Source organism: Denticeps clupeoides, chromosome 13 (assembly GCF_900700375.1).
Source record: "Denticeps clupeoides chromosome 13, fDenClu1.1, whole genome shotgun sequence".
Taxonomy (NCBI): Eukaryota; Metazoa; Chordata; class Actinopteri; order Clupeiformes; family Denticipitidae; genus Denticeps; species Denticeps clupeoides.
The window spans coordinates 20,753,537-20,885,028 of NC_041719.1; the positions used below are offsets into that span (position 1 = coordinate 20,753,537).

Sequence of the window (131,492 nt, forward strand, 5' to 3'; positions counted from 1 at the left end):
ACACACACACACACACACACACACACACACACACACACACACACACACACACATACTTGTGTAGCCGCAATTTGGGGACTACATGCACGATGCCACATCGTGGGGACGTGCATTTCTAAAGGCTTTATGAAAAATCTAAAGATAGATTTATGTTTCATTTGAGGCTTTAAAAATGACTGTCACTTTAAAATATAGAAAATACATTAATAAAGCAATGTGACATTTTCCTACAAACTGGGGACCTTGTCTGGTAGACATCACTTGTGAGGACCAGCAGACACACATAGTGAACTGTCTGGTTAACTGTAAGATGTAGGTACTTGTGAACAACATGGGGACGAAACAGCTGGGATGCAGCTATAATGAATGAAAAGATACAAATTTAATAACATGAATAAAACATTTATTTTTTTTGCTATTTTTATGTAGCATTCTGAACAGTATTCTGTAAATATTTACATTTGATTCAAAGACACTTTACTGAATGCCACCCATTTCCAAAAAAAAAAAAAAGAGAAATTCTAAGCTGCTCTTTCTGAAGAGGGGTGGAGATGATGACACTAGGACACTTTTAATTCCCTTTTAAAACAAATGTAATAATCAGAAATGTAAAATACCAGAAAATAAGATAACAAATAAAATAACTGACTTTACATTCTTCTTTTAAGGGTAGTGATTTTGTTCTTCACAAAGAACTTTACAGACAACCAATCCCTGTCTTTCAAGGCAACAGGTTCAGCTTTTATACAGGCCTCACATTGTTGTTTTCCTGGCACTGTACAAGTTTTGATGAACCTGTTTAGATGCTTTTCAACTGCATTCACTTCATTGCTGTCCCATTTCTTTTTCTTTACCACCTTTCGACCTGAATGAACACAGCACATCAGTAAAAAACAGAGATTTTTAAGTTCAAAAAGGCTTTCTATGAAGTTTAACAAACAGTACCTTTCGTGGTAGTTGTGGTACTTGTTATTTCTGTTGCTTGTTCAATTGAAGATTTCTGGACTTCTTTTGCAGAAGGATCAATGGGTGGTTCTACATCAAGAGCCACTTAAACACAAAACAAATGCATTCAAAATTGTTACATGCTCACAAATAAAGGGAACACAGAAATAAGACATCCTACATCTGAATGAATGAAATATTCTTATTAAATACTTCTTTACATAGTTGAATGTGCTAACTACAAAATCACACAAAAATTATCGATCAAATTTATCAACCCATGAAGCTCTGGATTTGGAGTCACACTCAAAATTAAAGTGGCAAAACAAACTATGGGCTGATATAATGTCCTTAAAATAAGTAAAAATGAGGCCCAGTAATGAGGCCTTCACGTGCCTCTATGACCTCCCTACAATGCCTGGACATGCTCCTGATTAGGTCCTGAACAGTCTGTGATGCAACGTGGTATTGGTAGATGAAGCGAGATATGATGTCCCAGATGTGCACATGGGGTCTGAAGATCTCATCTTGGTATGTAATGGCAGTCAGGCTACCTCTGGCGAGCACATGGAGGGTTGTGCGCCCCCCTAAAGAAATGCCACCCCACACCACTACTGACCCACTGCCACACTGGTCATGCTGGAGGATGTTGTAGGCATCAGAATGTTCTCCATGGCATCTCCAGACTGTCACATGTCACATATGCTCTGTGTGAACCTGGTTTCATCTGTGAAGAGCACAGGGCGCCAGTGGCGAATTTGCCAATCTTGTTGTTCTTTGGCAAATGCCAAACATGCTGCACAGTGTTGGGCTGTAAGCACAACCCCAATCTATGGACATCGGGCCCTCATACAACCCTCGTGTAGTCTGTTTCTGACCATTTGAGCAGAGACATACACATTTGTGGCCTGCTGGAGGTCATTTTGCAGGGCTCTGGCAGTGCTCCTCCTTTTCCTCCTTGCACAAAGGTGGAGGTAGCGGTCCTGCTGCTGGGTTGCCCTTCTACTGCCTCCTCCATGTCTTCTGATGTACTGGCCTGTTTCCTGGTAGTGCCTTCATGTTCTGGACTCTACACAAACCTTCTTGCCATAGCTTGCATTGATATACCTAACACTTGAACACTTCCTAACATATCCTAACACTTAAACACTTTTGTAAAAACTGCATATCATATCATGTATGAGACAAATAAAATTTGAATTTGATCCTAGATGAGCTGCACTACATGAGCCACTTATGTCAGTTGTAGACTCCATTTCATGCTACCACTAGAGCGAAAGCACCACCAACATTCTAAAGTTCCGAAAACATCAGCCAGAAAGCATAGGAACTGAGAAGTAGTCTGTGGTCACCATCTGCAGAACCACGCCTTTATTGGGGATGTCTTGCTAATTGCCTATAATTTTCACCTGTTGTTTATTCCATTTGCACAACAGTATATGAAATTGATTGTCAATGTTGCTTCTTAAGTGGACAGTTTGATTTCACAGAAGTTTAACTGACTTGGAGTTACATTGTGTTGTGTTGTGTGATCCCTTTATTTTTATATATAAGCAACTCACCATCTGATTCATCTTCTGTTTCTGACTGATCCTTTGAAAGATTCACATTTTGAACATGTAGAGCTTCTATAAAGCAACAAAAATACAATGTTAACAATTAGTATTTTCAATTATTATCAATTTGTATTTTAAATTATAAATGAACTCCATTCAACATACCATTTGGATCAATGTCTATTTCATCTAGGTTTTTTCCACTGAACTCTCCAAGTCTTCCTGTCTCCAGTGCCATCAAAATCTTACTTACTTTGGCAAGCTGGAGAGTACCTTCAGGAAGTCTGTAATAGTCTCTGTGAACTCTCACATCATGTCCTAGAAAGTCAGCCAGCTGATCCAATTCTGTATTATTGAGGTTCAGAACATTTGACAGTGTTGCAATGTGTTTACGGAGTTTTGTAGAAGAAAGTGCCCTTGGATTCTTTGCTCCACATTCAGAGGCAAATTCCCGAAGGCAATCAGATCCTCTTAGGTGTGACAGTGCAGCAGGACGAGCAAACATATAGATGTTTTCAGCTGGAATTGCACACTCCTCTCTCTTTTCATTAAGCAAGACCATGTTCTTCTGCATTGTAGGAGTTAAAAGCACTGGAACCTTCCGTCCTCGCTTACCACGTATTTCGATGCGGGTAAAATGATGGCAGAGTTTTTTTTCAAGCTCTGAAAGTGCAAGAGCAATGTCTTCATGCAAGTCATCTGTGTTTCTGCTGGCAAAAGAAGCTAAAGGCATTTTTGACACCTCACCCTCTCTTCTACGATTGAAGAGAATAGTCTGAGCCAGTGTAACTTTTGCAAGGAGCGTCCAGTTCCTGGAAGAAGCATCTGCTGATAGCTGCTTAAAGTAGTCTGCCTGCTTTTGATCAAGGTACAAGTGGAGCATTTTCACATCCTCAGTGAAAGGAAGAGTAAGTGGAGCATTCCACTTAATTTCTCGTTGTGTCCGAAGTGCATGTGATGATATTAATTCACCCCATCTTGCTGCATACATGCTTGAGAAGTTGCGTGCCTTTTCTGCACATTCACTGTCACCATTAATCATTGCTTGAAATGATACCAAAGAAGCAATCTTTTGCAAGCTGTGACCCAGCTTCAGTGCAAGGGATGGTCGTTGAAATGTGCACTTCTCCTCATCATAACCACTGGATTTTCTGACAGCAGTGATGACATGCATGAAGTTAGCTGGGTTGACAAATTCTTCCATGGTACACAATGGAGTAACTGTCCTTGCTGTAATTAACAATCTTCCAACTTCTCTCATTTTTTGACGAATATATTCATGTTTACCAGTATCTGAGCCTACTCTGTTATAGAAGTATTCTCCCAATCTTCTGATGTACAGGTCACTTTTAATGGCAACTAGCACCTCATCATGAATCATGTTACTGAGGAGTTTCCATAGACCATCACTAGTTCCATGTGGAGCAGGTCCCATATAAGCGCTTTGTGAAACCACCCTGTTTTTTCCTGGTTTGGGTTGGGAATCAACATTTTTCCTCTGCTTACAGTGTTTCATATGACGCCAGAGAAATTTCCTTGCAAAGAGTCCTTGACAGTTGCAACAATGTAAAAAGGTGTGGGAAGAACAATCTTTCCGTGGCTTCTTACAAGGTACAAGAGCCCCCTTTCCATACTGTAAAACATTAGCATTATGTGCAAAATTCCCTCTATTCCTGAGATGATCAAGTATTTTCTTCCTTTCTTTTGACCCTTTTGGGAAACTCAAGGCTTGTGCAACTTCCGATTCTTTGTTATGAACCTGCTCCAAATGTCTTGCCATTTTTGAAAGTGGTTTGCTGCAAAACAAACAGTACTGTTTCTTGTCATATGCTCTGGCTTTAGTAGGTAGGTTTGTAATTCCTTTCACCAAAACAGAGCCTGACTGGTCAGGTAGAACTTGGGATCCACTGGCAATGGCATCTGACAGACCACTAGTAAGTGCAGTATCTTTGGCTTTTCTTTTAGAAACAGCAATTAAACGACTGCAGGATCCTTCATCTGAGTCACTATCTACAGACTCTGGTACATACTGCTCTTCGCTGCTTTCCACACTGCTGATGGAGCATGCATCATCAAGCTGTTAAAAGACAGAATAATGTCAATGTCCAACTTTAATTTTAATAAAATTGGCATGTAACGTGGTAGGGTAGTAGTAGCCTAGTGGGTAACACACTCGCCTATGAACCAGAAGACCCGGGTTCAAATCCCACTTGCTGCCATTGTGTCCCTGAGCAAGACACTTAACCCTAAGTTGCTCCAGGGGGGGACTGTCCCTGTAACTACTGATTGTAAGTCGCTCTGGATAAGGGCGTCTGATAAATGCTGTAAATGTAAATGTAACGTTCTGCAGCTCAAAAGCCTGTATTTCTGATGGTTCCTTATATGTCACATGTTGAGGGAACATCCTTTGTCCTTTGTCAGATCCTGGTCAGAACAATACATACACGCTCTGGGGTCAGCACACATTATGACCCACTCTTTTTTCTTCTTTTGTTTTATGACGGTAAGGAAAACCCCCTTTCCCAAGTCACATGACCCTCACCTTAAATGCACAGATCAGTTTTTCCTCCCTGCTGTTCATATTAATTCTAATATGAATTAAAGTAATTGTAGAGAACTACGACAAACATCAAGACAGTCCCAAGTACATGACCTAATGTCACAATTCTGTTTATTTGTTTCCTATGTTTGAATTAAACATTGGTATTTGAGATTTGAAAATCATTATGCATCTTTTTGGAATTAGGGTTGTGTGATTTTCTCTTATCTATTTCACTAAAGCCTTCATTTTAGAAGACAACATGGGTACCTGCTGAGGCACGTACACAAAACTTGTTGAGTCTTATTAACCTTTCAACAATACTGGTGAAGCACATTGTACTTTGCAGGGATGTCACATATATTTACATTGAAGGGACTTCATGTTTATTAAGTAAAAGAGAAGTGATTGTCATTGTGATACACTGCAACACAGCACATGTGGACACAACGAAATGTGTCCTTTGCTTTTAACCCATCACCCTTGGTGAGCAGTAGGCAGCCATGAAAGGCGCCTGGGGAGCAGTGTGTGGAATGTGGAAGATACTCTCAACCTGTGAACTGGCAGTGCAATTCTGACCGTCTGATTGCAATTTGACCAAATGCAAAAGTAATGTTTGCAATCTGCAAGCACACTACATATTTTCAAAGTTTAAATGTACTAAAAGTTATACATGTCATTAAAAGAATTAATTTTATTACAAAATCCTAATAGATCAAAACAGGTGTAGTGTGTGGAGATTTGTGTGTGGGGACATAGTGGGGGAGGTGCAGCACTTCTCTTCCTGAGTCTTGTGAATCTTTCATAAATATTTGTGATACACAATACGTCATGGGGACTTCACATATATCATGCACATTGCACATTGTGGGGACTTAACGTATATTGTAATTAAAATACATCAAAAAGAGCAGTTTCATACCAGATTGTGGAAGATACTGTCATGCTGTGAACTGTATGTGCAATGCTGATTGTCTTCAGAGGCACCATCTGATTTGGGGCAGTTACTGGCTTGGTTCGTACTACTTATTGTCTCCTATAATGAACAAAACAGTCAGCCATTAGACCAAACATAAAAGATACATTGCATTCTACAATCACACTACATATTTTCAATGATTAAATGTACTAACAGTTGTACATGTGTTACAAAATCCTAATAGATCAAAACAGGTGTAGTGTGTGGACTTAGTGTAGAGTTTTTTTTTTAGAAGACAACGTGGGGACATAGTGGGGGAGGTGCAGCACTTTTCTTCCTGAGACTTTTGAATCTTTCATAAACATTTGTGATACACAATACGTCATGGGGACTTCACATATATCATGCACATTGCACATTGTGGGGACTAAACGTATATTGTAATTAAAATACATCAAAAAGAGCAGTTTCATACCTGAATGTGGAAGATACTGTCATGCTGTGAACTGTCTGTGCAATGCTGATTGTCTTCAGAGGCACCATCTGATTTGGGGCAGTTACTGGCTTGGTTCGTACCACTTAATGTCTCCTATAATGAACAAAACAGTCAGCCATTAGACCAAACATAAAAGATACGTTGCCATTCTACAACCACACTACATATTTTCAAAGTTTAAATGTACTAACAGTTATACATGTCATTCAAATAATTCATTTTGTTACAAAATCCTAATAGATCAAAATAGGTGTAGTGTGTGGACTTAGTGTAGAGATTTTTTTTTTAGAAGACAACGTGGGGACATAGTGGGGGAGGTGCAGCACTTTTCTTCCTGAGACTTTTGAATCTTTCATAAACATTTGTGATACACAATACGTCATGGGGACTTCACATATATCATGCACATTGCACATTGTGGGGACTAAACGTATATTGTAATTAAAATACATCAAAAAGAGCAGTTTCATACCTGAATGTGGAAGATACTGTCATGCTGTGAACTGTCTGTGCAATGCTGATTGTCTTCAGAGGCACCATCTGATTTGGGGCAGTTACTGGCTTGGTTCGTACCACTTAATGTCTCCTATAATGAACAAAACAGTCAGCCATTAGACCAAACATAAAAGATACGTTGCCATTCTACAACCACACTACATATTTTCAATGTACTAAGTTATACATGTCATTAAAATAATAAATTTTGTTACAAAATCCTAATAGATGAAAATAGGTGTAGTGTGTGGACTTAGTGTAGAGTTTTTTTTTAGAAGACAACGTGGGGACATAGTGGGGGAGGTGCAGCACTTTTCTTCCTGAGTCTTGTGAATCTTTCATAAACATTTGGGATACACAATACGTCATGGGGACTTCACATATATCATGCACATTGCACATTGTGGGGACTAAACGTATATTGTAATTAAAATACATCAAAAAGAGCAGTTTCATACCTGAATGTGGAAGATACTGTCATGCTGTGAACTGTCTGTGCAATGCTGATTGTCTTCAGAGGCACCATCTGATTTGGGGCAGCTACTGGCTTGGTTCGTACCACTTAATGTCTCCTATAATGAACAAAACAGTCAGCCATTAGACCAAACATAAAAGATACGTTGCATTCTACAATCACACTACATATTTTCAAAGTTTAAATGTACTAACAGTTATACATGTCATTCAAATAATTCATTTTGTTACAAAATCCTAATAGATCAAAATAGGTGTAGTGTGTGGACTTAGTGTAGAGATTTTTTTTTTAGAAGACAACGTGGGGACATAGTGGGGGAGGTGCAGCACTTTTCTTCCTGAGACTTTTGAATCTTTCATAAACATTTGTGATACACAATAGTTCATGGGGACTTCACATATATTATGCACATTGCACAGTGTGGGGACTAAACATATATTATATTAAAATACCTGAATGTGGAAAGTCTCATCCTGTGAACGGTCTGTGCAATGCTGATTGTCTTCAGAGGTACCATCTGATTTGGGGAAGATATTAGCTCTGTCTACACCACTTATTGTCTCCTGGAATGAACAAAACAGCCAGCAATTAGACCAAATATGAAAGTTATGTTTGCATAACTTTAGAATGCACACTCTCATTCTAAAAGTATGGGTAATATTGGGTAATTAAACAGCAGTTTTATACCTGATTGTTGAGGGTGGAGTAATCCAATGAACTTTGGGTGTAATGTAGATCCTTTTCAGAGGCGTTTTCTGACCTGGGACAGTTACTGGCTCCTTCCATTCCACTTCTTTCTTCCTGAAATTATCAAAGGAATCCCCAATAAGTCCTCAAATACTGGTAAAAGATAAAAAAGCTGAACAGTGTCAGGTTGCAAAAGCATTTTAAGATAAATACAGATGCAGAGAATATGCTTAAGTAGGTATAGTGATGATGCATCTTCAGTGAAATAAACAAAACAACCACAATTCTCTATATTCAATATTTGTTACAGAATTCAAATCCAGGACCAGTGCTGCAAACATATGAAAAGCCCAGTAAACCAATAACAGTAAAATGGATGCGAGCATGTGTGAATTATTCTGATTGTTAAAACTTTATGAACAAACAAAATATTAGAATTAATTAATACTAGAATCTTAATTTATATAAATATCAGATTTCAAAATATCTTTTACAATTCTTACCTGATTCCTCCAAGGACAATCAGCATCGCCATAATTATATCTAATCTCGTCTCCAGGTGTTATGTCTTTTAAGGCAAAAAGGCACAAATGAGGCTTTCCTTCCACCATGATTCTTTTCATTTTGCAGTTGGGGTTAATGTGATCATCATTAACCAGTCTTCCAAGGGTGCCATCATCCCTTGCAGCATCAATACTGAATTTGAATAAAGAGAATAGTTATTAAATGCAAAATTATACTACTGTTAGTTACTGTTAGTGATCTTGTGATGACACAACTGATATATGCAGACATTATAAATCTACTTCAAATAGCTGAACAAATAAACAATTTTTTTGTATTTCTGGAAAATATTCAGACCTGAGCAGGAACCATGCATGAGCTGCTATCTTAACTATTAGAAGCCAACTGTAAATAAGTCAATATAGTATGGCATGTTTACAATAAGTACCTTAAATGCTGACACACAAATGATGAAATCATTCTGTTCCATCAGAAGAAAACAACCATATTACCCACATCTGACTTGAAAAAATTAATAATACACATTTAAAGCTGTTATGGGCGGTTTAGTGATGATAAATTATCTAAATGCTCCCCATGCTGTGCAACTCCACACAAGACACGAGTTCCCACATGTGGCAACAAAACTAGAATACTAATAAAAAAGTAATACTAGTTTTATTTAGTTTTCAAATATATTTTTAAATATTTAATACAGTTATACATCAAAACAAAGGAAAATATATAAATCCATTTGTACTCACGTCCAGAATTTTCCATGCCAGATGAAATCGAACATAAATCCTTTTAGGGAGTTGTGGTAAATTCGCCGTCTTCGTTTACTTTCTTCTGGATCGATAAGGTCTCCTCTGTACTCCAGTATGAAATCTCCTTTGAAGATATCTGACTCGGCAAACACTCCCCTGCCTAATTTGTGAATCACAACCCACATTCATACCTACTTTCCCTCATAGTAATTAGTTTAAGATAATATATCTGCTTTGCTCACCTTTATAGGAATTGATGTATTTAACATCAAGCCCTGCTTTATCACGGCAGGTGGTGATGTGAAAAATGGCATCATTTATTGGGCTTTGTCGCCTCCGAGCCATTTTTTTTAGCACATTATTTCTCTTACTGCTTAGTGAAAACGTCTATGGAAGATGTAGTAATAATTGTAATTTTAAATATCCATAAATAACAGAAACTAGCATGTGCTAACTAAGCTAGCACCGTTTAATTAGCTAGCATTGTCATAGCTTTTCTTACTAAAAACACTTTACTATTGAAAGAAATATTATTTACCCCTAACACAATGTGTATCATAAAAGTATGAATCTTTAAATGATTATTTCTTGCAGTAAAAGTTAGCTTACATAGATCTGGATGGTGCTATAGCTCAGCAAACTCAGTCTTGCTAACTGAGGCACTTATTAACAATTAGCTCTCTCATTGGTTCCTGATGGTCCGTGACGTCATCGAGACGAGCCAATAAGAGTTCAGCATTGCTGTACCACGTGTTAATGTGTGTATCTGCAATTGCAATTACCCTCTTCAACCCTAGTTGGCGTGTACACACTGTGAGCAATTCCAGCCACACACATACACAATGTTTTTCAAGAAAATGTCCATCTTGGGGACTTTGGAGATATTAAAGGGGTAGGCTTATTTTGATGAAATATACATGATAGCGTAGTTAACTTTGTGGGGACTTGGTTTTTGGTCCCCATGATGACACACGTCCCCACCTTATTGGTGTGCAGTCAGGTCAATGTCCACATATTGGTAGGTTTACAAACACACACACACACACACACACACACACACACACACACACACACACACACACACACACACACACACACACACACACACACACATAAAGTGATATGTGCAAGAGTAGTACAGTGCAGTGATTATCAGGAGTGTATGGGGGGGCAGAGGAGTTCAGCAAGGAAACAGCTCTGGGAAAAAAGCTGTTCCTAAGTCTGATGGTTCTTGTCCGTGGTAGCCTGAACCGTCTGCCTGAAGGCAGGAGAGAGAACAGTTCGTGGGCCGGGTGGGAGGAGTTCTTAAGAATACTGTGAGCTCGACGCAGACAGTGCTTCCTCTGGATTTCCTCAATGGATGGAAGTGGATTCCCATGATGCGCTGGGCAGTTTTCACCACCCGCTGCATCGCCTTACGCTCAGCAACAGTGCAGCTTCCATACCACACTGTGAGACAGCTGGTAAGGATGCTCTCTATTGTAGAGCGGTAAAAGTTCAACAGGATGGTAGTGGGTAGCTTGTTCTTTTTTAATGTTCTCAAGAAGAAGAGGCGCTGGTGAGCCTTCTTGACCAGGCTGGAGGTGTTAATGCTCCAGGACAGGTCCTCTGAGATGTGGGTCCCCAGGAACTTGAAGGATGTAACAGGCTCCACAGTCATCCCATTGATGTGGAAGGGATCACGCGAGCCTCTTCTCTCGCTCCTGAAGTCCACAATGAGCTCCTTGGTCTTGGTGGTGTTTAGGAGAAGGTTATTTTCTGTGCACCAAGTGGCCAGATGCTGGACCTCCTCCTTGTAGGCAGTCTCATCGTTGTTGTCGATGAGACCTATCACCGTGGTGTCATCTGCAAACTTAATAACGGGGTTTGATCCATGCATAGGTCGGCAGTCATGGGTGAAGAGGGAGTAGAGGAAGGGGCTCAGCACACAGCCCTGTGGTACACCAGTGTTGAGCGTGACAGTAGTGGAGCGGATGTGGCCTGACCTTACATGCTGTGGTCTGCTGGTCAGAAAGTCCACAATCCAGTTGCAAAGTGAGGTGTTGATGTCCAGGGCTCTAAGTTTAGAGATTAACTTAGAGTGACAGTAGTCACTCACAGGGAACTTTGCGCATGTTTGAGAGAGAGATGTTTTAAACTGACAGTTTTTTACCTAAATGTAAATAGTTATGATTTTAGTTAAACTAAGCTAGGATTTCTGGTTAATTTAACATTGTAGGAAATAAAAATGACACTTTAATGTGTTCATTGGTTTGTGATTGCTTCTCTTTTTGCACGTCCTGTGAGATGGCTGAAGTTCACATGGTCTACAATGGCTGAAAGCATGGGCATCAGATTAATGATTGCAATATTATGTAACACCACACAATGCTGATGTCACATGACAGGCTCTCACTGGCTGTAGTCCTAGGCCTAAGTAAAACATGACTGTAGAATGCAAAAAAGTAAAGTAAAAGTCATTTCTATCCTGCCTAAGAGAATGGTATCGATATTCTTGTTCTTCTATTTCTGTACCACGTTCCAACTGAAAATAAATGTACTGGTAGACATACTGCTCCTCACACATCAACGTGACTCAGTGACGTCACGGGAAAGGGCGGATCCAGCTTGTTTGGTGCCCTGGGCGAGCACCAGCCCCGCCCCCAGCAGCTCAGTACCCAAGAGAAACACGACACACTTTTTTAGTTCGACTTTCCAAACCCATTTGGTTTTTATGTATAAAGTATCAGTATCAGGTTAGTATCGCCACTTTGTATCGGATCGAAAAGGAACTCAGTGGCATCAAATCTTCCTAGCGTCGCGTACACGGTTGCGGCTGCACACGTGATGGTTTGTTTGGTGGCGTCACCACAGCGCCGTTAGAAGCGCAGCTGTCAACAAAGAAAGCATAAAGCAGCCCCACGTCCGCACACGAGTTCTTTACGTTGGATATTAGAGCGGAGAGGCGAACATGGCTGGTTTTGGGAACTTCACGCACGCCGTGGTCCGCGGTATTCCTCAGTCGTTCGCCAAAGAGGCGCAGAGGACCAATGTGACGGACGTGGACCTCCAGAAAGCACGACAGGAGCACGAACAATACGTTAACGTCCTGAAGCACAAACTGGGACTGGAGGTGCTAGACCTGGCCGCCGACGAGAGCCTCCCGGACTGTGTGTTTGTGGAGGATGCTGCCGTTGTGTGCGGAGACGCGGCGCTGATCACGCGTCCGGGGGCTGAGTCCCGGAGGAAAGAGGTAACCGCCGGAACGTTTCATCCTCTCCTCATTCTGCGCTCTTTTCCTACCTTTCTAACAGTCTGTTCCGATCACTTGGGGTGTCTCTCCCTCCATCGAGAAATATTCGGGTACATGTATAAGAAAATCGCTGGAGACGCAAGTGACTCTTTTAGTTTCACAGTGTTACTTTGGAAATTTTACCCCATTTTAAATCTAATAGCAGTGTAGCTATTTCAAGATTAAATGGGAAAAAAAGCGTGGCAGTGGGCGTGCTTAAACAGCGAGGAGTTTCATTGTTACAGATATATGAGCAAAAACTCATATTCTCATATATAAAATTGTGAGAAAAATATGAACATTTTTGAGCAAAATCTCGGATATTATCTGAAAAGTCATAAAATCGAGGACAAAAATAGGAACATTTGTAGAAAAAAACCTTACCAATTTACAAGCAAAAAACTCCAAAATTTAGGAGACAGAAAACTCAGATATTCTCTGACATTGTAAAGTCGTACATTTAGTGAGAAAGGAAACTCACAAAAAAGTGTGCAGGTGAACCATATCATGAGAGTTTATTGGTCTCACAGTGACGTGTGTGAGGAGAGGAGCAACATCAGGGGTACCTGGGCTGAAGTAAATCTAGGCTGTAGGTCACGCGGAATCTACGCTTGCTGGTCCAAAGGACGCACATTGTTGGTGACATTGCTGTCATTGTAGACATAAACACCGCGCTCCATAGAGGCCTCAATCCACTTACATTATTTACCATACATATATACTACTGGGGATGTATTTTTTACTTAAATTGATGTCTTAAATTGAAATCCGCTCTCATTGATATGCATACTCTGTTAATCTAATTATCATGAGATAATTTAGAGAGATGTGGGGGGAAAAAAAACTGAGAACTAGGAATAACCCACAAGATCAGACACAGGCCGGGCCAAGATGTACATGGAGGTTGTCCCATCCTCGTGTACACATTACCACAGCAGTATGATGCTGAGGACCAGCTCATAATAGTGGATCTTGAGGAAGTAGCAGTATGCTGAAAGGAGTGTACTGGACAAGCGGTACACAAAGATCAGGCAAGCCTATAGGGATAAACACCTAGCACACCTTGGTCAGTTTGATCTTATATCCCTGCTTCTGATCCCTACATACACCCCCCTCAGAAAACAAGCTCCCATCACCACCCGGAGTGTCACAATATGGCCCGAGGATTCCTTTCAACAGCTGCAAGACTGCTTCCAGAGAACCAACTGGGATTTTCGTTCACCAGGACCCGGAGCACCACACTACAGCAGTCCTTGATTACCTCAGGTTCTGCTCAGCTACAAATCCAGCAACTCCTCATCCACTGGGGGTAATGCTTCTCTGGCAGAGGAGCTGAAAATCTTCTTTGCCTGCTTTGAGGCAACACCATAAGCAGCTCCACTACAGCTGCCGGTCCACAACAGCCACATTATCATTTATATTTACGCCATTTATCAGAAGACTTACAATCAGTTGTTACAGGGACAGTCCCCCCTGGAGCAACTTCAGGTTAAGTGTCTTGCTCAGGGACACAATGGTAGTAAGCAGGATTTGAACCTGGGTCTTCTGGTTCATAGGCGAGCATGTTACCCACTAGGTAGTAGCCTCCATCATGGTGGAGAAGTGTGAGGTAAGGCGGGAGCTGAGGAAGGTGAACCCGAAGAAGGCTGCAGGACCTGACAGTGTGGCTGGATGAGTTCTGAAAAACTGTGCAGATCAACTGGCTGGAATTTTCACCCAGATTTTCAAACAGTCCTTTCACAAGCCTTTGTCCCATCCTGCCTCAAGTCCTCCACCATTGTTCCACTGCCACCACAAACAGTCTCAATGGCCGCTCCATGGCACTCACAACTGTCACAATTGTACTTTTTCAGCATTTTATATCTGGCATTTCAGCATGTGTTTTAAAATGGATTTTGAAGTGATGTAATGGAGGTGGTGAATGGCGACTGAATTGTAATTGCACTGGCACTGAAAACAAAGTCTGAGTTGTGGAAAAAAACTTGCAAAAAAATTAATAAAAAAAGCATGTTAGTGGCCTGATTCCACTGCCACAATAATGTAATAATGCAATCTAGAGCACTGCACTACACCACTATTATTAAACAAATTGGCAAAGGTTTGTATAAAACATTAAGATGTTAGTCAAATTGTACTCTTTCTTGATTCTGTCGATAGGTAACTGAAATTTATTTACACACTTTTCTCTTATAACTGTATCAGATATTTTTGGGGGGGAATTTGATTATGTAACACTGTTATATGTAATTCATTAGTGTCCTACACTGTTCATAAGGGTAGCACTTGCTTAGTGCTCTGTTTAGAAGTTGTATAAAATAAAAAATACCCTTCCTCTGATTCATTTCAAAACTTTTTTGTGAAGACGCTTTAGGCATTTTAAATCAGGTCAGTTGATAGTGGAAACTGCTCTGCTAATAGTGCTACTCTAACTGGATGCAAATTGATTGATATTGTTTGACTTTGCTGCAGTCCTTCACCCCAGCTGAAATTAAGCTTGTGGTCAGATCGAGCTGGCATGTGGTTGGGTTCAATTAAGCTGCCATCAGGACAGATCAGACTTCTCATACTGAGTTACCAAACACAATTTCATAAACTGAACTCCTTGGCCATGCATGTTTAATTTGATCCATTTTATCTGGTGTGCATGTGTAAAATTAACACACCAACAGTGTTATGCCTTCAGTTGGCACTGCATGTGCCAAATGCAGTGGCCTCATAGGAAATTTCCTATTATTATTATTATTACTACTACTAATTAATAGGCTTTGCTAAGCAAGTAAATTCATGTGGTCTTGTTCTTTTCATATTAAGATTTTTGAATTTTTTTTGCATGCACATTATTCATGTATGCCCTCTCTTTCTCTGTATTTTACTCAATAGACCTGTGCATTCATTGATAAAATAGCACAAGGGATGGAATGGGGGTGGGTGTTCATTTTAGAAGGGGTAGGATTTTGACTTTTTATTTCAGGGGGGATGTACAGCATTGCAGTACTGGTGCAGTTCAGTTCTCAGTAATTATTATAATTGTATTGTTCAGACCAAATGCATTGTGTTCTGTTGCATTCTGACTTTTTGGTTGCAGACTAACTTTTGGTTGTTGCTGTGCATTTCTCCCCTTTTTAAAGTAAATTGGTTACTAGTTCATAGTCGCTTACAAGTTCTAACATTCTGTAAATGAATACCATTTAAAAAATATTTTACTTTGTGTTGCTAATGAATCAGAATCATGTCTGTGTGTGCTTCTCAGGCATCATGTGTTTATAATTAACATGTACAAATGGGGGCTATTTGTTTGTATAATTGTCCTGTTCAATGTTATACTGGATTTGTTAGTTATTTTGAATTCTGTTTATATTTCAACTCAGCTAGACCCACCATCTTCCCTTCATTTTCCTCAACTCTTCATTGAAATGAACATCAGGGGTAACAATAAGATCAGAACAATATGGTCTTTTATTATTTAGTGTTTATACTGTTTGAATGTTTCCTCATTACACACATTTAAATAATATTAACTACTTTTAAATCAGAAATGGTACTTATTAGACCAACGAATATTCTAAGGTAATCTATAAAGTATCATCAAAAGCACTTTGTCCCTTTACCGTTTTTCCTGTGATTGCGCCGAGGGGGATGTGTCGGGCAGTGTTTTGCTCAGTGGCATGTCAATGGCACCTTGGTAGATTGGGATTCGAACCGGCAATCTTCTGATTACAGGTCCACTTCTTTAACCACTAGGCCACTACTACCCAACAAGGTCTGTTTCTGCCCGGTATCGAACCAAGGACCTTTCATGTGTTAGGCAAACACGATAACCAATAAAACTGCAGAAAAACAATAGTGAAAGTGAAGTGATTGTCACATGTGATACACAGCACACGGTGCACACAGTGAAATTTGTCCTCTGCATTTATCCCATCACCCTGAGTGAGCAGTGGGCAGCCATGACAGGCGCTCAGGGAGCAGTGTGTGGGGACGGTGCTTTGCTCAGTGGCACCTCAGTGGTACCTTGGCGGGTCCGGATTCGAACCGGCAGTCTTCTGATTACAGGCCCGCTTCCTTAAACGCTAGGCCACCACTTCCCCAATATTACCCTCTAGTGTATATTGAATTATTTTGTAGCATTAAAATAAACAGTGTAAATATGCATAAATAATTATGATCATGGATAATCTAGTAGGATCAATATTTCTGAGTGAATGTCTACTCTAAAAGTATTTATAAGCATTTATAAAAGCAAAGGTGTCTTTTATGCATGGGTGAACCATCAAACCAGTCATAGCATGTCTAGTGAGAAAATACTGTAGATTACTGTTGATGAGTCTGGTGACTTCTGTGCTCAAGTAATGGATAATAAATAGTAAACAGAGGTAAAATAGCTGTAAATCACATGAATAGATTAGAGAGTTAGAAATACATAGGTACCTGAAGAATGGCTCTCATTTCAACAAGGTGCTTTTCTTAAATTGTAAAGGCATCTGTGGAATCTTTCTAAATTTACTCAAAAGATTGTGTCCTTTGTCATTTCTCTTTGGAGAATGGGTGGTATTTGAACAGGATTTAACAAGCTGGAATCCAATTCATTTATTTCATAAAAATAAATTGATTAGGGCGTCTAATAAATGCTGTAAATGTAAATTATCTTAGATGCCAATTTCCATTGAGGACAAAACTTGAGACCCTTTTATTTAGATTTTGACTTCTTGGTTGATTACATTGTCCTCAAGCACCCTCTGATATGATAAACAATTAGTAGTGAATTCTACGATGGGGAGCTGACCAGTTCCTGCAGCCCCAAACCAAGACATTTTCATCATAATGTAGGGCTGGGTGATATGGAAAAAGGATTCAAATATATTTTTCCACACTGACTCATTTTTATCTGAATTTTGTATTAACAATGTAAATATAAAAAAATATAATAACACATCCTTCATTATGCAGTGAAATCTAAACATCTTCAATATTCATCACAATTTTTCTTTGTGCTGTTAAGAAATAGCCATAACCAGCCATACAGCTGACATTGTGTACATTTTTGTGTTAGAAGGAGAACTCCAGGTCATATAGAACATTGTTCAGAGCCTTTGGCTCTGATTTCTGTAATTCAGCTTTTATCTTACTTAATCATCTCCAGCAACCATTATATCCCTACCCAAACTCATCTGCATCTTCTGTCTGAAGGTCTCAGGGAGCTTTTTATAAATCACAATATTCACACTTACTTCAACAAGTAAAAGCAAAACAAACTAAATGTCTGTGGTTTAAATAACACAGGCTTAACCAAAAAGGTCTGTAGGAATGTTCTAATTATGTTCACCCGATTGAATCTATATGTAATAATTTGAAATGCAAGACTGCATTGCCGAAGAAAAAGCATGTTGAAGCATATTTGTTGAAGCAACATAACATTAAGTGAAATATTGGGAGAATATATTTGGGTCTGAGGAGGTCAAAAGACAATGCAGGTAAAGGTAAAGTTTGATGGTGTGGCTATTTTTCAGCATGCGGTACTGGTGTGGATGAACTGGCTAAAATCACTGCTGTTCAATGCATGTGTCTAGTTTCTCCATACTGGAGGCATCTTGAACCAATAAAGGTATGAAGTTTAAAATAAATTTTCAATAAGTATGTTTAATAGTTTTTCCCTATGTCTTTCCATTTTATTGCACATAACTTAGTTATATGGTTTGGTTTTTATAAATGTGTGGATTAGAGTATGAGACTTTCATGTCAATAGCAAAAAAAGTATTTGTCCCCTTCTTGTTTTCTATATATATATTTTTTCTTCGACATTTGACATTTTGAGGTCCTGCCTCAAGTGGAGGAGTTTAAGCATCTCGGGGTCTTGTTCATGAGTGAGAGAACATTTACAGCATTTATCAGACGCCCTTATCCAGAGCGACTTACAATCAGTAGTTACAGGGACAGTCTCCCTGGAGCAACTTAGGGTTAAGTGTCTTGCTCAGGGACACAATGGTAGTAAGTGGGATTCGAACCCGGGTCTTCTGGTTCATAGGCGAGTGTGTTACCCACTAGGCTACTACCACCCTGTGAGAAGAAGGGAGCAAGAGATCGACAGGCGGATTGGGGCAGCACTGATATGATACGGACGCTGAACCGATCTGTCTTGGTGAAGAGGGAGCTGAGTCAGACAGCAAGCCTCTCGATTTACCACTAGATCTATGTCCCAATCTTCACCTATGGTTATGAGGTTTGGGTAATGACCGAAAGAACGAGATCACAGATACAAGTGGCCAAAAAGAGTTTCCTCAGTATGATGGCCGCAGCCTTAGAGATAAGGTGAGGAGCTTGGACATTCGGGAGGGACTCAGAGTAGAACCGCTGCTCCTCCACATTGTAGATGTAGTTTGGGCATCTGGTCAGGATGCCTCCTGGACGCCTTCCTGGGGAGGTGTTTTGGGGATGTCCTGCTGGCAGGAGGCCAATCTAGTCTGGGAACACCTTGGGGTCCTGCCAGAAGAGCTGGTGGAGGTGGCTGGGGAGAGGGTTGTCTGGGATTCCCTACTTGCGATGCTGCCTCCGCGACCTGGACCCGGATAAGCGGAGGAAGACAACGACAACGATGATCTTTGCCTAATATTTAAATTTGTTTGCTGACAAACTTGCAAACCATGCTCTGCTCTTCAGGAAGGTGGAAGTACTGTGTATATATATATGTGGAAATAAGTATAGTTTAAGGGTGCACATAAATCATGGTTCAGTACAGTTTTTAAATTCATTGGGGGTGAATACTTTTGCAATTGCTGTATTTCTCTTCATTTTAAAAGTGGCTATCGGTCTTTTGCCTTTTGCTAAGGTTGCTAAAGGCAGCAGTTTGGGGTTTCTGAAAACATTTGGTTCACAGTACTGTTTGTTTGGGAATGGATTATTCATAGTCAATGTTTTTCACATAAAAAGATTACTGATTGTGTAAGGGAATTCATATAATTATTTATCTATAAAGTTTATCTGTAAACACTGTGCCGCTCAATTCTATACCAGAATGCACTTTGTTATGACTAGAAGACCGATGCAAATTATTTGTCCTTCAAGGCTTTTGTCCTTGCAGGAATGGAAGCAGTTTCCTCAGGGGTCTTGACATCCATGTGTGAAAGGGGTGAATGTCTCAGTCCTGACTGCTCTGGGGTAATCTCAGTTTTTCCATTGCCTGTGTAACATTCTTGACCTATAACCTTCAACGGCCCTTTGTTTGTCTTTAGGCCAGAGAACACAGGCCCTGTGTGGACATGTGATTGCATTGCACGTGCTGTCTGTGCCTATAAACAGAACAGTGCCTGTCTGTCTCACCTCCAGCATCAACCTTTGACCCTTTGTGCCATCTTCCACAGCTGGTGGAGCAGACTCATTACGGCTAGAGGTGTTTAGGCTGTAACGGTGTCAGGATAGGATCAGTAGGGCTAGATTGAACAGATGAGCATGAGCCCCATAAATGAGCATAATTATAATGAGCAGATAATTAACATTTTGATACATTTACATTTATAGCATTTATCAGACGCCCTTATCCAGAGCGACTTACAATCAGTAGTAACAGGGACAGTCACCCCTTGGAGCAGCTTAGGGTTAAGTGTCTTGCTCAGGGACACAATGGTAGTAAGTGGGATTTGAACCTGGGTCTTTTGGTTTATGGGCAAGTGTTACCCACTAGGCTACTACCACCACTGATACATATATGCACAATAGAAAGATTGAACAAATTGCATTTGCAATGGTTGAAGGATAATGATTAAGTAATGAATAGTAATGATTAAGTAAAGCAGTATTTTAGTGTCACTCAACAAATTGACGTCAACGCATAAACAATCCCACCACATAATGCATTTTGTAACTGATTGTAAGCATTTAGTTATAACATGATATTTCTATTTCATATATTTTGCTAATATATTTAATACTGCATGTAATGTGTTTTATAGATTCACTGTGTTTGTTCAGTATTTAATTTCTATTATTTTGCTCAGGCTCAAAATGTAAAGCTTGTTTAATATAGTCATGTTGGCTGGCATCCTCCGCCACAATAATGGCTTTCAAAAAGCGGTACTAATCGGGCTTTGGTCCAACATTTAAGGCCTTATTAAACCTCTAATCTGTGGCTCCATCCACTTGGTCTATCTGACTGGTCCAGGCTGCTTATCTCTCTCTGTTTGTGATGTGTTGGTCAAGAACGAAGTGGCTCTTGGAGGTGAATGATCGGAGCCAGGGATTGGTCAACTACATGATGCATGCCTGTACTGAGCAGGAGGGAGAGCAGCCGTGCCACAGTATGTGTTCAAGTTGGCCTTAGTCTTGCTCCTGCAAGGTTTTTGTACCATGTGACTGTCATGGATGATGACGTTTTGCAGCACCAGTTTAAGTCGGACAAAAAATAACTACCCATGATGCATTGCATTGGCGCCAATAATTGGAACTTTTCTCAAATTGACACAGTTGTTTGTATCTTAAAATGTATTATTCTATACCATGCTATAAGAAGTATAATTAATAACTATTTGATATAATGTATGTTTGTAATTAAATTCACTTATAATCTTACATAATCTTTTGTAATAAATTAATTAAAGCACCAAATAAATCAGTTGGGAGCTGCGAGCTATATGAATTGACTTCCATAAAAGATCCGGAATTCCCATCACTACTATTGACTGAAGCATATGCACTTTCAAACATACATCTGGACCATGGCCAGTCTAATATGCACAAGTCCTGCATGTACTTTAGAGCCCTGCACTAATCTTTCTTTGAATCATCTCTTGCTGATATAATTGCAATGGCATTATACATATGTTTAATTTGAGTTGAGTATCAGAGTTGAACCACTGCTTAAAGCACATCCTAAAGATTCTCAGATCATGGTTTTGGTCAATCCATGTGTGGAAAAAATTATGTCTCATTTTTTTTACAATTAGAACCTGGTAAATCCAGTCATCTTGAAATATTACATATCATCAGTAAAGAATAACTCCAGACCAGAGCAAAATATTGCTGAACCCACACTTGACTAATTGAAGCAATCCCAGATCATAACACTGTTTCCATAACAGACATTGCGCATGATGCATTAATTTGCTTTGAACAGTGTAAATCTGGACTCATCAGACCATGTTACCTTTTTCCATTGCTCTACCCCCACTAATAATTAGCCTCAGTAGCAACTTATTTTCAAATGTCCATACAGCTAAAACATTCACATCTTTAATTATTCAATTAGTATTGTTCAATGCCATAAATTTTACTTTGCCATTTCAATTTCGTTTTATTACTTGAGACAATTTCTGATGGTTATTCAACCTGACATCTGGGACCTACAGGAAATGAAGTTTTTGAGATTTTTGGGGAAACTCTGCATTGTGCACATTTAATGCATTTAAGCACCATACAGGCTGCATGAGTGCATAAACACAATGGATCAAGCGGAAAGTGCAACTTAGTTTATGTGCACTACTGTGAGCAGTTTCGCACATGCGAAATCTGTGCAAATATATGGTTAACACAAAAGTCTGATTCAAATGTGTGTATTGGAATAGGGTTTGTTAGGTAGTCTTATTCTTATTACTCTGTTAATCCAGAAAAGACAAACCTGGGTGGTGCTGAGGTACATTATTTTGGTTTGTGATTTTTCTTGACAAGCGCCATCTAAATTAAAAGCAAAAGGTAAATAATAACCGCTCTGCTAGTGGTCAGTAGGTTCTGGGAGTCAGTTGACACAGTGCAGCTTGTTTTTTTCAAACCCAACCAGTAGGGATGCACATGCCAGAGTATTTCTTTGTGCCAGTCCTTGGCACAAAGGCCCTGGCACGAGCCTGGGTAAATGGGATGGATTACATCAGGGAGGGCATCTGGTGTAAAACGTTTGCAAAGTCAATTATGCAAACAACCAAAGAATTTTTCATACAAGTTAACATCCACCGCCACAAGAACTGTTTGTCAGTTAGAAAGAGACTGTGGACAGCAGATGGTCTGAGTGGGAGTGGTGAAGGTTGAGGAATTCAGATACACTAGCAGTCAAACGTTTGGACACACCTTCTCATTTATTGGTCTTGCATGATTTACATTATAAAACAAAACTGAAGACAGAAGATTATGAAATAACACACATGAGGTTATGTACTAAACCAAAAACTTGCAAATAAGGCTCTGACTTGACGGAATGATTGGAGTCTGACTTGTTTAACTTATTTAGGCAGTGTTGATTTTGATTCTGTAATCAATGGATCTTTTTGTTTACCATCTAAATGCTATGAACTAGAGGTTTGGAGGACTGGAGTAAAATCCTGTCTATCAGTAGCAGAATGAATAGCTTGGAACAACCTCAGTGTTTGTGGTGATTTTAAAAATACATCTCTCTCTCTCACACACACACACACACACACACACACTGATAGCTGTCTTCTGTCATCATACATTTAAACAGCCATAAGATGAGATGATGTCTGCAGTTTTGTCAGATCACCAGCACATGATGTCAGTGTTTCCCTCCTGCACTCCACGTGACCCCTGCACCCTGCCATGGCTCCCTTTGCTCTGGAGCTGGAACTGGAGAGCATGACTTCACCTTACTAATCAGTCGACCACCACCATAGCCCCACATACACCATCTGTCACTACATCACATCTCACGAGAGAGAGAGAAGAATGAAAGAAACAGACTGCAAGCACTAGTGAGAATATTTGAGTTTCTTTGTGCTGAAACCAAGTTGCCCGGGCTGCTTTTCCCATCAGTGCTCTGCACCGTTGGCTCAGCCTGGAGCTCACTGTTCTCCATTCCACTGATTTCAAACATGAGCCACTTTAGGAATGATAATGATAGAAACATGTCTACTGGAAAAATACATTTATCCTCCATGTGCTCGGTACTCAGCTCCCTGGGAGTAGTGGACTTTCAGACTCATCTCACTATTTTCATCACATTTTTTCACACATTCTGTCCTATTGAACTGCATGGCAGCATGAAGCCGTCACTCTGTGACTGGTGGGGAATGTTTCTCCCAGAACGCACCTGTCCAATGGCAAAATCTCAGGGCCTGTGTGTCAAAATATTTCTCTTGTGACAGCATGTCTGCTTTTCTAAGGTCATACTTTTAGATGTGTAAAATTCATGACATTTTGTTTTTTGTTTGATATATATTGAGTGACAGTTTCTAGAATGCGCTGAAATATACCTTATACCCTTATCTATTTGATAATAATATTGCACAAGCCACTTATTTTCTATATCAGTGGTTCCTGGAGTCCTGTTCCTGGAGGGTCAGATGCTTACATTTGAGCCTGGAACGGTATCGATGCTCAGGCCTCTTTAAATTGGATGAGTAATAGTCAATGAAATGTGGCTGAAGGGGCAGTAAATAATTATGTTAACAAAGCTTTCAGGTTAAGCTCTCGCATTCAACACTGAACCTTAACAGGTAACAGGCAATCTTTGGACAAGGTAATCTGTAGAGATCCGTAATAAAAAGTCACTATCTGTAATATCTTCAAATAACTTTTAGGGCCTCCATTTTAAATCTCTATTTTGGGACAAGTTGTTGAGAAGTTGTGTTTTGCACATTAATGGGGTCTATATGAATAAGAACGGTTTGTCTACAGTTTACTACAGTAATATTTCACGATGCTGGAGTGCAGGGCTTCAGTGTTCATCAGACTAGAGCAGAAATTTATGGCAGCTTTATGACTAAAATTAGAACTGTAAGTAAATCTCACCCACAGAAACAGGGCCAGTCTACATGATTAGTACTTGATTAGTCTCTTTTTATGAAAGTGAAGTGATTGTCATTGTGCACACATGAAATGTATCTTCTGCTTTTAACACATCATCCTTAGTGAGCAGTGAGCAGCCATGACAGGCGCCTGGGGAGCAGTGTGTGGGGACGGTGCTTTGCTCAGTGGCACCTCAGTGGCACCTCAGGATTCGAAGCGGCAACCTTCTGATTAAGGGGCTGCTTCCTTAACCGCTAGTCCACCACTGCCCCTGGTTTTATCTGAGATTCGTGGTCAGAATTCCTATGACTTGTGCCTAGTTTTACATGCAGTACGTTCATCAGCCAGCCCAGATTCTCTGTCCTCTAGACTTTTTGCTTGATTGTGTCTGGGCTCATTGTCTGGTTGTGTGGGTGTCTTATGTCTGGGAAAGAGTCTGCTTCAGGTTTCCCAGCGCAGGTGTACAACTGCTGGTGGTCTCTATGTGAGAGAGTCTTTTGATTGCATATCGGACAGGGGGTGAATGAGTTGGGATAACCTAAGAAAGTAGCTTCTGTGCTTTATTTTTGGAATTGTCCCTGACATGAGTATTGATGAGCACTAATTGCAGATATTTAAACTTTCTTCATTTGCAAACCTTAAAACCTGAAGTGTACTGGTTATGAACATAACAGATTTGCACTGGATATCAGTATCTCAGTGTCATCAGTTTGGGTGCTCTGTTTAAGTTTTGCCAGTTATTTATGTCTTGTACTCAGATGTATTACAGTTCATTCCCGATTCTTTTTCCTCCTCATTTTGTGTAGATCTTTCTTTTTAAACCTGGTTCTGTGTCCTACCTTCTCTTGCATAATGGCTGTGTCTTTAACATCCAGACAGGGTTCTGTGTTCACCTGTTGAGGGATGTTCCCTTGTCCACCTTGCTTGCGGTGATCAGGTTGGCTGGATGACTGAGTCGCTGAAGAATGCCTGCAGAGCTGCATATGGACAGCTGACTCATGTGGAGTATCCTGGAATGACCAGCCACACTCAGCTGGCACACATGCACTCTAACCGGATATGGAGCTGCAGAAGGATGACATCACTTGGTTATGGACTGACTCAGATTGTGGTCAGGGGTGTGTGAATGAGCGCAGGTGCATGTATGTTATGGGCAAGGTATGGATTTTGATGTGAATGTATGACACTCTACCCGGAGCGGCGCTATACAGTCTGCCACAGTCACTACTGGCACCTCTTTTTAAGGAAATGTTTTATGCTGCCGAAGACACTGTATTGTTTATTATTTCTGAGTTCCATTGTCTGCTACTTTTGAGTTGTTTGGCATGTTTTTTTCTCAAATTTTAGTATTGTTCCAGACATTCTATTAGCTGAATGGAATTGAATGTTCTCAAGCTGTGCCTGCAGCGTTCTAGCATTTTTAGAATCATTGTCTCAAATGCTTAAAGCTGCTGAAACTATTTGATATTTTATTTAATCTAGGGAATATAAAGCAAATTCACCAGCTGCAAGAAATATGTTCCCTAATACCCCACCCCCCTGAGCTATGAGCTCAAGCCATATAAGGCAAAATAGCAAGTGAATTTGAGAGTGAATCTGTTTTGCAGCATAGACAGGGAATCTGGAATTTGTGGCTGGGAAATGCATCAAGTATTCCAGAGACATCCTTTGGTGTTTGTTTTTTCTGCTTCTCTTAACGTTCTGTGGAATTTCAGTTGGCCTCTTCAGGTATACAGCATGCCAGAGGAGATCTCCCCCCTTCTACTTATTTCTTTAAGCCTAGTGGCAAAAGAACCAGCAAAAATAGACAAAAGAGAGTGAGGGAGTGTGTTTCTCTTGGGGGTGGGCGGGGGTCTGTGTGTGTGGTCATAGTTGCACGGCTATAAGTAATTTTATTTATATATATCTTAAGACTAGATCTATATTAAATAAATTATATGACCATGAAAATTTTATGGAAATAAAATAGGTTGAAAGGAGGCATTCATCTAATGATTTCTCTACCATCATACATACTTTGCATAGGCATCTTGACCAGTCCTCAACTATTTAGCCACATGCACAACAAACTATAATGTACAGACACCTTTCTATCAGAATAAGCATTAACTCTTGAACTTCTATTGAATCAAACCTCACAGGGAAAGACCTTAATGAGCCTTGGCCACCCATGTTCTTGCAAATGGGTACCCGATTTTCAGCTACTACAGACAGGCAACATCCTACAGGGTTTGGAGACACTATGACACAAAGTATCTGGAAATGTTTCAATTACAGGTTGTCTTGTTCAGTTGCTGTTGCGAAGGTTCTTGGATGGTGTGCTTTAGGGGGAAATACCCCACAGAGGCCAATCCCACTCTGCTGCCCTCACAGCAATACAGAGGTAATGAGGACAGCACTTGGAACCTAATTGCAACTCCAATGCCCCTTAAATAAATTCTTAGCTGATTATGTCACAGACTCCATTTCACTTTTTTAAACCCATTTTTAAACCCATTAGTGGGTGCCGACACGTGCAAAATAAATAAAATAAATACTTCGCCCTACCTATCAGCTGCATGACCTAGCCCACATCTGGCCCTTATAACTTTTGTTTAACTATGCTCAGGAACTCTGCAGATATCTGCGGTGTGGCTCTTCTATATGCTCCAAAAAATATAATTCATATTATATATTTTTGTATAATATTAGTTATTGTACTGTATATATATGTTATGTTATATATTTGTGCATATATTTAGATATTAAGAATATCAGTACATGTATTGATTAGAGTTTCCATTCGTTTATAAATAAATGCATAGATGACAGTAAAAGATTTACAGACACAATTGCTAGGTAATGATCAATCCTATTTGTGACCTCATTATTGCTGTGTGAGTATGCATACTGTGCGAGCAATTTCCATAAGCATGAGGAGGAAGAAGTGACCAAATAAGATTCAGTAAAATTCCTTTTGCTGTTCATCCTGTTGCCTAGAGGCTGAACTCATGAGAAAACCTTCAACAGTGTTTACACATCTGTCTTCTAGTGTGAGCATGAATCTAATTTCAGATGCAAAATAAGGTCTTGGGAATATGTTGCCATCAATGCAGTTTCTTGATGTTTTAGATCACAGTTTGGAAAAAAGTCCTGATTTCTGGGAACTCCCCTCATTAACATTGATGGGAAATGTCTTGGCTCCGTTTAGCATCCCCCAGCTCGTTTTATAACGGTCATAATGTAAAATAGGGGGCATAGTCTGCAGTCTGAAACCATTACTTGTTCCTTTCAGCACATTCAGTGCTTTTTTTTTTTTTTTTTTTTTACATAAGAGGCTCTCGTTTGTAACATTGCTTTGGTGTGGAATCCCTTGCAACGTGTCTCACTTTCCTTTCCGTGGCAAAACTTTCTTTTGGGAGGCTGGCCAATACATTCTCTCAATGGGTGTAACACTACATTCAGTTACTGTGGAGACTCAGAGTTCAAAGACGGTACTTTTTTTACAGTGAGTGCAGTGAAGAGAAGCTTAAGGAATGCTGTTCCTCTTTGGCTTCTTTCATATGGAGAAGATGAGTGAAAGAGTTGAATGCCAAACCATGTTTGGGATTTACTTAAATTAAGAACTTTCAGTCACCCATAGTTTTTCTGAAGTACCACTGTTGGCCCTGTAATTTCTGAGAACAAATCACAGCCTGTATGGTCCATTTTTGGTTCCCAGTGTGATGTCAGCATTTATGACTCATGGCAACTGGGGAATACTGCAGATAAGAGTGTGACTCATGACTAATAACCCCCTTACTACACACACAGATCTGGACATATTGGGGTGTGCATTTTGTTTGGGTTTTTTTTTCCACTGTACTCACTGATAATATAGTACCACAACAAGTCCTGCATATTATTTTCAATGTGACATTCAGGAGAACAAAAGAGACTGCTCCTTTTGTTTAATTGGAGTGGACACATCCTCAAGCAATGCATAATAGATTTATGCTGTTAAACGTACAATCTGACACGTAAAAATGTACACTCCATGAAATAGTGGGCAGGATATTGCTGGATTGTCCACCTCTATCATTACAAGGATCTGCACTCATAATAAGCGTTCCAGTGCTTATTATGAGTGCACTTATTCTGTTCATAATTAAAACAAGGCTCTCTTATTATTATATTATTCAGAGCTAACAAATTTACACATTCCACTAAACTCCACCACCACCAATGCCTCAGGAATGGGGTGTTTTATTAATATTTTTTTTATTAGATTTGATACATGGCACAGAAAATTGAATAAAATTATTTAGCCAATTTGGATAGAGATGATTATAATGTGAGAATAAGTCAGTCATCCTATGATAATGAAATATGACCTAGACTACTTGTTTTGAATAGGTATTGTCAGTGAACAGGCTATAAAACTTTAGGCTACAGACACTCAGCCTTGAAAAACTGATGCTAATTATGTGGACTCTAATAGCAAGTTTTCATTGTTTGTGTCAAATAAGTTGTGATGAATTACTCCCTGCTTGAAGTGATGCTCGGAGCACCTATGGATGGGGGTCAACAAAATTTTTGGAACATTTTATTAAAAATGGCTGAAAAAAGTGAGGAATTCCAGGATGCGTATACAATGGTGGTTGTGTTGTAGATAAAATAGATACAATGCTGCTATTTTCTTAGTTTAGCAAGCAGGGAAGGCTGATAAGCAGTACAGTTCCCACTAAAAGTGAATGTAAATAATAACACTGTAATGCCGTTTTTATGTTTATGTCTGACATGTATGCATCTGGCGTTGGCCAGACTTGTCTTACAAATTTTAAAAGTCAGTGTGGCCCCTGAGCTTAAAAGCTTAAAAGACCCCTGGTCTAGGCCCTTTCTTTTTTTGATTGGCTGGTAAATGACAGGCTCTATGATCCATGGGAGCAGCGCTGGTTTCATAGTGAGGCATTGCTGTCCTCTAGATGGGAGAAATATAATAATTAAACTTTTTTAATGAAGAATAGTCTAGTTTTGAACACTGTGTTTTCTTTCATTATTATTCGTCATCAATATTACATGTCTCATGTTATAATGTCTCATTGGGGGGACTTATAGACTTATTTTGTTGTTTTAACAGTAAAAGTGTCATAAACCTGCTGTGAGTGAGTGCCTCCATCCCCTTTTCATGACTTCTTCTTCATTCAACGTGGTTTTGCTTTACTGTATGCTAGAAGTGTCATAACAGAAAACACTAAAAACTAAATTTAAATGCTTTATAAGGCACTCAGAATGCACAAGTAAAATATTTTGAATGTTTAATATTAACTATAGGAACTGTAAAACCAGGAGTCGAACCGACAACCATCTGATTATGGTGCTGCTTCGCTAGGCCATTTCCATTTCCATTTCCATTTACATTTATGGCATTTATCAGATGCCCTTATCCAGAGCGACTTACAATCAGTATTTACAGGGACAGTCTCCCTGGAGCAACTTAGGGTTAAGTGTCTTGCTCAGGGACACAATGGTAGTAAGTGGGATTTGAACCTGGGTCTTCTGGTTCATAGGCGAGTGTGTTACCCACTAGGCTACTACCACCGCCACCACTGCCCCAATTTACTGCATTTTCTTGTAAAAAGAAAAAAACATAGTTTACCACTGTTTTAGGAAACTCGCTTTGTACGTGGTGGACAGTTGCTTTGCCATTCAGTACATTCGACCCATCAGATGAACAAAGCTTAATTAGAGTTATCATTTCTGATTGACATTTGCAGAATTTATGTTTGATTCTTAAAGTTGTTTGATACCTTTAAATTCAGCTATAACCTTGTTTCATTAAAAATGTCAACATTTAAATAAGAACAGTTGACAGGCTTCAGCACCAAACTGATGGGAAGGGAAGATTGTAGGTCAGCAGGGAGATTTTAATTTGGTCCTTAGTGAATGCCTGGGTGTCTTTATGGTTACCAACTTCCTCCCTGTGTTATTTGATCCCCCGCTGAATCCAAAGTAAAGATGTTATTAATTAATCCACAGTTACATAAATGAACTAAGTATTGACCCTTTTACTAAAACACGCTCAAGTGCTTGGTGACCAAACCAAGCACTTTTTTGATAATTACAGAGGTCAGACCTTTCTTGTAGTTGGCCACAAGGTTTGCACTGTCTCAGAAGGGTCTTTTGTCCCACTCCTCTTTGCACATCCTCTCCGAGCCATTTTATTTTCTCTGGGTGTAGCAATTTAGTGGCATATTGCACAGGGTTTCTCTGATGCAATTGTCCCATCTCCAAAAGATGGGCTGGAATGCATCTGCTCTGCTCTAGTGGCATTGGATCCTTGCTGCACATCAGTAGGCCTGTACAATCTCTCCCCTGAAACACTGGCACTCTCGTTGGCTGCCCCTTTGTGGTATTGGGTGTCTCTGTCAGGCAGGGACCACTTCTTATCTTTGCGGCTGGCATCCAGGTGCATTCTTGGCCCTGGCTTTTCTGTCAAAATGTCCTGAAAATGTTATCTTATTGTGGGGATGGAGGAGGAAAGCATTGGAGTACTTCAGGACTTCAGGGTAACCTTACTTATAACCCCTAAAAGTTTAGTGATAATCTGATTCTCTGGGTTTTCTACAAACCCATGTGTTTTTTGAAAGAAGCAAACAGAAAATGGTGAGACATTTCAAGTGCAGGAGATATTATGAGAATGAGAGCGAGATAATTGATTTAAAGGTTTGACTTTTGGAGATGATTTAACATTAATACTAGTTCCCCTACCCTGTCTATGGTCCTACAGTGCTTAGAAATGGTGATGGGTGTAAAGAGTGCTTTGGTCATTCTGCCTTGCCGTTTAGAGATCAGCTGCTCAGACAGTCAGATCTGGCATTTGTTCCCTATGTTGAAGGGAAACGGTTACATTCCGTTTTTTTCATTTTTTTTTTATCCAGAGAATTTTCCACCCCCCCCCTAAAACATCTATCTCTCTGCCCAGTTGACGTGATGATTAGCAAAAGCTTTCTATGCAATCATTTGTTTCTCAGGACCTAAGAGTTCGTACTATAAATGTTATTATACTATTTTCCTGGCAAAAGCACATGATTAATATGCTAGAAGAAACTGTATTTAAGAGTGTCAGTGAACATTTGAGAGCCAAATGTCCATTGTCTTCAATTCAAAGAAAGGGAACAAAGGGCCTCTGTCCCTGGTATAAGAGACATAAAATTAACATCTTACTGGTACATCCCATCTCTTTCCCTTGATGAGGTCTGATAAAATTGTTATAGGAGAGGATTGCTGATGCCATAAGGCCTTGTAACTATGACAAATCTGGGAGATTTTAAATGAGAGACATGTAGATAAAATAATTGAAAACGTAACATGAATTTGAATTTTAACAAGTGATGACACTTTAAAGCAACAGCTTTTTTATAAAGTTGATCTGAGTAATGATAGCTAGCTCTTAGTATTGGTCTCTGTCTTGACCAGCCTTAGTGTGTCTTGATCTCGATCTATGTCTTGGTCTTGGTCTCCTCTTGGCAATGTTTTTGTATCATTCCACCACCAAGGGGCCAAGACGGAGAAGAGTCTAGATGAATGTTTTCCTTTTACCTTTAGCGATGGAGGGACCAGGCGAGCAGTACTGGAGGCTCGGAGTATACGAGGTGCAGTGTGAGGTGTAATAAGGGCATACAACGCTTTTTACAATGTACATTGTCACAAAGTGCATAACATTAGAACAGTGTGCAGCTAGAATCAGAATATCTTTATTGTCATTGTAACAAGTACAGCAAAATAAGGTGCAGTCCCTGAGCCGGAGAGATGTCTTAAATACTGTGTGTACAAAACAGACATATAATAATATAATAAAGTTTGATACCAAATATAAAATTTAAATTAAATGGTGCAGTAGAAACCTTATTGCACACAAGAGCTGTGCAGTTTGTTCAGAGAGGATAAAGAACAGCCAATGATTTTCTGGGCTGTCTTCACAATCCGCTGCAGTGTTGTGCAGCTACAAAACCATGCACAGAGGCAGTAGCATAGGATGCTCTCAATACAACAGCGGTAGAAGGACACCAGCAGTTTTTGAGAGATGTTATTTTTCCTGAGAACTTTCAGGAAATTAGGTCACTGAGCCTTCTTCACCAACTCTGTTCGGTTCACACCCCAGGACAGAGCTGGTGAAGAAGGCTCAGCAGAGACTTAATTTCCTGAAAGTTCTCCAGAAAAATAACATCTTTCCAAAGCTAAAGGTGAAAGTGGCAAGGAAAATCACATGTGGATTTACCATGGTGATGATAAAGAAAAGAGAAGGCTGTGTTATTGAGAAATTAGCTGAAATTAAGTGAACAGAGGACTAAACATTTGTGAGTGATAGGCATGGTAAGTGTGGTGTTGGTAAAAGCCTGCCTGTATAAGTAGGTTTTTAATCTAGAATTACATTTACATTTATGGCATTTGGCAGATGCCCTTATCCAGAGCGACTTACAACGTGCTTTCAAGTTACCATCGATGAAGAGATCAATTCCGGTTCACTAGGACCCAAACTATGAATACATCTATTTAATTCAATCTGTTGTAGATTCTGTACACAAAGTTCGACAACAAGAAAATTACAATTTAATCTAAATATTCTTTAAAGAGGAAGGTCTTGAGCTGTCATTTGAAGGTGCTCAGTGACTGAGCTGTTCTGACCTCGAGGGGAAGTTCATTCCACCACCGAGGGGCCAAGACGGAGAAGAGTCTAGATGAATGTTTTCCTTTTACCTTCAGAGATGGAGGGACCAGGCGAGCAGTACTGGAGGCTCGGAGTAAACGAGGTGCAGTGCGAGGTGTAATAAGGGCTGTGAGGTAGGATGGTGCTGCTCCATGTTTGGCTTTGTAGGCCAGCATCAGTATTTTGAACCTGATGCATGCAGCTACTGGGAGCCAGTGGAGGGAACGTAGCAGAGGGGTGGTATGGGAGAATTTTGGAAGGTTGAAGATCAGTCGTGCTGCTGCATTTTGTATGAGTTGTAGAGGTCGGATGGTACATAGTGGTAGACCAGCTAGAAGGGAGTTGCAGTAGTCCAGTCGTGAGATTACTAAGGACTGAACCAGTAGTTGGGTGGCCTGGGTTGACAGATAAGGGCGGATTTGTCTGATATTGTAGAGAAGGAATCTACATGAGCGGGAAAGATTGCTGATGTGAGTTGAGAAGGAGAGTTGGTTGTCTATTGTTACGCCAAGGTTGCGGGCTGTTGCAGAAGGAGAGAGCTGCGAGTTGTCTAGGTAAATAGCAAGATCCTGATGTGGTGAAGAATCTGCTGGAATGAATATTAGTTCAGTTTTGGTGGGATTGAGTTGGAGGTGATGGGCTGCCATCCAAGACGAGATGTCTGTTAGACATGCAGAGATTTTGGAAGCAGCATGAAGATCAGAGGGAGGAAAGGAGAAGAGGAGTTGTGTGTCGTCAGCATAGCAGTGGTAGGATAATCCATGTGAGGAAATGACCTCACCAAGTGATCTTGTGTAGAGGGAGAAAAGGAGAGGACCTAGCACCGAGCCTTGAGGGACACCACGTGAGTCTATGTGAGGTAGAGGTGGATCCTTTCCAAGTCACTTGGTAAGATCGCTCATCAAGGTAGGAAGCAAACCACTGCCATGCTGAGCCCCGAATTCCAAGCCTCTTCAGGATTGACAAGAGATTCTTGTGGTTAACAGTGTCAAATGCTGCAGAGAGGTCGAGGAGAATAAGAACCGATGACAGTTTTGCCAATCTGGCTGCAGATTGGCTGCAGAATTAAAGTATTCATTGGAAGGTTGTTCCCAACATTTGGGGCTCTGTAAGCAAATGATCTATTTCCAGCAGCGACATTACATACACTAGGGAAAGCAAGTAGGCCTTCAACCAGAGAACGAAGGGATCATGGAAGGTTATGAGGGACTAGTAGGTTACAAAGAAATACTGGAGAATGACCATGCAAAATTTTATAGAACTTAATTGGAAGCCCACTCAGAGAAGACCATACTGGAGGCAAGTACTGGTGTTCATAGTGTCTTGTCCTAAAATGAAACATGGCATAACACAACATATCTTTTTCGGTTTGGCTTCTGACAGGCCCAAGGCATTTTATATTTATTAGTATAAATAGTTTCGCTTTTTTGTATACCTCCACGAACGGTATGTTTTTAGAAAGCTGCTAAGATCATGGCGTATTAGTGCAATTATCATTAGCAGGGTGAAAGTAGCCTAGAGGGTAAGACATTTCAATCCCCACTTACTACCATTGTGTCCCTGAACAAGACACTTAACTCTACATTGAAGGTCTAGTTTACTGGGGTTCTTTTTATACACACCTGAGACCTATCTGATCCATTATTAGTCACAGGTGAAGCTTATATGACAAGGCGACAACACTTATGTCTTTGCAAAAAGTGACTCAATGGGCTTTACCAAGCTTTGAATTTTAGAATACTTTTTGACAGTTTCGTTTTGCACTGAAACATTATTACAAAAGCTGGAATAAATGAGCCTTTTCTTGTAAAAAAAAAATAAAATAAAATATTGATTAGAAATATATTTCAGCGGCACTTGAGGTCAATTTGCACACAAGCTACAAGACTTTTGTCAGGGACTGTAGAACAGGGGCAGTGGATGGAGGAGAAGAGAGCCTTTGTAAGATGCTCACTGTTTTGAGTGTGGCCAAAACTACCTCCTTGGCCTTCCCAGCAGCTCCCTTTGCGTGACTCTGAGATCAGGTTGATGGAATGAGGGCCTCTCTGTTTTCTCAGGTCCCTTCAGCTGCAGAGAAGCAGCTCCTGATGGGAATCTAGAAGGATAATGATGGAGTGACAGTGCTGGCATAGCTGTTTGTCTACTGTCTCTTCAGGGGTTATGCTGAATATATATATTCTTGACCACCTTAAAACTGCATATCTGTGCTTCCACCTTTGTTATGAGAAACTTTATAATATTTCAGTTCACATATGTACATATACCTGAAAGGTCTGCACCCAGAGGACCACTTTTGGCAGTTTGAGATTTGAACCAGCAACCGTTTCCTTACACACTAGGCCATCCACTGTTAATTGTGAGTACACTGGTAATTGTTACTAGCGTTACTCTGACTACAACATGAGCATGTAAATTACAGAGACTTCCAGAAGTGTTTAAGTAACCTAACCAATCCCCTGTTTTCAGTATACTGAACAAGGCCTTAGTTTCCATAGCAGCCTACCTGGTGACCTCATGTTTGGCTGTGTGCTGAGAGAAGGGCCAGCAGCCTTCGATTAGCATGCTGTGTGACATCACCGTGAGATTGGGCCCTGGAAACACTGATTCACCCATATAAACAGGCTTGGTGCTCACACCCTGGGGAGCAGCCAAACTGCATAGTAAAACGGTGGCCTGAGGGCCAGGGCTGAACTGTAGAGCAGCTCCAGTAGACAGCTGTGTGAAGAGGGACACCTGAGCCCTTTGGATCAGAGTTTTTGAATGTTTTTCAGCTTTTTATGAGTTTTTTCTGCGGGTCACTTCCTTAACGTCTTTTTCCTCATAAAAGTTTAACATACTTCCTCTGTGATGACATCAGCCCATCTCTCTCAGATGATATCATTGTGACTGGTTTGTTGCTGAATGATTTTAGTTTCTTAATCTTCATGTGGCAATGTGTGACTGCCTGTAACCCCAAATATCTGATGGCTATTATCTATCCTTGTGGCACGATTTTGATTCTGTTTCTCTTTTGTTTGATTGTTTTTGTCATTATGATGCACAGCAAGCACAGCACACAGGGACAGAACGAAATGTGTCTTCTACATTTAGCTCATCACCCTTAGTGAGCAGTGGGCAGCCATGAAAGGCTGAAGGAGACCCTCTGTTATGAGTCCATTTCCTTACGCACCAGGTCAGAAATGAGCCAAAAGAGATTTGGGGTAACTTGCCACATAAGCGTATGCATAAAATGGTCTAGATTTTGATCTGGTTAGTTGAGATTGTGGAAGGCTTCTTCTTATAGTATGTTAAAACACCAAAAACTGCTGCAACTGAATAAAAACATGTTTAATTAATAATTTGTTTTGAATTTATTTCAGCTATATTTATGTAAACATAAATCTTGATTTGTTGTAAGTGTTGGTCATGGTCGGTGGTGATTATTGTCTGAATGTGTCTTGTATTTCAGGTGGTGTGTGTGAGTGGAGTGTCTCCATGAGATTGTGAACCTTCCCTTGTCTGATTCCCTTGTCTGAACCTTCCCTTGTCTGATTCCCTTGTCTGATTCCCTTGTCTCACTCTGTTTTAAGTAGTGAGCCCTATATATTTACATTTTACATTTACAGCATTTATCGGACGCCCTTATCCAGAGTGAATTACAATCAGTAGTTACAGGGACAGTCACCCCCTGGAGCAACTTAGGGTTAAGTGTCTTGCTCAAGGACACAATGGTAGTAAGTGGAATTTGAACCTTGGTCTTCTGGTTCATAGGCGAGTGTGTTACCCACCAGGCTACTACCACCCTTTTGTTTTTTCAGCTCAAAGGTGAAAATAAAGTATTGTTGCACTGGGTGCCTAGGTCCTCCTCTTAGTTAATTCAAGCAGACAAGATAAAAAAATATATACTGAGTGAATATCTAAAGTTAGATATTTTTAACAATTGTATTTTAGTTTTGCTGAATTTTACTAGGTTGATTTCACGTGATGACACTGCAAGATTTCCCACCCAGAGTAGACAATTTATGCATATAGATAAACATATGTTTAATGTTCCAGCGTGAGAAGCTTCGCTCACAAGAATATGCACTGTACGATGTGTTGGTGTTATATGATAAAAGCGATTTGATTTACTTTTTTATGTATGCTCGGTAAGTAAATGGGGCAGTGGTGGGGCAGTGGTGGCCTAGCGGTTCGAATCCTGATCCGACAAGGTGCCACTGAGACAAGCTCCGTCCCCTCACACTGCTCCCCGGGCGCCTGTCATTTCACTGTGTGCACCATCTGCTGTGCTGCTGTGTATCATAAGTGACAATCACTTCACTTCACTTCACTAAATTTCTAACCTGTGGTACACCGCCTGGTACACATGGTGCATAAGTGCTCCAGCCAGCAGCATTTACTAATTGACTATACTGTTGTTTGATTATTCTTTCTTTCAGACTGAGGCCATGAAAAGGGCCCTGATGGAGATGAACCTGAACATCATAGAAATGACTGATGAATCGGCCACCCTGGATGGTGGAGACGTTCTCTTTACAGGTACCTGAACAAGCAGCTACCATCCTGCCTGCATTGTTTCAGTACTTATGCAGTCAATGTTTCATTTGTCCATTTATGGATATTACTATCAACTACTATTGGTCAGAGGTTGTTGACTCCTACCTCACTTCACATCTGTAATGGGTTTCAAAGACAGAACTATTTCCACTTGACTCCTTCCCTCCACTGATATCCCATCTACAACTTCCTGTTAGGCATAGAAGCTACCACTGCCTAAATACTTCTTTAATCTGTTCTCAGGTAGAGAGTTTTTTGTTGGCTTATCTAAGAGGACTAATCAGAGAGGAGCTGAGATCTTGGCAGATGCGTTCAAGGTAAATAACTGAAAGATTCTGCAAATAAGATGATTATTATGTCATTAAAATAAATTGTTTTGGAAAAAATAGCACCTAGTAATTAACACCACAAAGAATAGACAGCACTGCACGTTAAACCAGAATCAAGCTCAACCTCATAATCCTTTAAATTATTGAAAAGATGAAGCTGCATTATGCATTGTAATACTGGTTGCAGTACTGAGTTTGAACAATGGTATGAAACCAAGGTCATGAAAAAATCCCGCACTGCAATTTTCTGGGTGCACAACTAAAAAGTGAGTTTAGCCACTTGCAGAGACATGAGACTAAATGCATTTGTGTGCGATGTCTGCTAAATTGTCATTACAATCAAATCACTTGTCTGCTGATAATGGTGTTTTATAGGACTATACAGTCTCCACTGTACCAGTGCTGGAAGGTCTTCATCTGAAAAGTTTTTGCAGTATGGCAGGTCCAGGGCTCATTGCAATTGGCTCCAGTGAATCTGCACAAAGAGCCTTAAAGGTATAACACAGAACATACCTCAGTAGTCAGCGTTTCACCAAAAAAAAGCCATTTTGCCGTCCACACAAATACGTGGAAAAGAGAAGTTCTTTCTGGAAAACATTTTAGAAAATTACTGTTGTGGATCCCTCGAAACACCATTTCTCTGTGGACACAAGAAATTTTCCTTGAGGAAGTGTTTCAAACATAGAGGAAACTGTAATAAATCCTCTGGACCCAATAGTATTATTGAAAAGGCAGTCCAGACTCAAAAGAAGCATTATCCAGAATATACAGTGTGCTTCAGCATAAGGGCATCCCTCATAATAGAGCCAAGGGTGATGGGTTAAAAGCAGAGGACACATTTCGTTGTGTGCACCATGTGCTGTGCTGCAGTGTGTCACAATGACAATCACTTCACTTTCACTTAAATTCCCTACAGACAATTTCATTATACTATTTTCCTGTAAATATTTATTTAGTGGTAATTTGCAACTCCTAATTTAGTGTTTACTGCAGCATTTTCATTCACAAAGCCCTATTTGGACACAAGTACTGAGCTGCTTTGTGTTACACTATAAAACATGACTAATCTTAAAATAAAAGTCCTCTTAAGCCTAACTCCCTTCTTTTTCATTGTACATTCCTGATCTGATTAACATACATTTTCAAACAAGACAGGTCATAATCTGTCAAAAATATTTACAGTAACTCCTTGGAAGTAGTCTTTGAAAAACTGTGCTGTCGTGGAACATTTTTCATTTCTTTAAGATTCTGTAATTGTTTCTTTTCCCCCCTCTCAATCCAGTTCTCCTAGTCTAGTCTAGTCACTAGTCAGATGCATTCCTGCAGCCAGGCACATCAGATGAAATTTAATGAAAGTTAAATGTAAGATCCCTTAAATCCAAAATTGTATTCGTTCAGGACTTGATTAGTCCTGAAAATTGCTATATCAACAAACAAAGCAATCTATATTACTTATGTATCTTCTTATTGGAAGCTCGTCATCATCTCTCAGTAAACTCCAACGAGTTAAACATTCTGCTGCAAGAATTCTTACTGGAACAAGAACATTTTGATTCTGTCATCACTGATTTGGCTATTTAGGAAATTTTACATTGACTCTAAAATATGGATTGGCCCCTGACTACAAGCGTGATCTGCTAACAGACTACTGCCTATTACAGACTTATGTCTGTATGTGTTTCCCTTTTAAAGGGAAGACCACACCACAGTCCAGACACCTTCACACCTTGGCTGTTTATGGTGTGAAGTTGCTTAGTATTTTTGTGAGACTTGTGTGTATTGCCTTTTTACCAAACAAATATAGACTGTCATGTTCTAACTGAGATGATGGAAACTCATTGGCCACATGTCTATGCCCCTCCCGTCCGATTACATAACATGCTGACATCTGCTGTGAAAGAATGTCTGTCTGACACTGCGTTTTTCCATCAAAAAGTAGGTTGAGAAGAACCATAGCCTAGTTGTTCTGTCTGACTAGAGGTGCAAATATTAAAATGTGTTTGTGTGTTTGCACACACAGATCATGCAGCAGATGAGTGACCATCGCTACGATAAACTGACTTTGCCTGATGACATAGCTGCCAATTGCATATACATGAACCTTCCCAGCAAAGGACATGTTCTTTTACACTGTACCCCTGAAGAATATCCAGAGAGTGCCAAGGTAAGTGACCAGAGTTCACACATACACACTCTTTCGACATTCAGGCTACAGTGCACTGCACAATGGACACTATTTATCTGGTTGTGTTGTCAAGTATATTCAGCCGCTGTCCATCAGAGAGCATTCTGTTTTGGGCAAACAAAAAATGACTCTAAATGCCATTTACCCTTGGTTGTGAAACCTCGCAGTGTTTGGTCTAACGAGAACTGAGGAAATCTGTGGTGAACTTACCTGCTTGTGTTTTCTGAGTCTGCCATGGAGCAGACTGGGGCAGATGTAATCACGTCACAGAGGTATTTATTGTTGTTGTGGGACCACCATAAATCACATGAGATCCTGTTCCTCTGGTCTCTGTCCTGACAGGTAGGCTGTTGTTCCAAGCCAAACTTGAGCTTTTATTTCAGAATTAAACAGAAACAGTTTCAGAGAGGATCAAGCTTACAAAGAAGTGTTTCGAGGCATATTCCAAAAATAGCTGCATATCTCATCTGCAGTTGTGTTATTAGCTGATTAGTTGTATGCAACATTAAGATCATATGCAAGGGTGTTGGGTGCACATGTTAGAAAAGTCATACATTCCTGAGGTCTCACTAGTTTTTATTAAATAACAACTCCAAGCCAACAGTTGGTTGTCTTCAAATATCCACGGTGCCTTGAAGAATTGTGATGTTTCCACTGACTGAAATTGATTTACTGAATCAATTAAAGTTGTACCAGGACCCCTCAATTCTTCCCCATAAAACCTTAATGGGCTATTCATTGCAAGGGTATGTTAAATAAGCTTCTGCCACAATAAAGGTTAAAGTTCACAGTCTGAAAGTTTTGCAGCTTCATTTTTGCCTCCAGGAATTCCAGACATAGCAGGCTCTATTTGGACCCAGGCAGAGTTCAGTGTGGAAATGGGTATTGCAGCGCACTAACCTGTTTTAAGTTACACAGTGCAGGTTGCTAATTTCATCTTCATGCAAGTTTTATTTACTCAAAATAAACTAAACAAAACCAAAATAAACTTAAAGGTTTAAAAATGGTAACTTAAGGTAAAAATGTATTACAACAGACTGACTAACAAAGACAAACTTACCTACAGACTTAACACACAAAGAACATATATAATGGTTCAGACCATTTAAGACATACAGTGTTGAACAAAAACAAAGACTGCTTGCAAAAATCTCTAGACAACAATACACAATCTAACCACTTTAACAAATTTCAAATGCACTAAATTCAAAAACTAATATAAACCCATATAAACGAAGAGATACAACTACCAACTTTCTTATTTCAAAAAAAGGATTGTGTAATGTTGAGAATTTAAGTAAAGTTAGACCGATACAAACCCAACTAGGGCAGTGGTGGCCTAGTGGTTAAGGAAGCGGCCCCGTAATCTGAGGTGCCACTGAGCAAAGCACCGTCCCCACACACTGCTCCCCGGGCACCTGTCATGGCTGCCCACTGCTCACTCAGGGTGATGGGTTAAATGCAGAGGACAAATTTCACTGTGTGCACTGTGCTGCTGTGTATCACGTGTGACAATCACTTTCACAACTAAGAGTGTTCAGTGGATAAAGGTTACCACCATTTGATTGGCCATGTGGCTGCAGGTGCTGTCATCACACTGATGTTATGATGTCGAAAAATATGATATCTCCCTTCTTCCCTTCATGACTGCCAGAATCAGAGCAGGAGAAATACAGGGCATCTGGATGCAAAGAGGTCTTTTGTTGGTGGCATCTAAGCTGTGCAGGTCTGGCACTGGAAAAAGTGGAAAGAGAGAAATGAGAAGTGTTTTTACTTGGAAAGATCTTAAGAAAACATTGGTTGTCTTCTGGAGAGCCTCCATGAAATGACATATTGCTTTTTGGGGACATTGTAATATTTCTATCATCTTTTTTTTTTTTTTTTTTTTTTTAGAAGATTCGAGACTGGGAAAAGTAGGTAAAATATCCTTTTAAAACATGCCATGACACATACCTAAACAAGCTAAAAGCGAAAACTCTATAGATGCATGTCTGATAAATATGACACCTGCACACACATGCAGGGTCTGACCATGGCTCAGTCATTGTGAACCGAAATACCAAAAGAACAAAGGCTCTGTGTCATCCTGAATGTCTTCTGTTGGTTAAACACACACACACACACACACACACACACACACACACACACACACAATATATATATATATACACACACACACAATACAACTGTCACGGAGTGACGCTCAGTGTGTACAAGTGGCCTTCTTCTGACCTTTTGCTGATCACTTTTGGGGGTACACTAAAAAAATAAAGGAAGAGAACTTTTTGATCCATTTTGGGTCGCTCTTTTGACATCCTTCCACAACAACAATATATAATACTATAGTTTTGCATGTTAAAAACCAGCATGTTTGGACCTTGGATACATACATTTAACAATGAGACAGGATTTAAGCCTCTGTTGCTGGCTTAGTAAACAAATAAAATGCCTTTTAAAATGCCTTGGATGTGTAGTTCTTTTAATTGTTTTCAAACCCTGTGTTTTCTATTTCAGGTGTTTGAGAAGCTTAAAGACCATATGCTAATTCCTGTGTCCAACATGGAGAAGGTGAAAGTGGATGGGGCTCTGACCTGCTGTTCAGTGCTTATCAACAAGAAAGTCAGTGTCTGAACATCCAAGCTCAGGGCTCTGCAGAACACTTGGACCTTTACTTTACTTTACTTTACTTTATTCAGACCTCTCTTCAGACCTCTCTTCACTACTGATCAATATTTGTAGTCTTCTACAACAGCCACTGCAGCATCCACAGCTGACATTTTGATTTTGTTCTTTACTGTAATATACAGTTTTATAGCAATTTATAGCAATGTTACACTTTGATTTAGACTTTATTTGACCAGTGGGTTTCTTCTGGCTGGAAATGACATGTCAAGACAATGAGACCTGATAATGATACGACAATGATAATCATATAACTATTGTGTCCATAATGATTCATATACTTTAATAATTATATTCTATTAATTCTAATCTTAATTCTATAATTATACATATAATTAATCTTAAATGTTTTGAGATACATTCAATCATCTAATTTGCGGTAAATGAACAGGGTTACTACAATCAATGGTTTGATTTTTTTTTTGTAATATGTTCAAACATAAAACATACTAAGAAATACAAATTAATATGGAATTGGATCAGTTTCTTGAGAAAATGGAGCTGTTAGACTAGTTCGGCTTGCATCATAATACTGTTTAGTGTCTGAGATATCACACAAGATCATACTAGATTCTGAAGAAACTGAAAGTGAAGTGATTGTTATTGGGAAACACAGCACACGGTGCACACAATGAAAAATAGTGAGCAGTGAGCAGCCATGAAAGGCATTCGGGGAGCATTGTGTGGGGATGGTACTTTGCTCAGTGGCACCTTGGTGGCTGGGGAATCTGATTACGGATACGTTTCCTTACTTGCCAGTTCCAACTACTGCCCTAAAACTAAAGAAGAAACCAAAGGGGAAACATGGATAAAGTTTTGTTACTGTAAATAGTACTGTGAATGAGCCAAAAACATAACATGACAAATATCTTCTTCCTTTGACTGCTCCCGTTATGGGCCACCACAGCAGATCAACTGATCTGGCTGTCTACACATTTGGCATGGCAAATGTTTTACACCGGATGCCCTTCCTGACAAACTCTCCCCATATATGCACAACCCGAATTCCGGAAAAGTTGTGCATTCTTTAATTTAAAAATTTAAATCAAAACAATTCACATGAGTTTCTGGAATTTCAAGGATTTGTCCTCTGATGAGGCCATGCTGTTCAAGACAACCAACCAACAGTAATATATGCAGTATGTGGTTTAACATTGTCCTGCTGAAATACACAAAATCTTCCCTAAAATAGACGTCATCTGGAGGGATCATATGTTGCTCTTCAACCTTCATATAAGCATTCAAACTTCCTTCCAAAACATGCTAGCTGCCCATATTGTATACACTTACCATCAGAGATGCTGGATTTTGAATTGAATTCTGATAACACGCTGGAAGGTTTCCCTCCTCCTTAGCCTGGAGGACATGGCATTCATGACAACCAAAAAACATTTCAAATTTGTCTGACCATGGAACACTTTCCAACTTTGTGTATAAATGGTCATGTGATGTGCAGTCTGTGTTCTCTCTGTCTTGATTGTATTTTCCTTTTTGTAGGAGGAGCCTGTAATTACGGAACTCCTCCCATGCCTGTTCACAGTAGCCATCTACCCTGCGCTTCTTCATGGCCTGACTGCTTTGTTTGTATTTATGTCAAGGCTTCATTGTGTTAATTTCTCTTTATTAAAATTGGTTAAAACGTTCATAGCGTTTCTCTTCCTCTTTCTTGATTGTTTACGTTCCTGTCCAGGTTGTAACAATATGATTTCAGTTAAATTTGGCTCAGTGAGTTTGGTTCAGAAGTTGACGATACCCTCTCTTGTGTGTGTTACAGTGACTTTGACTTTTGTAGCAAAGCATTTCATGGCATAGGTGGCCCGAACCATATCACTATCCTTAGCAGGGCTGTTGTGTTGATGTTTGCCTTCTAATACTGTCTAATCCATGGAAGCGCAAATGCGACAACACAGTTATGGACACTGCATTAATATATCAAATATCGTATATTGCACGTAATATTTTATATGAAAGTGCACACAACAAATTCTGTCCTTGACAAGAACCAAAGATGGGGGCAGTGGCCTAGCGGGTAAGGAAGTGGACCTGTAATCAGAATGTTGTCTGTTTGAATCCCCAAATTGCCAAGGTGCCACAGAGCAAAGCCCTGTCCCCACACACTGCTCCCCGGGTGCCTTTCATGGATGCCCACTGATCCCTAAGGGTGATTGGTTAAAAGCAGAGCACTGTGCTGCAGTGTATCACAATGACACTGTCATTTAACCCATCACCTTAGTGAGCAGCGCCTGTATGCACATTGAGATTTTTGGTAAAAACGCAAAATGCAATAATTATTATTTTCTTTATTATTATCACCTTAACCAACAATTCTTTTCTATTCTGGACACTATTATATAGATATAAATTGAGACGACAAAATGTTTAACTTTTTAAAATCAAGGTAAACTGTTAAATTACAGTATTCTATCTAAAATTATTATATTACTCTAAGCAAAATGACACATTTTGGGGTTAAATATACAAATGTTCTATATAATAATACACAAAGAATGATTCAGAAACATGGGAAAGCGTTTGGCAATATATTGTATATCACCAGGCTTTTTCTATCAATGATTATGAATAAACCATAGCTCAATAAGTGTCTTGGTCAGTAGCGTTTTAACTTGTGGGTTTGTGGTATTCTAGTAAAATACTAAACAAAAAAATCTATCGAAACTCATCTCTTGGACATTGATCTAAATGATTTTAATAAGTAGTAGTATTCCATTTTTTGTACTAATATTGGTTGTCTGTAAAAGTTTAATGTGATAGATTTTTGACCTAATGTGTTCCCCAAATGTTAAGAATAAGTAATTGCCCATGAATTCACTTGATGTTTCTTAGTGAATTTGCCATTTGAATTGATTTCTGCTGGGTTTAATTACTGAATCAGACGAGAGAGCCTATGTTTGTTTAAAAGACAAAACGTTGTCGCCATCCTGCGTTCTTTCGGCTGAAAAGACAGAACATTGTCGTCATCCTGGGTTCCTTCGGCTGAAAAGACAGAACGTTGTCGCCATCCAGCGTTCCTTTTGCTGAAAAGCGGAGAAGAGTGCCCTGGGTAAAATGGCGGCCGACTCGACGGAATGAACCCGAAACATGAGGCATGATGCGACTCTGAATTTGCACGTCACGACGCGTCATCATGTCAAGATGGCGGAGTTTGAGCTGCCACCATATTAGTTTCACACAGTTAGTGAAAGGAACAGTCAGTAGACCCGTTTTACTCGCCGTCTCTGCGGGGTAATTCAGGATGTCGGAGAAGAAGGAATCGGGCTCTCTTCATTATTTTATGAGCTGCGACGACCTCAGTGACAGTAGTGACTCCGGAGACGAGACTCAGAAATCGTCCAAAGTCAAACCAGATTCGAACCCTTCCGAGAGCCTCGGTTCGTCCCAGCAAGGGAGCAAACGGGCTGCGGGCGGGACGCCTTTACCCAAACCCGACGAGCTCTTCAGATCCGTGACGAAGCCCGCGTTCCTTTACAACCCCCTCAACAAGCAGATCGACTGGGACAGCCACACCGTCAAGGCGCCCGACGAGGTCAACTTTCATCTGCAATTCTGCGTCAAAACGTTATTTAATGTTTGTAGATTATATGGGAATGAATGTGGCTCACATTGTAATGGATGTAATAATGTGTATGTGCTTTTGTACCGTTGTCCAGGCCAAGGAGTTTAAGATATGGAAAAGCAACGCTGTGCCCCCACCCCAGTCTTATGCCACTGAGAAAAAGAAGGGTCCTCCTCCTGGCATGGACATGGCCATTAAGTGGTCAAATGTCTATGAAGACAATGGTGATGATGCTCCTCATGCGGTGCAGAAAAACAGCTGTTTCCTGCCTGAGGAAGAGGAACCCCTGGATTCAGGTGAGTCTGGGTGTGACGTGGTGTAGATGTCCGTATTGTGTGTTGTCCGTATTGTTGTGTTCCATTGTTGAATGTGCTGGCTTGATTATTTTATTAAAGCACCGCTTTCCCTTTCTCGTACATTTGAAAAACAATTTTAACCGATGCAGTACCGCTAAAACAAGTTTTGTAAAAGTACCCCATTCCTCAATAAATATGATCAATATTGAAGTAATTAATACTGAGAGTTCAGAGAAATACCCAGTCCTTTTTTATATGCTCTGATGTTCTTCATTATTAGGGCAGGACACCAAAGGTGCAAAGCCCTGTTGTTTTTATGAGGATTATTATTATTATTCTTTTATCTCATTCTCACACTTTTTTTTTTTTTTTTTTTTTTGCTCCACACATTTGAGCTCACACACATGTTCCTTATGTGTTTATAAGGAATTCTTGATATGTTGAACTGTTTCTTGCCCATGACATGCAAGGTAAAAACTGTGGTTTTGTATCCTGTTGAATACAATTGAACCTACATACCCCCAAAGTTGGTCCATGTGTTTGAATACAACAAACTTCCAGTTTACATTTATTATCTTAAATGCATAAATTTTTTTTATTTTATTTTATTTTTTTAAATGATTCATATTCTCAGATCCAAAACTTTCATGCTTATTAACAAAGCATTCATTTTACACCAAAATTGCTGAGCATCAAAACAATAAATTGTTAACATTGTTGCCACTTTAAAAAAAAAAAAGAGGAACAGAGGGAAACAGAGGTCATGCCCACTAAACAGAACTCCCAGAACCGAAACCATTACAAGGTTTTTACCTTATTTACAATTTGGTTGGTTGTTCATATGAAGCCTGCAAGTTCTTTCCTTATTCCTCCATACACTTTCTTCTAAGTCCTTTTTTTTATTTTAGTATTTTAGAAAAGTACAGCACTGGTAGCAAAATTGGGATTCAACAGGGAAAACAGAGCAGTGGAAAAGGGCGCTATTCTCTGAGACTCATTATTTTCTATGGCTTGTGCAGCACGATCTGTTGAACTTCGCATCGAAGCGAGCAAGGGTTCAGATTGCGCCTTTAGAACACACTCACACAAAGCAGGAATGGACGAAAGGCTGATCTAATCAGTCTCTGTGTGTCCAGAGATCTACAACACGACATTATTGTCTTTCCAGGAGTTTAGAAAACCGGAGTGCAACTCACTGTTTTTTTTGCAAGGAAACACTAACCTCGTGGTGAGCACAGAGCATGCCACGTTTAGTCTGAAAGCGCCTGAAAGAGTGTGAGGCTCCTAAGAACTCCTGCAGTCTAAAAGTGGAGGGGCACATCTCTCTGAGTGTACTAGAGCGAAGCAGCGGGATCAGATTGCTGTCAGTTTCAGTGAATACTGCACACATTCCATTGATGTACAATAACATTACGAGGCATTTCATTATGTGTGCAAGGGCCCGACCATTGTCACTTGAGGTTAAGTTTGTTCATTGTCTTTTGTAGGAGATGATGAGGCCAATAAAATGACCACGTCTGCAAAGAAGAGGAAAGTGGAGACCTTCCAGCAGAAGGAGAAGAGAAAAAGGGAATTAGGACAAGCCACCTCAGACAAGAACTTTGTGGAGGAGGAGAAGAGGATTCTGCGACAGAACCTAGAGTAAAGCTGGCCGGACAGAGGAGAATGTCTTGTGGCAGAGCATTGAATTTCTTTTGAGCCTTGTGGTGTCTATTGGTTACGGTGGGATTGACAGTTTTAACCCATGAATTATAGTTATTATTCATATGAATCTTTGAATATCCTGATTCATATTGTGAATCTTTTGAGCATATTGTTCAGCCGATGCTAACAGTTATAGCAGGATGAACATCAGCACATGGAGATGAGATGGTCCATTGAATCCCTTTGTAGTGTATCCTGGGCATGATGTTGATATACAATATAGATTTTTTGTAAAACTGAAAAGGATTAGTTCAATATACTTTTTACTCTCCTTTTTGTTAGGATGTAACCTCTGAACTTTTGGCTTTGTGTTCCATGAGTTGAAATGATCTGCTGAACGCCAGGTGGTGCTGGTGCACTGAGTTGTTTTTAAATCTACAGGTACAGTCACACAAACATAATGTACACCGGTGGAGATATATACATAATCCAGCAAAATAGATGTATTCTTGGTGAAGCCATCTCTACTTTATATTATAATGGTTTACACCCTCAATCAGAAAAGATTTCGTAATCAGAGAAATCCATCTGTCATCTCCTGTCTACATGAAATACCAGTAAATTTGTTCCTGATAAAATTCCTGTTCCAGGTATCTGTCTGGCCATGTCTGAAAAATGTTTCAGATCCAGGGCTGATTTCTATCAACAGGTTTGTGTTCAAACAGTCTCTTTCCTGAGGCATTTTCATTCACCATGACCACTGGTGTGCTTTATTTGGAGAACATTCTTGTGGCATCTTTGCTTGTAATGTGTTTTATTCATTTGAACAGGACGATTTTGTTCCAGCGGATTCTTGGCAGCTGCCTGTCACATGCTGATGTCTATAATTACCCTCTGACTAAAGTGGTTGCTAAGTGTTTGGATGGAGTCCTATCACCATGACTTCTGAGGAATGTTGGCCATTTATTCCGGATGTCCTCGTGCTGCACCCAGGAGGCTGAGGACTAGATCATTTCTCAGTTTATTTTTCCACTGTGGCCAATGATGTGATGTGATGTGATGAACACATGAACTCGTATCAAATAAATATAAACCTTCTTTTGGTTCTTCCTGTTTTGAGATTTATCATGTGAGGATTAGTGGATGAAAGCTAGGATTTAATATTGTCATTAATTAAAATTAAGTACTTATGTTTTACATTTGTATTGATAATGTGTCAGCAGGAATGATTAATTGAGGCCGAGGTTGGTCAGGAAGACAATTAAGTGAGTCTCACAGATTGATGGACAGAGTGAGAAGGAACCTAAAAGTCTGAGATGTCACAGTTGACAACAGTAGCTCTGGCAAGAATGAGTGAAAAAGATGCTATCTTCCTCTTGTCTGAACCCTTCAGGGCGATAACTGATAACCCTGAGCTGACCTGTGCGTGTGTAGAACACTGCTTCAGTACACAGATGTCTGGTACCTTCTAACATTTCTTCTCTATTATAATTCACACAGCATGTATGAAAGTATAATTGAATTCATGCATTCATCCAATACAAATTTATTTCTACCATCTGAACAAAACTAATTTTCTCAATATTCATTTATTAAAAAAACAGCAGTTATGCTGGGATAAAATGTATATCTTTATCGGCTGTTGTGTTTCTTGTTTAATAAATGCTTCAGTTCACCTCACACATGCTGGTTGAGAGGTGCAGTGGTGCACCATGTGCCTTGAGTAAATTCACTTTCAACAAAATGCTACAGTTATCAAGGTAAAGAGAAATATAAAACATTTACATGCTGGTTCTGGAATGATATTCCTTGCTTGTGAAAAAAGCCATCTGCTTTCATTTGTCACTGTGTGGCATCTTCATCTTCTGTAATATTTCACCACACTTTTTAGGTGTGTACAGGTCTCCTGTGCCCCATACTGCCCTTTATGCAAAAATAATTAAAGCGAACGAACCAGTTTTTTGTTTTATATATATATATATATATATATATATATATATATATATATATATATATATATGTGTGTGTGTGTGTGTGTGTGTGTGTGTTCATTCATACTTACAACAGATGTACACACTCACTGTGTGCAGAACAAACTGAGAAAACCTGCACTGACTTGTTAGTTTGTCTGTGTTCAGGATAACAACATTACTTGTCAAATGAAAAATGCCAAACAACTGTTATCTGGCATCTGATTTGGCAAAATATCACGAATCTCTGTCCAGGTTATAATACAGTTATATAGATGATATACAATTATTTCTTATTTCTTAAACTTTGATTTTTATTTAAATATCCTTTCCAGTGGTAACCGTCCAAATATCACCCACGTCTGTTAACAGCGATAATAATACTTTTTATGAATTGTACAGCAGTATGAAGAGTAGCAGTATGTTCTAGATGTTAGTGTGTGAGTGTGCGGGGTCCTCTGACCTTTCACCCCGCCAGAAGGTATGCCAGGCATGTGAGTGAGAAGCGGGGCGGGAGGGGCCGAGGCGGAGAGAGGCGGGGGCCGAGGCAGCTCCGCCGTCTCGGCGGGGAATGGAGAGAGTCCAGTCGAAAGCCGCTCCGGAGCCGCTGGTGCGCCGCCGCTGAAGCCGGAGCAGCGCGGGGCTGCGGAGGAATGGCGGATCCTCTGCGGAGGACAATACTGGCTAAACTTCGGGGGAGGAAAGCGAAGCCGGTTGCGACCGAAGGTAAAGAAAAAGTTTTGGGCAGCGCGGAGGGGCCGAGTTGCGGCGAGGTCACGATCGCGGAGCTGGACTGCTGGCAGGACGCGGTTTTTGACGGGGACAGCGGGGGTGTTCCGTGTCCCTGGTCCGAGGCGACAACTTACACAAACAGCGTGCGGGGGCGCCCGGGGGTCTCGGTTCAAAGGGAGGTAATGGACGTCAGGGAGGGAACGCAGGGACAGAGAAAGACCCCTGTCCCCGTCCAACTCACAGGGGGGGACTCAATAGGGTTCGGGGGCTGTGAACCTGTAAATGCGAGCAGGGGGGCTATTACACGGACAGATGGCCAGCGTCCCGCCTCAGATGTCCCGTGCGACGGGCCGGACAGCAGAGTAGCGAACGATCCGGTTTTAATTCGCGTGATCCGTAACATGGAGACCTTCCCCCAACGCTCCCCAAATTTGCACAGCCCGACCGTCTTTCCCACCGAGCTGGAGATCTGCGACGTCAACGTCACGACGCGCCCCCACTCACTAGACAGCGAGGACGACGACTACTATGACAACCAGATCCTTCCCTTTTACGAATACCAGCCACAAAATACACACACTGCAGATATTTCCACCCCTGACCCAAACACCAGCTCCTGGGAAACGGACCGGCTGAGGATCCAGCTGAAAGAGGCGTACCATCTACTGATGACCGCGGTGCAGGACATCGGTTCAGAGGTTCACGCCGGGGACAAAGGCAGTGGCTCCGGTCACTCTCGCGACAGCGTCCACTCCCAGCCCTCCACCAAGCGGTCCAACTGTGATGCTTGGTCCTCTGGAAAGTCCAGCCCGCAACAAGTGTCCAACTCGGAATCACCGCTCCTGATCTGCAGCGAGGGCCCGTTAACCTTTCACAAGAGCTGTCAGAATGTGAGCTGCTCCATCGTATGGCCGCCCTTGCAGAGGTCTGTTAGTGATGGAGCTATGAAGTACCCCACAGTGCTGCGCGATGTAGAACTCCACATGGCCGACGCCGGCATGGACAAATCGAACCTAGATGATGCAGAAATACCTCAAAGCCGTGACAATGCAGGGGGGGCAGGTGACCGTGGCGGCTCGGCCACCAGTCTTGCTGGGTCATCGGACAACACAGAAGCCCTGTTCTGCAGGGAAGGTGGTGGAAACGTGGCCGATGGAGGTTCCTGCAGAACACACGGGTTCACGGTCAACAAGATGCAGGAATGGATGCACAGGGGACGCCTGCTTTCCTCTGAAATGAAGCAGCGCATCGCAGGCTCCTCCCGTTCATGGCTTCTGCCGGGGACACCAGGTTGGACCAAAGCGGCGACCCCAGCGGCCAACCGTGCAGCTCCTTGCCAGCAGACAGGTAGGGTCCCAGCAGGCCCTGCGGCTCCTCTTCCTCTGGGATCGAAGCCCAGTATGAATGTGTAGCACGGTGGTAGAGCGCTTCATTCACGGCCTCTTCTGAACGGTGGTGGGCTTTTTCATTCCACTGCAGCTCACACACACATTACTAACACATGGTTTCTGTCCTGTTTTGTTGAACTGACTTCTGGTATTGTTTTTTTCTCTCCGTCTGTTACAGTAACAGTACTGGGATGGTTTATTCTCTTTATTTCTCTCTCTTTTCCCAGTCAGTTCTGTCACTTGTTCATCATTTCAGTTTCATTTATTTGTCATCTTTTGGCATGTGCACTTTATATATTAAACAACAACAGGAGACATGAGCTTCAAGTGAAGTTTGCAGATGGCAACATATTAGGGTGTTTTTTTTTGCTGAATTAGTTGATTTTTAAAAATCTATTGCAATGGAAAAAAATATGAATTAGTAATGAATTATGTGAAAACAGCTTAGCAGCTTCACCTGTTGTAAAGGTGTGTGAGTGTTATCGCTGCCTGGGGGCGAATATTTGGAATACCTGTCCGGTTGTTTCCCTTGCTTTTCCTTCCCTTCCTGAGCTCTGCTGCTTAATGGTTGACTGAATGAGTAGAATTTATTAAGGTCACCCATGGGATTACTCAGTGGACAAACACATACACATAACATGTGAACAGTGATCAGGCAGAATTTTTTCATAGTTTGTGAAAAACAGCATGTGACCTCCCTGATGCTGGAAGAGAGGCTGAATGGAGGGAAGGAAAGTTAAATGTGTATTCATTCCTGTTGAGGCCATACAGCATTGTCACCGTTTCTTGCTTTTAGAAGTTGGTTCTAAAGCCTGGATGCTAGTGCAGCTGTGCTCCCTGCTGCAGGATGAACCTGGATGCTCTGGACAGCTCGCAGTATAAACTACAGCATAGCTCATTTGCAGCTTTTTGTTCACTGGTACTTCAGAATTCTTATTTCAGTGTGACTGGCAATTGTATTACAATATCTCCACATGATTGATTATAAAAAGTTTTGTAGAAAACAGCAAAATATGACAGTTGACGGTCATGATCACAATATTTTGTGCTAATATGGATATTTACAATATTTCACCCAGTCTTATATGCAAAGAAGGTTATCTCAGCAGCTGTATATATATTATTACAAAAATGATAATTTTACCTGAAAATATTATGAACACACAATTTTGTTTATAACATAATCTGTATCTTAAAAACAGACCATTTTGCACCCATTCTACAATAGATTTTTATTATACATATAAGGTGAGATGGCCTTTTTGTAGTAGCTGCAAGCAGGTTGTGTTTGATTTAGGAATATCTTTAAGTTATGTGTGTGTGTATGTGTGTGTGTGTGCATGTGTTTGTGTGAGTATGGGAAGACTGTAAATCTTTATCTCTGTGGTTTGGAATGCCCTGCGTGTGGGAGCAAGCTCACACTGTATTATGAAAGACCCATTAAAGGAGACACCACCACTCCTCTGTCAGCTGGAGACTTCATGCTCTTGCTTGGCTCAGTCAGTCAGCATAAAGATATCTGTTCATTTAACTTGCTGTGAGTTTCAAACTTTTATCAGCAGTAAACACTATTATTATCAGTGTCCTGTTGGTTTTCTCATTTCTGTTTTAGTGTAAATACCTTTTTTTTTTTACTGTAATTTCACATTCAAGGCTTCCTCTGTCGACTGTATTTGCACTCTTGGGATCATTTTAAAAACCTTGAGTTGTCAGTCTGTGCTGACAATCTTAAATGACATCTAATGACCTACGTCTAGGCAATATGGCAAAAAAGAAAAAAATGACTGGCATTGACGTTTATGACAGTTCTTTTATGATACTGCCAGTTTTTGAGAAGATTTGTACAAAAGAAACCTAAAGAAATCAGAGATAAGATGAGCTCATTTCTTGCTTTACCTTCGCTGGTGATTCAGGATGTGCTCCAGGGCCATACAGAGACCCTTGGAGGGGCGAGACTCAATAAAAAAAGAAGGAATTTAGAAATGAACTATGCTGAATTACAGTAACCTGATTAAGAAGTAAACAAGTACACAAACAGGTACACATCACACAAAACGTGCAAATTTACTTTACGTAACCTACTTTCAATCTTTAATCTTCCTCTAAATCTGAACTAATCAAGAATTTGATTTGACCTGAGTTTTTCACTATCACTAATCATGATTGTACACTCGCCCAGCCCTACTCACCCACGTCTGCGCTGAACATTTATGCTTTATCCTTTTCAGCTTCTCATATCACATTATTTAATTCATTATTTAAGCTAAGCCCAAACCAGTCTTATGCAGCGGTATCCATCTGTTTTGGTCCACTGCCATCATTGTAATGGTATAAATGGACGGGGGTTAACATTCCTGCTCTTTTGTAATGATATATTCATCCCACACCCCTGCTTCAGTGTTGAATCATTTTTTTAAGTAAAAATATTTTTTTGCAGTCTGTAATTTAGAGATGGCTGGCGAGTCGTGTGAAATCTGTTTCCCTATGGAAAGGGAACATATCATTAACGTGTTTAGGGGTTTGTCTAGCATTGCAAGCATGAATCAAAACAGTCTTTTCCATAGTTTAAGCATGTTGTAGCAAGAGTTTGACTGCTACCATTCCAATGGAGAATCATGAAATGTTTTACATTTACAGCATTTATCTCTTCTGGATCTCTTCATTTTACCTCTTCTGTTTTTTTTTTTTTTTTTTCGGCTATTGGATTCATTCTTTGGTCATCAGTAGTAATACTAATACGGTATATGCAGACATGAGTTGGTTTTCTCAAGATTGTGGGACTTAAATTTTTTTTGCAACAGTTCATCTGTTAGAACCGGATAGGGCCTGAATAATAAGATGGATGTGACAAGAGCAAATTATTGTGTATAGTATGTAGTGTGTAGTATATTAAGTATAATATAGTATAGTGAATATTGTGTATAGTGGGTGTAAAAAACTGGGTAGAGAACAGAGTAAAAAACACTCTCTCTACACACAAAAGCACTGTACATTTACATTTACATTACATTTAAGGCATTTGGCAGACGCCCTTATCCAGAGCGACTTACATCGTGCATTCAAGTTACCATCGATGAAGAGATCAATTCCGGTTCACTAGTACCCCAACTAAGAATACAATATTTTTATTCACTGTCGTTTGAAGGTGCTCAGTGACTGAGCTGTTCTGACTTCGAGGGGGAGTTCATTCCACCACCGAGGGGCCAAGACGGAGAAGAGTCTAGATTAATGTTTTCCTTTTACCTTCAGAGATGGAGGGACCAGGCGAGCAGTACTGGAGGCTCGGAGTATACGAGGTGCAGTGCGAGGTGTAAGAAGGGCTGTGAGGTAGGATGGGGCTACTCCATGTTTGGCTTTGTAGGCCAGCATCAGTATTTTGAACCTGATGCGTGCAGCTACTGGGAGCCAGTGGAGGGAACGTAGCAGAGGGGTGGTGTGGGAGAATTTGGGAAGGTTAAAGATCAGTTGTGCTGCTGCATTTTGTATGAGTTGTAGAGGTCGGATGGTACATAGTGGTAGACCAGCTAGAAGGGAGTTGCAGTAGTCCAGTCGTGAGATTACTAAGGACTGAACCAGTAGTTGGGTGTCCTGGGTTGACAGATACAGGCGGTTCCGTCTGATATTGTAGAGAAGGAATCTACATGAGCGGGAAAGATTGCTGATATGAGTTGAGAAGGAGAGTTGGTTGTCTATTGTTATGCCAAGGTTGCGGGCTGTTGCAGAAGGAGAGAGCTGCGAGTTGTCTAGGTAAATAGCAAGATCCTGATGTGGTGAAGAATCTGCTGGAATGAAAATTAGTTCAGTTTTGGTGGGATTGAGTTGGAGGTGATGGGCTGACATCCAAGTTGAGATGTCGGTTAGACATGCAGAGATTTTGGAAGCAGCATGTAGATTTGTAGAGGAGTTGTGTGTCGTCAGCATAGCAGTGGTAGGATAAACTGTATTCAAACCACTCCAACTTGATGTTTCCTTGCAGAAAGAGGCATGGCACAATAGAGGTTAAAAAATTTACATTTTCTAATTTATTAACACCAGTAAATTATTATTGCAGTTACATGTGAATATTGTATGTAAAAAGGTACCAATGTTACAGAGAAAACAAAAATGAAAAGAAAGAGTAAAGAGAGAGAGAGAGAAAAGCCAGGAGAAAAATGAGAGGAGAGAGCAGACTCAAAAAACGGAAAATCCAATGGAAAGGCAGCTGGGAAAAAAAGAAAAGTCCCTTCCCCACATGTGAACAGATCTTTATACACCTGGCCTACAGGAAGCTGTCACAGACCAATCAGAACCTGTTGTTTATGGCGTCACACCCCGGTGCCTCCCGTCTGGGGAAGTCAAAGAGAGTAGGCAGTCCCGACGGCCGGCACCTCACACGTTTGTCTCGGGGGATGTTGCAATGCCGACAAAGACATGCAAAAACTGAGGTGTTGAATCTCTATGCACAACAAAGGCACAGGAATGTCATGGCTCCGAGACATGGGGAGTGAACTAGCAGACTAAATAAATATTATAATATTATGATTTCTATTATTTATGTTATCTTTATATTACGTATATATAAATAGTTTATAATTTTTAAATCAGATGGTATCCACACTGTCTCTTTGTGTTGGAATGTGAAGTTGTAGAGCTGCAGAGTGTCTACACTGTACTCCTGCTCAGCTATTTCTGATCCTCAAGTCTGCATTCCTGTGTAGGGAAGTCATCCACATTCACTGCCTGTCCAAAAAAAAGTCACACACTTTAATATTTTATTGACTGCCTTTATCCTTAATTACAGCACACATTTGCTACTGCAATGTAAGACTGCAGAGGTCTGGACTTTGTGGTGGCCAGTGTCTAAAGATAATTTTTCATGCTCCCTGAACCACAGTTCACAGTTTGAGCTCCAAGAATCCCTGTGTTGTCATCTTGTAATACACCTGTGCCATCAGGGAGGAAGAAATTCCCTGGTGGAATAACCGGGTGTGTTCAGTAAATTCAGGTAGCCCGCATCACGTTGCTGAACCTACAGACCTGACCTACAGCAACAATCCCAGATCGTTGTACCGCCCCCACAAGCTTGTATGATTGAAACTGGGCATGATGGCTGCATCACTTCATGGTCCTCTCTTTTTACCCTGATGCCCCTATCACTGTGGAACAGGGTCAATCTGGACTAATCAGACCGCATTTCCCTTGAGTTAGAGTTAAATAATACATGATGAAACCTAGTCATCTATGCAGTGATTAAGAGGGGAACCTGAGACGTAGGTGGGGTGTGACAGTCCAGGGTGAAGCACTCAGACAGACATGATCTGGGTCCTTTGGGGTTTTGATGCAGTTTTAATTGCATGATTGTGATTGCATGCATGCATTGTTTTGCTGCAGCTTTTGTGTTTGTGTATGATGGGGAAGGATAAATGAGAAACACAAGCAGCAAAGCAGCATTATTAAAACAGTGGAAAAATTTTAAATATGTGGTGTATAGGGTTTGTGTTATGTTTCGTATATGCTTGCATCTGAGATAAACTCTAAAATTTATATTCAACGTCATTAAACCAAATATATATTTGAATAATTTTCAATTCATTCTGTCTTGCTGAATAAAGCTAATGTGTGCCTTCTCTGTTGCAGCACTGATCGAAAATGTGCAAAGGGAAGGAGCCAGTGTACTCAGGGCTCGCCTCAACACCATCACAGTCTCCAAAAAGCAATACTGGCTCCAACAGAGCTCTGGGAAACCACACAGCCTTGAGGAGACAGTGGCAGATGAGGAAAACCAGACCCAGTCCTCAACCTTGTTGCCTGAGAACCAGCTGAGACCTGCAGCTCCCTCCCACCCCTTGCTACCCCACATGCCCAGTGTCACAGTGAGCCACTCTCATGGACCATGCAACATGGACCAGGCAGAAGAGAATGATTCTGATGATGAGGGCGAGATCTGGTACAACCCCATCCCTGAAGATGATGAGCAAGTGCTGTCCTTGAAGGTCTATTATGACCTACCATCTCATGCCCTATTTAAAACAGTACAATCCCCCCAAAACAGGCCCAGTGGGGCTGGGGACAGTGACAGCCATGGTGGTTCTGGTCTTGTGACAAATGGATGCCATTCTACAGAGATATTACAGCTACACAGACAGATATTAGCCTGTAAACCCCAGGAGGACACCCTCATCGCCAGGACAGCCACTTCAGGTGGGTGTTCACTTCCAAACAGCCACTATTTAACCTGCTTTTTATCAAGCTTCTGTCTAAACAGTGTCCCTGGAACAGGTGTCCAAACATGGAACAGGTGCTATATATAACTTTTCAATAGATTGAATAAGATCTTATCTAATAGTGTATATATTTTAATAAAGCTCCCTTCAGACCTTAAATAAAATGGAAAACTGAATGCAAAGGATGATTTTCTCATAATATTCTAAAAAACTCAAAGGTCACCCATTGCATGAGGGTAATTCCAAATTATCACAGTTTTAGACTTAATCATCACAGAGTTTTAACAAAATTTGTCATGTTGATTTGGTCACATGAGTAACTCATGAAACTGATGTTGGATCAATATGATTTAAGCAATCATGTATTTAAGCAATATTCATTTATATATAGCTATATATACATTAATCTAAGCTGCACAAAATGGTTTTCATATTGTTTTAAAGCTATTTTACAGCTCTATATATTGTAGAAATTTGCCATCATGTAATGACTGATTAAATTATTTAAAATTCTCTTAACAATTTCAATTTATATTATACTACACACAGTTTTAAGTAATAACATGTTAAATATGCAACACTGACAAGGTTGACAACATTGAAAGGGTGTGTACTCTTAGGGAATCACTTGACTTTGCAAGCATCAAAGGATATGTTGTGGCTGCATATGGGGCAGTTCAATTTAAGATCAAATGTACAAAAACACCATACCATTATTCATTATAAACAAAACAGATAAGTGTTAAAAAGTAACTAAAAATTTGCAGCTTCTATTTGATTTAAAAGGGTAAGTTGCAACCAGGCAGGAAACAAATTTATATTGCATCTGCAATCAAAAACTGAACAAGTGTGACAATATTTTCCATTTCTCTCACTGATTTGTCTAACATTCTCATTTTCAGTTTTCATTAAAAGGCATGGAATTTCTTACCGTGGATGAGCTGTTGGTCCAGTTTGGGCAATGCATGTTACAAATGTTCATTGTGATAATAATATCACAATGAATAATGAAATGTATATGCCGTATGCCGTAGGTATCGTCCTGACATACTGTTCCCTGGGTGCATTTCGTGCTGCCCACTGCTCACCAAGGATGATGGGTTAAATGAAGATGACACATTTTGTTGTGTCACTGTGTGCTCTGCTGCAGTGTTTCATATTGACATAACAACCACGCCCCCCCCACACTTCGATCCTTTCTGCACTCATAAACTCCCATAATAAAAGGTTAACATCACTGGTAAATAGTTTGGTCATATCTTGGTTTTGAAGTCATTGTTTGGTTTGGTATAGTAACCTGAATATCTTATTTCTATGTTACAGTTATTTACTGAACTGAAGTTTGTCTCTTTGTGTAGTAAATTAAGTTTCTGCAACTTACTAATAACAATGTAAAATCAAGATTTTATCTTGGGGATATAATCAATAATAAACATAAAAAATGTATTTTTAAATAAAAGACCTGTTTTGTCTCCAGCTCAGGGAGTATAACCTTATTTGAAGAGAGTAGGTTTTAGTCCAGTGTCATGGTCTACACTGCTTGTCCATTATAATGCTACTGATCCATTCAGATGCCTGAAATCCTTTTTTGACATGTGCCTGCACTTTAGATTTCTGCAGTTGTCAAATGCATCATATTCGACAATTTCAGAAAAAACTCCAAACTGAGACATGACTGATGGATATCCTGGCAAGTAAAACACAGCTAAAATGTAAATAATAAATGAGGGGTATAAATTGCAGGCATCAAGATGCCTCTACATTTCAGGCACACTTAGGTGTGATCATGTTACAGCGTATTTGTGGCATGCTATGAATGTCTAGAACATTCAGCTCTTAAACCCTTGGTCTGCTATTGACACTTTGTTTTATCTTCCCACTGTAGTATTTTAGCTAATGTAAATCACCTGCCTTCCTTTCCTCTTTCTCCTCCTGAGTGCGAGCAATGGCATTAAGTCACTCAACTCCTTTTATTGTCATTCAGAGCATTGAACCTTGATTGACACGGCTCTACTGCTTTAAACTAGTTAAGATGCCACATAATCCCTTAGGATGTAATTTGATCTGACACACTGTCTCCTAATGTGACTGTGTCATGGAGAGGTACCTGTAGGGTGACGAAGTCTTACTGGCTTACTGTCTCCTTCAGAAATGTCTTCTGAGAGACACATACACACATATTACCTCCCAGCATATAAGTCAATTGGATCATATAACATATTTGTATGTGTTACAGTTTTGTAGGCGTGTGCTCATTCTGATGAATGAACTGGACTGGTTCCTGTGTATGTGATGCAGAAGGTCCACTGAACATTTACATGTAAACCGGCTCTGGTGCACTGCCGTGACCCCTCCAGTGGGAGACCCCACATGGGTGTTTACTGTTACCATGATAATTATGGTTCTACCTGGATTCCCTGCTGGTCTTGAATGATTTAAAGAAAGAGGAGACATGTTCATGCAGTTTATGCACACATAGACACAAAATGACACACCCTGAGCCAGTTTGCCGGTTCGACTGGAAAAGACCTCTGGTGTTTGGGGAAAAGCGTAATGGCCAGAGGAGCCCTGGAAGGGGGTGTGTTACACAGTTCTGGGCTGATTGTTGCTAGGGGGTGGGGTAAGGGTTGACATGCAGAGCAAGGGGCAGGAATGTGCCCTCTTAACCCTGCTTCTTAATCTAGCTCCATTAGAGCTGTTCTTCTTGTGTGTGGCACTCATCGCAGATTTGCTTTTTCAAAGCTGCTTGTGTAAGTGCCCATGAGGTTCAGAAGTTTAAAGTGGGGTAGATCGTGGAATGACAACAAGTCATTCTCAGCTTCTCTAAAATTATTTAGTTCTTTGTAGAATTTGGTAGATATATTAACAGTTACATATATTTAAGCAACATTGACTCTGCAGTGCAGTAATACACCAAGACCAAATAAGGCTCATTAGACTCAAAAATAAAATATGGCATGTTGAAAACCATATTTTTTGTTAAACCAAGATAGCAGTGATCTTATTATATATAATTCAAAATGTAGATATATTTTATTTATTCACAGATGAGGATGGAATTCTGTGGGTCCTTGTGTACCAGGTCACCTTTGCTCTCCTGATCCTGTCCTTTAGCAATTGCTCCAGGCAGAGCAGCAGGGCACACTCTCTCTGTCCATTTTAATGAATATAAGACACCATTCATAGAATAGAATAATTAATTAGTTTAGTTATGTTAAACCCAAAATCAGTTTAGTTATGGTAAATCCAATTGACCTCCTGTCTATACATTACCATTGTAATTGTATGTGTCAAGGAGAACATGAAATGGTTGATATTCAGTAATAGCTTCTGTTACATAGTACTTGTATATTACATAGTACTTGTATATTAAAGTCACACTTCCTCTCCAATTATTTGCTACAGATGAAAATATGCAGCAAGGATACTTACTCACTGTCACAGCGCAATTTCCTAATCAGCACCATGGCTGGCAGAGCCCACCCTGGGCAGGTGCAAGGGAGGGTGTGACGGATGTCACCCATGTGTGAGGCTGCATGGCAAATACTGATACTAAACGGATTCTGCATGACTGGCATTCTTTTTTTTTTTTTGCAGGAATATGTGAAGTAAAAGTGAAGTGATTGTAATTGTGAAACATTGCAGAACAGCACACGGTGCACTTAATGAAACATGTCCTCTTCTTTTAAACCATTACCCTTAGTGAGCAATGGGCAGCCATGAAAGGCGCCTGGGGAGCAGTGTGTGGGGATGGTTCTTTGCTCAGGGAAACCTCAGTGGCACGTTGGCAGTTCGGGATTCTAACAGCAACCTTCTGATTACGGGTCAATTTCCTTACCCGCTAAGCCACCACTGCCCCCTGTCTTTGGTTCTTGTCTATTGTATTGGAGAAATTTAATTACTCACTGTATCCTGTGTTTTTTTTTTCTTCAGATGGTACAGAGCAGCTCAACCCTGGCTTCTCTCCTCCCTCCAGCCCAAACCCGAGCAAGAAGGGGAGTTCAATCAACTGGTCCTTCCCTGACAAAATCAAGTCTCCACGAACTGTCAGAAAACTCTCTATGAAGATGAAGAAGCTTCCGGAACTCAGCAGGAAGCTCAGTGTAAAAGGGACTCCAACAAGCAACAGCCATTTAGAAGTGAGAGCAAACTCTCCCAAAAACAGTTGTGGGACAGAGCAAGGTCAGTCTCCAGGTGGACATTATACTGGCCAGGCAGGAGGAGCCTTTAGCAGTGGTAATGTGATCTCTCGTTACCATTTGGACAGTAGTGTGTCTACTCAGCATAGCTACAATATGAAGAGTAGCGGAGACATCAGGTCTCCAAACAAGGGCGGGTATCTGAGTGATGGAGACTCCCCAGAACTGGTGGCCAAGTCCGGGAATCATTGCTCCACTTCAGAGGCCAAAACTGGGAAGGCTAAGGACAAAGAACATATGGCGAACAACAACAGTGGTGGCAATGGTGGCCCCAAACTCCATGGCACTGACTTGGACATTGATGCTTTCCGGCCATACAGCTTTTCAGAACAGCCTAAATGTATGCAGTACATCTCGGGTCTGATGAGTCTGCACTTCTTTGGGGCAGAGGACCTGAAACCTCCTCATGTGGACTCACGTGACGTCTACTGTGCCATTCAAGTGGACTCGGTCAATAAGGCACGTACTGCATTGCTCACTTGTCGCACCACTTTCCTGGACATGGACCATACCTTTAACATTGAGCTGGAGAATGCACAGCACTTAAAGTTGGTGGTGTTCAGCTGGGAGGCCACACCACGGCGCCACCGGGTCTGTTGCCACGGCACGGTGGTCTTGCCATCTTTATTCCGGGTGACACGCACCCACCAGCTGGCAGTTCGGCTGGAGCCCAGGGGGATGATCTATGTGAAGCTGGGCTTAATTGAGCAATGGCAGAACTCTTTGGAGGGACCAGATGGGGAGCGTGAACCCCATGTGTTTGGGGTTGAAGCATGGAAAGTAGTTGAAAGAGAAGCAGCTGGACTAATGGTGCCACTGCTGATAGAGAAGTGCATCGTAGAGATTGAGAAGAGAGGATGCCAGGTGAGTACAGTACAACCTCTTGCATCATGACTTATTTTGGAGGAAAATGAGATCTAAGATTAATTGGTGTTTGATTTGTTTAGAATTCGCTCTTGCTGCCAGGGACTTGAATGCAACCTTCTTTGGGTGTCTTGCCTTTCAGGAAACATTAATATCTGAGTTCTGGCCACAAATGTAGCCATGGGTTGCCCATCAAGGACTGTGGCTCACAGCCATAACTGCTCTCTGGGATTGGTGGCTGCAGCCTAGGAAGGGGCATATTAACAAACATGAACATTTGGGAAAAATGGGCCTATATCAGAAACATTAAAATGTCTGAAGGGTGCATCAATAGAAGTAATCTGGTTCCTTTCTTTCTTCCTATTTTTCTTTATTTTCTTTCCATTTTTTGAGCATGAATGGTTTGAGCTTTGCTGGCATTATGGAAGTTAATGGTGGTCAGAGGTCATTGTCTGCCATTGTTTGACCCCAGTTACTGGCACAGGTGCAGCTCCCCTAGTCCAAGCTACTGGTGTGTTTGAGTTAAGTCATCAGACGTTACTGCGTGTGCTCTCTCTGTCTTGGCCTGGATGACTGGCCATGAGTGGAAACCGCAGGAAACACTTCACTTGTTCCACAAAGGACTGAGGACAAGCTATTGTTTCCTCAGACCTGATATGCCATACATTGAAGCTAACGAACGTTTTTTTGTCTTCCCAACATTAAATCTAAAATAGTTCAGGAAGGGAATATCTAAAAGTTTAAAACACAAATAATAATGATAAAAATTTGAAAGTGTTCATGTTGATGTTTTTAGATAAGCTACAAGAACTGGTCTCTTCCAACTAATGAATAATCACCAACATGCAAAAGTCTACAGAACATTATTGTATTGCTCTGCAGAGAACTGCTTGTACAGTATTGTATGTGTAAGTCAGTAGAGTACAGACATTTACAGAAGCAGGAAACATTCAGCCAATGGGGTTGCTTCCTGGGAAGAGATATATGCTGGCCCTGAGCCAGAACCTGGTATGAGAGAGAGAGGTTGGCCAGGCCTTATCGGTGGCACTTCCTCTGCTGATTCGGCGCCCTGATGTGGATTGAGTGTGCAGCGAGGCGTTGCTTGTACCATCAGAGTGATGAACATGGCTGCATTGTCAGCCTTTAGGCTCATTCAGTGTGCCCTAGCAGTGTGGCCTTATGGACCCTCACAGAAGGATGTATGTGAGGAAAGCAGGGTCTTAGCTCACATTCTTTACTGCAACTAAGATGTTGTGAGATATTAGCTGGAATGTTAGCCTGGTGAAGCTTGTCAGCTTTTTTATTGCAACAATGCATTCTGTTGTGCTGTCGTCAACATTCATGGTTTTGTGTATTGACACATCTTTGTGTATGTCTGTGTGTGTATGTCTGTGAGAAGGAAACATAGTTATGTAAGGGCAGGTTTTATATTTCATAAAACAAAAGGAGAGGCCTGGAGGAGATCCTGCTGGAATGCAGTTGGGATTCTCACTGCACCATTCATTCACACTTTTATATTCAAAATGTCTCAAATTCCTATAATGTTCCATAAATATTCAGACACTACTTTTGCCCAGAAATTGTGTAGTCAGTGGAAACCAGTTGAGCTGTTAATCATAATAACACTGGTAGGTCAGTTCAAATTGAAAATATCTCTGAAATGATAAAAGTACAGCTGGTGACTGAGAAGTGCATGAGTGGGGCATTGGCTGTATGTAACATGGTCTGCTTTATGATTGAACATTCACCAATTATTTATTTTATTTTAATGTGTGTGTGTGTGTGTGTGTGTGTGTGTGTGTGTGTGTGTGTGTGTGTGTGTGTGTGTGTGTGTGTATATGTGTGTGTGGTCAGGTGGTTGGGTTGTATCGTCTGTGTGGCTCTGCAGCGGTGAAGAAAGAGTTGCGAGAGGCCTTTGAGCAGGACAGCCACAGTGTGGAACTGTTGGAGAACCAGTATCCTGACATCAATGTCATCACAGGTAGGCAGTACTCACAACCCCACACCCAGGCAAACTATTAACCTGTCAAGAAAGCATACACTTTATCTTTTACATTTACATTTATGGTATTTATCAGACACAACTTACTTATCCAAAGCAACTTACAGAGACACTGAGGGACACAATGCTCAGGGACAAAATGGTAGTAAGTGGCGTTTGAACCTGGGACTCTGTGGTGTTCTGGCTCATAGGTGTCTTGCTTGCATCTTCATGTCTTGCTTCTTTTTATACTTCATTTTGATTCATGAATGCATTCCAGTCAGTGTGTAGTTACCATCCATGGCTGGAGGGGAAGGTTATTCTCCTCTCACTCAGGCATGTGGGCCAGTGTTTCAGTCTGGCTCACATGCAGTGACCCATATATATTGTGACTCCTTCAGGCTTAAATAAAATAGGGAGACAGCAGGAAAGGTTTTCAACATTGATCCATAATTACAACCATAATTACAACAAAGTCTATAAACACATATTTTACTCACAACAGAACATAGAAAATATATCAAATCATAATCTGAGAAAAATAATCATTTTAAATTTGCAGAAAAAAATGTCTCAAAAAATTGGGATGGAAGTGTTCAGGGGTCTGTGTAATAATTACCATGGCAGAATCATCCCTGACGGCCTGAAGATCACAAGCATAGATTTTTGAACTTTTCCCTTGGGCACAGAGATTTCACCAGATTATGTACTGTTAATGGTGAGATATTCAGGAGCAGCTGATTTCATGACCTTTCAAATAATGCTGCTAGTTCAGCACTATTTGAATGCTCATCATGATTAGCTGTGATCCTCCTGTTGCCTTTAAGTCACTTAGGACAAAAAGCATCTGCCAAATGTAGTGTAATGGGGTGGTAGTAGTCGAGTGGGTAACACACTCGCCTATGAACCAGAAGACCCAGGTTCAAATCCCGCTTACTACCATTGTGTCCCTGAGCAAGACACTTAACCCTAAGTTGCTCCAGGGAGACTGTCCCTGTAACTACTGATTGTAAGTCGCTCTGTATAAGGGCGTCTGATAAATGCCGTAAATGTAAATGTAATGTCATCTTTACAATTTTATGTTGATGAATATTATTCTGGAATTGTTCCACATTTTGTTTTACTTCTGCGATACTCTGACTTTACATTTAGCACATCGGTATCTATTCTTTCCACCTCTCCTCTTTTCTCATCTCTTCTCCTGTTGGTTTTGGGAAGGGGCCCACAGTGGTGTCCACTTTGATTGGGGTGAATTTGCATGTCAGGCTAAAGACCAGTGTTAACAGCTGAACGAGTTGGAAGAAAGGGGAACAGCAGCAGTGTAGATTGTTGGTTTAAGCTCACTGCTGAAATGAGCTCTGTCAAGCGTGTGGCATTGCAGTTGGTTGTTGCGGGGGAGGGGTGGGATTGGTCAGTCCATTTCATTTCGCGGGGAGGCAGTGAAATCGAACCAGTTTAACTGACATTGTGTGACCTTTTTTGTTCAAATCATATCCAACATCTGTTCTGCTGCCCTTGACTCCATTATCAGTCATTCTGTGGTTTTTTTAGTGTCCCAGCCATTGAAGCCTCACAGGTGGAGGCTTCAATGGGGGGATGTCATGTGCTGCTGAACTGAATTGTGGATTGTCACTTTGCTTTCCATATGGCAAAAAGTCATCTGTTCTGCCCGCTGTGTTCTTGCAAGCAAGAAACAGTGATTGTTTTGTGTGCAGCAGACACGCCCACCGCCAAGCCTTGACAGCCTATGTATGACAGTATGTATGAGTGACCAAAGTAGTTAGGTGTTCTTGTGATTAACACTAAAGTGTCTAGCTATGAGCATCATTCTCAGTGTATATTGGGGCGGTCAGGGGTTGAGTGAGGATGGGCATGTGGAACAGCTGGGATGAAGAAAATTTTCTTTGTCCGTCTGTCGCCGGTCTTTTTCATTCAATTCCTTTTGTCTTTTTATGTTCAGGACACTAAAAGGGGTGAAGCACATCAACTCTGTCCTTTGTGGGTCTGTGGCCATCTGCCTTCAGGCTTTCTGTAGTTTGATGTGTCTGATGCTGTTTCACTTATTTCTGTCTATCTTCTCCCTTTTTCCAGCTTTAAATGGATGTTTGATTTTCCAACTCAGGACTTCAGTTTATGACCAGATTACAGTCCCTCTGTTTTTTCTTTCTCGCTTCCCCCTCCAGCCTTCTCATCATCCACCCTTGCACTGGAAAGATGTGGAAAGTCATTAACAAGTGCCCCCTTTGTTGCCGAACAAACACAGATGGTGTTTGGGCCACGCATGGGGGATTAGCTGAACCCTGGGCTGGCTGTTAAGGTGCCCCGCCCCCATCTCCATCCGGCCCCAGCCACTGCAAACACTGTCCCCTGTCCTCCACCAGTAGAGCTGAAAGCTGCTGCTTTTCTGTGAGGACGATGCCACATGATGCCTATTGCTCCATCCTACCAAAGTTCCTCAGCCAGTTCCTCAGTTTTTCTGTTCTGAAACTGACATCAGTTCTGCATATAACTAGAACTTGTGGATGGTAATGCTTGTAAAAGTGTGTGTATTCCACTATGAAAGCAGCAGCATCATTTGTGTGGAAGACCACCTGTCTCTTCTTTGTGTGTGTGTTTGTGGAACAACAGCAGTTTAGCGAACTACTCTAAAAACAGGGCCCACATCCGCTGAGTCATACTAGGCTAATGATTTACTCCCACAGAGTCGCTGCATTCACTTCAACCTGTTGAGCTGTGCTTAAAACTGCTGTGGGTGTGCTGTCGTCCACATCTGCATTAGTTCATACCCTTCTTTCAGTTTATTCTGCTTTGTTAATCAGATTAACAGTCCATGAAACTGTAAAACATTGTTTATGATATGACAAAATATAATATAATTTACAACTACTTTGTTTATCTCCATATATGCAGTGTACAGTTTGATTGTGTAGTAATGTGATTATAGCGCAGATTTAAGAGATGCTCAGACCCTGTCAGCAAAACAAGGGATTCAATTTACTATGTTATAAAAATAATTACTAGCAACATCAGCAATCTGTTTCAGATGCTGGCTATGTTATTCACCATTTTGCCCATGCTGATGCGGCAAGGAGGCTTTAGCTGGAAGCTGGAATGTGGCAGACTGAGCAGATCGCCGGTGTTGGGCATGTTGGGTCTTGAGACATGAGACAGTTAGAGCAGAAAAACTGCAGCATACCTGTGTGCACACTGACAGGCCCAAAATACAAATACAGCATGGTGTGTAAACAGGACTTTTAAACGGCCCTCAGGCCCTGCCTTTTATGATGTCATGTTTTACATAAACGCACGAATGGGAATGAAGTAATGCTTTATTTAAGGCTCGATGGAAAGAGTAGTCAGCCAGTCAGAGCACTGGCTCACTTTCATTGTCTATATTTATGACTTGCCCTTTAGAAAAGCATATTAATCGCAGCTAATTTCCTTATCTGTTTTGTTTTACTTTTGCACTTCTGCACTGAATTACAGGGGGGGCTCTAGATTAAATAGTTTTAGTAAGTTAGTTAGTTAGTTAGTTTTCATGGGGAGGCATTAGATGGGATAAGACAGGGAATTTTGTTCCTGATCCTGAATAACTCTGTAAATGCATTTGAATTGTAAAATAGGATTCACTTCCTAGGTCAAAGGCCACATTTACCAGAAATAGTTGCTCTATTTCAGGCTAGTTAATTGGGACCTCACAGTAAATAAGGCCATTGAGGTCTGGTGTCTGGCTCTCTGACTGACCGCTCTCCACACGCTTGTGCCCTTGTTTCATGTGGCCCTTTATAAATTTAGCTTCTGCCAGATGTTTCTAGAGTCCCTCTTTGTGGATTTGTCTCACATAAAAAAAAAAATTATAATGACTTGGCTAAGTGAAAGGCTTATTTATGAAAAGATCTGCCTCCAGGCAAAGTTTTTTACTAACCAGTTATTTGTCTTTTTTACTCTCTCTGGAAAGCATTTTAGAGGGAATAAATGGTGTAGGTTTCATGTTTGCCTCCTTCCTTTGTCTGCACTGGGAGAGTCTAAAGTCCCAGGTGTGAACTCGTTGTCACTGGAATGCTGCCCCCATCACTCTGAGACTGTTGGGCCAGCCCAATTTTCAATCAGGCATTTCACTAGACACCCATAAAAACTCCACCACACCAATAAGCCCCACTATAGCAGCCTGCAGAGCATGGCAGGGTGAGCTGTGAAGGGATGTCTCAATCATTGCTGTGTGTTTTGACTGTGTAAGATGTCGAGTGTTTTCAGGCTGTGTGCCATCTGTGCACCTCGAATCACTGAAGGCTTTCCTAACACTTGTGTCATCATCTATCCAGGTGTGCTGAAGGATTACCTTCGTGAGCTGCCCTACCCCCTCATCACTAAACAGCTGTATGAAGCAGTTCTTGATTCCATGAGCAGGAGACCCCTTCGGATTGGCGCCGGCGGCTGTGAAAACGACCCCTCTGACTCCGAGCACACAGTCAACCTGTTGGACATCCTGCCTGAGGTTGAGAAGGTAGTGTGCTCTTCTTTTAAATGAGACACAACTGCACACATAACAGTCTCAGTGGAAAGCTGGTCTTGAACTCTCTAATCCAATCCAAATGTATTTATAAAGCACTTTAAAGCAGCCAACGCAGGACCAAAGTGCTGTACAGGAAATTAGGGCAATAAATAAAAAGGAACTAGCACCACTTCAAACTAAATAAAATACATGATAAATAAAATCCGCTATGTTAAATAATAAATCCAGACGTGTAAAGTGTAAAAAGCCAGGGTGAAGAGATGAGGCCTGTCAAATCTACAGGTAGATCGTTCCAAAGTTCGGCAGCTGCAATGGAAAAAGCACAATCTCCTCTAAATTTGCAGCTGATCGGTGAGCTGTGTATAAGGCTGGAGCAGCTCAGAGAAATAGGATGAGCCAATAAATTCTAAATTAAATGGGCAGTCACTGTAATTAAGCTGAAATAGGGGTAATGTGCTTAAAGTTCTGAGTGCCACTTAAAAGACGAGCTGCAGCATTTTGCACACTTTGGAGATTTTTTTTTAATTAATGAAACGAAACCTGGCACAATGCCTGAACATAATAATAATACATTTTATTTCAGGGCGCTTTTCTTAAACCCAAGGTCACCTTACAGAGTAAACACAGAACCATAAACACACAAGAGACAAAAGAACACATCATACATGAGGTTAAACCAATAATGCAGGATATGGGGTGGGGGTGTTGATTGTTTATACACAGGGCAGCACATGGTACACACAACCTCTGCATTTAAGAGTGTGCAGCCATGAAAGGTGCACAGGGAGCTGTGTGTGGATATGGTACCTTGATCAAGGGGACCTCAGTGGCACCTTGCCAGTACAGGGTTTGAACCCACAACCCTTCGGTTATGAATCTGTTTCCTTAACTGCTAGGCCACCACTGGTTCCACTGTGTGGGAGAGACGAACATCTAACAGGTAGCACCCAGGGCCACCGAGGTAGCATTACTGCTCTTCTGTTTATTATCTTATGCCCTCCTCAAAGCTACAGTATTTTAAACAAAATTGGGCAAAATAAAACTGATGTTGCAAAACAGCATTTTCTATTTGCTCCTGTATAACAGCACAAACATTGAACTGACTAGATAAGATGATTAATGAAGATTCCTAACTATTTTTTTTTCTTATTTAGCCCAAAGTGACATACAGTATGTCTCTTTGTGCTTCAGTTGACACTCCACACACGTTTGGTAATGATTTGTTCAAGAAAAGTCCAAGAGCAGGGTTTGTATTAAATAGATCAACATTGCGTATTGGGGAAAAGATTTGTCCATGTTTGAAGGTAATGGACAATGCAGAGTAGGTTTCAGAGAGACCAGTGCCATGGTCCACTGTATGTCCATTATTATAATCTTGGCCCATTTGAAAATCCCTTTAGCTTCAGCAGTTATGGTGTTGGACGCTGCGGTGAACCTCTGGTACATTTCATGCTGGTACGGTGGACTATCTAGGACAGCCTAGGTGAGATGATTGTAAAAGTGTAGGTGGATTTAGTTGTTATGGAATGCTATGGAATGGTAAACTGACACTGTGTCCGAGTTCTGATCATTAGCTGGAAGGCTGTATAGCAGCAAGCAGGGACTCTCTGTAGCAGAAGCTTGTCACCCTGCTGAGATTTTGTTAATTCTCTGTATTAATAAGAACCCAGAGGCTTGTGAGCATAATTCTTGTGCAGGGCAGTAGTCTCTTAACAAATCACACAAATAGTTACACATTTTACCATTACACAGTTCTCAAACTGCCAAGGTGCCACTGAACAAAAGTACCGTGCCCACACACTGCTCCCCGGGCACTCCCCACTGCTTACTAAGGGTAATGGGTTAAATGCAGAGGACACATACTCTTACTGTTGCTGTATATCACAATGACAATCATTTCACTTTCACATACAGATGCTATTTAGTAAAGGAACTAACTGTTATTTCATGTTGCACCTAAAGGAATTGTTTGTTTGTCTTCAGGATTTTGCGCTTATGAACATTTTAATGTTTTTGACATTTGACATGTTGACATTTGTATTGGAAAATACAGTTAAATAGATGCTTCCATGACATGAAACTTATTAGGCAGATGCCTTCAGAATTCAGTGCAACTAATACAATACACTCTAGTAATTCACTGCCTGAAACTGTTGACAGTATTCTTGTGTACAGTATAGATATGATGCATAAACAGACCAAAAATACCACCTACACATGTAGGGGGGTATGCTGGCACGACATTTGATTAAAAGCACCTTGAGATGTGTGCAAAGAGTTAAATTCCAGTGTGTTTTTCAGCTATAGAATAATAACATAAGTTAATTGGAACAAAAAAATACACCCTGGAACATCTGAAATAATTTGTTTACATTTTTACTAGAAAATGAAGGAAAAACATGTACCACCAAGTAGATTCATTTAAGAGTATACAGCAATTCTTATATTGTAATTCTAAACTTTACTTTGTCTAAAAACTCATAGGTTACCCTGCGTAAGCTCCTTGATCATCTGAAGTTGGTGGCTTCTCACCATGAGGTGAACAAAATGACTTGCCAGAACCTAGCAGTTTGTTTTGGGCCAGTTCTGCTGAGTCAGCGCCAGGATGCCTTGTGCCACAGCAACCGGGTTTTCATTGATTCGGAGGAGCTGGCTAGTGCCCTGCACTTTAAGAAGCACATTGAAGTCCTGCACTACCTACTACAGCTTTGGCCAGGTATGACATCATGAAAACGTTCTACACATGGACACAATTTCTCTTCAACAACAACATTTATTTCTTTTATAACCCAAAATCACTGCGGATCAATGGGCTTTGAATGTGACTCAGAGAGAAGCAGATTAGACTTGGATGGCTGGGACCGAGGGGTTATGGTAGATGTCGAGTGCAACTCATGTCGAGTGCAACAATGGCCTGGTGGACTATCCAGGACAGCCTAGGTGAAATGAGCATTATAGTAGTGTGTTATGGAATGCTTACCTATTGCCTGGCCTTAAATATTGCAGTGCAATGCAGTGTGGACAGAATCTATTTAATTTAATTTTCAGATCTTCTCATTCCAGTTACCATGTTACATAATTTATCTCAGTGTTAGGTATAAATATTATATCAATAACAACATTTTGACTGAAAATGTATGAGTCTAACACACACTAACACTCCCTACTAAGTGTAGCCTAGGCCATGAATATAATTTCATGTAGTTGTGTTCAGATATAACTTTGCATGTTTCAGTTATAATCCTTTTATGAAGTTTTTTTTACTGGACCTGTTTCCAGTTTTTGTGAATGTTTAGTGAAAGTTATTGTCATTGTGAAACACTGCAGCACAGCACACGGTGCACACAACCAAATGTGTCCTCTGCTTTTAACCATCACCCTTGGTGAGCAGCGGGCAGCCATGACAGGCGCCCGAGGAGCAGTGTGTGGGGACGGTGCTTTGCTCAGTGGCACCTTGGCAGATTCAAACCAGCAACCTTCTGATTACGGGGCCACTTCCTTAACTGCTAGGCCACCACTGCCAGACAAAGTACCCCAAATGTGGCAAAAAACATTGAAACATACACTAAACATACACTATAGAAACAAAGAACTGTGTGCACGTTTTCATAAGGATACATAGATTAAACATAAAAATTGTATGAGTGAAAACCAAGAGAATGGGGCAATGGTGCACCCATGCCAGCCTGAATCACAAATGTTCAAATTTCTCTTCTGCCAATAAGAATTCAAAGTGTTCTTATTTAAGGAGGAAATTTTGAGGACAGCACAACTGTTCATGGTGTACTTGGTCCCATCATCTAATGTGAAAAAGATTCAAATATCACATATTCTCTGAGTTATGACATACCATACTGTTTGAGGACCACCGATGTACACAGTAGAGAAGTGTTGTTGAGTGAATGTTATTATAAATGTTGTAGTGGTGTCTAATGCATGGAGTGTAAGTTTGCATATGTATCCAGGTATGCCATACACTTTATTTTAGGAATGTTTACACCATTATTAGCCTCTACACCCTCTTTAAATATAAAATCTTGTTTTGGTCTTTTCCTCTCTAGTGGTGGACCAGACCTCCTCTCTAGTGGTGAAGACCTCCTCATTGATAGAACCTGCTCTTCCTACTGATGCCGTTGCCCCACTGCGGAGGAGAAGGGAGCGACCACAAGTGTTGAACCTCTCTGAGGCTGAGATGGCCGGCATGCTGCGGCCCAAACCAGGCCGATTGGATAGTCCCTGCAACCGCTATGCTGGTGACTGGAGCAGCTGCAGGGAGGCCTACTTAAAGGAGCCCAGAGAGGAGGCTGACTATGATGACATACCTGACTATGATGACACTGAGTGTTCAGAGGATGGGAAGGATGGCCCTGAAAAACAAGTCAACCCTCTTGAACCTCAGGAAAGGTTGACTGAGTTGGAGGAACTTCCAAAAGTTGATGCTGAAGAGAAGGTGGAAGTGAGTGAAAAGCTTTGCGAAACTCAGATGACCACCCAGGACACAAAGAACAATGAGCACATCCTGCCCCATCTTGAGCAGGAGCATTTATCCACTGAGCACACATACCAGGCCTATGTGAAGATCCAGGACATCAGCAACACAGTAAATCTCAAGGACTTGCAGGAGAGCATTGACGCGCTAATCGGCAACCTGGAAAGGGAGCTCAACAAGAATAAGCTCATTGGGTACTGACGAATCGCCAGAGGCATACAAGTGCCATGGCACCCCCTGTAGTTTCAAAAGGAACAGTGCTGCCCATTCAACTGTACACAGACATTCCTCATTATATATTCCAATTTAAAATCTTCATGTTTGTCATTGTTGTTTTCTTCTTATTAGAAGAACCCATTAACCCTAAGGGGTGTAAACGGTGCCTTAATTGTGTAAAGGTGGTACAAAAGCCAATAGTATAGAAGTACTACATGGTATGTTATGAGATAAACAAATGCACTTATGAAGCAAACTGATGGGGAGGCCTGGCCCCATGGGTCACGAACAGGTGTCAGAATATGGGAATGAGATCTAGACAAACTCACTGACTGGGAAAATTATGTTAACAGATGTATGAGTGCCTCTGTATGAATGGATTTGGCAGGTTTAGCATCAGGTCAGTGTGTTTGGGGTATGTGGGTAATAAAGGTGCTTCTGTACATGCAAGAACATGTGGAACGTCTCATGTAGCTTTTGAGACAAAGTTGTGACTTGTGCCCATGATGTGACTGAATGCCCAGAACTATCATGTCTATTCATTTTACTCATTGAGATTGTGGACAGAATGTGGTTTCTGGAAGGTAAGATGCAAGTAACACAGAAATCAAGCAAGTGGGAGGTGTTGCAGACAACCATAAGCATTACTGTGGTAGAGCTCCTCGTTGAATATGAGGTCTCTACTTTTTTTTTTTTCTAAATCAACAATCCAGGGATACAAATGTTCAGTGTTTTAAGCAGATATTTGTATGCATGTATATAAATGTTTTTGAATATAATATTTTGAGAGCTTATATTTCCATTTTTGTATATTTAATGTTCCCATTTATAAGGTAGTATGTAGAATGGTACTCATCTAAATTAATTCTTGTTTTTCCCTCAAGTTTTTTTCAAAACGTCTTATATATACTTGGGACTAATTGGATACATTTAAGTAAATGCAAATATAGAAATATATGTGTTTTTACAGATGTGTTGATATATATATTATATATGTGTATTACACACACACACACACACTTTTACACATAAACATGACATACTGGTTGAAAGTTTTGCCGTTTGGCAGCTGCTCACATGTACATTTGTCAGAGTAACTCAACGTTCATTTTCATAATGTATGTTACAAGGTGACTGCTGCTGGAACATGGCTCTACAGATACAGATCTCTTGCCTAAATTAGAACTACACTTTGGAACTGAATTTTCATCTGTTTGATGTGAATTTCTGCTGCTGTTTTTTTTTAGTGCATTTCTCTTTACTATCCTACATTGCTTACTCTAATGTCAACCCTTATCCTAAACTTTGAATGGCTATATGTCTACAAGTTTAAACAGTTTATCTTTACCTGTTCTGCAGTACTTTTGTAATAGCCCACTCCAGTTTAATCACTGAATAAATATTATACAACATCAGTATACAATCTGATGATGTAACAGTGGCGAGAAATGTGTATTTTCATGTGCCACCTGACTGCCTCATTTAGTCATTCCTGAAGAGATGAATAATCGTTTATGCTCTGCTTGTGTCTTGCTTAAGCTAAAAAGCAGCAATTCCTTCATTCTTTGCAGTATGGATTTACTGAGCTTACAGAAAGTACTGTACAATTAAACCATGCTCACTGAGGGTGATGTTAAATGCAGAAGACACATGTCATTCCTAGGCAAATAGTGGCGAACAGTGCTAGGCTTAAATTTCCAAAACGTGGGTGGAAAATAGGGTGAGACCAAGAGTTAGTACTCTGTATTTGTGTGGACAACAAACTGCTCACACCATTTTGACTCAGTGTATGAATGGAGATGGTATGATAAGTCTACATATCACATCCCAAAGACATGTGGCACATTTCGATAGGAAAAACTCACTAAAGATATTGGTTGAGGTGTCCACCCAATGAGCAAGAACACATTTACAGGATTTGTCAGCTAACATCTTCTTGCATCAGGCATGTGTCACATATATTAATAAAAAATGGGTGAATTGGCTTATTTATCCTGTTTTCAATTTACATGTTTGTTTACAAATCACATCCTAACTCAACATGTCACACTGACATGACTTGGCATTCAGAGTAGTGTTGACCAAGATCTGGGACACACCTGTGTTTGGGTGTTTAACGGGTCAGATTTTTACCAGAAGAATTCTACCAGTGCTCCATCAAATTACATATGAATGCAACATTACTGCGAACATTACCATGCTGCCAGCTTTGTGTGCAAACCACAGACATCATGTCACCCTGAGCTCCACTGATTCCCCCAGTGAATAATGGCACCTCACTCATATTAACCAGTGATTACAATGCGCTGTTGTTTACTGACTCCTGACCTAAAATAGGTTGGCCCTCCATTTTTACACTGGCCTACAACACCCTGCTGGCATTATTTCTAATTAATTTGCAAGAAATATTCTATTATATTGCAAACATATTATATTTTATTCTTATATTCAAAAGTAACAAAGAGAGCAAAGACCAGATTGCTTTACAGATTTTATGGAAATGCATTCAAAAGCTTTTCACTGAAAAGTTAAAAAAATCTACACACAGAGGACAGGAGATGTATCAAATGTTACACCTAAACTCTTGACCAGAGTCCTTCAGGATCAACATTTTTGTATTCAGAAAATCTTCATACATCTTCTGTACGTCCTCCTCTGGCACTACAGGTTCCTGAACAGCAGAAATTGTAAATTGTTGATTGTACCTGAGAATAGCCTTGATCTGAAAAAATTATGTAATCTATACAAAAGTTGTGCAATATCATTAATAATAAATAAGTGTTTGAGACTGGTCTGGATAAGGTTTGTTGATTGGGAGACATAAACTGTATAAGAATGACAAAGCAAAGCAAACTTGACTAATTTACAGAATAAATTTGTCTCTAATGTAGTGACAACACAACTGTTGTCTGAGTTGACAGCCTAATTTGAGAAGGGGTGTCAACTTTTGACACAATGGGTGAAAATGGTAATGTTTATACACAAACAGTAACAAAATGAAGTCTAAATGTGACCAAAATGTGACTTAATTATACTAAACAAATTAAAATTTTCAAGGACATAAGTGTAAAGTGTCAGATTCTGATCACTTAGAGGAACATCACATTTGAGGAAAACTCACCACTTTTCCTCTTTGCTCATCAACATTGGTATTTTTCTTGTCTTTTGGTCTCATCGCCTGCCTCTTGGTACATGAATACATGAGCCTCTCTACCTCCTTTTCAAAGTACTTACTCATGTTCAATTTCTGCAAATGGGTATTTTGAGAGTCTTTAGATAATAGAGTTATATCTTCTGAAATCAGAACAGACTCTAAAACCAAGAAAATACAGCACTTAATATGCCAGTTAAGACTTACCTCATGCTTTGAAGGACTATGCAGCATCCATGGAATCTCCAGGATGTGTAGAGTCCCAGACTGGTCTGACGCTGCTAGAAGATTCTGTTTTGCTATTTGAATAAAAAAAAGACTTACGTTGCCTTTCTGAACATTTTTTAATACTTACTAAAATGTGAGGGGTGCACATGTCAAAATTTTATTTGAAAACTGTGTAAGACAAAAGCCCTTCCTGTCAATGTTTGGTGACATACTTTAACATAATTGAAGCAGTGTTCTTAGTGAGAATGGAAAGAATTCAAACCCCCTTAAATTTTTTCTTTCTTTGTTGTATTGCAGCCATTTGCTAAAATAGTTTTTAAGTTCATTTTTCCCCAAGTAATGTACACAAACACCCCACAATGACAGAAAAAATAATTGACATTTTTGCAGATTTTTTAACAAAGAACAACTGAAATATCATATAGTCCTAAGCATTCAGACCGTTTCCTATGAAAGTCATATATTTAACTCATGTGTTGTCCATTTCTTCTGATCATCCTTGAGATCGTTCTCATTCCAACAGTAAAGTGGCTCCAACAGTCTTGGCAGCATCATGCTGTGGGGTGTTTTGCAGCTGCAGGGACAAGACGACTGGTTGCAATCAAGGGAAAGATGAATGCGGCCAAGTACAGGGATATCCTGGACCAAAACCATCTCCAGATTGCTCAGGACCTCAGACTGGGCTGAAGGTTTACCTTCCAACAAGACAATGACCCTAAGCACACAGCTAAAATAATGGAGTGGCTTCACAACAACTAAGTGACTTTTCTTGAATGGCCCAGCCAGAGCCCTGACATAAACCCAATGGAGCAACTCTGGAGAGATCTAAAAATCTCTGTCCACCAACGTGTACCATCCATCCTGCCAGAACTGGAGAGGATCTGCAAGGTGGAATGGCACAGGATCCCCAAATCCAGGTGTGTAGAAATTGTTGCATCTTTCTCAAAAGGACAAAAGGACTCAAAAGGGCTGTATTAAATCAAAAAGGTTCTTCTACTAAATACTGAGCAAAGGGTGTGAATACTTAGGACCATGTGATATTTCAGTTTTTCTTTGTTATTAAAATTGCAAAAATGTCAACAACTGTGTTTTTCTGTCAATATGGGGTGCCGTGTATACATTAGTGAGGAAACAATTAGCTGATTTTAGCAAATGGCTGCAATATAACACCCAATAACTTTGGGTTTAAATATTTGGTTGTGTAAGAATGGACATCACGGGAGCCTGCTTTTGCCTTGCATAACAGATGTCTGCAGGGGGAGGTGTGACATTCCTGTGTCGACGGTTGTGGGTGAAGATTCGACACCCCTGTTTTTACATGCCTTTTGTCCGACGGCAACGTGTGAAGTATCAGCCGTCAGGACCGCCCACCCTCTTTGTCTTCCCCAAATGGGAGGCACCGGGGGCGTGACATCAGAAACAACATGTTCTGATTGGTCAGTGACAACTTCCTGTAGGCCAGTGACAACTTCCTGTAGGCCAGGGGTATAAAAGTCTGCTCACATGTGGAAAAAGGACCTCTGAGCTTCTTGCTCAGGTGGTTTTCCATCGGAAGCCGGAAGGCTTCTGAGCCTTTCTCTCCCCCTCTCTTTCTCTTCTCCCTCTTTACTCTTTCTTCTCATTTTTATTTTCTCTGCAACCTTGGTACCTTTTTACATTCAACATTCATATGTAACTACAATAATTATTTACCGGTGTTAATAAATTAGAAACTGTTCATTTTTAACCTCTATTGTGCCATGCCTCTTTCTGCCAGGTAACATCAAATTGGAGTGGTTGAATACAGTGCTTTGTGTGGATGGAGAAAGAGTTTTTTCTACACACTCTATTCTCTTCTCCCACACCACAGGGGGAGAGAAAGGCTCAGAAGCCTTCCGGCTTCCGATGGAAAACCACCTGAGCAAGAAGCTCAGAGGTCCTTTTTCCACATGTGAGCAGACTTTTATACCCCTGGCCTACAGGAAGTTGTCACTGGCCTACAGGAAGTTGTCACTGACCAATCAGAACCTGTTGTTTCTGATGTCACGCCCCCGGTGCCTCCCATTTGGGGAAGACAAAGAGGGTGGGCGGTCCTGACGGCTGATACTTCATACGTTGCCGTCGGACAAAAGGCATGTAAAAACAGGGGTGTCGAATCTTCACCCACAACCGTCGACACAGGAATGTCACACCTCCCCCTGCAGACATCTGTTATGCAAGGCAAAAGCAGGCTCCCATGATGTCCATTCTTACAGTTGTAATAAAAGGTTGTAATAACAATAGTGTTTTTTATGCTAAAGTTGGATTATTTTCTTTGACATTTCTTGTATCACAATATGGCTGCCTTATTCAGGAAATTTAACATGAGTCCTATCATAGGATAGGATTAGACTGAGGAATTGACAAAAAGACTGAACAGTATTCCATGCAAGGGTGGTAATAATTGTGGTACATCAAATAATAATAATTTTATATGTAATCTGATTCGCTAAGCAAATATTAAAATATTAAATTAAATGACTTTCTTTTGCAATGAAGCTTCTTCACGCAAATATTGGTTCTTTTCTTATCCTGTTCACAAAACATTAACAAGGAGTGGCATAATTGTAGAGAATTAAAATCAAATTCAGTGACAAAAATTTTTAAGCACTCTTGTGATACAATGGCATGGTAAAAACACCATAATCTCGTAAAGTGAGACTCACAGTGATTGATCCAGGGACGGATGCATGTGATTTGGGAGGTGGTGATGTTTTGGGTATGGAACGACTTATGAGTCTTTTCGACAAGGTTCCACACTTCAATATCACCATCCTCTGTTCCAAAGAAGAGTACACCAGGCCTAGACAAGGACCAGCATCCTCCTGAGTACTTCTTCTCAGAGTATGGGGATTGCATAACTGGACCCTGCTATAGCATAGTGGATGAGAGACAATGTAATTAGACCATGATATGACCCTGTAATATGTAGCAATTGCAATAAAACTACAAAATAATTATTGAAAATACTGTATTTACAGAATAAGGGCTCTATAAGTAAATATACATTTTGGTTCATCCATATATGTCCATACAGTCAATTCAAGTAACTTGTGGAATTATTCTAACTGCTACATAAAACACTGATCTACATTAGACTGTACATCACACAAGCATGCAAAAGATCCCTAGACCTCTAAATTAAGCAATGGTAATGCTCTGAAGATACCGTGATTTCTTCCTTCCAGATAGCAAATGTCCAGCCTGCCACAATCAGGATGATGTCTTTAAAGAATGGAGAGTGCTGGACTGTGTTCACCTGGCTATTGAGGGTGAAGAGGCATTGGGAGGGTTTTGCACCTGATAGACAGAGAGAGAAGTGTGGCAAGAGCTGAGGTTTTTGCTGGATTTGTGAAGGGGAAGAAGTCATAACAGCATCTGCTCTTAGGAGTCCCTGCATCAGGATTTTCTAGTGTGCCAAATGTGTCAGTATACTGCTGGACTCATAAACACTTCTTATGAAAACAGCAAAGCTCTGCAGAGCTTGTGCAGACGGTACTACAGCATTTGGTCCTGGAAAAGCAGACTGTGTAATAGTATCTTACAACAACAAGCTCATGCTGCTGATTACCAAGCCCCTCATCACACGTTTCCTGCTCACTATTCAACATTCTTATTCAGTATTACAGTATTATACTATTCATGTGAAGTGGTAAAGATGTTTCATTTTAGGATTCAATTGAATATTTTGCTTTGATGGAAATGTGAATAGTATTACAAAGTGTTCAAACATACACTGTAGTCTTCCAGACTCGTCCTTTTCCAATTTCCAGTCAGTATACACCAGCTCCCCCTCCTAAATGTGTGAAAACAAACATGTACATGTTCTAGCAGCCTTCAAGTGTACAATTGCATGTTGAATGTAAAAATGTTTTGGAGTTCACCTCTGTCCCAATGTAGAGGTTTGTAGATATGTTCTCCAGGGGTTTAAGATGTTTATCTGAGGGCACTAGGAGCTGGGAATACTCTGTGATGTCAGGCCTTTCCTTATTAAAAACAGGCTTGTCTGTTAAAGAGACTTTACAGGACAAATAATGGTCAGCATGTATAATTCAACATACAGTTAGTAAATAAAATGTAAAACTCACTCTTGAGTTATTTGACTGCTGTGCATTTTGAAAATGATATGGATGAAAAAATGTAATATGTTCTCTGTGAGGAAGAAAAAAAAAATTTTTTTTCTTAATGGTTAACTATTTGGAAATTTTGCAACCTTGCATTGTTTACCAGTACTAAATATTGTCTACTGTCAAACTCCTTTGTGCTAATATCAGACCTAACATACAGTACAGGCCAAAGGTTTGGACACACCTTCTCATTCAATGTGTTTTCTTTCTTTTCATGACCATTTACATTGGTAGATTCTCACTGAAGGCATCAAAACTATGAATGAACATGTGGAGTTATGTACTTAACCAAACAGTCTTGAAGGAGTTCCCAGAGGTGTTTAGCACTTGTTGGCTCCTTTGACTTAATTCTGCGGTCAAGCTCACCCCAAAACATCTCGATTGGGTTCAGGTCCGGTAACTGTGGAGGCCAGGTCTCCACTTTTGTCAAGTACATAACTCCATGTTCATTTCATGTAAATGGTCATGGAAATAAAGAAAACCCATCGAATGATAAGGTGTGTCCAAACTTTGACAGGCGCCAGGGGAGCAATGTGTGGGGACGGTGCATTTGCTCAGTGGCAACTCAGTGGCACCTTGGCATACCAGGATTCGAACCGGCAACCTTCTGATGTCCCGTTGTTATACAAGCTGTACACTGACTACATCTTACATCAAAGTGTAATTTATATATTAGAAAGGATATAATAAATTATCTACAAAATATGAGGGGTGTACTCTGTGAGACATGACAATTTTAACCACAAAATAGAAACATGATAGAGTATAAAATTGTTGGCTGTTGAGGGAAATAGCAAAGGTGGATATTTGGAATAAAAAACATGTAAGAAATATAAATACTAATATTAAACATATTGACAAGGTGCATACAATATTAAACTAAACTAAATGGGTAATCATGAATCTTTCAATAAGTAACTAATTACATTTTTGTATAAAGAATTTATTAAATTAATTTATTTGTAATTAATGTATTAACTTTATATTTTAATTATTCAATTACATAACGGCATCACTCATTACTCCTAAATACTGTAACCATTTTGGATGACAGAGGTATGGTTTTGTTCATTATTGACTGGTAAGTAAAAAGCCAAGCATGCATAATAAAAAATTCTCAGACTCCATTTTGATGAATTTGGTAGAATTAATATCATCACCTAATTATATTACTTGTTATTAAATTTAGCTCATAATATAAATAACAAAGGTGGGATTCTTCAAAAGAGCCTGAGACACATGAACATCTTGCCTATTGCAAACAGCTGACAGTCAACACAGCTAATGGTTCAGACTAAGAGGGCCTTCTCTGGGAACTATTGCTAAATAAAATGCCATAACACCAAATGAGTAAGCCAGAGCTGGTAAGATGGCCATCCATGGCCAACTGAGATAAAAAGGAGGCCTGATTCTACACTGGTACCCCTTGCTACACAAGCACAAACACTGAGGCAAGGATTTTTTTTTTGCGGGGTATGAAGCTTTGACGATTTAAAAAATCTGTGATACATTTCTATATGTGATACATGACAATGCAATTATTCATTTATTGTGTATAGCTTTTTATTACTGTGTGATTGATGCTTTTTTATATTTTTTATTTCATTTTATTTATCGTATTGTTTAAATTGTCTTATATATCTTCTTATCTGTCATGTCCGTGCTGGAAACTGAATTTCCGACAGGAACCTTCCTGATGGATTAATAAAGTTCAACATATGTTCCTGTCTACCTAAATATCCTGTCTCTGTGTCTATGCACAATAAAGCCCTGTTTTTTTGTATACCAGGATTTTACGTACCAGTTTGATTGTCACATGTGTTATCTCTAAAGCTAAACTTTACTGGTCTGTATTCACCACCACTGTCAATCTTCTGCAAGGACACCTGAGAAAACATAAATAACCAAATTCATTTCATATTGAACAATTAGAACAATTAACTCAGCCACAGTGTTCCAAAATGACTACAGGAGGTAAAAGGAAGATACAATACAGCTGCATACAGTACCCTGAAAAGTGGCCTCCAGCTCAGATCCAGGTGTTTGAACGTGGTGGGTATGCCATGAGGTTTTTCCAGCAGTTTCTGCTCCATTTTCTTCTTCCTGTCAGTCTGGGACTGGGCAATGACACATGGAACTCGAATGTCCCAGAACATCACACTGCTGCACAGATCATATAAAACAAAAGACAAGACAGAGTGGGGATTTTGAGGATATGAGGATTTTGTCTAAATGTTGCTATGTGCAGTAGTGATGGCCAAGTTCTATAGAATTTTTTTATTGATTGCTCTAATAACATTACTCATAAATGGAAGTTATTGGTTACACATTACTTTTGCGCCCAGTTTCCTCTAAAATACTGATACTATTTTATTGTAGTAATTAGAGTAAGGGTTACAAGTCACTGCATAACCACAAATACTGCACTCGGTATGAAAAACAGAAATTTATAAAACATATAAATATAAAAAAACACATGAATCAGTTATTCTAATTCATCAATAATCATAATATATAATTAAAGTAGTGTTTCACATTGCTGATGTGCTGTTGAATCGGTTTGATTTAACGCTGTATTTTTTGTAGCTGAAAATGTTTCAGTGCCAGAATATACTTCTTTGCCTCAACTTCCATCATTGAAGTTTACTGTCATAAACTGCCACCCATGCACATCATAATTAAATAAATAATTAAATAAATAGGAACAAATAATGTTCTGTTTGCTGTTTAAAGATATAGAGTATATTATAATTTCCACTGCTTGTTGCTGTTGAAAGTAACAAAGTGACATGTTACTATGAAGCAATTATTATGTGATCTATGTGATCTTACCAGTCAGAGGCACAGGTTACCACCTGGACACACATCATATTCTTGTTTTCTACTGGGATTCCCATCCTTGTAATCTAAAGGAAAAAAAGTGTCATTAAAATCCTCCATACATACCACGGACCAAACCTCTTCTATCTGTTCTGTTTTGCAAAGTTAGTTCAACAACATAGAAATGCCCTTGTAAATATTATTGAATTATTGACTGTGTAATTTGACAAATTGGATTACTAATATGAGATGAAACAAAGGCTTCATTGCCTCATTTATACATCAACATTCAAAAGATGACACACACATCTAATGAGACCATCATGAGGATGGTCTGTTAGAGCAGTACTAAAAAATATAACATAATATATAATATTATGTAGGATTCTGATGTCTCCTCCTTGAATCGTCACCTTATTGTGGTGGAAGAGTTTGAGAACCCTAATGATCCAAGGAGCTATGTTGTCTGGGGCACTTGGTGCCCTTGGTAGGGTCTCCCATGACAAATTGGCCTTAGGTAAAGGGTGAGACAAATAAAGATTCAGAAGACCTTTCATGGAAAAAGCAACAAAGAGCCAGTGTACCGGCCCGGAGGGTTCCCGGGGTCCCACCCTGGAGCCAGGCCTGGGTTTGGGGCCCGTGAGCGAGCACCTGGAGGCCGGGATTTTGCCCATGGGGCCCGGCCAGGCCCAGCCCGAACTGGATGCATGGGTTCATCCAACTATGGACCCACCACCCACAGGAGGAACATGCATGGTCAAACATAAGGATGCCCATCGGTACACTTGGTACCAGGGCAGCCTAGGTTGCAGGTTGATCACCTGACCTGCGACCATGTTTTGGACACTCGGGTGAAGAGAGGACCGGAGCTGTCAACTGATCACCACCTGGTGGTGAGTTGGATCAGATGGCAGAGGAAGATGCCACAGAGACCTGGCAGACCCAAACATATAGTGAGGGTCTGCAAGATGGTCTTTAATTCCCACCTCTGGCAGAGCTTTGACCGCGTCCCAAGAGCAGTGGGGCACATCGAGTTCAAATGGACCTTGTTCCGCTCTGCAATTGTTGAGGTGGCTATTGCTAGATGTGGTCGCAAGGTGGCTGGTGCCAGTTGTGGCGGTAACCCCCGTACCCGCTGGTGGACACCAGAGGTTAGGGGAGCCGTCAGGCTGAAGAAGGAGGCCTACAGGTCTGTGGGTCTCCAGAAGCAGCAGACAGGTACCAGATGGCCAAGCGGGGTGCAGCCATGGAAGTCGGTGAGGCAAAATCTCGGGCGTGGGAGGAGTTCGGTGAGGCCATGGAGAAAGACTACCAATCGGCTCCAAAGAGGTTCTGGCAAACAAACAATCCGACATTTCAGGAGAGGAAGGCAGCAACTCTCTCACACTGTTTACAGTGGGGATGGGGAGCTGCTGACGTCGACTGGGGCTATAGTTGAGTGGTGGAAGGAATACTTTGATCTCAGGGGCAGAAGTTGCTGAGGTAGTCAAACAGCTACACAGCGGCGGAGCCCCAGACCACAACAGCCCATAGCCATGAGATAACCAGGATCGCATCGACTCCTGGGGCTCCACCGTTGTGTAGCTGTTTGACTACCTCAGTAACTTCTGCCCCAGAGATTGGATAGTCCATTCCCAGGTATCCCACTTCTGGTTCCTCCTTGGAATGAGCGTTGGTGGGATTGAGGAGCTCCTTTCACCAGAGTAGAACTGCTGCTCCTCCACATCGAAAGGAGCCAGTTGAGGTGGTTCTGGCATCTGGCCAGGATTCCTCCTGGACGCCTCCCTGGGGAGGTGTTTCAGGTATGTCCTGCCAGCAGGAGGCCCCCGGGTCAACTCAGGACACGCTGGACAAATTATATCTCCAGTCTGGTCTGGGAACGCCTTGGGGTCCTGCCGGTGGAGCTGGTGGATGTGGCTGGGGAGAAAGCTGTCTGATATTCCTTACTTGAGATGCTGCCCCTGCGACCCGGTTAAGCGGAGGAAGACGAGGACGAGAATTTAGATGTTAAGTACCTCAAAGCTTTCCCGCAGCCATTGTATGTCAGTAATTGGTGCTTTGTGACCATCTTCTATGCTCGAAACAGCACAGTAGTGCACAACAGAAGTTAGATTTTCTTGCTTGTCCTCAAAGACCTGCTGTGAAGACAAACACAAAGAGATAACAGTACTGAACCAGTGGTCTCACCAACAACTGGCTTTCTTAACTCATGCAGGTAAAACTTTAAACTTCTGGAAGATGGAAGACTTCTGCAAATAGAAATCTATTGTCACGGCATGGCGAGGCAGGTGAAAGGAGAGCAGGACGAAGAGTGACGAGAAATGAAGGACGCTATCACCTGACATCACGAAACAGGGGTTTAATAGTGGAACACAGGACAGGAGAGACATCCGAGACGTTGACATGATTGAACACGGAACATAACGTTAAAGACCTGACAGCAAACAGAAACGAACAGGGCAGCTTTATACAATTAACACAGGTGAAAACGATTAGGGAACATTACACATGACAACAATGAAACCGGATCGTGACATCTATTTTGAGCCTTCAAGAGAAACAAATAACGAAAAAATGCAGTGCACTCCTCTCCACTTCTGCTTTTTTTGGCTTATTCAAATAATTCAAGCTGGTCATACATTTCTGCCATTGACTCTGTGAGACTGATGTCTCTGGACAGTGGAGTATTGTACAAAGTGTTTATATCTGGAGGCTGGACACATCTAATTAAACAGTATAACACTGGCAATAAATAACATTACCATCCCACAATGTGAACATACAACCATGATCTGTTTTTAACCAAATTATTTAGATATCAACTGCATGTCTAACATAGCACAGTAAATAGAGTGGTAGTAGCCTAGTGGGTAACACACATTTGCCTATGAACCAGAAGACCCAGGTTCAAACCCCACTTACTACCATTGTGTCCCTGAGCAAGACACTTAACCCTAAGTTGCTCCAGGGGGGACTGTCCCTGTAACTACTGATTGTATGTCGCTCTGGATAAGGGCGTGTGATAAATGCCATAAATGTAATGTAAATGTAAATAGCATTAAACTAGGTGGGCAACACTCCTGCATATTTATATCTCAGCAGACACACAGAGGCAAGCTGGATTCTCAACATCAAAGGCCAAACATGTTTTTTTTTCAAACTGTTAAAGGGCTAGACACAGAGTGCTGGTTGCTGAGGCTGAGGTTTTATGGAATAAAGGGAAAAATTGCTTACGTTTGTTGTTGACATATTCCTTCCACCTCCACCGCGGATTCCTTTCAACTGTTCATGATGTAGAGATATGTCCCACAACACAATCTATACTTGCAGAACAATAACGAAACAGTTAAATAAATACATTTAATTTGAATGATAAAAGTTATGATTGCTCTGAAAATCACCTGCCCATTTTTGCAGCCGCCAACAATAATATTTGGATCAGAAGGGCAGAACTGAAAGGAGAAAATGTCGTCGGGGCACTTAAGCAGCAACTGTGGAAGTTTGGTCAAAGGCATTACATTTCAAAGCAGCATGTACACTGTACTGAATTATATTTTTCATCAGTATATTATTCCACTTAGTGCTAAACTGCAAACCTAGCTGCAAAAGCCTTATAATGCACTCAGTGAAAACAGAACAGATTTCTTGGAAGAATCCCATAACATGTCTTTGATTATGAATGTATAATCATGGGCATATTAATATGGCAAAATAAATGTGGTAAGCTGTCACTGTGGATTTAAGTGGCAGGAGTGCAGCATGGGAACAAAGGCTAAAATAAAAGGGGGATTCTGACATACCTGAGGGTTGATGGGATCAGAGAATCCCCAGAAGAGAATGAGTGGAGGATTTAGAAGCAGCTTAGTGGAGCCACTTATCCTCTGTTCAAAGGACAGCCTCTCAGTCATGGCCACTGCAATCAGCCCTGTCATGACCACATCACACACACTTCATATGCATGCACACACACCCTCATCCGAGCCTATTTTTGTACCCTGTCCCCCTTCTGTGAAGAAATTATATCATAATCATGTGGTCCGCTGTAAAATTCTAGACATCTTGTAAAAACATCATTACAGAAAATTACATTTTACCATAATTATTTGGTCTCCATACCTTTAGTACCCCCAAAAGGTTTAAAAAACACAAGCAGAAGTAGGGTTTTAAACACCTGCAGCCCAAGGGTTTTTCTATAACTCTCACCGCTGATGTTGGGATGCCAACTGATGTAACTGATCATCTTGTCTTTGCTGTAGCACAGGTCAGTGAAGGACTGGTACTCCTTAAGGTGGCTGTCGGTTTTATCCCCATGAGTGCTAATGACTTCACTCAGGGTTGCCCAGTCATCAAAGAAAATGTCAGTGATCACATTCTGCTGTATGGCGATCTCACACCTTCACCATAGACAAACAAATCTATCACTCAAGGAACTTCAACTTCTTTTTGAGTACATGGCCAAATCAATCATTCGCTTGATCTTACCTTACAGCAACTGAGCTGGCAAAGGTCTTCAGATTCTCTGACAACAGGCATTTCTCCTTCTCCTCTTCTGTAAACTGTCTGAATTCATATTGAGTGCACATGTTCTTTGGGTAGGTCCTGCAGAACATCATTGTTTAAAACAATCTAGTGTCTCTCAAAGTCACATCAGTAGTGTGGCCAGGTTCATGCACATACCATTTTGTCTGAGTGCTCAAGGTCCTTGTGTTTGCAATGGCATGAACTGTAATGTTCCTCTCTGTGAGATTTAAACTTAAGTTTTTGTAATGATGTGAGATGCATTCAACAAAAGCATCTTTAGCTGAAACAGCACTGCGGTCAGAGAAGGTAACTTCAGCTCCAAAGTCCCTTCTCACTCTGAAAATCTCCACCTTTAGCTACACATGAGAGAGAAAAGGAGTTTTTAAGTCGCTCTGGATAAGGGCATCTGATAAATGGCATTCATATAAATGTAACTGTAGGACATTAAGAATGGCAACACATATACAATTGAGGCCAAAATTATTAGACTCCTAACACTTTTGGAACATTTCCCTAAACTTCTTCCAATGTTTTCTGCATTGATTAAACATTCACCAGTGCCAAGGTTATTCAATTTTTCAAGGAACACAGTTGAGAGGACTCTTCATTGTGGTGTGCTTCAGGACCAGAAAAAACCCTTTACTCAAAGAGCGGCACATCACAGCCTGACTGAGCTTTGCCCATGAACAGTTGCAGTTGCAGGGAGCATTGTTTGGGTGCAAAGAAAATTATTCTTAGGGAGAATATGCAAAAATCTAATTGTAGTCTAGGCTTAGGTCATTGCTGGGTTTTCCAACAAGACAATGGCCCAAAGCATACATCAAAATTAGACCAACAGTTTCTCAAGGAACCTAAAACCAAGTGAATGTCCTCAGCTGGCTTGGAAACCAGCTAAAACAATTTGCAATGGAAGAACAGGCTTCTATTACACAAATGTACCACTATAGCCACATATTTCTGTACCAGTTGTACAATGCCACCATGTGCTGCTGCTTCTGTCTGTTCTCTCCAAGGACCTGAATCAAGCGCCCAGACCACCTCCAGAGGGTCACCACAGCCACCACCACCGTAACAGCTAAAGCTTCGGGGATCTTCAAATAGACCAGTAGCATTATAATGCACATGCAATGTATACCATGACACTGGACTAAAACTTACTCTGGATTGTCCAGTACCTCCAAACTTGGACAGATGCTCTATACTACACTTTGAACAAGAAGCGAGATGTGGCCCTGATCAGAGGCCCACAGGAGGTAATTAACCACTGTAACCAGTGCCATCTCAGTGCTATGATGAGGTCTAAATCACGACTGACATACTTCATGAATGTTGTTGCTATCTCCTCAGCTGCTGGGCTATGACCTTTTCTAAAAGTTTCAGTATATCTGTTTGCATATCCACTTGTCTCTATAGTGGGGAATTGATTTCATTGTGTCTAAGAAGTAAAAGCATAGCTTATGTTCATATTGAAAATCTCAAAATAATTATATCCATGTCTGGGTTTATATGTGATGCTGAGGTTATCATTATAAATTACTGTGACTTGTTTAATGCTACAAATTCGTTTTTTAAGTTTCTGTCAGACACAGTACAACAAAACCCTGATCTGTAATAATTTTATTAACAATGAGCATTTTAGGTGTGAGAGAGAGATTTAACAATCCTTTAATAAGTTGCTGAAACAGGTTCCCAGCCCAGGGAAACAGCATCAGCATATTTATGTGTTTTATTATTAATCTTCCTTTTTCTTGTAGGAGCTCTTGTTTTAATAGAGCATGCAAGCCACAGTACCAATAGTGTACATTCTGGGTAGCGGCTCTACGCCAATGGAGATTTTCTCCCCGACTCCTCCTTTATCACTCTATTTTATTACTCAATCATCCTACTCATTCCCATGAATTTTACAGAGCAACAGTGGTCACACTTTCAATCTTCCAACCTCCACACATTTCACCCATTCATCCAGTGTAATAAATTCAACCACATTTAACATCTCTCCACTCATCCCCCTGTCCTCCACTCTTTTCATCCCTCCATCCTCTCATTCACCCCCATGCATTTTACAGAGCGACAGTGGTCACACTTTCAACCTTCCAACCTCCACACATTTCACTAATTCAACCAAAGTAAACAATTCAACCACATTTAACATTTCTCCACTCATCACCCATTCATCCAGTGTAATCAATTCAACCACATGTAACCTCTCTGCACTCATCCCCCTCTCCTCCATTACTCCTTCCATCCCTCCATCATCCTAATTCCATTTTACAGAGCAACAGATGACACACTTTCAACTTTCCAACCTCCACACATTTCACACATTCATCCACTCATCCCCCTGTCCTCCACTCCTCTTTTCATCCCTACATGCTTCCTTTGAAGCCCATTAATTTTAAAGAAGAACAATGGTAACAGTGTATCAAATGCCACTAAATTTAACATGATGCATAATGGCCACACTCTCAGCATTTGTGACATTAGCATGCTAGTATTAGGATGCTAACATGCTAGTTTTAAACGTTCAAAATGCCACCAATTTTACATGGCGCATCAAAGCCACACCTTTGACTGGTAGCATGTTTGTGTGTGCGTGTGTCCAATATTCACCCTTGATCTGGTGTCTTTAACAATTTCATCGTCTATTTCTCTTTCACTGCCTAGGGACTTCCATGGCTGGTGTGTTGGGGTCTTTTGCATTATCTTTTCAGATGTCTGCTCCTCCACTGAATTCTGTACATTTGGCATGATATCCTGGACAAAAAATAGCCTAACCTATATCGGATCTTTTTCCCAGAATACAGAATACATTTCATAATCAGAAAGTAAAAATCCAGTTTTATTTCTTTAATAAGGAGAATACTTACACTGAGAATCCTCTGCTTAGCCTCTACTGTAAGTACTAGATAGAAGCTCTGTCCATATTTGAAGTCACTATCAAAAACCAACAGCATTTCCTCTTCTGGGTAGTCCTATGCCAAGCCAATGACATTCACATTAGAGTTAGTACATCATATCCAGTAACAAAATAACAAAGGCAAAAAGATTTTTTTCTGTTTCTTGATGGTACAACATGGGCCATAAGGTGTTGTTAGGAGATAATGAAGAATGTCTTAAATCTTTATCGAATTGCATATGTAGTGAGTATGCATACTATTTTCTTTTTAGGTCCTCATTATTGGCATATATTGCACTGATTGTGCACGAGACCAGAAAAACCCACCATCACTGCCTGCTTTATGGGGCTGAAATCAGACACAGCTGCCCGGGCCTTCATGTCCTGCACAATGTCCGCCCTCTTCAGGGGTTTAAAAGGGTTGTCACTTGTTACATCCTGTTCCACGCGGCATTCAAAGTGCTCTTGGGTGACTGAAGTAAGTACAATGGGATGGATATCATCAGGATGACCTGTGGAGGGTTAGACTAAACTGTAAAATATGGATATGGATATCCTCATTATTGCACCACCTCCACAGAAGAAAATATTTCAACCACTGTTATTAATTTAAGATGCAGGGCACCCAGGATTAAGTCAGTCAGTAACAATGACCCAATCAACCTCACATACACACACAGCACACATTACCAACTGGGTTACTGCTGGTAGTGTGTTGGTACGTTACTTACTGTGAACACACAGGATTTTGAAAAAACATACATAAACAAAAACAAAAAACAGCAAACAAGGCAAAAAGTCAAAGATTTGCATCTCACACAGTGTTGGCCTAGCGGTTAAGGAAGCGGCCCTGTAATCAGTGGGTGCCACTGAGAAAACCGTCTCCACACACTGCTCCCTGGGCACCTTTCATGGCTGCCCACTGCTGACCAAGGGTGACGAGTTAAAAGCAGAGGATACATTTCACCATGTCACCGTGTACTGTGCTGCAGTGTATCAGAATCACTTCACTTGTCTTCTCTCCCCCACCTAGACAACAGGAATGGCTTCCAACAGTCCTAAACACTTTCTTATCATTCACTCATACACTCATGTTAATGAGCATCTCATGAATGGCTATTGATGATGACAATAGTGAACAAAGCAGACATCATGGTAAAAAGAGGGAAAAAACTGATTCATCAAACATACTTCACATTCTCCAGATGAAACAAATACAAAATATTTTTCTTCTAAATATAATTTTTTGAAATTACCTCTATCTTAGTCTCCATGTACATCCAGTATGTACATGCAAATTTTTGAATGGTAGTGTATATATTTTCACTGGTATATTTACCTGACAAACATCTATCAGGTGCTGGGGACTGAGCAGAATGTGTTTTATCTTCAAAATGCAAAAAACAAAGAAACATGCTATTACATTCAAAAATTGAAGAATTATTTTGTCTATTTTACTATTTCCTTCCACTCAAACTGTCCTTGAATGTGTTATCACAGTCCTATTAAATACTCAAATAAAGCATTAATATTAAGATGACCATAGGTTAATAAAGACAGTATCAATATCTTCTTACCATTTCCCTTGCTTTTGATGCTCATGTTGCTTGCAGTGCTCTTTATTCTTTTTGATGATGTTCCTAAAACCACAATGTCAGAAATATTAGATATATATACCAAAATAAGATCACAGATTATACATTATGTATAGACATTCCTGTTCCTATAAGTTCCTATATGTACTTAATATAATATAATTCCTTACCCTGGCCATTGTGGACTGCATTGCTTGCTGGGCTTTTGGGGGGTTTACCAGTCATTTTTTAAAGGGAATTACAAGGAGGCTAAAAAGAAAAAATATATATATATTTAACACATAAGATACAAAACTTACTTTTTTGCAATCTGTCAAGTGACTTCATACAAATAAAACATATATATAGATAAATTCACAAGTACAGGCATAAGGTTTCACTGGAAAATACTCATTTTATCACAGTAATCTGTGTGTATTTCAATAAACATGTCCAATTTGTCTGTTTGCCTAGATCCTTACCCTGGCACCACACATTGTTTTTAGTCATTTCCAAATCCACAAGGTTTAACTAGAACATGAAAAAACAGTTGAGCTTTCTGCATAATGAAGTTTGAGCAAAGAAGGTTTAAAATACTAATGGTTATAATAAACCTTATATGAAAAACACTCTTTATGGTACTATACTTTCGTAGTATGCTTTGCATAGTGAAACATATACCGTGAAATATGACATTTTTTGTATAACTAATAATTGATGGATTTCGTATGATGAGAAGTTCCTTTGAACTTCTCCATCTGAACAAATCTCCCACAAAATTAAAACAGTTCCGCAGTTAATGAGTGGCCATATGAAAGACTTCAACAAGACATGCAATAAGTAATAGCATCAGCATCCCGTCCAACTTACCGAAGTTTACATTAAAAGACAAAAAAGTATGATGGCATGACGGTACCTTTATCTTAGAGCGTCGACGTTAAACACTAACTAACATTCCACTGAATTTGTCTACCTACGTGCCCTTGAGAGACGTCCGAGGGTTTCCGGCATCAGTGTGGTTGCTACTAGTTACGGAGGCGGTCAGTCTGTGGTTTGACCAATCGCTATCGTAAAAGGCGTTTCTTCCGGTCACAGCTACTGAAACCACGCCCCGTGACCGGTTATTCTCACGCGCTCTTCTATTTGGAGCTTGTTTTCAGACAAACTTGACACCATTCACCTATTTCATCAGGAGAAACCTTTCATGCTTTACAATGGGAAAGAAAAGAATAGCCCGATATACCTAATGATGCGAATATTTTATGACATGTTGGGTTTATTTTAGGCATAAACTGGATTTAGAGGCTACAGGTGAACCTACATCCAATGAAATCTTTCTCTAATTAACGCGGATAATTGGAGACACACTATTTCAGGTAAGTTATATTTGGTATGGCGGTCATGGGGTTGTTTTCAGAGAGTGGAAGCTGCGGAGGTTTCTCTCAATCCCTGCGCGTCTCTGTCGCGCTATTCCACCTATAAATCACTTATACGTTTGAAATTAAATAGTCTGTGGGCTCTATTAAACTGGATGGATGGAGCCGTCTGGAACCGAATGGACCAGTTTGATCGAGTTCCTGACTGTGAAATGCAGTTTGTTATGCAGCGATGTTTGGATCATAGCTCCGGTAATTAAAAGCGCCCGTTTCGATTATGAAGGTGATCCGTTGTTTTGTCTCTACAACAGTGAATTCTTTTAACTTGATCTCTGGTTTCTGCAAAAACAGCCAGAACGATCTGTTTCAGTCCTTTGCTTGTTTACAGATATGGAGGACACCGGTGAACTTTATGGATCTTCTGCTGGGAATGGATATCCTTTCTGGGCAAATTCACATCAGCATCTGGATTTTGAGGCAGTGGAGTGTTTCAGAAGAAAACTAAAGTACTTCTTCATGAACCCCTGTGAGAAATACAAAGCACGTGGAAGAAAACCATGGAAATTATTTCTGCAAATAATTAAAATAGCCATAATTACGATACAGGTGAGGTACCTGCAAGACATTTTCCGGTGTCTGAAACCGGTGAAAAGCTTATTCAATTAAACAAAGAATTCCACACCTTCTTCTAGCTTGTTTCTTTCGGCCTTAGCAACCAGATGGTTGTCACATTTAAGGAAGAAAATCTGATCACGTTCAAGCACCTCTTCCTGAAAGACTACACAGACAGTCATGCAGACACGTATGCAGTGTACACTCAGGCTGAGGTATATGGACACATTGACTATGTTGTGGACCAGGTACGCAGCTCAGCACCACTCCCACAGTAGCACTTAAATGTAACTGGTCTTTTATTGTCTATTGTTTATAATCTTTCCTGAATAAGTAACTTTTATTGGACATGACCTGTGAGCTGTATGATGAGACTAAGGGAAAATTTGAATCATAATATCATGCAACTGCATGATTTTTATAAATAAAGCCATTTTTCCCCTTTTATTTTTGTTCTGTGAAGTTTTTCCGCTTACAGAACATCACAGTAGGAAACAATGCATATGAAAAAAATGGCCAGACATACACACCCATGGTTATTTGCCAAGAATTCTTCAGAAATGGAAGCATTTCACCCTCAAATGAAACATTTGAAATTGATGGAGAGGTGGACGTTGGTGAGTAATGCATATTGATATTCTTTCTGTAACTGTTCATAACATGCTGATTATTTCATGCAGGGTGTGATTTATTGATTTTAATGTGACATTTTATTTGCTTGCTTGTCAGAGTGCCTTCAGCTTGACCCTGTGCAGAGTCCACCAACTGGGGAGAGAAACCTAGCAAACTTTACCTTGCAATTCAAAAGGTGCACAGTTTTATTTATTTATTTAACTTTGTTTCTCTAAGTACCGTTTGTCCTGCTTGTTCCATTTGAACTTTATTTCTCATTCTTTGATAGGTTGTTGGCAGTTAACATCAATTTTACCTTGAAAGCCATTAACCTGCAGACAGTTGAGTATCACGAGTTACCTGACTGCTATGACTTCAGTATAAAGGTATTTCAGTGCACTGTAAAAAAAAATCTATAGCCTCTCTCACTTTTCATTTTTTTCTGAGCTTGATGTATGCATTTTAACTGTTAACAGATTACCTTTGACAACAGAGCTCACAGTGGAAGAATAAGGATCTACCTGGACAATGATGTTGAGATCAACGAATGCAAGGACTGGAGAGTAACAGGGGCTTGTAACTCACTCCAATTTTTGATACACTTGCTATTTATGCCAGTTATGCCAACACAATTAGTTTAAGAAAAATCTGAATTATAGCAATCTAATCTATGCTGTATTGAGAAATACCTTATGACTTTTGTGTACATCCCTTAATTGTTTTTATTCTTTTGTACCTGCATATAGCTCCAAGGAACATATACTACACCCTGTTCTTTGACAGTGTCATCATTGTGACATGCCTGATATCTCTGATTCTCTGCTCAAGATCAGTCCTCCGTGGAATAAACTTGCAGTTTGTAAGTTTAGTTGGGCTTTTTAGTCTCCGAATCTCAATGTTGTCATTCCATATTACCCCTAATAAATGTATATTTACAGTAGATCAATAGTTTTTTTTCAGCTGTTCTTTGTTTAATTTAGGAGTATGCAGACTTTTTTTTGACCTTCTACAATAAGATTGTCCCTCGGTCTGATCGACTAGAATTTGTGAATGGCTGGTATTTTCTCATCATCGTCAGTGATGCCCTGACCATTGTTGGTTCCATCATAAAAATTGAAATCCATATAAAGGTAAAGTCACATTATTTCTGCTATTTTAAAAAATTTCAAACATGGCAACATTTAAGAAAGGACATCTAATCCCTGAAAGAAGTGGCTCTAGAAGGCATTACAGGTTATCACAATTGATTGCTTTGCCATCCAACAACACAAACCTGAATGTTTATTCAGTACAATGATATTCAACTTGAATATCATTGTACTGAATAAACATTCAGATTTGTGTTGTTGGATGGCAAAGCAATCAGTTTTTGATGACATGAAAAAGGGTAACAATTTTAAGACCCTGTACTTCTAAAGGCACTATTTTCAGCAGTTGTTTGCAAAGCGCTTGTTTTGTAGTGTAGGGTGTGTAAATAGGTATAAGAAGAATATAAGAAGAATTCTGTTTCTGAGGCTACCACTAGTTAACAAGCTCCACACTTCACTGAAAATAAATTAATTATAATAATACTTGATTGGATTTATGACTGCATGTTTTATCCTCAGGATGTGACTACTTATGACATCTGCAGCATCTTGTTAGGTACAGGAACAATGCTTGTCTGGATTGGAGTTCTTCGGTACATGGGGTACTTTAGGAAATATAATGTAAGTCACAGCACTGTTTGTACGACCATGTCCCTTTTTTAAATTTAAGGTGGAAATTTGTTCTTCCTCTCTGGCACTTCCAGATACTCATCATCACGCTGAGAGCAGCTTTGCCAAATGTAATTCGCTTCTGCGTCTGTGCTTGTATCATATATTTGGGTTACTGCTTCTGTGGATGGATTGTGCTGGGGCCATACCATGAAAAAGTAAGCCACTTTTTCATTGAGTCATCTCAGAAAATAGTTTGGCTGTGCATTTATAATAGTTTTTTTTCCCTGCCCTTTCAGTTTCGAACCCTGAACATTGCGTCAGAGTCCTTGTTTTCCTTGCTCAACGGTGATGACATGTTTGCCACTTTTAAAAACATGAGCCAGAAGAACTATGTTGTGTGGCTGTACAGTCGCCTTTACCTCTATACCTTCGTTTCCCTTTTCATCTACATGGTGCTGAGTCTTTTCATCACACTCATCACAGACACCTATGAGACCATTAAGGTATGTAAAAAGTTTAGTGCTGAAATGACTGGCATGCAGTGTCAATGGATTATATCCTTGCTATGATGCAGTTTGAACTGGTCACATTTGCCGATGTATCTTTATTTAGCAGCAGCAAAAAGACTGTACTCCGGTCTCTGAACTTCATGCATTTATATCAGAATGTAAGGACCTGCCCAACTCTGGCCGCTACCGTGTGGACCGAAAACCTACTGCCTGTCTCTTCTGCTGTATTCCACAGTGAGTGCACTCAAATCGCAGCAGGGCAAACAGTAATGAACAGACTATATTTTGGGGGTTGAAAGACACGTTTTATCCACTTAGTAAAATTTCTCTCCTTATCCTTTAGTCAGAAATTGGAGGGGAGGAAAGACTCTTATTTTCATTTCTTGTATGTTACAGGCAGGAAATTTCACATGAAAGGTTGCAGCAATAGCTTCTGTCATCAGCATTGCCTTCTACACTGCGTCATCTTGGAGCAAGTCATGCTGAAAGCAATAACCTTACCTTGAATGTACTGCATGTATACAAGATTAACTAAATATGTTTGGATGAAAATAATAAAATGAAATGTTTGCTGTATTTTGAATGACACCTTGTATGGCTTCCATTGTTGTCAGGGAATATGTCAGGACAAGGAAGAATACAAATTGGAGAGCATTGTAAATGGCAGTATTGTTTTATCTAGGGCAAGCGTCTCTTACCTGTTTCAGTAATCCACACATTGTACAGGTCCAAGACTTTAAGCGTTTTATCCAGGAAAAGATTCTCATTACAATAGTATTAGTTTCAAAATTCCCAAATAAATCACATTATCCATAAATATATTTCTTGGTTCAGCAACAAATGTAACAAGATTCACAAATATAATTTAAGGGTCACAAATAAATCTAACACATTCACAAATTAATTTCTTAACTCAAAACTGATTCATGTCAGTTCAGTTACATTATTCACAAACCGATAAACCTGCATTTTATAAGCCACTGTATATATTTGTGAATTTTTGAAAGTTTGATTAATGGTGACAACATTGTGCTACTTTTGCACATTGTCATGGTCTCTTGGAAGGAATTGAGAAAAAACAAGTTTCATAAAGTGAATCGTGAAGTCACTGTGCTGCTGCTGAATTGTAAGTTTCCATGCTCGCTCATATCACTCATGTCCGTTGGTCACATGTCAGCACAGGCTAACTACAAAATCTTTACAACCCAAAGAAAAGGGAAGTTCAAGCTCAGATGTCTGCTATGAGTGTCCATAACCAGACTATCACTTTTATATCATAAATGGTATAAACTGGACACACAATTGTTTTATTTGATTATTATCCAGCGCTTTGTGTCTGAATACAATTGAACTATGAGTATTTTCATTTGTTTAGTTGAACATAGTCATAAGTTTGAAAGTCGGGGAAAATGATCCAGGTCCAGTTGTTACCGAAAAGGTGGCTACCTTAACTGGTGACTTGCGTGTGCACGTTTGTTTCCTGCGGATGTTGATTGAAGCTGATGAGTCAATTTCTTAAATCGACCAAAGTCAGACACAAACGAATATGTACAGTGGTTTGTAAATGCAGGTTTATCAGTTTGTGTATAAATGTAACTGACATTTGTTCATCACGTGAATTTGCATTTGTGAATGGTGTTGCATTTATTTGTAAGTCATAAATTTATATTTCTGAATCTTGTTACATTTGATGAGTCAAGAAATATATTTGTTTATGAATTTTAAAACCATATATTATTGCTTAAGGCTAGACTATTAGTATTCTCAGGTATTTAAGCAAGCAGTTATCACTGATTAAAGTGAGAATTTAGAGGTGAGGCTTAGGCTCAAAAATGCAAGGTCTATCCGCTACCTATCCTTGTTCTCATTGGTTCATGTGTGTGCTCTAGATTATTAAGAATTCAGGGGCAACTGCTCAATTGGGATAACATTTGCTATTACATCGGTCACTTCTCAAAGAAGGCTCAAACTGGGAGAGGTGGGGTGTGGGGATCCTGCTATGCAGAGCCTGGTGCTTCACACCATTGTCTCCTCTACACCTCAATATTTCCTTCTTCTGAATTCCATGATGTTACTATTTCTCTATCATTGTTGTCTGCTGAACCCATTGAACTCTACTCTAGTGTCTAGTAGACACTATTCTTAGCAAGTCCCCCATTAATCCACCATGGAGATTTCAACCTTCCTCAGGACATGCTCCAGTCCTCTGGTCTTTGTCCTCTTCTCCACTGCTTCAATCTGACTAGCAACAACTGGTCTTTGACTCACAAAAAAGGGAAATATCTTAGACCTTGTCTTCAGTCGCCCATCTTGATCTACAGACTTTATTACCACCAAACTACATGTCTCAGACCACTTCTTTCTCTCCTTCTGTATTACCTTGCCCTCTCCACCAAAAGCCATCACCACCTCACTCGATCACCACTCGATCTCAAGACGGTCTCTAACTCTTCAGTTGCTTTGCATGCCAATCCCAAATCCTTCTCCTTCCTTCTGCCACAGACACTAATTAATTTCTTTCATCTATCATTACAACCCAAGAGGACGTCTACTCCTTGGCTCTATAATGCAATATGTAGTAATCATAAGGTAAGCAGCAGAAAGGAGATGGAAAAATTGAACACCATTTGGCAGTCATTTATCACAGATCCACCTGAAGTTAATATTCCCACAGATTCCCTATTCTCATTGGATCACTTCTCTGCCTTGACATCAGATGAGATCCTACAACTAATCACTTTATCCAAACCAAACATCTGTTCACTGGATCCAGTTCCTTCTACAATGCTTCAATCTATCTCTCATGACCTCCTCCCATAACAGATGTCCATAACATCTGTTCTCATCCAAACAGTCTTCAAAAAGGCTAGAATCATCCCAATTCTTAAGAAATTTTCCACCAATCCATCTGATTTTTCCAGTTATAGACCAGTCTCTCTCCTTTTCTTTCAAAAATCCCAGAGCTTAGCATCTATAATTACCTCTCTATCTTCCTTACCCAGACAACCTTCAGAACCTAAATTCAGAACCCAAATTCAATTAACCTCTTACTAACCAACTAACCAATTAACCTTGGGGGGCAGAGGTGGCCTAGCGGTTAAGGAAGAGGCCCCAGAAGGTTGATGCCTGGTCAGAGCTCCCCTTTCACACTGTGTTTTACCAAGGGTGATTAGTTAAAAGCAGAGGACACACAACATAGCCTCAAAGAAAAGAGCCAGGATCACCTATCTATGGATCAGTTCTGTCCTCCATCTTCTAAACCCACAATGACTTCTCCCCCTGCTCCCTGACTCTCCGATACATTGTGCAGAAATCGAAGAGTACTTCGAGCAGCGGAAAATACATGAAATCAAAACTTGACTCAGACCTACTGTATTACCAGAATCTTCTACGCAAAATTTCCACTAACCTTAGTACTGCTAAAACTACTTTCTACAAGGCAAAACTGGAAGCCTCTGCCCACAACCCTCAAAAACTCCACAACAACTTCTTATCCCTACTCAACCCTCCGACTCCCCTGGCCCATCTTCCCTAACTGCTGATGATTTTGCCAACTTCTCACAGGGAAGATTGAAAAAATCTGTGAGACATTCTCCACCACAAAATCTACTCTACCCTCTTAAATCAGTTTTCTAAGCTCACATCAGATTAAATCATTCAGATAATATCTACAGGCAATCCAACCACCTGTCCACTAGATCCAATCCCTTCTGCAATGCTCCAAACCATCTCCCCTGACCTCATCCCATTCATTGCTTATATCAGCCAGGGTTCTTCCAATCCTGAAGAAACCCACCGCTGATCCTACAGACAAACAATTACCGACCAGTTTCTCTCCTCTCATTTCTTTCTAAAATCCTTGAGCAGTGTGTCTAAAATCAGCTATCACTCCATCTGTTACAGAATAACCTCCTGGGTCCAGAACAGCTCATTCTACTGAGACTGCCCTTCTGGCTGTTTCTGAGAAGCTACATGAGGCCAGATTGGCAAAACAGTCATAAATTCTTGTTCTCCTTGACCTCTCTGCAGCATTTGACACCACAAGACTCTCTTGTCTATCCTGAAGAGGCTTGGAAATCAGGGTTCAGCATAGCAGTGGTTTGCTTGCTACCTTGATGAGCAATCTTACCAAGTGACTTGGAAAGGATCCACCTCTACCTCATGTAGACTGGTGTTCCTCAAGTGCTAGGTTCTCTCCTTTTCTCCCTCTACACAAGATCACTTTGTGAGGTCATTTCCTCACATGGATTATCCTCCCACTGCTATGCCAACTACACACAACTCATCTTCTCTTTTCCTCCCTCTGATCTTCATGCTGCTTCCAAAATCTCTGCATGTTTAACTGACCTCATCTTGGGCAGCCCATCACATCAAACTCAATACCACCAAAACTGAATTAATATACATTTCAGCAGATTCTTCACCACATCAGGATCTTGCTATTTACGTAACCTTGGAGTAACAATAGACAACCAACTCTCCTTCTCGACACACATCAGCCTTTCCCGTTCATGTAGATTCCTTCTCTACAATATCAGACAGATTATATTTGTCACTTATTTGTCAACACAGGCCACCCACTGGTTCAGTCCCACTGGTTCAGTCCATAGTGATCTCATGACTGGATTACTGTAACTCCCTTCTAGCTGGTGTACCTCTATGTACCATCCGACCTCTACAACTCATGCAAAAACGGCAACTCAAATTCCTCTTTGGAGAATAAATTAACTTGTAACCTTCTTATTGTCTGACTTATAAATAGAAACTACAACAGAGTCAATAAAAAGATTGTATTCAGAGTTGGGGGTCCTAGTGAACCAGAACTGATCACTTCATTGATTGTAACATGAATGCACGTTGTAAGTCGCTCTGGATAAGGGTGTCAAATGCCTTAAATGTAAATGTAGGAGCATGCTCACATTTTTGCATTGCAATGAAAAGTGTCTGAACAAAGGTAGTGAGAGGGAGTAAGTGTGTGTGTGAGTGTGTGCGTCTGCAGTGTACTGTAGAGAACAAGTTCTGACATTCAAACAAATCCTGTCAGATTTAAAAAAAACATTTTTAAATGAAAATTTTTATTGTTCTAGCAGCTCAGGTAGCACTTTTTAAAAAAAAAAAGTCTATATAAAGCATAAATGTGTGATTTTTGTGTTATTCGATTTTAAGTTTATCATTATTATAACAGCTCAAGCAACATTTTTGTGCATTTTCTAAAGATTTTAGTTCTGTTTTTGAATAAAGGGTTGGAAATAAATGCATTTATTCATTTATTTATTTATTTTAAATAAATAAATAAATAAATAAAATAGCCAGATTAATCGATTATTAAAATAAACATTAGTAGCAGCCCTAGACATGAGGGTATTGAGAAGCATTTCACTAATGCTTCATTAATGCTTTGATTCAGTCAGTTTACCTAACTTTGCAATTATAGGCAAATATTGCCTTAGGGGGATAACTAAAAATCAGGCAACACCATCTAATTGGAAATGGTCATGTCCTAAATAATACATTTACATTTACAGCATTTATCAGACGCATTTATCCAGAGCGACTTACATCAGTAGTTACAGGGAAAGCCACTGGAGCAATTTAGGGTTAAGTGTCTTGCTCAGGGACACAATGATAGTAAGTGGGAATTGAACCTGGGTCTTCTGGTTCATAGACGAGTGTGTTACCCACTAGGCTACTTCCAATACTTCACTAATTCTAAATCCGATTTTATAAAAATGAATCTAATAAGGAAACCAATCCATAGGCCTACTGAGACCCCATCTTCTTAAATCATCGTTAGGGAAGGCTTTTGTTAACTAATCAATTATTGTAAATAAATGCCTTATTGTAAGCATACCTCCCCTCAACTAGATTCCACATGACACTATTATGGTGTGTGTATTAATGGGTGTATTGAACGAGTTATTGGGGGCTATTGGTATTTGTTTTAGGCCACACCGTATTTAAGAGGTATGTCAGGCCTGCTTTGGTAGTCTGGTGAGATGGGAAATTTGAATGGAGGAGGATTCTAAACAAAGGGATCATTGAAAGGGATTAATCATTTGAACACTTCTTTACAATATTACACAGAAATAAAGCAGTTTACATACTTGTATTTGGTTGGGTAAACAACAAAAAAAAGACCTAGGAAGCCCCCTTTTGTACCATCTAGAGGCCTGAAGGGGCACTACATGAGCATTGTGTCCCAATAAGCAAAAGCATGAAACAGGATCGGACTTGTAAGACTGTTCAGTTCCCATCACAAAAGCAAAGAATCAGTGTGCGAGGTGCAGTGCAGGGTATAATAAGGGCTCTGAGGTGCTACCCCATGTTTGGCTTTGTAGGCCAGCATCAGTATTTTGAATCTGATGCAGGCAGCAACTGGGAGCATAGCAGTGAGGTGGTAGTGTACACACAGCACCCCATATTCATTGAAAAACACATTTTTGCAGATTTTGTAACAAAGAAAAACTGAAATATCACCTAAGTATTCAGACCCTTTGCTGCGACTCTCATATATTTAACTCTCATATATTTTAATCCCTAAATGAAAGATGTTTGGGACAACCTGAAACCCTTCCTAGAGCTGGCCATCCGACCAAACTTGGCTATCAGGGGAGAAGAGCCTTGGTGAGAGAGGTAAAGAACCCAAAGATCACTGTGGCTGAGCTCCAGAGATGCAGTCGGGAGATGGGAGAAATTTGCAGAAAATCATCCATTCCTGCAGCCCTCCACTAGTCAGGGCTTTATGGCAGAGTGGCGCAATAGAAGCCTATCCTAAGTGCAAGACACACAAAAGCCCACATGGAGTTTGCTAAAAATAACCTGATGGAAATAAGATTCCCTAATCTGATGAGACCAAGATAGAACACTCTCTTTACTTGTGTAATCAAGAGTGGGATATTATTAATAATTAGGATAAAGCCAACTGTGTAAACAACATCATTTTAAGGACTTGTGTTTTACTCTAGCAGAGAGATCTCCTAGCAAAGTTCCTTCAAAAAAGGGAAACTGAATTTAATCTTAATGATAATAACAATACCATTAAAGTAACAACTACTATGGAAGTAATTTAGTGCCAAATGTATGTGAATAAAAAAAACAATACATTGCTACAATTTAAACAATAATGTTGTAAGTTTATGTTGTGAAGTTCATGTTAAACTGTAATTGAAGCATGCAATTGAACTCATCATAATCCCTGCATACTTCCCTAACCTACTGCATTAAGTTTCACACTGGAGACTACTGTAGCCACTAATGTCAAAGTACACAGTACAAAAAATGAATGTTTGTTCTAAAGTAAGATGAAGTTGATTTAGATTCATTACTAATAAGGAAAAAACAATAAACTATAGAACTTGTTGGTTTGGGTGCCCATTTTAGAAGTAGCTCAGGGGGCATAATACGTGAGACAAGAGGACCTCCTTAGTTGTTAAGTAAAATCTGCCATACCAGTGATAATCTTCAATCACTCTTTTCCAGTAATATGTAATATGTTACAGTAATATGTCAGTTATGGAGAATGAGATAAGAGATGCTGTGTTGGTGGGATTAGCTGGACAACCAGCAGATAAACTGGCATCAGTCCTGAACAAGCTGGCGACTGTTGAAGTAGAGTGGTAAATTGTGGTAAACGGGTAAATTAATTACATTTTGGTGCTGTGTGGTGATATTAAAGTGAAATTACTTTATTTTCCTTCGAAAAAAAAAACATGCGACATTGAATCTGTTTTATCAACTGACGGATTTTTCCAGTCACTGCAACAACACCTCTTCTGCCATCAAAATATTAAGCCCCTGACCAGACAACAGCTTAAAAGGTTAAAAAGGGGAAGGAAATTGAGGAAAAAACTTCAAGATCACACTGCCTATTAGCTTCAGCAATTTTTAGGAGATGGCACCAAAATTGTAAGTCACCATGGATCCCTCTTGACATTGCTGAAAACTGGAGTGAAACATGTCAATAAAGAAAACAGAAAATGACCTCAAGTTCATCTCTGGAAATAGACAGAGGGCCTGTTACGTCCCTGGACGTATGTGCCCACGTGTTCTGTGTCTGGCTGTGTTTTTGTGTCCTGTCTCTTTTAGGTTGACTTCGTGGGAGGAGTTGAGGTCTACTAGCTCCACCTGCCATTGGTCACCTCCACCTATATAAAGAGACTTCGGATGGTGTTCGGGAGGTCCCCAGGGTCTGCTAGACCCTTACGCTTTTGGGAGGTCCCCAGGGTCCACGGAGATCTGCATGGCGCTCCGTTGGGGATCTCATTCGTGTGTCTTGTTGCTTTGTGTGATAGATCCCTTTGTTGTTAGCCTGTTAGCTGTTAGCCTGTTATGTGCCTTTTTGTTAACTTGTGTGTGTTTGAGTTATCCCCGCTGGATTTTTTAATGTCGGTTAGCTGTGTTGAGTCTGCTGTTTTATTGTACCTGTTAGCTCACTGTGAATTAAAGCACTGTTTGTACGCTTTGTTTGCTGGTGAGTGTGTAACATTGGACATCCTCCTCTCCACACCCTTGTTGCGTTTCTAAGACCCCTAGGAACGTGACAGGGCCAGCTGATCATTTTGGTTGTGTGAAATGGCAGGCCAGTTGTACAACAGAGAATTCGGAAGAAAGAAATTAAAGATATTGTGGACTCGTACAAAATTCCCTTTTTTTTTTACTCGCAGCAAAGCTTTTTCTTGCTTACAGTCGCTGATGGAGAAAGAGAACTGTCACTTTCAAGTACTCCAAGACTAATTGTCCTTGGAAGGGGACACGATGTTCATGTGTAACTTTTGTAGTCCAACCTGTACAGAATTTCAGCAACACAGTGAAGGCTGAGCTTGGAGGGTCAAGTGGTTGTGCTTCCACATCCTAACATGGTGACTTAAATTTCAATCTAGTGTACCACGAAAATACATCCTGCACACTTCATTCAGCAGTTTTTGAACCTAAATATTTTTATGCAAACAAATATTAAATAAACAACACAAAATATTATACTTGTTCACTTAACTAAATTATGTGTAATACTGGATAATTTTATTAAAAATACAGGATCATGAATTATATTTTGTTTGTAATTATGTTCTCTCTATTTACTTTTAGGACATTATTTTAGGAAAATATTCTTGACTGTTTATAGTCACCGCTGCAAATGAAATGTGTTCAGTCACAAGTAGTTTGAACAAGACTGTAACTTTATGGCGCCCCTTTTCCACCAGATGGCGCCACATCACTCTCTTGTCTCCCTGATTAATGTAATTAATGAATGTAATGTGGTTTCTAATTACATTTACATTTACATTTACAGCATTTATCAGACGCCCTTATCCAGAGCGACTTACAATCAGTAGTTACAGGGACAGTCCCCCCCCGGAGCAACTTAGGGTTAAGTGTCTTGCTCAGGGACACAATGGTAGTAAGCGGGACTTGAACCCGGGTCTTCTTGTTCATAGGCGAGTGTGGTACCCCTAGGCTACTACCACCCCAGTTAATTCCCTAATCAGTCGTTGTGATACATAGCTTATTATTCACTTTTTCTGGTTTCCACTACTTCACACCATATTTTTTATAAAGCTGGAAAACACCTTGAGAGGGTCAAACAGAAAGTTTTATTATTGATCTGCAGTTGATACCAGATTAATGTGTGTGTACATTTATTCGTATGGATATTATCTAGTGCTGTCTTATTACCACTTCTCATTTTATTTTTGTTTATTCCATGGTGCGTTTTGTCACGTGACACCGTTCACGTGTCGCTCGGTCATTGTTCTCACTCACCAGAAACACAACTCGGCTCTCCTCAACTGAAGTACCAAGTAAGCCCTTTCACCTGTTCTTGTAATTCATCCTGCTCTCCTCTGTCTTCCTGTCTCACACTGATAACAAGATCGTCCACATTCGTGGGTGTGCAGCACAAGCTGGTTCACGCTCGCCTGCCTCTGTTGCATCACCCTGCACTTACCAACACACGCTCTCTCTTCCCATTCCCTCTTCCCCAGGGTTGTGTGGGTTATGGGTTATATGTTGTTTTCAATTTTATATTTCTTATTTCATTATTATTGTAACAGACAAGCTTGGCAATGGGGAGAGAAGAGATGACGATCCAGCCAAGTAACACTCAAATGCCATTAATTACCTAGAACCTTCAGCACCAAGATCAGGCATAGCGACAGGACAGCAGGAGGGCAACAGAAGTGGCATACACCTAGTATCATACATGACGCTCTCTGCTTGCTTTAACTAACTGTAACATCCAGGCAACAGCCCATTAACTCACCTAACCTTCACCCTAACTCTGGGTTGAACCACCCCAACTCGCCTTAAAAACTTAATGAGAAACGTGATGTTTGCTTAAAACTATTCAGATGAAACACAAAGACATGGTTGAACTGCCAGTGTCTGGCAGTTACAGGATGCACTGGATGACGCAGTCTGGGACATGTTCCGAAACAGCTCCTACGTGCTTTACGGACACGGTTGTGAGTTTCATTGAGAAACTAATGGATGATACTATGCAGAAAATTAGCGTCAAAACGTTTCCCAATCAGAAGCCGTGGGTTTGCGACACTCTGAAATCATCGCCAGCAAAGTGGTGAAGGAGGCGAAGCAGCACTACGTGAAGAAACTAGAGTGACAACTCGAACAGAGTGACTTTAGGAACCTGTGGCAACAGACTATAAAGCACCAACATCCGGTATGACGAACACGGACATGTCTCTGGCAGATGAGCTGAACACATTATTTGCTCGCTTCAAGGCTGCGGCTAAAGACGTTAAAGAGCCTCCGCAGACCAGCTAGCACCTGTGTTCACCAGCAGCTGGTCTCTGGTGAGTTCCCCTGTGGGGAACCTGTGCTCAGTTTGAGGACCTTAGAGGTGTTTTTTCCTATAGACACAGACTGAGGCCTGTCTGTTAGGAAGTCCAAGATCCAGCTGCAGAGTGGAGAGATCATTCCCAGCATGTCCAACTTCATGACAAGCTTCAGAGGGATATCAGTATTGAATGCTGACCTGAAGTCAATAAACAGCATTCTGGCTGTCCTTTTGTCAAGGTGGGAGTGGGTTGTGTGAAGGGCAGATGAGATTACAATGTCTGTGGAGTGGTTTGGCCAGTAGGCGAACTGAAGTAGGTCCAGATTATGTGGGAGTTGGGTCTTCATGTGCCTCAGAACTCACACCCATCATTCTTAATGATGGGTGTGAGTGCTGTGGCTGGAAATCATTGAGGCAGGACTTATTTGGCACTGGGATCCCTGCCTTAAACTGTGCAACGAAGTTGTTGGGCTCATCTGGCAGGGAGGGGTCGCTGCTGCAGGCCTGTTGTGTTGGCTTGTAGCCCGTGATGATCTGGATCCCCTGCCACATGCACTGTGTGTCCTTTGTAGACGTGAAGTGGTTGTTGATTTTCTCTGCATAAGCTCGCTTCGCCTCCTGGCCTGTGACAGGTTGGCTCAGGCTGTAGAATAAGCCTCTTTGTCTTTGGACTGGAAGGCAGAGTCCCTGCTTTTCACCAGGTTGGACATCTTAGCAGAGAAACATCTCCCAGTCTGTGCAGTCATAAAAGTCCTGGAGTATGGAGATAGCCCCCTGGGGCCACGTTCTCATCCCTCTGATTGCTGATCTGAACTGCTTGATGATGGGTCTGTAGGCTGGGGTGAGAAGTATGGAGATGTGGTCTGATTGTCCAAGCTTGTTGACAATCAGACCACATCTCTATACTTCTCACCCCAGCTTAAAGACCTGTAGACATGTAGGAAGCCCAGGCAACAAGCATCCAAAGATTGCCCAGGGCACGGGAGTCCCATCAGGGCTACTACAAGAAAGGGGCAGAAAAGGGCCCGGGGTTTGGGGGTGTCACCTGTCAGCCACCAGACAGAAGAACCAGGAGATCACATGGAGGACCTGTAGGCTCTGCCAGCAGCTGGATTCATCCAGGCAACAAAGCCAAGAGGACCAGGACCCGCCAAGTAGCCCTCGGGAGTGAGTCAGTCTGTGCAGTCAGTCCAGACACTGAGAACCATCAACACACTGGCAGTCGAGGGCAACATTCTCTGACAGGGAGTGATGAGGGGGGGGAATTGGCTCCCTCCCTTGGGGAAGCCTGAGATGTGAGGTAGAGTGCAGGACCTGCCACATACTCATAGACAAGCAAACAACCACAAACACAAGCATAAGTTCCCACTCTCAAATATTTGCACATTCACACGACATGGAGACACACAAAAATAAACACTGTAATAAACACATTCACACTCCCCATACTTACTCTAATCTCCCAGATCCAAGGATCACCACCCTCAGAGGGGCAGTTTACCCTAGGCTCAGGAGATGGTCTGGACCTTCTTCTGGATGTAATTCCGTGTGCCCACCCCCAAGGTCCTTTGTGTATGTATAATGTCAGAGTGTGTAATGAGAATGCCTAAGTTGTGATGAAGTGCAGCTGGCCACGAAGGGACAGAAGAGGAAGTCTCCCCAGCTCGTGTGTGTTGATATAATGGAGCAGGAGGGGGGAGGCATTTAGGGACTGGGAGGAAAGATCAGGGGTGCATAGGCACCTCAACTCCCCCAAATCCACCCAAGCCCATTCCAACTGGAGTCTGTGGTAGCGGTACCACCATGACCCACCGGGCAACAGGCAGTCCACCGGGCCTCACCACAGAGAAAAAACTGCACCCACCCAACATTCAATCAACTCCCAGACTACATCAGACAATAAACACCCAAGTCAATAAACACCTGAATCTCAAAAAGGGTTATTTCAATGTCAACTGGACTTGTTTGGTTCCTTGATAACGTTTCTTCCTTCCATTCCCGAGAGCTTTCTCAGAGCAGAGCACCCTCAGGCCACTCCTAGATCAGTCCTTGAGGGACACAGCCGCCAGGCTAGTAACCTATTTCCACCAACACAGGATCCCCTGCATGATACAACCCCCCTCCAATAGGCACCAGAGCCCCATCCCAGCCAGGACCGCAGCCAGAGTGCCAAACCTCCCTGGAACCCACCCCACACATACATTCCCACTGTGGTGATCAAAGGAGCCCGACGAGATTGACCTGATGTAGCGACAGAGGCAGAGACAGAGGGCGAAGATTTTAGATTAAGGAATTCTAGCACACTTGGTGATATTTGTAATTTGATTTGATTTCCTTTTTACTATAGATTTACTATTTTTATTTATTTGTGTTAATACTATATAATAATATATAATTTATTTATTTGTGTTAATACTATATAATAATATGTTGTTTAACTAATATATTGAATGAAATCAAGTATTTTTCTATGAATATGTGTTCCAAGAATTTACAGCTCTAATTTAAAAACCTTGTCATATTATTGTTTTGTAGTATGTCCGGGCTATTTCCCGATGGGTGTATGTTTGCATGGGATAAGTAATTTTTAGAAACTCCCACCATGCTGTCAGAGATGAGCTTATATTTATGCTTTCAAAGCATACATGTCATTTGATAATTGAGGTAATGAACATTACCTCTGACCAGATCATGTTATACCTTCTTTAAAAGTGGGATGTTGTTTAATTTAATAAATGTCTGCCAGCCTAGGTGAAATGTTAATACCCAAATATTTTATAATTCCAGATTGTAGAGGGGTGGAAAATGAATTCTGCAAGGGGCAATTAATTGAATAATTTGATATTCTGGAGAAAAGAAAGAATGAACCAGATGAACCTATAAAATCCCACTTACTACCATAGTGTCCCTGAACAAGACACTTAACCCTAAATTGCTCCAGGGGGGACTGTCCCTGTAACTACTGATTGTAAGTCGCTCCGGATAAGGATGTCTGATAAATGCTGTAAATGGTACATAGAGTAAAAAGAAAGAGAATTTATTAATGTTATTACCTCAGTGAGAGGTAATTACATTAATAAAGGCTGACTATCCACATAAAGGCTGACTTTATGTTCCACATTTCTGCATTGAATGCCTTTAATTGCTATAGCCTGTCTAATTGTTGCTGCTAGCGGTGTGATAAAAAGTGAGGGTAAGAGTGGACGTTCCTGTCTGGTGCCCCTCTTGAGACAAAAGCTGGAGGACGTTTAGTCATTTGTCCTGACATATGCTTTTGGAGAACTGTATAACATTTCTAACCAGTTATTGAAAAAGTGTCCAAAACCAAATTTATGTAAAGCAGCAAATAGAAATTTCTTCTGTTAAATGCTTTTCTACATCTAGAGACAATATTGTCATTTCAGTGTTTTTCTTGAAGTGAAAGTGAAGTGATTGTCATTGTGATACACTGCAGCACAGCACACAACGAAATGGGTCCTCTGCATTTAACCCATCACCCTTAGTGAGCAGTGGGCAGCCATGACAGGCACCCGGGGAGCAGTGTGTGGACATGGTGCTTTGCTCAGATAGAAGTCTACCATTCCTTACATTCCTATAACATTCTATAAAAAGTCGATGGCAGAATTGAACAGAATTCTTTATACAATTCTGCTGGAAATCCATCTGGACCTGGGGCCTTTTTATTGTGCATACTATGTAGGCTACCTGGAGATTCACCTGGTGTTAGTGATTTTCTGATCATTTCTGGTAATAAGATTTTCTGATCATTTCGGGAGGGTTATGTTTTCAAGAAACTGATCAATTTAGTCTTAAGATGGATTTATATGTGGTGAGTATAAAGATTTGTGAAAGTCCTTGAAGTAGTTTTTTATTCTTTCAGGGTCATATACTGTGTGCCCATTTAAGTCTTTAACAGTGTATATAGTTGTTTTTTATTTTTTAATGGTTTGCTATAAATTTACCTAATTTGTTACCATGTTCAAAAGGTTGCCAGCAAAGTCTTGCTAAAAATAATTTTTTCTATTGATATTTTATTGATTTTATTCAGTATTACCTGTTCCTGGGATATTACGTTAATTTCCAGCATGACACATCAAATAATATTTATGTACATTTATTAATTGTTGCAGAAGTTCCAGAGAGATAAAATTACAGAACACAGAACTATTTTTTTTTACAATTTGTAAAGTACACCATCTCATAGACCTACATCTCTACTGATCTGAAATATAACTCATGAGACAGAATTGTTTTATTGTCTGCTCTTTATTTAAATTATGCAGAAGGAGAAAGTGCAGAGGTCAAAGGTGAAAGGCGATGACAGGAAGAATGTTAAATGCACAACTAGTAGTTCTTATATACAGATCCTTGAAACTACATAATCACCTGCAACAGATTACTCACAAATACATACATGTTTTCATATATATGCAAAAACTTGATGGCTTTAATGAAAATATTTGAAGTGTCTAAATGATTGCATCATCTTTTCTCAAGTGTGAACATTTAGTGAAAAACGACACAGAATTCAGTCCAGATTCAGGATGATTGAAAACAACAGCACAATCAAAACACTGGCATATAGCCCTTTTCATCATGAGGTAAAAATCAAGGGGGATGCGAACATCCCTACTGTGAAGCATGTGCTTCAAAATTGAGAAGAAGTTAGTCTTTTATTTATGTTCATATTTATAAACAGTGCAATGGTTCTGTTCCTGGTTGTCAGTCATAACAGCTGAACATTGCTGACCTTCACATCAGTACACCAACTGGTGGCTCTAAAAGCTTGTTTATTATAAGAGTAAACATGAATATGAAGACGACACTATATTGTACCACTGTACAGAGCTGGTTTGATATTTTAAAGCAATTGCAAGTCCCTTGAAAAAAGGTCTGGAGATCATTTCTGCTGCCTCTATTGGCCAATATATGTTGTATTAGTTTGGCACAAAACAGGATGTTTCACCTGTAAAAGAAAGAGAAGCGAATCTCCATGTGTAGTATAATCACTGACAGGTCCAACTGTGCTTAGGTCCCACTGTAGGCTTCACGAGGTAACTGTGACCTTTCATCTTCTGGTATACCCGCATACAGGCAGTTAGTGTGACCAAGGGAAATGAAGTTTGTTTCTATGGCAGATGGGAGATCTGCCATCTCATTCATACTACTGGTGATGCAGTTCACATCCCTCTTACTGACGTTGTTGACTGAATGGGGACCAAAGACCCAATCTGAAAATAGGAGACCAAAAATGTACTTGCATTCTCAATGTACAATTAGTAAAGACAATCATCTGAAATCAGTATGTAAGAATTATTATTGTTCTAGTAAAACTAATGCCAAAATAATAAAATTATCATTACTATTAGTATACATGTTATTCAATTAGTAATAATAATCAATAACATAAATGCTCATTGTAATAAAATATTGTTGTGAAAACCCGTTCATCAGCCCAAAAACTATTCCAACTTGGAGGTGAAGGGTGGGCATCAGAGTTGACCTTGTTAATCTGATTTCATTAATTATTAGCAATGTATTTTAATTCATCTGATGTTACTTTGACATACAGATGCATGCCACAGCAAAAGTTACAGGAATGAACGCTTTCTAGTTTATTAACACAGGTACATTACTACTGCATTTCCATAGAAAATTGTGTGTAAAAATGGTACCAATGTTACAGAAAAATCATTACTGGTGACAAACCGAACATATGGATTGTGTCAATTTACACAAATCACGAGGCTGATATTAAGGAGAAATGGCTCATTATCATGAATAACATCTTAGGGAACACATATCCTTAAATTCTTATGCAAGAGCAATAATAAGATGCCTGTAAAATGTTTTTTATTTATTAAAATTATTTAATTTTCATTTAATTTTCACTGTTTTCTTTTTTTATATAAATTTTGAACATGACAGAGTGGGAGGTGGGTCTGGTGGTCTTTGGCCTGACACACACCATAGAGCCAGATGTCCCTTGCTCATATTGGATGGAGAATGAAGATGAGCAGAGATATCAGCAGCACTTGAGAGAGGCAATTAAGTTGAAGGGCTTCAGTAAACAGCATAATACACTGCAGCAGCAGCAGAATCAAAACTGCAGCAGGTACCAAACCCCCTAGTGTTTCCATTTCATTTCTATTCTCTGCATGTGCCTCATGTTGATATTGATAACTGCTCAAGCAAAGTTAATATTTCTTGTTATTTCATACAGTGACACCCAGTGATTTACCAATTATGTATTTCAGTACCCGTGTAGTTACCCACCAAAAAAAAAAAAAAAAAAAAAAGATTTATACAGCTAAAACAAAACCTATATGTCTTTTTTTGGCTCAGACATCAGAAGATTAGGGTGTTGACTGTGGATGCCCCCAGGAGAAATATGACCTGGCAGTCACCTCACAAAAAACAAGCACCAGGCACGAAGCAGATAAAAACACAGTCACCAGAGGGAAGCAATGCTAGGATGAGTGCAGACCACACTGCAGAGTGAAAATCTCCAGAGTTCTGCTAAGTGCGTGCAGAGCCACGTTCGCCCGGGTGAGCAGAAAATGTTGTGTGCTTGTATGTAGACACAACAGGCCCTTAATTTTGGAAGACAAATGAGCATCTTCCACTCTTTCTATTGCTGTCATTTCAATCTGTCAAATGCATGTATGTGATTAGATAAGGACAGACCTTTCTTTATTTTTTCTTGAAATTTACTTTAATCCCATTGATGATTTACATTTGACCTTGGAGTATCAAGATAAAAGGTCAGCTCCTGGGACGGATCTACTCATAAAAATGAAATATAATAATAATGATAATAATAAAAACAAAATTTTTGTAGCCCTTTGATAGAGAGTCCAGAAGCCCCACCGTGAGCTTGTAACAGGACAGGTCAAACCAAAGCCGCAGAGCTCTGCTATGTCTTTCTTCTGCTTACTATTCCTGCCTATGAATCCTGCACACAGCACGCACACTGAAAGTCACTAATATTCACCCCATAGGCGGACACTTACCAATACACTCATGGACCAGGTCCTTCACCAGGTGCCCCACGATGGCATATGCCAACGCCACCACCACCAGCGCAGCCGCGACCAGATAGAAGAGCGCTTTCGGCAGCGGGATCGAGGCGTTCGGCGGCGTCCTGTCCAGCAGCTCGTCCTCGGGGGGAGAATACCGCGAGACGTGCTCCAGTCCGGACGTGGGATCGGAGTTCAGGGGAGGGCGGCTTGCGCTCACCCCAGCCAGGTCGGGCTCCGCAGCGGGCAACATGGGGCTGTCGATCTGCTGCACCAGTCCGCTGGACCTGTTCACCAGCGGCAGGATCTGAGAGAGGAAGAAAGTCCAGTCCTTCATTACACTGGTGTTGCATAAAAGCATGCTGGCGCGACAGAAGGGACACGGTCACGGGCAGACGCCCATACTGGCCAGAACCGACAACGCGCCCGTGGCCACTCCAACAGGTCCCGTCAGACATGGCCGAGGACTGTCATGGCTCGAATAATAAAACGAAGAAATTAAGCACATAAGTTTCCAAATACACGAATTACACGATATGTTTTAATGCTGCGTGGCTTCAGTTTATAATCCGCTCCGTTCACCGTGCATTGTGTTGCGAGAGTTGCTGAAACAAGTTCCTCGGCGAAACGTCGTCCAAGGTGACAAGTCTGCTGATCCGCTGCGCTGTCTTCGGCGATGTGCCATTTTGTCCACACGTGTCAAATGGACATGCCGTGTGGGACCGGACCAGGGCTGCGTCCACTCGGTTGCACGGATCAGCAGTCGGTCAACGAGTGCGAATCGACTAACGGTGGAGAGGATGAATGTAAATGATGATGATGATGAGGCACGATCTTATTCAGGTCTTCTGACGATTTATGCTGCATTGTCGAAAAGTGGAAACAAAGCGCGAATCAACAGCAGAATCTATTGGCGAATCGAAAAATGATACCTTGTGTTTTTATTTGCCAATGTGGCATGAACGAATGCCAATCACGTTTTATTTTTATTGATGGGCTAGTGTGCTCTGGCACTCTGGAGAGCATATTGTAGCGTTGGCAGCGGTCGCTACAATATTTTGATACCTAATATGAAATTGAAAACAATATTTCTGTACGTCTGTAGTCATACAGAATCTAAAATAATCTACACACTGTAAGTGCTTCCTTACATCTTCTTTTGTTTTAATCAGCCATCTACTTCTTACAAGAGCTCTCCTTCTGGCCAGAGCTTCCTTGCCAAGACGCTCTAGTTGGCCTAGCGGGTAAGGAAGTTTCCGGTTCGAATCGAGAGCCGGCAAGATGCTACTGAAGTGCTTCTGTCACAATGGCTAGACATGGCGAGGAACGAGGATGCATACACATAGCGTCACAAAGCAGGGGTTTATTAGAATAACACACGACAGAGGACGTCTCAATGGGCTTTGACAGGCCATACATTTGACACCCGCCACACTTGACCCCTCTACACACAAGGAAAAACTCTAGGAGAGATAATAAAAAGAATGGAAGAAACGTTGGGAAGGAGTGATACAGAGAGGGACCCCCTTCCAGGGTAGCCTGCAAGTGGTGTTAGTGTAGGGTTGGTGATGATTTGTCCAATAAGAGAAAAAGTCCTACAGTTGTAGAGGTGGAGAAGTCCAAAGTGTAGTCCAGCGTCATGGTGTATATTACGTGTCCATTATGATGCTTCTGGTCCTTTTGAAAATGCTTTAGTTGTTACGGTGGTGGTGGATGTGGTGACCCTCTGATTCGTTTCATGCTTTTTCGTTTTCAAATCCTCGTTTAGCAGTTGTCAAGAACCAGGATTTATCTGGTGGTCTCTTCACTGGAGTCTGCCAGTAGTCTGTGCGCTTGATTCAGTGTCTTGGAAAGAGCAAACAGAAGCAGCGGCAGACGGTGGCACTGTACGACTGATACTGAAATATGTAGTAATAGTGCTATATTGGTGCTACAGTTGCCCGGTACCCTGACTAGTACAGCCTAACTAGAATTTAACTCTGTCTGTGTCTAACAGGGGGACTATGTGATAAACTGGACTTTATAATTGACACTGTGTCAAATAACTAACATTTCACTCAGGTACTGCGGGGCGAGACCATTTAGAGCTTTATAGGTGAAAAGTAAAATTTTGTAGTCAATCCTAAATTTGATGGGTAACCAGTGACGTGATTGTAAGACTGGGGTGATGTGGTCAAATTTCCTAGATCTAGTTAGAACTCTGGCTGCAGCATTCTGTACTAGCTGGAGTTTACTCATGCACCTACTAGAGCATCCAGACAATAATGCATTGCAGTAATCTAACCTTGATGTAATAAATGCATGGACCAACTTTTCTGCATCGTGCATTGAGATGATGTTTCTTATTTTTGCAATATTTCTAAGGTGAAAGAATGCTATCCTAGTGACATTATCTACATGTGAATCAAATGAGAGACCTGCATCAATGAGGACACCTAGTTTTAATTGTCAGTTTGTCTCAATAACAAGGGGAGTTGAGTTTATTGTGTCAAAGACAAATTTTAAAAGCGATAAGGAAATGATCTGAGATTTAAACTATATTTCACTACGTTTTCTCTTTTCATCCACCCACTGACATCATCCAGCCCCTTCATGTCACACTTTACACGATATGCACTTGCTAAAATAAAAATTTGTGTCATTAATTGAAGTGGCTGGATTCTGCAACAGGATGGATTCAATGAAATTTATCGTTTTTTTAGCTTCATCTTTCATGCATTTTCAGTTTAAACTAATTTGAATCTCTGTGACGGTCAGCACCGCAGCCACAGAGGTACCAAAGATGCAATGGTACCATTTCAAATTTAATAGCACAAACGTCCAAACATACAGCACAATTACGTATATGTAAGTTTAGCACTTTAATTTGGACAGATATTTATTGGTTACAGACCACATTCACGTTTATTTTCATTTATTCTAATAATCTTTAACATTTAACACATTTTACTTACAAGTGTGGGCAATTTGTGTGACAATTTGTGTCTTATATTTGTCGTGCTACTTACAGTTTTTCTGTTAAGTTACATTGGCTGAGTGATGAAGTAGACAAATGGTTCTGGGCAGGGCCGTTTCTACGCTGGAGCAAGAGGGGACAACCATCTTAATGTTAATTGTTCCATCTTAAATGTTCTGCCCCTTCAGTCAAACTTGAGATAGAAAGTAATAGATTATCCACAAAATATGGACAAGATTTCCTACAAAAATGTGTTGCTGGCTGCTTTATGTCCCACATAAGTCAATAAAAATTTTATTCACACTACCGATTTAAAACACCAGTATTGGACTGCATATATCAACTGTTGTAAAATTTTGGAATGTTTTTTTTCACAAATGTCACTATTTTCAACATTTTACTTTGGCAGGTGTGACAATGCATTAAAGCACACGGTGATTTAAGGGTGCATCCATGACAGGATGCACAAGCTTACAGAACCAAGCTTTGAGCAGTAGGCCAGTACTAGTCTAGGCTAGGCCTAGCAGGTAAGCAAGCGGACCCAGAATTGGATGGTTGCCTGAAGGCTCGAATCCCGAACCACAAACATGCCGCTGAGGTGTCACTGAGCAAAACACTGTCCCCACATGCAGGGAACCTGTCATGGTCTGAATAAAAGCAATGAAGGTGAAGGTCAGCAAGCTGGTGGGTTCATAAATGGAACCACCAGAGAAGGAGTAGGCCAACTGCCTTAGACTGTCTGCTCCTCCACCAGAGAAAGATTAGTAGGCTTCAAAGTCTGTAATTCTAGAAGCTTGCTAGCAGTTAACTGTTTAGTGCTAGCAGTTTGCCTCCACTGTGGCCAGCAAATGTATTTCTAAAACAAAAAGATAGGGTGCATGGTGATGTGGCAGTTTGCAACCTTGATTCACCTGACTCTAAATTGTCCGTAGGTGTGAGTTTGTGAGTATGCAACCTATGGTGAGCTGGTACCTCACCCTGTGTCCCTGCCCTCCACCCAGTGTCCTGGGATGGGCTCCAACAGCTGTGACCCTGAGTAGGACTAAGCAGTTATCAACAATTTCAACATTTTGCGTACAAGACACATACCTTTTAAGATCCGTGTTGATCTACGATATGTGACACTGGAACATGATTAATGGTTGTAGCTTTTTCCTGACCATAAAGCTACATACTGTACATACTGAAACTGTGAGCATGCATGCTTACAAGGCCAGTGTAGTCAATAAATGTGACAGATGTACAGAGGCACATAGAAGCACATGTAACTGTTTTGCATATTAAAAAACAAAAACAGAACGTTTTATCTCCAATATGTCTAACTGTATAGACTTAAGTTTGATGTTTTAAAAATAATATCTTATTATGTTTCCAAAGATGTCAATATTAAATGAATCCCTGATGAGGAAAATTTGAGCAAATTTATACTTTATAAAACTATTCTGATGTGAGCGAGCACACTCAGTTTTAAACAGAATTAAACTATTGTCACTTGTCCAAAGCATCACCAACAGACATTAACTGGGTTGAAATGTTTCATTTTGTGACCAACAGCCCAGGTAAAGAAGATATGAAGGGAAGTTAAGCAATTATGGGGGCATCAGAACAGCATATGATCACATAAAAAACAGTTAAATTGGGGACATTGGGGGAAGTGGGTAAGGAAACAGACCCGTAATCAAAATGTTGCTTGTCAAATCCCAAAACATCAAGAAGCCACTGAGGTCCCCTTGATCAATGTTCTGTCCCTACGCACTGCTCCTCGGGCAACTGTCATGGCTGTCCACTGCTCACTGAGGTGATGCATTAAATGCAGAGGACACATTTTGTTGTGTCACCATGTGCTGCAGTTTATCACAATGACAATCTCTTCACTTTCATGTTTTCTCTTCATAGGCAGCAAAAAATCCAGATTTGATGCATGGATCTGATGGCTGGGCACAAAACATAAAAAATTGTCTGTTCTTGCTTGTTCCACTCAAACAGAAAATCTTACAGTCATTCCATCTTTTTCTCGCCTCCTCACCTGAAGTCACCCCACACCTTTGACTTGCCTTTATCACTCTTCCTAGAGAAGATGGATCTATCAAGTGAAGTGATTCGAAATGACCTTTTCTGGTTGCCACAGCTGATAATGTAACTCAGCATGATCAATAAACTACTAATACATTCTCCTCACAGCTCCCTGACCGACTTTCAAGGGCACCTGCAGTCTCACTCTCTACCAAATACATTTAGATTTTTTTAGTCATGGCCGACATGAATCATTAAATGTTGAATATTAAATGAGCTGTTCAGTTTGTCTACTGAAAACAAGGAATAATACAAAACACTTTGTGGGATAGGTGAAATGTTTTATATTTAATTTTCAATTGTTATTTACATTCAGTGGCTCATATTTACATGTTATCTAAGAGGTTGTGGTTCAGGAGGTAGAATAACAGCTTAGGTCGCATAGGTCAGACCTAAACTATAGGTAATACACAGTCATTTCATTAAAACATTCTGTACTGTGTACTGTCAATATCTGTGCTATAAAAATATTTTAGTAATACAATGCAGCTCAAGGTTTAAAATTTTTGAATACCTGTGCTCTTGCAGTATTGTAAACAGTGATTTTGTTTTCTGTATTGCAAGCATAGGCACTGATTTTCTTATTATAAAAAGGAATTACATCTGTCTATACCTGTATTTAATTTTCTTTTAAATCAGTCTGTACATTACTCAAGTATGCATAGTCTTTGCACCTTAACTGTAGGTATTTGGCCTTGATATTAAATACATTTTTGCATATATTTAAAATGTGCAATTAGAAATTATTACACACACACACACACACACACACACACAAATTCCCAATCATATTGTATGTTGTGATGCAGCTACATACCAGAAACCAGAAAAACCAATACTGGAGCAGGTTTATTGGTAGTTATATATTTGATACATGGTACATTCAGGTGGTGCAACTATAGATTTAAAAGATACAGGTACCTAAAATGAAAGTTTTTTCATTAAATTTTTTTTTATAAAACTAAATGTGTCCTTTGCTTTTAACCATCACCCTTAATCATGAGTGACACACAGCATGGTGACACACATGCTGAGAAGTGAGGATGAAGGGTTCGACTGAGAGGTTATCAAGGTGACACTGCACACAGGCTTCATCAGACAGCTTGGAGCTTCTTGGCTGACCAGACTCCAACGATGATGAGGACAAGTGGTTCTTTGACTGTGGGAGATTTGGTGGGAGATGGAGCAAGACGACATGCTCTGCGATGGGGCTCTCTGGGCTAGCCTTCTCCCAAATACCCTTGTACTTCTGCAGCCATTGCCCATCAGCACTCACCATCAGCACTCACATTAATTAAATTCTTACCTCAGCTCCTATAATTGTTTCTTGTGCCCATTGATATATACTGCACCATAATACATTGTCTGGCACTAACGCTCAGACGCTTCGGGCAGTGGTGACAAAGCGGTTATGGAAGTGGCCCCCATAATCAGAAGGTTGCTGGTTTGAATCTCGATCCACTGAGGTGCCACTGAGCAAAGTACGGTCCCCACACACTGCTCCCCGGGCGCCTACTGCTCATCAATGGTGATGGGTCAAAAGCAGAGGACACATTTCATTGTGTGCACCATGTGCTGTGCTGCAGTTTATCATAATGACAATCACTTCACTTAAATACTGGCCCTAAGTCACCTGGCCCTGCCTCTTTTCATTCTTTAACCTCTTTCCAAAGCTTCAAATGGGTATGCAAATCCAGGTGGCACCATATTCTTGTCTTATCTTTCTGATGATCCTCAAGTTATCATTGTAATTCACATGAGAGCAATCCCTTGATGTACATCTGTTTGAGCTGCTTAGACCTCACCAGAGTTATTTCAGTTGATTGTCCATTTTATTTTATTTTTATTAAAGCGTTCAGAATTTGTGCAAGTGCACAAATGCCTTGTGTTTTGTCTCTGAATTGACTATAATAAACCACTAAACTGGTTAAAAAATTTTAAATTAAAATGTCCTCAGACTTTGGTGTCATTTTGCAGATGGCAGTTGGGTTACAGGCTTGTTTTGTTGGTCCTTTTTCTACTCAGTCATGATTCATTTTGATGTTGCTGATATCCCTCTGTTGATTCTTCACCCCTGATGAAGTGAATCTCTCACAAAATGGATTTTTTTACTGGCCATTTCCAGACACCTCCGTCCTGATAAAAAGTGTTTGCTTCTTTGCACTCTTTTCTCACCCATCCTCTGAGGATTCGCTCAGCTTCACCTCTGTGTCAGAGAAATGTAATTGCCACTGGCCAGAGCTCTGTCAATGCAGACCAGGATTGCAGAGCTGCCCCAATCCAATGTCCCTCAGAAGAACAGTGATGGTTTTTGCAGAGTTGAGGAAGAACAGATAATTAAAATAAGACTGATTAGTCTTGTCTTGATGGAACACTGGAAAATATATGGAGTAATGAATCATTCTGACAAAGTTGAACAAGGAAGAAACTGAATGCTGAAGAGGCAAGTTAATTAGGTCCAGTTAATGCCTCAGATATGTACTTTCATTTCTGATACTAATTTACATCCAACTAATTTAGGACTGGTGACAGAAACCCTTCTTCAGTACAGTTTTATCGTAAACACATCTATAACACTCCACTCTCCTTGGACTTAACCCTGATCTGAATTGCTATTATTAATTAACTGTCATCCAGGGTAATGAGCTTTGAAATAAGAAATCCATTAACACACTGCAATGAATTCTAAGAAATATGTGAAGGAAGTGACGTTCAGAAACTCGGTTCGGGAGGAACAATGCCTTTCCATTAACTGGAAGTTGAAGAAATATTTTTTCTGTGTAATGTAGCAATTCCATCATTGTCTTCGTCTTCTTCATCCTCTCCCTCCACTTATTCGGGTCCGGGTCGCGAGGGCAGCATCCCAAGTAGGGAATCCCAGACAGCCCTCTCCCCAGCCACCTCCACCAGCTCCTCTGGCAGGACCCCATGGCGATATAATTTCTCCAGCGTATCCTGGGTCGACCTGGGGGGCTCCTGCCGGCAGGACATGCCCGAAACACTCCAGGAGGCATCCTGACCAGATGCCCAAACCACCTCAACTGGCACCTCTCGATGTGGAGGAGTGTAAAACTGAGGAGAATGGTTATAAACTCTCTCTCTCTACACACAAAAGCACTGTATTCAAACCACTTCAACTTGATGTTACCTGGCAGAAAGAGGCGTGGCACAATAGAGGTTTAAAGGATGAACAGTTTCTAATTTATTATCCCCAGTAGATTATTATTGCAGTTACATGTAAACAGTGTATGTAAAAAGGTACCAATGTTACAGAGAAATCCAAAATGAAAGACAGGAGGAAAAGATATAAAAAAGACAGAAAAGCCTGAACCAAGCTTCAGAGACATCATCTGATCCAGGAGAAAATGAGTAGAGACAAGACTCGAGAACTGGAAGGCCCAGTTCCAATGGAAAAGAAGCTGAGATAAAAAGTCCCACGCTACCACACGTGAACATCCTTTATACATTTGAGTTGTCACAGACCAATCAGAAATTGTTGTTTCTGTCGTCGCGCCCTCAGAGTCTCCTGTCTGGGGCAGACAAAGAGAGCAGGCGTTCTCAAAAGACATGGCGACCCCCCACGGACCATCACCACTAAATTGTCACATGAACAAAGAAGTGTTTGCCTCTCCACAAGGCAAAGTTGCAGAAGTACCGTGGTCCTGCCGAATGCCCCATCTTACAGGGACAACTCTGAGTCCCTCCCGAATGTTCGAGCTCCTCGCCTTATCTCTAAGGCTGCACCCTACGGGGAAAACTAATTTTGGCCGCTTGTATCCACAATCTTGTTCTTTCAGTCATTACCAAAAGTTCATGACCATAGGTGAGGATTGGGACGTAGATGTACCAGTAAATCAAGAGCCGTGCTGTCTGGCTCAGCTCCCTCTTCACGACAGATTGGTCTGCCGCATCACGGCAGACATTTACATTTACAGCATTTATCAGACGCCCTTATCCAGAGCGACTTACAATCAGTAGTTACAGGGACAGTCTCCCTGGAGCAATTTAGGGTTAAGTGTCTTGCTCAGGGACACAATGGTAGTAAGTGGGATTTGAACCTGGGTCTTCTGGTTCATAGGCGAGTGTGTTACCCACTAGGCTACTACCACCTTTCAATCCACCTGTCGATCTCCTGCTCCCTTCAGAGCAATATATATATTGATAGGCACCTGGGGAGCAGTGTGTGGGGACGGTGCTTTCCTCAGTGGCACCTCAGTGGCTCCTTGGCGGATTGGGATTCGAACCAGCAACCTCCTGATTACAGGGCCGCTTCCTTAACCGCTAGACCACGACTGCCCCAGTACACACAGTGCATCACATTGTTATTTTATAGCCTTATTCCAAAATTGATTAAATGCATTTTTCCTTCAAAATTCTACACACAACACCCCATAATGACAACATTATAAAGGTTTCTTAAGGATTTGGTAAATTTTTGACAAAAAGACTGACAAGTATAAGTATTCACAGCCTTTCCTCAATACTTTGTTGATGCACCTTTGTCAGCTATTACAGACTCAAGTCTTTTCCTCTATCCTGACTAGTCTCCCAGTTCCTGCAGCTGAAAAACATCTCCACAGCATAATGTTGCCACCACCAATGCTTCACTGTAGGGATGGTGTTGGCCTGGTGATGAGCAGTGCCTGGTTTAATCCAAAAGAGTTCAGACTTTGTCTCATCAGACCAGAGAATTTTGTTTGCCATGTGTCTTTTACTAAGGGGTGGCTTCCGTCTGGCCACTCTACCATAAAAGCCTGGTTGGTGGATTGATGCACATAGTGAAAGTCATTTTAGAAGGTTCTAATCTGTCCACAAAGGACCTCTGGAGCTCTGAGAGGGTTCTTGGTGACCTCTGTGACTAAAGCCCTTCTCCCAGATCGCTCAGTTAAGGTGGCCAGCCAGGTCTAGGAAGAGTCCTGGTGGTTTTGAACTTCTTCTACTTACATATTATGGAGGGCACTGTGCTTCCCCAGACTTTTGCCTCGACAAACAGTCCATTCTCAATGGTCTATAGATCATGTGTTTGACTTCATAATTAGTTTCTGCTCTGACATGAGACAGGTGTGTGCCTTTCCAAATCATGTCCAATCAACTGTTTTGTCCACAGGTGGACTACAATTAAGCTGCAGAAACATCTCAAGGTCAATCAGAGGAAACAGTGGTGGTGTTGAAATTAATTGTATAATTGATGCATCGCAATGCTGATGTGGACGATTCTGCATTGAATCGTCCACATTATCGATTATATCATAACGACGTTGCTTGCTAATTGTCTGGTGGCGGCATAAAAATTCTTGTTAAAAATAGTGCTGGCTGTGGCTGCCTGATCTGAGTACAGCGCCACTCCGGGTAGGAGTTTTACGCTGTGCGTGTCTGCATGTCCAGAGATCTACAACACAACATTATCGTCTTACCGGCAGTTTATAACACCATGCATATTTTTTTGTGCTGAGACCCGTGGTGAGCATTGCACTGCTGTGTTCGGTCTGAAAGCGGCTTTAAATTTTCTCAAATGAGCAGAAAAATGTTCTGTGTTCAGTCCATGCTCACGGACTTCTGAACCAGGTGTTTTTCTGGTGTTTGAAGCTTTAGGTTGTTTGTGGCTTTAGGTTGTAACAGGTTTGGGTTTCCGTAAATGGAGGAAACTTTGCATGCAGGGGACGGAGTCGGGGGAAGAAACCCCAGCAGTTTCCATCATTTATTATGCTTACAGCACCTCAGTTCTGGCACATCCGGGTAAATGCCGGTAACCGCTCATACATGAGACTGGGACATTACACATACCAAATGTAGGGCTCTCATGTGTTCTGCTCTATTATAGCCTGCCATATTCACAATCCATAGGAGTAGACTCCATTTCTCAGTCCAGTCCAGCTTGAGCAAAAAACGGCTAACTCCAATCTTTGGCTGTATGGCACAAATTCAAAACTGTCTTAAAATATATGCTACATCAAGATTAAGTCTGAAAATATCCTGGACAGCTGCGATCAAGGTTCTGTAATTTAACTCAGCCTGACATTTAACTCAAACCAGGGCTAACAAGAACAGGCCAAGTCAAACTAACGTGAGTGACACTGATTGCTGACCACCTCTGGACTATTACTATTATTATTATACCAATATCCACCACATAGGTGGCGTTATAGGAAAAAAAAATCAACATAAAAAATGTATGCATTGATATCGAGGCATTGATAATCGTAACCAAATTGAATCGTGAGACCAGGTTCACACGTCTAGGAAACAGGAGGCACTGTTTTTAGTGAAATTGCCAAAACCTCAAGAATATTAGAATTTTGAGAAAAAAAAGCTTTACATATCAGTAGCAAAAGTGATCCAAAAACCTAAGAAAGATGGAAGAGCAACCATCTTACAGAGACATCCACAGGATGAGAAGGTTTGAAGAAAATCAGCATGCAAGTTCACTGCAGTTACCTGAAACAGTAGAAAGCCAAACTGGAGTGACCTTTTCCTGTGGCACTATACGGCGCACAGTGCAGAGGAATGGCATGCATGGGTATCGTCCACGAAGGACGCCTCTCCTAAAGCCCATGCACAAAAAAACATGCCTAGGATTTGCTAGGGCCCATGCTAAAAGAGATGAAGACTACTGGTGTAACTCTTTTCAAGACAACACAGACACAGGTTGGCTCTCGAAACGGGCTTTATTGCGTGAGGTTCTTGTAACTTGCGCCATGCACCTTGTGCTGTGAGAACTGTATTCAAATAAACAGTATAACACGTTAACACGTTAAATTTTCCACACAAACATAAACAGAACTTTTTTAACAAGTACCTCGTTGGCCGCATGTGCTGAAAAGACAGCTTCGCTCTAACTTAACCCTTTATTTTAGCATAGCCTTGTGGAAGACATCTGCCCACCTGCAGTCCATGTGCGGGATCTAGTCTTTTCTCGCGAGACTTGGTTTACCCGTAAATCCTTACATTCAAAATTAATCATAAACAATAATCATAAACCATGCAACCCATAATACTTAAATCTTTCATATCCGAACTTGTTAACATTGTCCAACATTGTCCATAGCACTTACTGGGACTCTATACTCTGGAGTGATGAAACATAGATCACTGTTTTTGGAACTAATGGTTTCAAAACTATGGCTCCGTAAAGGTGAGGGTTTCACAGAGAAATGCATGGTGCCTACAGTGAAGCATGGTGGTGACGGTGTCCTTATGTGGGGCTGCATGAGTGCTTCTGGTGTTGGGTAGCTGTATCTCATTGACGGTATCAGGAACTCAACAATGTACTGCTGTATACTGAAGGAGAAAATGCGGCCATCACGCCTTGCACTTGGTTGCCATGCAGTTTTACAACGCAACAATGATCCAACACCCACATCTAAATCTACTGTTGCATTTCTGAAGAATAACAGGGTGAAGGTGATTGAATGGCCAAGTATGTCTCCTGATCTGAACCCAATCGAACACAAGTTGAACATCACTCTCCACCCAGCATCCAGGCTCTAAAAGAGGTTATTCTTGAAAGATGGAAAAAGATAGATGTCGCCAACTTGTTCATTCCTAGAAGACTTGGTGCTGTCCTTGAAAATCATGGTGGTCATACAAAATACTACATGTAGTAGTTTTTGTTGCAGGGTGTATTAATTTTTGCTTCAACCAATTTTAGTAAAACATTAGTAAAAGATTTTGTAGTCTAAGTTATATTATTAACCTTAATTTCATGTTATGGAGTTCAATAAAATCCAGCCTTGTGAAATTTCTGGAAATTGTTCATTGAGCTACTGATTAAATGCTGAGCACTATATATGATATATATATGTGTGCAAAAGATAATGCAAAAACACCTGGCACTTTCATGTCTCAGTGAGTTGATAGAATACTAATAAATGCCATATGACCACAGCATACTAAGTGTGCAATTAATATTCTAAAATATTCAGGCATGCCATGTGGCTCTGGTGCTGCGAGGGCCCTGTCTTGGTGGCATGAAGAAGACGTCCTTATTAACCTTTTCTTCCTGCAGCCCTAAGTGCCCCTCCCCCTCAGATACAACTGCCATACTTTGCAGATTTAGGCTTTAGGCTCTACCTAATACCTGTGAACATTGCTGCTACATTTTTCTTTCTGCCTGCCAACCGGTCTGTCAGTAAATAAATAATGCCACACCAGCCAATTTCTGGATTGATGCATATAAATAAAACATATGATTTCAATTTAGCATTTTTACTCAAAATATATTTGAATTTCAATCACTGCCTGTCTGTACTGTCTCTTTAAAAAAGTGCTATTCTTTTTATGTCTGGGGGAGTCTTTTTTGTGATGTTCTTTTTTTCTGCCACATATCCATTATGTTCCTACTGTCTCCTGGGCAAAGGAACTGGCCATCTGCGGTCAAAATGAATAGTCCTTTTCAAACACTGATGCATTTCTTTTGAAAAACACACATACACATTGGATGTCTCACCTCTGCATCTCATTCCCCCTTCGTCCCCCATGACATCTTAAGGATTAGGGATTTATTAATAATAAAGGAAAGCGGCACTATGGTCAGAAAAGGAAACAGAAATAAAAGAACACAAACTGACCCGTGCAGGCTGGGAGACTAGAAGCACCCAGCCGCGAAACTGGATAAAGATCAAATATAAACAGAAATATCTGTTCAGTTTACCTTTCAGTTTACTTTAGGCATGGTCTCAAACAATTTAGAACTACTTAACAAAGGCCATTTTTGTGACAAGCCAGTTGACAATTGAGGAATGATGAATATGGAGTCTCATAAACAATGAAAGGAAAATATAAAGAAAAACATTAACTTGAGATAAAAATTTATCTTTTAAGGAGATGTTTAACAATAAGTACAATATATTGTCTTAAAAACCAACAGGGTATCCCTGAAAACTGTACATCTTTGTAGAAAGCAGGGTACTCATTACTCCCACAGTTCACTTTGAACACTGAAAGCCACTGGTACGCATCATGCGCCACTCAAGTATTAAAGATATCTGTTTCAACAGTTATTAGTCACTATGTCGGTCAGCTGTGCCACCTCCATTTTTTTCTTTGGCGTGACACCCTCAAGCTACAGGCCCTCAATACATTCCCTCAAGGACAACAGAACTTAGTGGTTAAGGAAGCGGCCCTGTAATCAGAAGGTTGCCACTGAGGTGCCACTGAGCAAAGCACCGTCCCCACACGCTGCTCCCCGGGCGCCTGTCATGGCTGCCCACTGCTCACTCAGTGTGATGGGTTAAATACAGAGGACAAATTTCACTGTGTGCATCGTGTGCTGTGCTGTGACAATCACTTCACATGCGACAATCACTTCACTTGTTTTTTTTTTAATTGAAAGGAGACCAGTGTCTACAAACAAACTACACTGAACACAAATATAAATACAATACTTTTGTTTTTGCTCCCATTTTTCATGAGCTGAACATTTTATTTAAAAAATTCTACATAAGTGAAAGACCCATTACTCTCAAATATTGTTCACAAATCTGTATAAATATGTGTTAATGAGCACATCTCCTTTGCCGTCATAATCCATCCCATCTCATAGGAGAAAAAAACAGAAGCAGTGGCAGATGGTGGCATTGTACGACCGATACTGAAATATGTGGTAATAGTAGTATATTGGTGCTACAGTGGCCTGGTACCTTAACTAGGACAGCCTAGCTAGGGT

General features: G+C 40.6%; 5 protein-coding genes across 11 annotated transcripts; 4 read left to right on the plus strand and 1 right to left on the minus strand.

The window, feature by feature from the left end:
* The first annotated feature begins 12,013 nt into the window (after positions 1–12,013).
* Positions 12,014–44,418, plus strand: ddah1 (dimethylarginine dimethylaminohydrolase 1). Of its 2 annotated transcripts, XM_029000032.1 has the most exons (6): positions 12,014–12,615; positions 37,462–37,561; positions 37,823–37,896; positions 38,284–38,403; positions 39,929–40,072; positions 42,608–44,418. In XM_029000032.1, the coding sequence occupies exons 1-6, from the start codon at positions 12,334–12,336 to the stop codon at positions 42,722–42,724; spliced, it is 837 nt and encodes a 278-aa protein (XP_028855865.1). In that variant the 5' UTR covers positions 12,014–12,333; the 3' UTR covers positions 42,725–44,418. The 2 variants fall into 2 exon arrangements, with proteins under 2 accessions (XP_028855865.1, XP_028855866.1); XM_029000033.1 differs by lacking the exon at positions 38,284–38,403.
* Positions 44,419–46,028: 1,610 nt separating this feature from the next.
* On the plus strand, positions 46,029–49,395 carry c13h1orf52 (chromosome 13 C1orf52 homolog). Of its 4 annotated transcripts, XR_003751624.1 has the most exons (5): positions 46,029–46,319; positions 46,444–46,645; positions 48,133–48,730; positions 48,940–48,998; positions 49,120–49,395. XR_003751624.1 is itself a non-coding variant. In XM_029000035.1 (3 exons), exons 1-3 carry the CDS (start codon positions 46,029–46,031, stop codon positions 48,288–48,290), a joined length of 651 nt encoding a protein of 216 aa, XP_028855868.1. In that variant the 3' UTR covers positions 48,291–49,395. The 4 variants fall into 4 exon arrangements, 1 of the variants encoding a protein (XP_028855868.1); XR_003751622.1 differs by having other exon boundaries at positions 48,133–48,998; XR_003751623.1 differs by having other exon boundaries at positions 48,940–49,395.
* Positions 49,396–50,814: 1,419 nt separating this feature from the next.
* Positions 50,815–77,632, plus strand: syde2 (synapse defective 1, Rho GTPase, homolog 2 (C. elegans)). 3 transcript variants are annotated; one of them, XM_029000026.1, is made up of 7 exons: positions 50,815–52,338; positions 57,996–58,559; positions 62,516–63,645; positions 65,500–65,626; positions 69,949–70,130; positions 72,624–72,855; positions 74,201–77,632. In XM_029000026.1, the coding sequence occupies exons 1-7, from the start codon at positions 50,913–50,915 to the stop codon at positions 74,827–74,829; spliced, it is 4,290 nt and encodes a 1,429-aa protein (XP_028855859.1). In that variant the 5' UTR covers positions 50,815–50,912; the 3' UTR covers positions 74,830–77,632. The 3 variants fall into 3 exon arrangements, with proteins under 3 accessions (XP_028855859.1, XP_028855861.1, XP_028855860.1); XM_029000028.1 differs by having other exon boundaries at positions 50,815–50,985; positions 74,201–75,636; XM_029000027.1 differs by lacking the exon at positions 57,996–58,559.
* Positions 77,408–95,186, minus strand: dnai3 (dynein axonemal intermediate chain 3). Its single transcript, XM_029000966.1, has 24 exons — positions 95,096–95,186; positions 94,371–94,449; positions 94,183–94,245; positions 93,945–93,992; positions 92,933–93,117; positions 92,577–92,681; positions 92,320–92,463; positions 89,866–90,065; positions 89,671–89,787; positions 89,392–89,582; positions 88,989–89,113; positions 88,590–88,679; positions 88,423–88,506; positions 87,204–87,326; positions 85,201–85,274; positions 84,378–84,531; positions 84,170–84,254; positions 82,126–82,259; positions 81,977–82,037; positions 81,411–81,541; positions 80,908–81,112; positions 78,203–78,294; positions 77,966–78,091; positions 77,408–77,515 (listed from the first exon to the last, which is right to left on the minus strand). Exons 2-24 carry the CDS (start codon positions 94,423–94,425, stop codon positions 77,408–77,410), a joined length of 2,700 nt encoding a protein of 899 aa, XP_028856799.1. The 5' UTR covers positions 94,426–94,449; positions 95,096–95,186.
* Positions 95,187–95,305: 119 nt separating this feature from the next.
* On the plus strand, positions 95,306–99,574 carry mcoln3b (mucolipin TRP cation channel 3b). The gene is made up of 14 exons (XM_029000796.1): positions 95,306–95,555; positions 95,944–96,161; positions 96,248–96,415; positions 96,631–96,784; positions 96,897–96,975; positions 97,069–97,165; positions 97,256–97,355; positions 97,526–97,638; positions 97,760–97,909; positions 98,387–98,488; positions 98,572–98,694; positions 98,776–98,982; positions 99,092–99,222; positions 99,385–99,574. The coding sequence occupies exons 2-14, from the start codon at positions 95,946–95,948 to the stop codon at positions 99,416–99,418; spliced, it is 1,674 nt and encodes a 557-aa protein (XP_028856629.1). The 5' UTR covers positions 95,306–95,555; positions 95,944–95,945; the 3' UTR covers positions 99,419–99,574.
* The last annotated feature ends 31,918 nt before the right edge of the window (positions 99,575–131,492 follow it).

Bases quoted from the DNA above. Each gene is read 5' to 3' on its own strand.
- ddah1 (XM_029000032.1), top strand. From the start codon at position 12,334: ATGGCTGGTTTTGGGAACTTCACGCACGCCGTGGTCCGCGGTATTCCT. The intron at 37,897-38,283 runs GTAAATAACTGA...GGTGTTTTATAG, and splicing joins TCTTGGCAGATGCGTTCAAG to GACTATACAGTCTCCACTGT. The intron at 38,404-39,928 runs GTATAACACAGA...TTGCACACACAG, and splicing joins CTGCACAAAGAGCCTTAAAG to ATCATGCAGCAGATGAGTGA.
- mcoln3b (XM_029000796.1), top strand. From the start codon at position 95,946: ATGGAGGACACCGGTGAACTTTATGGATCTTCTGCTGGGAATGGATAT. The intron at 97,639-97,759 runs GTAAGTTTAGTT...TGTTTAATTTAG, and splicing joins GTGGAATAAACTTGCAGTTT to GAGTATGCAGACTTTTTTTT. The intron at 98,695-98,775 runs GTAAGCCACTTT...CTGCCCTTTCAG, and splicing joins TGGGGCCATACCATGAAAAA to TTTCGAACCCTGAACATTGC.
- dnai3 (XM_029000966.1), bottom strand. From the start codon at position 94,425: ATGACTGGTAAACCCCCCAAAAGCCCAGCAAGCAATGCAGTCCACAAT. The intron at 89,114-89,391 runs GTGAGAGTTATA...TGGTCATGACAG, and splicing joins TTGGCATCCCAACATCAGCG to GGCTGATTGCAGTGGCCATG. The intron at 85,275-87,203 runs GTACTTAACATC...TTTTTCCTTTAG, and splicing joins GGCTGCGGGAAAGCTTTGAG to ATTACAAGGATGGGAATCCC.
- c13h1orf52 (XM_029000035.1), top strand. From the start codon at position 46,029: ATGTCGGAGAAGAAGGAATCGGGCTCTCTTCATTATTTTATGAGCTGC. The intron at 46,320-46,443 runs GTCAACTTTCAT...ACCGTTGTCCAG, and splicing joins CCGTCAAGGCGCCCGACGAG to GCCAAGGAGTTTAAGATATG. The intron at 46,646-48,132 runs GTGAGTCTGGGT...TGTCTTTTGTAG, and splicing joins AGAGGAACCCCTGGATTCAG to GAGATGATGAGGCCAATAAA.
- syde2 (XM_029000026.1), top strand. From the start codon at position 50,913: ATGGCGGATCCTCTGCGGAGGACAATACTGGCTAAACTTCGGGGGAGG. The intron at 52,339-57,995 runs GTAGGGTCCCAG...TCTCTGTTGCAG, and splicing joins AGCTCCTTGCCAGCAGACAG to CACTGATCGAAAATGTGCAA. The intron at 72,856-74,200 runs GTATGACATCAT...TTTCCTCTCTAG, and splicing joins CCTACTACAGCTTTGGCCAG to TGGTGGACCAGACCTCCTCT.